Genomic DNA, 144,179 nt, shown 5'->3' with positions numbered 1-144,179 from the left:
CCATGATGACCGTTACAATAGTTAGGCCGTTGTTTCAGGTATACCCCCAGTGGTAAATTTTTTCGCCCATTCTTTCAGAATGGGCATTACAACGACAGGGGACCCGCTCCTTTGCAATGGGAACAATGTTTTGAGGCCCTCATGCACATCTCTATCCAGGGACAATGTGGAGCCTCCCAATTTTTGGCTGCCCTGCCAAAGGGCTATACTACAATAGACCCACTTCCTTACAATGGGCACTTCTGGTTTACAGGCCATCATACACGTCTCTATCCAGGGACAATGTGGAGCCTCCCAATTTTTGGCTGCCCTGCCAAAGGGCTATACTACAATACACCCACTTCCTTACAATGGGCACTTCAGGTTTACAGGCCCTCATGCACGTCTCTATCCAGGGACAATGTGGAGCCTCCCAATTTTTGGCTGCCCTGCCAAAGGGCTATACTACAATACACCCACTTCCTTACAATGGGCACTTCAGGTTTACAGGCCCTCATGCACGTCTCTATCCAGGGACAATGTGGAGTCTCCCAATTTTTGGCTGCCCTGCCTAAGGGCTATACTACAATAGACCCACTTCCTTACAATGGGCACTTCAGGTTTACAGGCCCTCATGCACGTCTCTATCCAGGGACAATGTGGAGTCTCCCAATTTTTGGCTGCCCTGCCAAAGGGCTATACTAAAATAGACCCACTTCCTTACAATGGGCACTTCTGGTTTGCAGGCCATCATGCACGTCTCTATCCAGCGACAATGTGGAGCCTCCCAATTTTTGGCTGCCCTGCCTAAGGGCTATACTACAACAGACCCACTTCCTTACAATGGGAACTTCAGGTTTACAGGCCCTCATGCACGTCTCTATCCAGGGACAATGTGGAGTCTCCCAATTTTTGGCTGCCCTGCCTAAGGGCTATACTACAATAGACCCACTTCCTTACAATGGGCACTTCAGGTTTACAGGCCCTCATGCACGTCTGTATGCAGGGGCATTGGTGAACCTCACAATTTTGGACTGCCCTGGCAAAGGAAAATACTACAAAGACTCACTTCCTCAAAATGGGCACATTAGACTCAAGAGGCCTTCATGTACGTCTCTTCTCAGGGACATCGGAGTGCCACACAATGTTTTCACGTAAAATCTTTCATGTAATCTCCAAAAGTAACATACACCAGCTCTATCTCACTATTGGGTATGTGCCCTTAACATTTCCGCCATGAAAATTCATTTTGGTGTCATTTTTGAAGGTTTTCTGGTGAGTCCGTAAAAATGGCGTAAAACGCGGACAAAATTGTTCACAGCTGTGACTTTTGAGTGATAAATGCTTCAAGGGGTCTTCCCCATGCTGTTGCCATGTCATTTGAGCACTCTTCTGAGACGTTTGTGACAGTTTTAGGGCTTCTACATGCTGCCGGGGGGTCATTTCATAAAAATACTCGGGTCTCCCATAGGATAACATTGGGCTCGGTGCTCGGGCCGAGTACACGAGTATCTTGGGATGCTCGGCCCGAGCCTCGAGCACCCGAGCTTTTTAGTACTCGCTCATCACTACTTACTATGTTCCTCAGAGTGGAAGCTGACAGTTTAAATCTCTGAGACAATTTTTTGTATCCTTCCCCTGAACAACTGTTGAATAATCTTTGTTTTCAGATCATTTGAGAGTTGTTTTGAGGAGCCCATGATGCCACTCTTTATAGGAGATTCAAATAGGAGAACAACTTGCAAGTGGCCACCTTAAATACCTTTTCTCATGATTGGATACACCTGCTTATGACGTTCAAAGCTCAATGAGGTTACAAAACCAATTTAGTGCTGTAGTAAGTCAGTAAAAAGTAGTTAGGAGTGTTCTGTTCAAATCAAGAAATTGATAAGGGTGCCCATACTTTTGCACCGATCAAATTTTGGATTGCACATTTTCTGTTAGTACAATAAACCTCATTTCAATCCAGAAATATTACTCAGTCCATCAGTTATTAGATATATGAAACTGAAATAGCTGTTGCAAAAAACCAAATTATTATAAAGAAAAAAGGTTAACATTAATAGGGGTGCCCAAACTTTTTCACATGACTGTAGATAGGGTATAGGAATATAGTGGACTACTCTATTATAAGAATTCTGTAGAACAGGACCAGTATAATGAGCTCTATTAAATGAGATTTGTGGTTCGCTCTGGTGTAGGAGTACTGTGACTAGGTAAAGTACAGTACTTTGGCAAACTTTGATTGCGTTCCCGGGTTTGCACTGGCACAGGTGTACTCTGGCTACATATGTGTGTTATCGCGGACGGGCGCCGCCTCCGCTGTGGCAACCGGGGCTGCTCAAGTGGCGCTCGGATCCTGGATCGTGTCCTGGGCTCGAGTGGTGACCGGACCCGGGGCTCGTGCAACCGCCCGTCTTCGCACACAGTGAAAAAGAGAGGTATTTACAGGGGAGATTGTCTGTGACGCCACCCGTGGGTTGCGGTGATCAGATGGTGGCACCGCCGCTGCCTCTCGGGGCCGACGTTCAGGACAGATGGTGTGGGGGCAGCAAGGTGGTATCTCCTCCACGGGTAGGGGAAGGTGTAGTCCCAGGGCACAGGTGTGGGTAAGGAGCAGGGCTGGGGCGTTGTCGGCAGGTTGGACCGAATGACACCGGTGTACTCACAATTAGGAATTCACACCAAGTCTGTATTGTAAGCCAAGGCCGGATGCCGGTTGCCTCTGGAGGGGTGTGCTGGTCCCACACACGTGTTGGCAATGTAGGGGCCCTTCCTCCTGCACTTGAGTCTTGTGGTGTATGGATTAACCCCGCTTGGAACAGGAGAAATCTGCTCCCCTGCAGCTTTGGACACAGAGGGAGCCATTGCCCACAGACGCTGACCCGTGGGACATTAATGGGTTCTTGGCGGACACCCTGTCCCCCGCATTGGGCTGCCAGTCTGCTCTATCTGGGCTTCTGTCTTCGGGAACAAGGCCTGGTACCTTGTCCCGCTGGCCAATTAACAAGGGGCTTGAAACTTGCCTCGTCCTAGGGTCCAGGTACCCCGCCTGTGCACGGCCTCTGGACCAGATTCCCGTCGTCGGTACCGGCGGGCTCCAACCCTGCCCCAGTCCACTTCAGGTCTCCCACGACTGGATCTCCGTCGCCTGTGGCCCTACAATGCTGTCTGCCACCTAGTCGGTCCTCCCGTGGTCCAAGGGCTCCAACCCTGACCACACTGCACTTCACTTCCTGTCACCGACTCCAACTCCAATCTCTCCTGGACTGAAACTCAAACTCAACTCCACACAGATTCCAACCCCGTGTCACCTCAAGGCCCCTAGATGGGCGTTCCCATCCACCTGGTCCCGCCCACTGGTGTGTCCTGGCTGTCATGGGGGGGCGACTAGGATTTGTGGCTGGCGTTCCTATGTGTGGGAAGTGTGGTGTTAATTCCCAAGGAGGAGGCGATTCCTGTACCCTTGGTGGGGGGTACAGTCATCTGTGACTACCTGGTTTTGCTAGGGCGTCACATATGTAGTACTGCAGTCTACTCGATTACAGGGATTCCGTAGAGTAGTACCAGTGGAACAAGCTCTGGTATATGAGGGTTGTGGCTGGTTCTGGTATAGGAGTACTATAGCTAGGTCTGGTACAGAAATGTGACATGCTCCAGTATAGATGTTATATGATTAGACATGGTATAGAAATACTGTGGCTAATGAGCTGTATAATGAGTTCTGTAGTTTCGTCTTGTGAACGTAATGTAGCTTGCTTTGGTGTAGAAGGTCTGGTAAACTATTATGGCATGTCCTGTTATAGTTGTAATGTGGTTAGACATGGTAAAGAAGTATTGTGGCCTGCTCTGATATAGGTATTTTTCAGCTGCATCACAATTCTCCAATGCATTTTCTCCATTCATCAGTATTATTTGTTAGCACTAAGATGCATGGAGGGAAAATGTAATCACTCGAGGAATAGAATCCTTACTCTCTGTTTCTCATTGTCTGCAAACCATGTTGGCCACAGAAAGTACCATCCAAAGTTCAAAGGACACAGAGACACAGTATCATTGTGACAAGAATTGATCAACATTATCAAGTCCAAGACCCTGTGTGCATCATTTAAAAATGAATGGCATAGGGGTCCTGAGTGGAAATCATACCAAGGACAACATCTACAGAGTTTGTATGTTCTATCCATGTTTGCATGGGTTTCCTTCCACACTCCAAAAACATACTGATAGTAAGCTTAGTTTATTTTGTAGAATTCTTCATCCTTCTAAACCCATGCTTTCTATAGGGCAATGTCACATGATGTTCAGTGCTATACTCACCTGGTGTCATTTCTGACCCTGTACACACTGCAAAGTCTGACACGCCACCAGGTGCTTTTGAGTTCCACAGTCAAATTTAAGGCGTTGACCAGTTCTGTGCTTACAAGTCTAGCAGGAGTTAATTTCTGATGGCCTGTGGATTGCTGCTAGGGTCACAGGTTTCTGGAGCCCAATCACAGCTGTCTCCAACCTTTAAAATATGGTGGAGCCTGTTCCTCCATGCTGATTATAGCTTAATTTGTGAATACTAGTCCTTGTGCTGTGGTGATCTAGATCTGGTGATCTCCTGTGCGTTATATGATGTGTCGTGGAAATATCCTTGTTGTTTGTTATTTCATCCCTGATTTTATATTTCCTCCTGAGCACATATTGTCTTACCTCTTTGTGTGTGTGTGTGTGTGTGTGTGTGCGCACACACGCACGCGCGTGCGTGTGCGTGTGCGTGTGCGTGTGTGTGTGTAGTGAGATTGAGTCTTGGTTTTTCCCTGTCTATTTGTGTGGGATAAAACATTCCTGTCCCAACCCTCCCTGGGAGTGGGGGAGAAGGAATGCAGACCAGGGCTATTCATAGCTAGGGTTAAGAAGGCAGCTCAAACATTGTCACCATTAGACGTATCTTTGGGGACAGGGACAGCTAGGGACCCCAAAACCCTAGGGCCAGAGTAGGTGCCCCTATTCTAAGTTACCTAGTCACACCCTGTGACACTCTTCACCAATATTGCCTAAAAATAAAGCATAAAGTATCCAAGACATAGGATATGTTTCTCAATTAATTACTTTGTGGGTTAAAGCATTAAAAAATGTGACGTTTTGGCTACATATGTAGAGATTTTGTGAAGTCATAAATTGTAATGATATTGTGGCTTGACAAAAGCTATACATATGTGGTTGAAATGTTTTACTTTTTAATGCTTTAAACTAATATACTCAGGAACGTATGCTTTGGATAATTTTTGATGATAGGAAACTTAAATTAGGAGCCCCAGTGGAGACAGCAATGATAATGTCTATAAAGCGCTGTGGAGTATAATAGTGCTGTACAAGCAAGTAAAATAAATAATTAAAATTTATGGTCAATTAGGTATGGCATAGACCAAGGGTCTCAAACACGCGGCCCGCGGGCCGCATGGGGCCCGTCAGGCTGCTTCGTGCGGCCCCCAGGCCCGTGCCCCTGTTCACTATCGCGGCCGGTGCAGGGGCCGCAGCCACTGTCTGCACTTTGTTAGATGAGTGTTTTGCCGGCGCTGCGCTCTCAGAAGCAAGGACTGTGCGCGCGCAGCGCCGGCAAAACATTCATCTGACATAAATCGCTGCCAGTGGCTGCGGTCCCTGCACCGGCCGCGATAGTCACCGGGGGCATGGGCCTGCAGACAGCAAGAAGCAGAGATGAGGAGCCGAGGGAACGCAGGACAGGTGAGAAGAATGGTGTTTGTTTATTTTTTGTGTATGTGAAGGACGGCACATTAACCCCTTAGTGACCTATGACGTACTGGGTATGTTATGGCTCCCTGGTACGTAAAGACCCATGACATATCCAGTATGTCATGGTGAAATCGCAGCCCCGGTGGCTGCGATCGCCGTTTGCATTACCAATAGCAAATACCTTAGATTCGGGGAGGAGGGGACCTCAGGAGGGGTGGTGTCTCCTCCCCGGACCTACGGAGACTGTGATTGGCTGTGCGGCGTTCGTCAGCCAATCACAGCCACTGTAATGTTACAGCCATCGAAAATGGCTGTAACATTGAAATCCAGCCCTGATCAGTGCGGCTGTAGCACCGATCATTGGCTGGAGCTGGGTGACCTCTGTTTCACCAGCCCCCAGCTCTGATTGGAGAAACCGGCCTTGTGACCGATCTGTCCAATCACTGTGGATCTGGGGCCAGAGACCGCCCCCTCAGCTTCACTCCGGCGTCTGTGGGTGGAAGGAAGCCGAGAGCGATCGGTAAATTATAGCCCCCCATTTCACCCGCCGCCGCCACTGCCCCCCCATTACTACAGGATGGGGACATTACTATAGAATAGGGACAAGGTGGGCACATGACTATAGAATAGGGACAAGGTGGGCACATGACTATAGGATAGGGACAAGGTGGGCACATGACTATAGGATAGGGACAAGGTGAGCACATGACTATAGGATGGGGAGAAGGTGGGCACAAGTCTATAGGATGGGGACAAGGTGGGCACCTTACTATAGAATAGGGTCAAGGTGGGCACATGTCTATAGGGTGGGGACAAGGTGAGCACATTACTAAAAGAAGGGGACATTACAAGGATGGGCATAATACTATAGGATGGGGACATTACTATAGAATAGGGACAAGGTTGGGGTCATTACTATAGGATGGGGACAAGGTGGGCACATTACTATAGGATAGGGAACATTACTAAAAGATGTTGGCCAAAATTTCTATATAGTGCTAATTGTAACACTATCAGTTACAAGAAAGGGATAAAATGTAAAAAAAAAACCAAAATAAGGCATGACTTTTTTTTTACCATCAAATTTTATTTTTTTTTATATTTAACCAAAGAATGTGCACATTTTTTATAATAAACAAGTGAAAAATGTTAAAAATCAGTGATCCAAAGGTGTGTAAAAAAAATATATATGGTACCAATAAAAATGTCACTTTGTCCCGCAAAGAATGCGGCCCCCCAAATTATTTTTTTCCTCTGTGCGGCCCATACACCCAGCCGAGTTTGAGACCCCTGGCATAGACTATAGGGCTAGGCAGTTAAATTCTGAGTAGGTGAGGACATTTGAGTTATTCTTGAGGACTCAAACAATAGAATGTACTAAATCAGTAAAGACTCAGGGACAGGGCCGGACTGGGACTGAAATTCAGCCCTGGAACTCAAACCAAAGCAGCCCACATGCAAAAATCGCTTTCCAAAAAAATAACCATTTGCATTAGCATTGTGGTAAATTTAGCACTGCAATACATACTTGTACGCATGCAGCACCAGTACTGTAGCTGGAACTTGCCACAAACTTTCAAAAATCCGGAAAACCATCAAAATATTTATTTTTCATGGAACTACAATCAAAGATCTAATTGTAGACTGCTGCTATTAGTCCTAGACTTTCACCTTTTTACACACATGTAGGCCTATTATACACACACACAGCTCTGCTGCATACATACAGACACACACAGTTCTGCTGCATACATACATACAGACACACACACACAACTCTGCAGCATACATACAGACACACAACTCTGCAGCATACAGACACACAACTCTGCAGCATACATACAGACACACAACTCTGCAGCTGCTGCATACACACATATATATATATATATATATACATACAGGCACACACAACTCTGCAGCTGCTACATACATACAGACACACACAACTCTGTAGCTGCTGCATACATACATACACGCACAACTGTGCAGCTGCTGCATACATACACACTCAACTGTGCAGCCAGCTGCTGCATACATACACACAACTGTGCAGCTGCTGCATACATACAGACACACACAACTCTGTAGCTGCTGCATGCATGCATACATACACACACAACTCTGTAGCTGCTGCATGCATGCATACATACAGACACATAACTCTGCAGCTGCTGCATACATGCATACATAGACACACACAACTCTGCTACATACATACAGACACACACAACTCTGCAGCTGCTGCATACATGCATACAGACACACACAACTCTGCAGATGCTGCATACATGCATACATACAGACACAACTCTGCTACATACATACAGACACACACAACTCTGCAGCTGCTGCATGCATGCATACATACAGACACACACAACTCTGCTACATACATACAGACACACACAACTCTGCAGCTGCTGCATACATGCATACATACAGACACACACAACTCTGCAGCTGCTGCATACAAACAGACACACACAACTCTGCAGCTGCTGCATACATACAGACACACACAACTCTGTAGCTGCTGCATACATGCATACATACAGACACACACAACTCTGCTACATACATACAGACACACACAACTCTGCAGCTGCTACATACATACAGACACACACAACTCTGCTACATGCAGACACACACAGCTCTACTGCATATACACACACACACACACACACCTCTGCTGCACATAGACACACACGCGGCTTTTGGGGGTCCGCACACACGGCTTTTGGGGGCCCGCACACACGGCTCCTGGGGGCCCGCACACGCGGCTCCTGGGGGTTGGGGAAAGCCCATGCAGCTCACTGGGGCCCATAAACCGGGTGGCTGGGAGGGAGTATACAGGTCGAGGGGGGTAGCACTTACCGCTCGGTCACGGAGGAGAGGGGGCCCACACAGCGCCGGAGGTCGCTGGTTGACACTGCGCCTCCTTCATCTGTGAGACTGAGCAGGCCGCGCGGTAGCTCCGCCCACAGATGAAGCTCAAACCAGGAGGACGCTGTGGTCTAAAAGCAGGGATGGGGAACCTTTTTACTGCTGGGGGCCATTTGGAAAATTCTACCAACCTCCAGGGGCCGCACCAAATTATTAACTTGAAAATGACCCGGCTATAATTGGTCAAACAATTAACTCTCCCCTATACCCCTACTGTGGCGGCCGGAGCTGCTTCTCTTTGGTGCGACTGTGATGTTTGCTTCTCACAACTGGTTTTCCAGGATTGTCTTTGTTTGGAGCGCAGATTGGTAAATCATATATATCACACAGGAGACACTGTACATACACACACCGCTCTGACACTGGCCGTATACTGCACACAGCCTTCACACAGTTGTCATATTTTACACCGGCCATATATTTTAGTACACATGCACAGGAGATACACACACAAGCCATACACAGCACTCAACATGCCGTATACACAGTACATAAGGAGAAGAAAAAAAGCTCTGCAGGTAAACATATGCACACCAGGAATTAGATATACCAAGAAACCTCACAATATGAAACTTTATTAAGTGCCAAACACAACAAACACAGCACACATACACACCATATACACAGCACACACTCACGCCATATACACAGCACATGCCGTATACACAGCACACACACGCGCCGTATACACAGCACACGCACGCGCCGTATACACAGCACACGCATGTGCCGTATACACAGCACACGCACGCGCCGTATACACAGCACACACAGATATAAGTACCTGCTGCTTAGTTGCCCTGTAAGATCAGGTGCAGCACAAGTGATGGATGCAGCAGTTCAAGGGCTGGCTTCATTCTCCTCTTTTCTCTCCAAGAAAAGACCTTATAGACCTGAGCAGCAGAGCACAGAACTGGAGGGTGAGAGGCAGAACGCACGGCACTATACAGGCCCCTGCCCCATCACTCTGCTTCTATCTGCAATTTCACAGGGGAGCATGTAGGAGCCGGAGGGAGGAAGTCCCACCCCCAGTGCTGTCTGCCGGCAATAGACAAGATGAGCGGCTGCCCGAGCACTGCAGCCTCCGGGAATCTGCCCCAGTGCCCTGGGGGCCGCAGAAAAGGTCATCACGGGCTGGATGTTCCCCACCCCTGCCTTAAAGGGACGGCAGGCATAGTTTCCTGCCGAGGACTGCGGTCCCCGGAACTCAGTCCGGGGACAGCAGAACTGAAGGCGAGTGGCCAAAATGCCTCCCCCCTGACATGTGCCGCCTGGGGCGGACCGCCCCCTCCACCGGCCAGCCCACTGGGAGAAGTCCCGCCCCTCCCGCCTGTCAGTCCGTGCCTGCTCAGGGATCATTTTTGTACAATTTTTTTTTATTTTAAAAAAGCATTATAAAGTCTGTCTGTGCTGTGTGTTATTAAAAGGTATGTTGATGGTGGCCACTAACCAGCTATTTCTCCCGAAGTCAGATATGTTGAGCTAGGTTTGATATCGCTAAGGTTGTGTTTGCTTTAAAGGGAATCTGGAAGCAGGATTTCACCTCACAAACTACTTTTACTCAAATTTAGCTCTTTCAAAGTCAAGTTCAGTAATACTTTTAAATGACCAGTGTATTTCTCTGTTACTGATACCGGTGCATCTCAATAAATTAGAATATCATCAAAAAGTTAATTTACCGGTATTTCAGTAATTCAATACAAAAAGGGAAACACATATATTATATAGAGTCATTAGAAACAGAGTAATCTACTGTATTTCAAATATTTATTTCTGTTATTGTTGATGATTATGGCTTACAGTCAATGAAAACCCAAAACTCATTATTTCAGAAAATTAGAATATTATATAAGACCAAATGAAAAAATGATGTAAAACTCAGAAATGTTGGCGCCTACTGAAAAGTCGGTACAGTAAATGCACTTAATACTTGGTCGGGGCTCCTTTTGCATGAATTACTGTATCAATGCGGTGTGGCATAGAGTGATCAGCCTGTGGCACTGCTGAGGTGTTATGAAAGCCCAGGTTGCTTTGATAGCAGCCTTCAGCTCATCTGCATTGTGGGGTCTGGTGTCTCTCATCTACCTCTTGACAATACCCCATAGATTCTCTATGGGGTTTAGGTCAGGCGAGTTTGCTGGCCAATCAAGCACAATAATACTGTGTTATTAAACCAGGTATTGGTACTTTTAGCTGTGTGGACGGGTGCCAAGTCCTGCTGGAAAATGAAATCTCCATCTCCAAAAAGCTTGTCGGCAAAGGAAAGCATGAAGTGCTCTAAAATTTCCTGGTAGACGGCTGCGCTGACTTTGGTCTTGATAAAACACAGTGGACCTACACCAGCAGATGACATGGCTCCCCAAACCATCACTGATTGTGGAAACTTAGACCTCAAGCAGCTTGGATTGTGGCCTCTCCTCTCTTCCTCCAGACTCTGGGACCTTGATTTCAAAATGAAATACAAAAGTTGCTTTAATCTGAAAACAACACCTTGGACTATGGAGCAACAATCCAGTTATTTTTCTCCTTGGCCCAGGTAAGACGCTTCTGGCATTGTCTATTGGACAGGAGTGGCTTGACACAAGAAATGCGACAGTTGTAGCCCATGTCCTGGATATGTCTGTGTGTGGTGGCTCTTGAGCACTGACTCCAGCTGCAAACCACTTTTTGAGAATGTCCCCCAAATTTTTGAATGGGGAGATTGTTAACAATCCTATCAAGGCTGCGGTTATCTCAGTTACTTGTGTAACATTTTCTACCATACTTTTTCCTTCCACTCAACTCTCCATTAATATGCTTGGATACAGCACTCTGTGGACAACCAGCTTCTTTACCAATGACCTCTTGTGGCTTACCCTCCTTGTGGAGTGTGCCAATGACTGCCTTCAGGTCACCTGTGAAGTCAGCAGTCTTCTCCATGATTGTGTAGCTTCCTGAACCAGACTATGGGACCATTTTAAAAACTTAGGAAGCCTTTGCAGGTGTTTTGTGGTAATTATTCTAATTTCCTGAGATAATGACTTTTGGGTTTTCATTGGCTGTAAGCTATAATCACCAAAATTAACAGAACGCTATGATTTCAGGCAAAGAGTCATTAGTCAAGCAGGAAGAGGCATTGCTGGGTGAGGAATAGACCTGCAGTGACGGAGGCTTCAGATCTACCTAACCATTTGCATATAAGTTCAAATGCTGATTTATTAGTAAAGGAGGAACAAATTTGCCAGGTAAAGGTATTGCTGGACTTGTCTTAGAAAGTGCTACATGTGCATACAAATAGATTGGAGTGTGAAGTCCTGCGAACAAATTCCCTTTAAAGAATTCAAAAGAGTTCATGGTTACACACATCTTTTTCAGGACAATAGTGGCTTTGCGGTATTGATATTCAAGGCAAATCATTTTGCTGCAAATCTTTTTAGGAAAAATTCTTAAACCATGTATATTAGAATGTCAAAAGATTCAGAGTTTTATTGTGGCTATCTCTGATATAGGAGTACTGTGGCTGGCTCTTGTATAGGACTATTGTGGCCGACTCTTATATAGGAGTACTATGGCTGGCTCTTATACTGTATCCAGCTCTTATATTGGAGTTATATGGCTGGATCTTATATAGAAGTACTCTGGCCAGCTCTTATATAGGAGTACTGTGGCTGGATCTTATATAGGAGTACTGTGGCCATCTCTTATATAGGAGTACTGTGGCCATCTCTTATATAGGAGTACTGTGGCCAGCTCTTATATAGGAGTACTGTGGCTGGATCTTATATAGGAGTACTGTGGCCATCTCTTATATAGGAGTACTGTGGCCATCTCTTATATAGGAGTACTGTGGCCAGCTCTTATATAGGAGTACTGTGGCCAGCTCTTATATAGGAGTACTGTGGCCAGCTCTTGTATAGGAGTACTGTGGCCAGCTCTTATATAGGAGTACTGTGGCCAGCTCTTACATAGGAGTACTGTGGCCAGCTCTTACATAGGAGTACTGTGGCCAGCTCTTACATAGGAGTACTGTGGCCAGCTCTTACATAGGAGTACTGTGGCCAGCTCTTACATAGGAGTACTGTGGCCAGCTCTTATATAGAGGTACTGTGGCCAGCTCTTATATAGAGGTACTGTGGCCAGCTCTTATATAGAGGTACTGTGGCCAGCTCTTACATAGGAGTACTGTGGCCAGCTCTTATATAGGAGTACTGTGGCCAGCTCTTATATAGGAGTACTGTGGCCAGCTCTTACATAGGAGTGCTGTGGCTGGCTTGTATATAGGAGTACTGTGGCTGGCTCTTATATAGGAGTACTGTGGCTGGCTCTTATATAGGAGTATTGTGGCTGGCTTTTGTATAGGAGTACTGTTTCTGGATTTGGTATAGGGTTCCTTTCTATAGAGCTGGTGGGTTGTAAAAGTCCTGTTACTAGCTTTACTATAGCAATGCTGCAGTTAACCCAAATATTGGAGCTGTGCATTGTTATATAAGCAAGAGATGTTTTTTGTCACAGATGTACTTCGATCAGGTTTGTCATAAGAGTAATGTAGTTTGTTCCCATTAACTTTTTTCTGATGACCTTCTGCTTCATGACATTAACCTGTAGTTCATGCCCTACAAATACAGATGTTATGATTCTACAGGGCAGTATCCTGCTTATTGGCAGGTTCCAAACTGTATATAAAAAAATCTAAAAAAGAATTGGAAGAATAAATTACTCTTTCAAGTCTTTTATTCTTCAGTGTATGTTTTCTATCAGGATCCTATCCAAGCTGCAGGAAAAAAAATATCCTTCAGCTGATATTTAGGAGTGCTAAAAAGAAAAAATGTGGGGGAATGTTTCATTTTGTTATGTTTATACTAGATTAATTACTTTCTCTCACGCTAAAAGATGCCAGACATGCCAAGACTTTCCCGTGAGTCTGCTGATATGTTCCATGTTTGTTTATATAATGTTTTACAGGAAAAGGTCAATGTTGAAGCAGAAAATTTAATATTATGCACTTATAATATGAAATTATAAATATATATTAAATAAGTAACCTCTGTATACTATAAGGTATTGCTTACATTATCATTACATAAAAATAAGGAAAAAAATTCAAAGATGAAAATTAAAAAAAAAAGTTGCATTATTTAAAGTAAACATTTAAAGATTGTGCAGGATGTGGATCTACAAAATGTACAGTAAATCAAAATAGATTGGACAACTGCTGCTCCAGAGTGGAAGAAGTGATGCTCATCTGCTTGTGAGCTGGAGGGATTGCTATCAGAATACAGCAGGTCGCAGATCAGGAACGAGACCAGACAATGTCAGGAAACTAGGATTTTATGATAAAAGTGAATTGGAATAGAGAGCACAGATTAAATCACAGGGATAACTGCAAAGGTAATACAGTCATATGAAAAAGTTTGGCACCTCTATTAATGTTAACCTTTTTTCTTTATAACAATTTGGTTTTTTGCAACAGCTATTTCAGTTTCATATATCTAATAACTGATGGACTGAGTAATATTTCTGGATTGAAATGAGGTTTATTGTACTAACAGAAAATGTGCAATCCACATTTAAACAAAATTTGACCGGTCAAAAGTATGGGCACCTCAACATAAAAGTGACATTAATATTTTGTAGATCCTCCTTTTGCAAAAATAACAGCCTCTAGTCACTTCCTGTAGCTTTTAATGAGTTCCTGGATCCTGGATGAAGGTATTTTTGACCATTCCTGCTAACAAAACAATTCCAGTTCAGTTAAGTTTGATGGTCGCCGAGCATGGACAGCCCGCTTCAAATCGTCCCACAGATTTTCAATGATATTCAGGTCTGGGGACTGGGATGGCCATTCCAGAACATTGTAATTGTTCCTCTGCATGAATGCCTGAGTAGATTTGGAGCGGTGTTTTGGATCATTGTCTTGCTGAAATATCCATCCCCTGCGTAACTTCAACTTCATCACTGATTCTTGCACATTATTGTCAAGAATCTGCTGGTGCCGGCATTGGTCACACAGCCCCAAAGCATGATGGAACCTCCACCAAATTTTACTGTGGGTAGCAAGTGCTTTTCTTGGAATGCCATGTTTTCTTGCCTCGCCTCCATGCATAACGCCTTTATGTATGACCAAACAACTAAATCTTTGTTTCATTAGTCCACAGGACCTTCTTCCAATATTAATCTACTTGTGATCCTGTACAGAGCAGCAGGCTACCCAGGTGCCAAGCTTTAACAGTAACTACAATATTACGTGAGTAAAAGTTCAGTTCCTATCTAACCGGCTGAAGCCTACTTAAAATAGTTTGACGCCAAATGCTAATGGATGTGTGCACACTTCCCGCCAAAAACGTCTGTGCGGGGCCTGAGCTCAGAACTTACGGTTGAAAGATCTTTTAATCTTTTCCATTTGTCCTGATCCAGAATAGTGAGCTGAAGAGGATCACAAGTAGATTAATATTCAGAAGCATATAATATAGAGGCTCTGTCAGAGCAAGTGCCCCAGGCGCAGCTGTCAGGGGGGCTGAGTCACTGAGTTTTCCCGGGGGCTGTGTTTTGCCACCATCTGTAGTGGGAGCCAGCTATTCTGATTCCGACTGTCAAGTTGACAGCTGGACTCAGAGACAGTGTGGTGCGCGGCTCCCTGTGAACAATTGTACTTGTGTCTGTCAGAAATGGTTTTCCAACAGTTTTGAAGGAGTTCCCAGAGATGCTTAGCACTTGTTGGCCCTTTTGCCTTCACGCTGCGGTCCAGCTCACCCCAAACCATCTCGATTGGGTTCAGGTCTGGTGACTGGGAGACCAGGTCATCTGGCTTAGCACCCTATCACTCTCCTTCTTAGTCAAATATCCCTTACACAGCCTGGAGGTGTGTTTGGGGTCAATGTCCTGTTGAAAAATAAATTATGGTCCAACTAAATGCAAACCGGATGGAATAGCACACTGCTGCAAGATGCTGTGGTAGTCATGCTGGTTCTGTATGCCTTAAATTTTGAATAAATCCCCAACAGTGTCACCAGCAAAGCACCCCCACACCATCACACTTCCTCCTCCATGCTTCACGGTTGGAACCAGGCATGTAGAGTCCATCCGTTCACCTTTTCTACAAAGACACGGTGGTTGAATCCAAAGATCTCAAATTTGGACTCATCAGACCAAAGCACAGATTTCCACTGGTCTAATGTCCATTATTTGTGTTCTTTAGCCCAAACAAGTCTCTTCTGCTTGTTGTCTGTCCTTAGTAGCGGTTTCCTAGCAGCTATTTTACCATGAAGGCCTGCTGCACAAAGTCTCTTCTTAATAGTTGTTCTAGAGATGAGAAGGTGTGTCCAAACGTTTGGTCTGTACTGTATTTTTGTAGTGCTGGTGGTTTTGATGATGAATCTCTGTACTGCTGCTGGTTCTGGTGAGGAATTTCTGTACTGCTGGTGATTCTGGTGAGGAATTTTTTTACTGCTGGTGGTTCTGGGGAGGAATTTATGTACTGCTGGTGGTTCTGGTGACAAATCTCTGTACTGCTGGTAGTTCTGGTGAGGAATTTTGGTAATGCTGCTGGTTGTCATGCTGCGTTTCAGTACTGATGGTGGTTTTAATTACGTATTTCTGTACTGCTAATGGATCTGGTAATTGTACACATGTGCTGCTATTATTTCTGATCCTGGTTATATTAAGGAGGTTGTACAGTACTTTAACATTGATGACCTATCCTTTTGGTAGGCCATCAATGTCAGATTGGACAGGGTTCGGCTCCCCTGCCAATCAGCTGTTCTAGGTACTGACGGTGGCAGCAGATGGCTGGAGTGCTCAATTCCGGATCTGCTTTGTCTTCTGATGGCAGCCACAGCTTGGTACTGCACATCCGCTACTATTCAAATCAATGAGGCGGATGTGCAGTACCAAGAATTCTTGTGGTCACATGACCGTACACCCTTCGCCACTAGCATGGGAGAATCCTAAAAGTGTGCAGAGCATGCATTGTGAGAATTCAGAAGCTTGCAGCCACCTAGAGTTACTGCACACTTTCATAATGAACCTGGACAATCCTTTTAAGTATAAAATTAAGCACTGTAGCCCAATCCTAGTAGCATGTAGTATACTCCCTATCAGGATTCAGCTCTGCTCGCTAGTTCCAGCGGTCATCACATGGCCGCTTCACTTATATGCAATGTTCATACCCTGTGACAATTAGCTTCACTTTCTTTTTCTACTTTTTATTCAACATTACGAGAATTAGGAAGAGCAGGTTGTCTGCACGTAACTACATGTGCAAATCATATATGAATGAGCTGTCACCTGACAACTATCCAAATCGCAGAGGGGCGCCAAATAGAATTTTTGCCCCGGGTGCCAGAAAGTGTAGATACAGTACACCTATGTCATAGGAAGTAGCTGGATACTCGGTGGCTGACAACTTTTCAAATAATTAATTGCAGGACTGCATTCACAGAGGGGTTTCATACTGGCATCACCCAAGGATATCTTTTCGATATCAGTTCTTGTTATGATAGTATATGTTCCACTTCCCAGGTGTGTGGCACTTGCACATCTCACATTCTCGACAGAACAGTCTCTGGAGACCAGATTCAGGGCTCTGGGTCAGAGCCGCCGGAGGGGCCAACTCACTGTCGGCAGGGGCTGTGATGTATCCTGCGACCCCAAGGCCAAGTTCCAGGGACCGCAGTGCTCGGGCAGGCAGCCACACTTTCCTGGCTGCCGGCCCTTAAATCCACACCTGCATGCAGCTTTCATTGCTGCGTGCAGCGGTATTAAAGTTCATCTGTGGTCGGAGCTATCGCATGGTGTGCACTGCGCTCCCATACAGATGAAGAGGAGCCAAAGCACCAACATCCCGCTGAGCTGTATGTCAAAATGTTGTTACTCTTTTGCTCTTCACTGTGCATACAGAGCTCATGTATATAATGTTACGAGTGATAATATTAGTGTTATTAAAATTGTGGTTATTATTAATGATCAGTATTGTATTTTTCAGTCACAATGTGGTGGTATTATGTGGTTTGGTCATGCTGTAGCTGTATTTCTTCTTAGTATATATATATATATATATATATATATATATATATATATATATTTAGTAACTATCCAGTGGTAATGTGTGGTCTTGTTATGGTATGGCAGTATTTTTTCCTTGTATGTGGTATTCAGTTACTATGTGGTGGTAATATGTGGTCTAGTCATGATGTGTTGGTGTTTGTCCCTTGTATGTGACATTATTCGATCACTATATAACGATAATATGTGTTCTGGTAATGGTATGGTGGTATTTCTCCTTTGTATGTGCAATTGTTTGGTCACTGTGTAGTGGTAATATGTGTTCTGGTCACAGTGTGGTGGCATATCACACATGTTTGGCCTGTGGCTGCTGAGATTAGGTGCAGCAGACTGTTGAATTGGCAGATGGACAGGATGTAGTCTTTTCCATTTTGAGCAAAGTTCCTGTAGTACTAATTTTACAAAGTTGAATTAAACACTTTAATACTATTCACCAAACTAAGAAGTGTATAACTCTGGAACAATTTGGATCTGACAGGAGACAATGAGACTTTAAATGAACATATACGTAGTGTAAGAAGGGGGAAAAGCTTTTACTTTTAGCTGGCATTACTTGTTTGTTGTGGCTAAGGAAAATGGGTATGGTTAAAATATGCGTCGTTTAAAAATGGGTGTGGTTTCTTAACACAAACAGGGAACCTGTTGTTAAAAATTTAAATCCCACCAATGCATTGAGAGTGCTGCTTGGTAGTTAACCACACACAGAGGTGTCAATTGCAGCTTTAGGTAGGTTAGTAGAGGGAGGATACACAAAAAATTTAGCCTTAGACAGATACACTTTAAGATAGAGGGAGGACATGATGTTAGAGACAGCGAAAAGACTATCACTGGTATTTTGTAGTAATGTGCGGTGATGTCAGGAGTAGAATTGGATAATTGGGTGTCATTAGCATAGAAATGGTACTGGAACCCAAATCTGCTGATGGTTTGTCCAATAGGCGTGGAGTATAGGTAGAAGAAGAGGGGGGCCTAGGACTGAACCCTGAGGAACCTCAACAGTAAGAGGAAGAAAGGAGGAAGAATAGCTGGCAAATGATAAAATGAAGGAGCGGTTAGAGAGGTAGGATGATAACCATAAGAAAACATTGTCCTTTATGCCGATAGAGCATAGCATGGTGAGGATGAGCTGGTGGTCCACGTTATCAAATGCCGTAGAGAGATCAAGGAGAATCAGCAGATAGTAGTGGCCATTAGATTTAGCTGTTAATAGATCATTATGATTTTGGTAAGTGCAATTTCTGAAGTGTAAAGAATGGAAATGGGACAGTACCAGAGAATGTTGTTTAAAAATAGAGTACCAGAGAAAACACGTGTCTTTGAAATAAAAAGATGTTCTATATTCACCGGTATCCAGCTCTGCTGCCTCCCGCCCCTGACCGCCGCTCATTATACTCACTGAATATTCACTGCCCGAAGATCTGGAAGCAGGAGCATGGCGGGGACAGCATCTCGGGGACAGGTGAGCATACAGCAAGCAATAAGTGTGCAGGGACATCCAGGAGGTCACTGGAGTTCTCAGTGAGCTCTGATGACATCCTGATAACACCCCTGTGACACCCGCGCTACAGTGGGTGTCAGGAGGGTGACTTCACGGGTTCATCAGAGTTCATTGGGAACCATGATGAGTCCCTGATGCTGGCCCCACGATGCTCCGGCTTCTAGGTCCTCACTGCGCGCACACACACACACACACACACACACACGTGAGCACATATACACACATAGCAGACTCACATTGCTACACCGAACACATACACACACATAGCTTACAAGCATGTATACACTGAACACTGACACACACATGTCTTCACACACACACACACACACACACACACTTCTGGATACTCACGTGTCCCCAGCAATGAGGTCCCCGACACTGAAGTCCCCAGCGATGCTCTGGCTTCCAGCTCTTCAGTGCAGTGAATATTCAGTGAGTATTTTGAGCGGCGGTCAGGAGCGGGAGGCAGCAGAGGGATGTCTGAAACCAGCCTCTCTCTCTCCAGAAGACCAGGATCGTGGAGGGGTGAGAGGGAGTAATAAAGATGGAGTCCCTAAGTGTGGCTGTGTATTTATTTCTAATAAAGTTTTTTCTCTGTGTGGTGTCTTTTTTTAACCCTTTATTGGAGATTCTTAATGGTGGGTCAAACTTTGCCTGACATTAAGAATCTCAGGCTTTATACCAGCTGGTAAAACAAAGCTGGTATTAAGCCCTTATTACCCAGCATGCCACCCGGCACCCGGGCTGCTGGAGGAGTTGGACACAGCGCCAGAAGATGGCGCTTCTATGAAAGCGCCATTTTCTGGGGCGGCTGCGGACTGCAATTTGCAGCGGGGGCCCCATAAAGCTTGTGCCACCCTGCGCTGCGGATTCCAATCCTCAGCTGCCTAGTTGTATCTGGCTGGACACAGAAATTCATGAAATAATTAAAAAAAGGGCCTCCCTATATTTTTGGTTCCCAGCCAGGTACAAATAAGCAGCTGGGGGTTGGGGGCAGCCCGTACCTGCCTGCTGTACCTGGCTAGCATTCAAAAAAAGGGGCGAAGATCACGTCATTTTTTTTATTTTTTTTTTAAGTTTTTGGGCAAAAAACTTTAAAAAAAAAAAGGGCTTCCCTGGATTTTCCATTGCTAGTGAGGGTAACACCAATCAGTAGGGGTTAGCAGCCAGTAGCTGCTTGGGTTACCCTTAGCAATAGAAAATGCAACGAGAGCCAACACATTTTTTTTTACCCCTAACCTTAGGGTTATGTGCTTGGGGTTTTTGTTTTTGTTTTGGTTTTTAATGAATTTAAAAAAAAAAATCGACTTGAGCTTCACCCATTGAGCACCCAAGCATTTAACTGCTCACTCATTCCTACTCCTGACCACACAGCCAGCACAACAACACAACAAGTAATCAGATCAGCTGACTCCAGTGTCGGCCGTTCTGTGTCCCCCTGCATCCATCGCAGTGTGTGCGGGCTGTGAGGTCAGCTGAGTTCGTCCGGCACAGGAGTCAGCTGATTTGAACACAGTTGAACTCCAGCCCGGGACACAGAACAAGTAATCAGTCTACACTGGAGTCGGCTGATCTGATCACTTGTTCGATGAGTTCAGCTAAGTTCAGATCAGCTGACTCCAGTGCCAGCCGAATTCAGCTGACCTCACAGCCCGCACACGCTGTGATGTATGCAGGGGGACACAGAACAAGTAATCAGCCGACACTGGAGTCCTCAGCTGATCTGAACTCAGCTGACTCCTGACCACACAGCCCGCACTCGGTCACACGTGATCGGCAGCAGGCAGTGACTGCTGTTAACCGGCATCCATCGCTGTGTGTGCGGGCTGTCAGATCAGGAGTTCAGCTGACTCCCGATCAGCTGACTCCAGTGCCAGCCGATTAAATCCTGTGTCCTGCTACATTCATCGCAAGTAGAAGGATCCGGTAAATAACAATTGCGGTTGCATGCATTGCACGTACAATCCGCAGGATCTGGTCAGATGCGCTTTGCATTTCTTTCCCGTCAGGCAAAAATCCGCTGATGTGAAAGCAGCCTAAGAAGATGAGGGGAGCCTGGTAATCTCTTTTTTTGTGATCAGTTTAAAAAAGTATAGTAAACTTTGGAGTGCAGGAGAGGAGATGATCCGTGATATTGGGGGATTAGTAGACACCTTCCTGTTGAATATGAGCAATTTTTATTATGAAGTAATTGGTCAGATCATAAGCACTGAGGTTAGTGATTGTAGAGGAGGAAACGCATATGCAGTGGGTGCCAAAGTTGCCAAAATTGTTCTGTGCAACTTCTTCAAGTTCACTTGAAGTGCCCCTGAGACACTCAGGGCACTACAGGGAACTGCATCTGTGGCGCCCTGGACAAGCCAGGGGCCACAGAGAACAACACCAACACACCCCACACTCCCGGTCAGGCACACCTAAGTCAGACAAAACCCTTGTTGCCTTCCTCCAGGGGCTGATGTTCACACCAGGGGGTGGGCCAGGCGGTTGGCCCCGCCCACCGAGGAGTACACAGTCCTGGAGACGAGAAAAGCAGACAGTTCAGTTGTGGAGTTTGAAGTGGAAGGAGGAAAGTGGTAAAGGAGCAGACAGAATTGCAAGGCTAGGAGTTGCCGTGAATTTGCCAAATTCGTTAGCGAAGGGAACCTCCTGGGTTTCCCAGCAGCCAAGTCCCGTCAGAAGGCAACAGTCCAACCGAGAGAGGGAAACACAGTCACCGCCAAGGCTAAAGTTCCCAGGGCCAGAGCCTGCGGGCAAAAGGGGCTCCTTCAGCACCCATCCAAGCTGGGGAGCGGGTTACCGGTGGGAACCCATTGGAACCGTTTACAGTACACAGGTGCAGGGAAAGGCAGTCCCCACCAACCTGCTGGGAGAAACAACACCGCAGCCGTCTGTGGGACCCGTCCATCCAGCCGTGTGTTTTACCGAGAACTGTGTCCTCATCATTGGCTGAGTGAGTACCACCGTGCCGTGCGGCACAGCGCTGCCCCCACGACCCTGCACCTCGCCAGGCCCCGTAACCCGCCTGCCATCCATCCCTACCCCATCACCGGGCCCCGGGACAACCAACCCCCTACCCACGGAGGGGAGAACTAACATCCAGGCTGCTCCCTGTCACTGCTCCCAGGATCCCCGTCCAGAGCAGCGGTGGTGTCACCAACTTCACCACAACCGTGGGTGGCGTCACGGACAATAACCAAATCCCCACAATCCAATCCCCACCCTTTTCACTCACGGGCGAGGAGCGCCGCTCGAGTCCCCGGGATCCGGCCCACCGCTCGAGCCACCACCGAGCAGCAGCGGCCGCAGTAGCCGGACCCGAGCAGTGGGAGAGCGCAGCTTCCCCTCCTCCGCCCGCGACAACTTGGCGTCACAAACAGGATCCTACCGCTCTGCCGTCTGGTAGAGGTTCGCCTTGTTACCGCCGGAGGTGTCCGGCCGGAAATTTGGAGAAGTCGCCATCTTGGGCGCGAAAAATTCCCACTCGAGCGTCTCCTCGAGTAGTGGAGGCGCGAAGGCCAAAACCCCGCCCCTGTAGAGGAGGATCCGGAAAGAGACTAAGGGGGACGAATGGCGGCCGGCTATGGAAGCAGGGACGCCAGGACCCTGCGGCCATTTACTGGTTCCTGGAAGAGGCCGCTGCTAAAGATGCTGAGTCCGACCGACAACACCGTGGTCCCCGTGCCTGGCACCGCAGCGTGGGTGGAAGTCCGGACCGTCCAGCTAAGCAGCCGTCTGCAGGTCCGCATGCAGCTCCTCCTGGAGGAGTGGGAGGCCGACATGGCGGAAGTGGTGGCGGCCATACAGAGACGCGAGGTGGAGGGAGTCTTGGAAGGGAGGGTAAGTGACCCACGCCCCTGTACCCCTAGTGGGTCGGTAATCGCGGCTGAGGGACCCAGTCCATACCCGCTCGCCCTGCTACCTCCCCCGCTACCCGTGTTGGCTGCTGCTGCCCCGCCACTAGGCCCGCTATCACCACCACCGGTAGCGGTACCCTGCCAATCCGCCCCGGCGGACCGACCTGCAGCAGAAGCTCGTGACCGCCCTGATCCGCTTCAATGGAAGAAGCCGAAAGCTGAGCCCGTCAGCAAAGATGCACCGGAGGCACGGCGGGGATGCAGCTGCCAGGAGGCAGAGCAGGCCATGTCACAGCGGGGTCCCTCATTACCGAAGGTACCGGTCGTAGCCGGCACGGGGGACTCTGGCTGGGCCCCTCCCCCACCCCGCCTGAACCAGAGCAACAGAAAGTGCTCCGCACCGGGAGCGGCAGCAAAGGCAGCTGCGCCGCGGGATTGCTGATTAAGAAAGAAAAGTTAAAGCATGGTAGTGGTTCCCGGTTACCTTGCTGTCGGTCCCCATTGGGACTCTGCTGACGTTCCAGACGGCCCTCAAGGCTAAGGAGTCCGGTTGGAGGAGCAGTCGTACCCGCATCATCGGCAGCTGAAAATGGAGTCCTGTGGGACAGTGTCACCCCTGTGTGAGGGTGGCGTTGGGGGCTCGTGCTGTTCGATGGTGGACTGTGGGAAAGCTGCAGGAGGAAGCTGTACTGGAGCCAGGTGTTGTGGATGGCCCCTGGGACACAGCTGACAGTCCCCGTTGGGACCCTACAGCAAGTCTCTGTTGGGACCCTACAGTTTTGTTTGTGGTAGCTCGTTGGCTACGAGGCACTGTTGTCCCCGTGGGGACTGCTTACAAGTTTTGCATAAGGGACTCCTTATGGACAAGCCTGAGAACTAGCAAGGCAACCACGAACTTGTGGCTTGTAAATAATTATGTTTGTGGCTTTCACCGTTACCGCCTCCAGAGAGGCAGATTGGAGGAAGGGCCCGCAGTGGAGCAGACTGGGGCCCAGCCACCACCGGAACCGGTGGCGATCCTCTGGGGGTTTCAGAGGCTCCCCATGGACGTGGGTCCCCTGGAAAGGACAGAACCCGCTCGGGTAACTTGTGCTGGACTGGGGTCAAGGGGTGCTGCCTGTTTGCTTAGGGGCAGCATCAGGGCCAGGTTACTTGGGTGGGAGAGAGCGGAAGCCGCAACCGTTTTGCAACGTTTAAGTAAGAGTACCTCCCGATGTGGGAAGATGTTATTATAAATGTAACCTGTTTTACCGTTTATCTTTTCAGTTTGTGAAAATAAAACCGGTGATGGACGGGCAGCCCGCGGACGGTCTGCATTTTACTAAGGGGGAATGTGGCGCCCTGGACAAGCCAGGGGCCACAGAGAACAACACCAACACACCCCACACTCCCGGTCAGGCACACCTAAGTCAGACAAAACCCTTTTTGCCTTCCTCCAGGGGCTGATGTTCACACCAGGGGGTGGGCCAGGTGGTTGGCCCCGCACACCGAGGAGTACACAGTCCTGGAGGCGGGAAAAGCAGACAGTTCAGTTGTGGAGTTTGAAGTGGAAGGAGGAAAGTGGTAAAGGAGCAGACAGAAGTTAGTCCGGGTGTGTGGCCCGGACGGATCAGCAAGGTTGGCAGACGGTGGTGACCGTCTGCAGGAGTGGCCTATTGGAGCTAACCGTAAGGACCGTGAACGGGCGGTGGCCCACCGGTACCGGACCGGTACGCAAAGAGAAGCCAGCACCATCCGTCAGGGGCTTACGGACCCCGGCAAGGCTAGGAGTCGCCGTGAATTTGCCAAATTTGTTAGCGAAGGGAACCTCCTGGGTTTCCCAGCAGCCAAGTCCCGTCAGAAGGCAACAGTCCAACCGAGAGAGGGAAACACAGTCACCGCCAAGGCTAAAGTTCCCAGGGCCAGAGCCTGCGGGCAAAAGGGGCTCCTTCAGCACCCATCCAAGCTGGGGAGCGTGTTATCGGTGGGAACCCATTGGAACCGTTTACAGTACACAGGTGCAGGGAAAGGCAGTCACCACCAACCTGCCAGGAGAAACAACACCGCAGCCGTCTGTGGGACCCGTCCATCCAGCCGTGTGGTTTACCGAGAACTGTGTCCTCATCATTGGTTGAGTGAGTACCACCGTGCCGTGCGGCACAGTGCTGCCCCCGCGACCCTGCACCTCGCCAGGCCGCGTAACCTGCCTACCATCCATCCCTACCCCATCACCGGGCCCCGGGATAACCAACCCCCTACCCACGGAGGAGAGAACTAACATCCAGGCTGCTCCCTGTCACCGCTCCCGGGATCCCCGTCCAGAGCAGCGGTGGTGTCACCAACTTCACCACAACCGTGGGTGGCGTCACGGACAATAACCAAATCCCCACAATCCAATCCCCACCCTGTTCACTCACGGGCGAGGAGTGGTGCTCGAGTCCCCGGGATCCGGCCCACCGCTCGAGCCACCACCGAGCAGCAGCGGCCGCAGCAGCCGGACCCGAGCAGTGGGAGAGCGCAGCGTCCTCTCCTCCGCCCGCAACACATGCTCTTAGGGATGCAGGATCTACCCCCTGGGACCTGGAGTACCAATGCCGATACCACCAAAGCACACCCAAAATCCTAGTTCTCCACACCGGGCATAAAGGGTTAACCATGTAACTGGATGGTCGCCATGGAGAAGAGTTAGTCCTTGGGATTAGCCAGCCTAGTGGGAGGGGTCAGCAGTCAGTCTAGAGTCGAGAGAAGTGTGGCACACAGGAGAGGTGTGCGGACATGCCTGAGCTGGGTCTGTGCAACGGTGACCCCGGGGCACATGAGAGAGGTCGCCAAGAGATACTGCTGGGACCGGAGCACAAACGGGGCACAGGGCCCTAGGTTAGGCACCAGTTCTACATGGCTTGATAAATACCTGCCCAGTGAGGACACCTTCACGGACTTCACCGAACCAAATAATCCAGGGGCATCAGCAGTAAACTAGGATCGGGGTTCGGACACTTACCTCCCCACAGGGTCCGCACTGCCTGTCGTACGGAGGAGACTGTATCCCAAAAGGGACAGTCAAGCCCCAAATGCTCCACGTTACAGGGACCCAACCAACAGACAGTGCCGGGGACAGAGCAACCCTTCGTCACTACATTGGCACTGATACTCCATGGGACCTGATCCAGCAACCCCTGGGTCCAAGTGAGTAGAGACTGTTAAAGACAACCTGGTGTGGTCTCCGTTACTACCCCGTTACATCTCCCAGGCATGGCCTCACCTGTGGAGGGCCTAACACCATTTCTGCAATCACCACCAGCTCTGGGAGTACCCACATTTAGCAGCAGCGGTTCTCCATCCTTAACCGCAACCCGCAGGTGATGTCACATGACATTAACTCTTATCACCCCTGTAAATACCTCCCTTTATAAAAACCACCCAGGGCATGGGACCGGGCAACGGCCACCACCGTGACATCCCCAATTGCATATACTGCCCGAGACCAAGTACCCCATTCCCTGGGCGACACACACTTTCCAATGTTTTATTATGATGTTTAGATAAGGTCTTGTAAATTGGAGCCCATATTGGACAGTCACACAATAAAGAGTTAATTATTGATTGGATGAATACACAGCATCCTGTCATTGACTTAGGCTGTATGTATTACATGGATGTATGTGGCAGTTTCCTTTAAAACCTTTGATAGCGGATGATTTAGAGACTCGATAAGACCATATTACTGTATTATAATACTTTACTATACAAAGACTCTAACATAAAGGATTAAACATAGGCTCTACAATAATGGCTTTATGGCTTATTTTTCAAAAGATATTTTATCATAAACTGACAGTAGGTAAACATCGGTATTGATTCTGCTATAATAGACATTTATTAATATTCCTTTTACAGAGTCCTTAATCTGCAACAAATTACATAAGGCTCAAAGAACAACACAGCTTGTTTAAATGGAGTGAAAGATAACATTTAGGGTCAGCAAACAGAATAAAATGAATCCCCAGTGCTCCTGCAGATTTATGACATTGTTCCTGCTAACAGAATTATCATTGCTAATCAGATTATTAAAAAGGACAACAGCTGCCCATTCATCCTCAGTGTGTTCTACCTGCAATGGATCCACACTCTTTTGTACCACAAGGGCTGGGCGGTAGAGATATAATTATGTAAACAAAAATGGGCAAAATTAAATAGGTTGTCTACTAGTTTAAGATTGATGGTGTACTGCCCCGGTGTTGCTCGGGCTGCTCGGGTCCGGGATCGTGGCTCGAGGGGGTCATCCGGACCCAGCTTAGCTGACACTTTGATCCGTAAAAGGGGATATTTACAGGGGAGAAGTTAGTGACACTACCTGTGGGTTGCGGTAATGGGAGGGAGTACCGGGGCAGATGGAGTTAAGCAGACTGATGTTAGTCCCTCCACAGGTAGGGAAGGCCCCAGGGCTCAGGGAGGGGGGTGTGATTTTTGATGGGGACTATTTGGGAAGGCAGGATGCAGGATGCAGGGATCAGGGTACTCACTGTGGTAGTCGTGGTGCTGGATGAGGTTTATAAAGTAGACACTCACACTGCAGGTAAACCAGAGTCTCTGTGTACCACTGCCACTGCGAGGAGAACGTCCAGGTGTCCGCTGCCACTGGTGTCACTTGGTAATCCGGAGCCTGCTTCCGTGCACAATTTGTTGTCTGTTGTGGCTCCTTGGCGTGAAGCTGTTGGGGCCCCGCTCACTATGTGTAGTGTAGCTGTGCTCTTGATGGCTGGCACTTGGGATTTCAGTGGGTTGCTTAATTTGGAAAACCCTTCCCTGTGTTGTGCTGATGCCTTCAATCTCTGAGCTCTTAGGGAAGGTCCTGAAGATCCTCTTCCTCCCAGGTTAATTGCCAGGACGTTAAATCGGTTCCTGACCTAGTGTCCTGTACCCCGTCGTGCTCAGTACCAGTAAGTTCTTTTGGGTTCCTGGTGCCAACAGTCCTCCTAGACTATGTCCATCGCACCCATTTCCAATGTCACTGCTACCAGTCCCCGACTCCTCTGGTCCCACACCACCGTCTGCGACCCCACCTAGGTCTAGCTCCCTGGGAGCTACCACTTCAGCTCCTCACTCTTTGAGGGCTCTCACTGAACTAACTGTCCTCCCTCCCACCAGTCTGTATGACCCCTAGGTGGGTGGCCCTATTCCAGCTTGACCAACCCACTGGTGTGTCTGACAGGGATGATGTGAGGTCTGGTTGGGATTTGTGGTGCTGATGGTAGTGACACCGTAGATTGGGAACCTGGAACCATGGGGGGTAGGCCCTGAACCCTAGGGAAAGGATGCAGTTCCCTGTAGCACCCTGATGTAGTAAGGGGCGCTACAATGGCCTCTTTGTAGGAGGAAGGCAGATTACCCCACTTCTGAGTGTGTACTCTGTTTACATGTATGTATATATACTTTTAAGGGTGGACAGCGGATACTTCTACTCTGACCTATAGGGTGTTTTAGTATATAGAGTGTAATGTGTTTTATGTAAGGTCATTTATTACAGGAAATATTGTATTGTTATTATATAAAGTATAAGAACATTAAGTAAGATAGTATGGAGTAAGCTATAGATAAATACCAGCCATAGGTATAACAAAATAGAATGTTTTAATGGAAGATTTAGTGCAACGTAAGTACCAAGTGTGCAGGAGAGGGTTAAGTGTTAGATAACATGTTAGCAATAGGAAGTATGTGCAGGTGTTAGCAGGCCAGAGATGATACTGTAGTAGCCTAAGGCTGCTTTCACACATCCGGTTTTAGCAGAGCTGGCCAATCTGGCTCTAACACCTATGCAACGGATGCGGCGACAAAACCGCATCCTTTGCATACGTTTTTTACATGCGGCCCATACGGTTTTTGCCGCTTGCAGCAGGCTACTGAGCATGCGCAGTGGAAAAAAACGCCGGATGCCGTGTTTGCATTGCAAATTGTGCCGCATCGGCCGGATGCGGCGCAATGCGTTTTTTTTTTTGCCGGACAAAAAAACGTGCCAGGCAACATTCCATCCGGCCGCCGCATCGGCTAAATCTGCCGCTTGCGGCAAAAACCGGACCGAACGCAAGCCCATGCGACACAATACGGCACTAATGTAAGTCTATGCAAAAAAAACGCAACCGGCGGCAAAAAAAAACGGTTGCGGTTTTTCTGCAAACTGCCGGATTGTGCCGCACAGGAATAACCGGATGTGTGAAAGCAGCCCAAGAGACTGAGCACCATGGGAGGAGTAAAGGGTGAGTTAGGCAGACAAGCCAGAGAAAGTCAGTTCAGTTCTGCATAGGGGTTGCTGGGATAGCGAGCTCTGTTTCAGGGTCTGCCCAGGCCTCAGGAGGTATTCCCCATTGTGTCCCACGGGCACGGCAAGCCACAATGGTAAAAGACGGGGAATGCAGAAGATAGACTCACATGCTGGAGGGCTAGTACCCAGAGCGAGGGTTAGACAGAAGGCTAGGGCAGCGGCAGAACAGGAACATAGAAGGAAAGTGGCATGTCTGTCCTGGAAAGTTTGTTATTAAAGTATCTCTCACAAAGCTTATATGCTGAATAATGCAGTTGAAATTTGAGTTAACAGGAAATCGTTTCTGTTATGTGTTGCCCAATTACACCTACAACGGCGACCAGTAATAGGGTGGCAGACGAGCCCCTGAAGACGCAAGTGTCACACCCCCCAGCTGGGGCAGAACACATGCACAACACCAGATTGAGGAAGGAGAGTGGAGCCCTGCCAGCCATCACCCGGCTTCCCCCTTCATCTCTATAGGATAGTTCATCAATGTCTGATAGACCATGGTCTGACACAGGGGTGGGATTCAAATTTTTAACAACAGGTTCTCTGTAACCCATTTGAAAACCACACCCATTCTGTAACCGCATCCATTTTGTTAGCCACACCCATTTTTATCGCACTTTCCTCAACCAAAAAATCCAAGTAATTTGAAGTAAAATCTCTTTCCCCTTCTTCCCCTCCTATACCGTCACTCTCCTGTCCAGCACCAGTTGTTCCAGTCACTGTCAGTCATATTGTATTAAACGGTTTTTCTACAATTTTTAAAAATTATTACTAAAGGAGCCCTGCTAAAATTAGAACGGACGACCTTCCCCATACAGATCCCATCCCATGTGGCTGCTTTCCCCTACAGATCCAATCCCATGTGTTCTCTCCCCCCTGCAGATCCCATCCCATGTGGTCTCTCCCCCCCTGCAGATCCCATCCCATTATGGCCTTTTTCCCCCCTAAAGATCCCATCCCATGTGGTCTCTTTCCTCTGCAGATTCCATCCCATTATGGCCTATTTCCTCTGCAGATCCCATCCCATTATGGCCTCTTTCCCCTGCAGATCCCATCCCATTATGGCCTCTTTCCCCCTGAAGATCCTATCCCATTATGGCCTCTTTCCCCTGCAGATCCCATCCCATTATGGCCTCTTTCTCCTGTAGATACCATCCCATTATGGCCTCTTTCCATCTGCAGATCCCATCTCATTATGGCCTTTTCCCCCTGCAGATCCCATCCCATTATGGCCTCTTTCCCCCTGCAGATCCCATCCCATTATGGCCTCTTTCCCCAGCAGATCTCATCCCATGTGCTCCTTTTCCACTGCAGATCCTGTCCCATATGACTCCTTTTCCCATATAGCTCCCATCTTATGTGGCTCCCCTCCCCATATAGCTCCCATCTTATTGTGGTCTCCTTTCCCCATTTAGCTGCCATCTGATGTGGCCTCCTCTCCCCATATAGCTGCCATCTTATGCGGCCCCTCTCCCCATATAGCTGCCATCTTAATGTGGCCTCCTTTCCCCATATAGCTCCCATCTTATGTGGCCCCTCTCCCCATATAGCTCCCATTTTATGTGGTCTCCTTTCCCATATAGCTGCCATCTTATGCGGCCTCCTCTCCCCATATAGCTGCCTTCTTATGGGGCCCCTCTCCCCATATAGCTCCCATCTTATGATGTCTCCTTTCCCCATAAAGCTCCCATCTTGTGTGGTCTTCTTTCCCCATATAGCTTCCATCTTATGCGGCTCCTCTCCTCATATAGCTGCCATCTTATGCGGCTCCTCTCCCTGCATCTTCGGCTCACTGAGCGTTTACCTGCTCCAAGGACTGGCGGCTTCTCCTTTGTCTTCCGTCCTCCGCGGCTCTCTGCACACTGACGCTGACAGACGGCAGGAGGAGGAGCTATTTCCCCACACTGCTGTGACCTCTCTGCAGCATCAGCACGTCACTGCACACCAGGTCAGGGAGCAGACAGGCTCCACTGAACCCGGAAGTGCGACGCGGAGGTACGGGGATTCATTTGTATTAGAGTCTTAAAGACACTAACACAAATAAATACAGGGAACTGGATCGCCGGAGCTGTTTCTTGCCAGTTCGGGGAACCGGCTGCTATTTTAACAACCGGTTCTCCCGAACCGGACAGAACCGGCTGAATCCCACCCCTGATAGCACCGCTGCCAAACAGCAGTTCTCGGTGCCAGCAGCGGTAGCAGTTGAACACAAATGCTCATGTGCCGCCCCCGTGCCAGCAGCCGTACTGCTCAGATCCGGATCTGCGGTATGGCTCGAGGGACTCTACCGAACCCGGGGGTCACGAGGACACTTCGAATAAAAAAGGGGGGGCCGTCTTTGTACGGGTGTAGTTGAAAACTGTCTGTGACACCACCCATGGTGTGTGGTGAGACGTAGCACCACCGCTGCTGCTGTGGGACTCCCGGGGGCGATGGGCTGGCAGCTGGATGTTAACCCCTCCATGGGCAGGGATGGATGCGCCGGGGCCCAATGTCTCTGTTCAGGGGATGATAACGGCAAGGGCCGGCGCACCCGGCCAGACTGGGGGTGTTACAGTTGAATAAATCACACAAGTCCTTTGATAAACCAAGGTGATGGTGGCCGGTTGCCGCAGACGGGTGTATCTGGTCCCAGACCCGGGCCGGTGGTCAATGCCCCTCTCCTCTGCACTTTATGTTTTCAGTGGTGGACTTCCCAGTGTGTAATGCAGGAGTCTACTTCCGGACCTTTGGTTGGGAGCCATGCCCATCAGACGCTGACCCGTGGGATCTACCGGGCCCTGGCGGATGCCCTATCCCTCTCTGTGGGTGGTTGTCTACTTTTCAGGACTTAGGTTGGGACAGGACCTAAAATCCTGCCCTCAATTGGTTAATTAGCTAGGCCGTTGGTGCCGGTCCTGGCTTCAGGGTCCAAGTACCCCCTTTGTGCATGGTTTCCGGGTCAGTTCTGCGGTGTCGGTAACGGCGGGCTACAACCTTGCCCTGGTCCACCTCGGATCTCCGGCAGCCGTCTCTCCATCTCCTGGTGGCGCTGACCACTGTCTGCCACCTAGCCAAGGTGTTAGGGCTCCGACCCTGGCAACTGTCAGCTCGAACTTTAGGCCTTGACTGCCTGAGCTCGCCTCCTCCACTCCACTCTGAACTTGACTTATCTGACTGTTTTCCCGCCCCAGGCTCTCCAGACCCATAGGTGGGCGTTCTCCATCCGCCTGGTTCCGCCCACTGGTGTGCCTGTCCTTCCCTGAGGGGGTAACTAGGATTTTGTCGACTGTTTTAACCCTGTGTTATGCGGGGGCCTAAAACTGTGTGACTAACTGGTTTTGCCAGGGCGTCACACTCAGGTCTGGAGCTGCCTTAACTTCAAATTATTGATTTTAATGGGAGGCAGATGTGCAGTACTTGGCCGCAGCCGCTATCAGGATGTGAGGCTGCTTCGAAACTGAGCATTTCCAGCCTCATGTTGCCACCAAGAAAATCTGATCTACAGGGTGTCGGGTGTTGGACACGAGAATATCAGACATTGATGACCTATCCTAAAAATATACCACCAATGTTAAAGTAGTGGGAAAACTCTTTGTTATAGAAAAACTAGAAATAAGCCCAATGCTATCGCAATGGGAGTGCAGTGAAATGAACATCTGTCTATGCTTAGTGGTGCTGACAGGAGCAGTGGACATGTGTCACACTGTTTGCGCATTCCAACATATATGTTGCATGTCATCCCTCTGCATTTGTGTATTGTATGTGTTGCGTCATTTGACATCTTTCAACCCTGTGCACTGTCTCTTCCTTGTGTGCTGTATATTGGTATCTGGTGTTGTGTTTATTTTTTGGGGGCTAATCAAATGTGTTAAAGGCTCTGTGTATTTTTATTGTAAATAAACATAATGTGTATGTATTTTTTCTCTCTCTCTCTCTCTCTCATCAGTGCCGCCATGTCCCGTCAGTGCCGCCATGTCTTGTTTCTCGCCGCAACATCGCTCAAGGCATGGCGATGTCAGGCACATACCCGGCCACGCCGCCTTACTGCTCTGTGACATCGCAAATGTGTAAGGCTAGGTCCACATTTCCGTTGTTTATGATCAGTCACAATCCGCCGCTCTGATAAACAACGCAATCCGTTTGGTGGATTCCGTTGTTCCTATAGAGTTGTATGAGCAGCGGATTGTGACTGATGATGCTGCGTTGCATCCGCCGCCCGACTGATCAGTCGTGGATTGACTGACCGTCGGGCGGCAGGAACGCCGCATGTAGTTTTTTTTGAGCAGCAGAATCCTTTTGATTTCTCTGCGCATGCTCTCTCTCGGCAGAAGAACGATCAGCTGATCACCCAGCGGCCGGCTTCTGTGAGCGATCCGCTGATCACCTGGCGGCCGCCTTCTGTGAGCGATCAGCTAATCACCCGGCGGCCAGCTAATGAGAGCGATCAGCTGATCACCCGGCAGCCGGCTAATGAGAGCGATCAGCTGATCACCCGGCGGCCGGCTATTGTGAACAATCAGCTGATCGCTCTCATTAGCCGGCCGCCGAAAGATCATCTGTTCGCTCTCAAAAGCCGGCAGCCGGCTATTGTGAATCATCAGCTGATCGTGCTCTCTCTCACGTTTCACAACGGAATCTGACAATGAATTCTTATTTTTGTCATCCGTTGTACAATGCATCAGTCACAAGCGTCAAGCAACGCATGTGACTGATGCAAAACAACGGAAATGTGAACCTAGCTTAATTTAAAACACCAACAGCTCATTATACCTGGATGTGGTAAATGTTAGACTGGGAACAAAATTGTGCTTACTCAGCCCACAATTTGGGTTCCGGCTGCAGTGTTGTTCCTGGTTACCATGGCTATGATGTGAGCGCGAACAACTGACAGTGCCACAGTGCATTGTGGGATACGGTTACATCCGCAACAGGCAATTATGTTTGTGGATATTGCCTGAGAAGCAGCTTGGCCACTACAGAACTGCACAAAATGTACAAAGCTGCATATTGGTAAAGAAGCACTATAAATAGATAACTAGAGAAGATTCCGGAAGTTAGAACCCCACTGATCTCATATTACTGATCTACCCTATGGGTCCTTGCATTTTTGTCATCTTTCTTCTCAGTTTTGTCACAAATCCTGAAGGAATTCCTGATGCCAGCAAGGTTAAAGGAACAGCCCGTACTGCTGCCCCAAAGGGGCTCAAGGGAGGGCAGCATGACTAAGAGGGATGCTAGGCCATAGGGTCAGCATAGGGTCAAGTGGATAATGCAGTTTAGCGCTAAAGTTGCAGGGTGGAGTTGTAGGGTCATTTAGGGCCTGGGGGATTTGATTCGTCCTGGATGCTCAAGGGGGGGGGGACGGGTTCCTATATAGGTCAGGTCACGGGTTGGGTGTTTTCTTTCTTACCTGGAAGACGTCCTGAATTGTGCCCGGTCCGAATCCTGTTCGTGACACCAGAAATTTGAGGTGTGCCGAGTCGAACTGCTCGGATCCGGGGTTGCTGTGGCTCAAGGGTCTCCAGAACCGGGGGCTTGCGGCCTCTCAAATGTAAAGGGGGTATTTACAGGGGATTAGAGTTTGTGACGCCACCCGTGGTTCTTGGTAAGGGGAGTACCGCTGCCAATAGGAGATGGAGTGGGGCAGTCAGATGACGTTCCCTCCGCTCCCGTTGGTATTGCTGATAGTCTGTAACCTGCCTCCGTGCACTGTATTTAGATGTTCTGAGTGACCCCTTGGTTTGAAGCTGTCGGGGTCCCACTCCCTACAGCTAAGTAGGGGAGCTGTACTCTCGATGGTTGACACTTGGGATTTCAGTGGGCCGCATAAGCTGGAAAGCCCTATCCCCCTCGTTGTGTTGGTGCCTTCGATCTCTGAGCTCTGGGGAAAGTTCATAAAGAGACTATCCTCCACAGGTGAATTATCAGGTTGGGTGAAACTACTCCCTGATCTAGGGTCCAGTACCCCGCTGTGCTCAGTACCGCTTTAGTTATTAAATACTCCGGTGCCAACCGTTCTCCAAAGCTGAGTCTGGGCACCCTTCTCCAATACCCTGCGACTGGGTCTCCGACTCCTCCGGTCCCAGAGCAGCGTCTGCAACCTAGCCAACGTCTCCCAGGGAGCTACAACTCCCCCAGCTCCTCACTCTTTGAGGGTTACTTCTGTTCTGACTTTACTCTCCACTTCCTCCCTCCCACCAGTTTTCCTGACCCCTAGGCGGATGACCCTTTTCCAGCTAGACTACCCACTGATGTGCCTGACAGGGTATGGTGTGAGGTGTGGCTAGGATTTAGATTCTGATGTAAGCAATAGGATCCCAGAACCATGGAGGGTGAGTTGTGCACCATAAGGACAGGAGTGCAGTTCTCTGTGACACCCTGAATAGGTCAGGGGTGTCACAGAATCGTTTGGGATCCCAAAGATTGCCAGGATGGATGGTCTGTTGAAGGAGATGAGGAGGATGGCGGAACAACGTGGACAGCGATGGCTGCAGGAGCAGTTACAGCGGTGGTCCGGGTGTCGGCGGCAGTGAAGAAGAAGCTGCACCCCCTCTGCCTCCGAAGAGGCATGAATATCCAGACCCCCCCGAATGCCTCAGCCCGGAATCGACACCCAGGAGCCAGTGGCGGAACTGAAGCAACCCAAACAGGAGACCATTGGTGGCAGTGGTGGATCCGTGAGTGAAGACATCCAGAGGCCTGTTCCGGAAGCCGGGACGCAGGCAGCCAGGTAGCGATGTGGTGAGTGACACGACCGCCTTATCTCCCCCTTCCGGATTGTGGCGCGAGGTGATGACGCTTGCGTCCTGACCGCATGACCCGGTGGCACGGTCACGTGGTCCGGCAATGTGATCAAGTGACTCAGCACCCGTGTCAGCTGACTCAGAAGGGACGTTGTGGAGTCCCAAGGCGTCCTCCGGTGACTCGGAGGTGACATTGCGGAATCACGGGACGTCCCCCAGTGACCCGGAAGTGGCGTCATGGGGTCTTAGCATGTCCTCTGATGACCCGGAAGTAACATCGCGGGACCCCAGTGCGACCACCGGTGAACCGGAGGTGACATTGCGGAATCCCAGGGTGACCTCCATGGACCCGGAAGTGATGTCGCATGATCCCGGGGCGGCCTTTGGTGACCCGGAAGTGGGTTGGTGGGCATTGTCAGTCCAGGACTTGCGGTCTGTGCGGTGTCATAGTGCCTCTGCGGCAGGAAAACGGAAGCAGCCTGCGGCTGGAGGGTCTGGACCCAGAGGGATCAGAAGACTGGCCTGGATGGATATAGGACAGCATCGGGGGCAGCAGGATCTAATGGGGATGTGGTCCGGCATGATCCTTGCGGATGTTCAGGACCACGACGGGCGGAGGAAGGACCGCGGAGGAGGGCGACAGAGGACGGAAGTTAATGGAAGTCGTGTGCGGATCGGGTGGTAGGTTCAGCTTGCCGGTGGGTGGGCTCCCTGGTCCTGAGTCCTTTTCAGAGAATGACATCAACGAGGACGTCTCTGGCAGGGAGGAACCGACTGGAGCGCGATGCGGAGGACACGTGATGGCTGTTCCGGGGCCCGCTCGGAGTCAGCCTGGTAAGACCACGGTTTCCCCTTTTTTTAGTGTTACGGGCATGGAAGCTATGAGTGGCGTGTCTGGTGGTATGAGTGGCGTGCAGGGGGTGAATTCGGTTCAAGGTAATGGCAGTTTGGCATCCGAATTATTGCGATTGGTCAGGGATCTGTTTACCCCTGTGGGGGGCCCTAGTACGGTTTTGCAGGGTACTTCATAAGGAGAGTCTGGCGTGGCAGGGCATGGTGTATTGGATCACAGTCCTGTGGCTGGTGCTGCGGAATCTAACGAGAATTGTGTTATTATGCCGGTTGGGGTGGCTCCAGTTTCAACATCGGCGGCGATAGTGGATGTAGTTTGGCTGGATGACAAGGTGAAAGCGGTTTATGTGTGTTTTGATGGGCCGCTGGGGGTGCACCTGAAGAGAAAATATGGAAAGACGAGTACATGGAGATTTTTTCTTTGCTCTCACTGGAGAAGTTTAACCTTGATCGGGTTAAACCTGATGAGAGTAAGAAAGATGAGGAAGAGCGGCGGCATTATCGGCTCATTGCTCACACGTTTCAAAACTTGCTGCAAGCTTTTGTGATATTGGCTAGCGTTGTATGGGAAAAGGCCCTAGACAACTGTTCGGGGCTTTTCTGTTATTTGGACTCCATAAGTGAGGCATACAGAACTTATGGGGGGACTGATTGGCTACGTTATGACGAGCAGTTTCGTCAGTGGAAGGCAGTTACGCCTAGTCTGTGGTGGGATCACAAGGACATTAGTTTGTGGATGTGGCTGATGACTGCGCCGAAGTCAGCCTTGCAGTCCTTTCCCGGGAGTTCCGGTGGGGGGTTGTCTGTCGCCTCACCAGGACCCAAAAAAAGGGGTATGTTGGTAGTTCAATGAGAAGGAATGTCGTTTCGGGTCCACTTGCAGGTTTAAGCACGAGTGTTCGGGCTGTGGCGGCGCCCACAGTTAACTTAAGTGCTTCAAGAAGGGAAAAGGAAAGGCCACAGAGTCTTTCTCAAAAAGGGAGGACCCCAGTGAGGATAGATCGGATGGTGCCATTTTTAAGTAGATACCCTGACCAGGAGGCGGCAGAATTGTTGTGGGAAGGTTTTAGTTTCGGATTTAAAATCCTGTCAGTTGTTGAGCCTAGCGAGATCTGTCTCAAAAATTTACAGTCGAACCACTTACATAAAGAAGTAATTTCAGAGAAGTTGCGCAAGGAGGTGGAACTTGGGTGTATGGCGGGGCCATTTGATGACCCCCCCATTGCCCGACTTAGTAGTCACCCCGTTGGGGCTGGTCCCAAAAAAGGAAGCTAATAAGTTTCGGCTGATTCACTATTTGTCCTACCCCGTCAAGAAGTCGGTGAACGACTGTATTGACTCCAAGCTCGTATCGGTGTCTTATGTTCGTTTTGACAGGGCAGTGGAGTGGTAGAGGAAGCTGGGCCTGGGTTCACTTTTGGCAAAAACGGACATTGAGGCCATTTTCCGCCTCTTACCTGTACATCCAGAGAGTGTTTACCTTTACGGGTGTTGGTGGGAGAACAAATGTTATGTGGATTGTTGTTTGCCTATGGGCTGTTCAATTTCCTGTTATTACTTTGAAAAGTTCAGTTGTTTCTTGGAATGGGTGATTAAGGAGGAGGTGGGTTTGGATTCAGTTTTGCATTACCTGGACGATTTTTTTGTGCATGAGGCATGCGGGACCCACGCAATGTTTTATATTGCTGCGGATAGTGGAGCAGGTGGCTTGCCGCTTTGGTGTCCCTTTGGCACCAGAGAAGACAGAGGGGCCGGTGACGGTATTGAGGTTTTTGGGAATAGAATTAGATACTGTTGCTATGGAGTGCCGTTTGCCGGAGCATAAGTTGATAAACTTGAGAGATTGCGTTCAAAGAGCTTTGATGGCCAAAAAAGTTCGCTTGCAGGATTTACAATCCCTTCTAGGAAAGCTTAATTTTGCTTGCAGGATTTTGCCCATTGGGAAGAGTTTTTTCTCGTCGCCTGGCACAGGCCATGGCTGGTGTGTCACACCCCTTACATTTTGTGCGTTTGAAGATAGAGCACAAGGCAGACCTCAGGGTGAGGTCTTGGTTTCTGCAGCTGTATAATGGGCGGTCATTGTGGATTCGGGACGTGGTGTCTAATGATGACTTGGTCCTTTACACAGATGGAGCTGGGTCCAGTGGCTTTGGGGCATACTTCGGGGGTAGATGGTGTGTTTGCAAGTGGCCTGAGGCTTGGCGGTCTTCAGGTTTGACCAGAAATTTGGCTTTGTTGGAGCTTTTCCCTATCGTCGTGGCCATTGAGGTTTGGGGACAGGACTTAAGAGACAGGAAGGTGAGCTTTATGTGTGACAATATGGGTGTAGTTCAGTGTGTCAATAAGTTGACGGCAGATTATCCCCCGGTGGTGGACCTTTTAAGGCATATGGTGTTGCAGTGTATTAACCTTAATCTGTGGATTGTGCAGTGCATGTCCCAGGTGTGTTGAATTCCATGGCTGACGCATTATCTCACTTCCAGTGGGATCGTTTTCGGGTGCTGGCGCCTGATGCGGAGCAGCAGTAGACCGTTTGGCCTACCTGGTTGTGGTATCTAGTTTGCGTCCAGCCTGGGAACTGGGAATTGATTCGAGAGTCGGTGGCGCCCAGTACTTGGCAAAGCTATACAGCAGCATGGAGTCAATGGCTCTTGGTTCTGGGGAACGTGCAGTATTCAAATCCCTCATGGTTCTGGGTCCCCATCTTACAGTGTTGCTTCCAACAGCAAATCAAATCCTAGATACACACTGCACCACACCCAACAGGCACACCAGTGGACGGCTTGAGCAGAATAGAGTCGCCCACCTAGGGGTCAGGGAGGAGAGGTGAAGAGTATAGAGAGAGTAGTGAAGGAGAAAAGTGAGGAAGCCCTCGAGCTGAGAGGAGCTCAGAGGAGGTTGGGAGTAGTGGCTACCAGGAGAAGCTGACTAGGTTGCAGACAGTGGTCTGGACCTAGAGGAGTCGGACCCCCGGTCACAGGGGATTGAGGCTGGGTGCCTGGACTTGCTAGAAGGACTGTCAGCAGCTTGGTCCTATCACCGGTCCGGGACCGAAGGCACGGCGGGGTACACAGACCCTAGGTCGGGGAGAAGCTTCAGGCAACCCGGCAATTAACCTGAGGAGAACGGAGCCTTTATGATCTGCTCCCACCCGCTCCAGAATCGGGGCACTAGCTCAACGAGGGGGATAGGGCCTTCCATACAAGCAGCCCAAGAAAATCGCAAGCGTGAGCCCTGAGAACAAGTTCCCACACTTAGCCACAGTGGGGAGTGGGGCCCGGCAAGTTTCAGACTACTGGGCCACTACATTGAAGTTAAAACTTTGTGCCAGGAGGCAGGTCATGGATCACCAGGCAACACTGTAGGGGACGGGACCCAGACGAGCTCCCCTTTGAGAGGCAGCGACACCCAGAGACTTGGTTTACCCAGTTGTCAGCATCTGTGTATTGACTGAGTGAGTACCTGAGTGACCTCCCCCCTTGTTGGCACCCAGTGGCATTATCCAGAACCCCGGGGCCTTCCCCTACCCGTGGAAGGCGAATACACCTTGCTGCCCCACTCCATCACCCCGGGTACTTCCAATGGCAGCGGCGGTACTTCCCTATTACCATACAAAATGGGTGGCATCACGATCTATAACTCCCCTGTAAATATTCCCCCTTTTACCTTAGAGTGTGGCCCCTAAGCCCCGGGTCCGGAGACCCTTGAGCCATGAACGGACACTACCCCGGACCCGAGCAGTTCGATCCGCTTCTGGAGCGGCACAAAAAGGCTCTTGCAAAAAAGGGACACGGCAAAATTGAAGGCGTCCAGTGTCTTTCCAGCTGCTTCATAAGCTGCTTGAGGTCTTGCCTCGGGTGTGTGTCTCGGAATACGAGTGTTGGTTGTTTGGGACCGCGTTTGTCCTGGCCTTTGTCGGTACCTTTAGGATCAGCGAGCTAGTTAGCAAAAATACAAAATGTCACGGGGGTTTGAGGTTGGATGATGTTGAATGTGGGGTGGATGCGGTACACTGCCTTTAAAACGGTCGAAGATGGATAAGCTGGGTAAAGGTCGAGTGGTCAAACTCTGGGGGGTACCGGGCTTGGTAGAGTGCCCGGTCAAACAGATCTCATCATTTCTGGAGGTGAGGGGTACTCTCGCGGGGTCCTTTTTGTCGCACCAAATGGGTCTGAATTGTCTAGCTATCAGTTTGTCTGCATCTTTCGGAAGTGCCTGCAGCAGTGCGGTCTCAACGAGGCAGAGTTCCCGTCCCATTCCTTCAGGATTGGGGCGGCGCATCAGGCTGCTCGTTAGGGAGTAAAGCGGGCTTTACACGCTACAATATCGTTAATGAATTATCGTCGGGGTCACGGTGTTTGTGACGCACTTCCGGCGTCATTAACGATATCGAAGTGTGTGACACTTATGAGTGACCTTAAATGATCGCAAAAGCGGTCAAAATCGTTTGCTGCGGAGAGGTCGTCCTGAAACAAAAAATAATTTTCTGCTTATTAGCGATGTTATTCGTCGTTCCTGCAGCAGCACACATCGCTATGTGTGACACCGCAGGAGCGACAAACACCTCCTTACCTGCCTCCACCAGCAATGCAGAAGGAAGGAGGTGGGCGGGAGCTTCTATTGGATACTTGCCGTGTGACGTCGCTGTGATGCCGCACAAACCGCCGCCTTATAAAGGAGGCAGTTCGCCGGCCAGAGCGATGTCGCAGGGCAGGTAAGTGCGTGTGACTGGGTTAAGCGAGGCTGTGCGGCACAGGCAGCGATTTGCCCGTGTCGCACAACCGACTGGGGCGGGTACGATCGCTTGCGATCTCGCTAGCGAGATCGCAGCGTGTAAAGCCCGCTTTAGTGTGTAGGCTGTCCGGAAGATTGGACGCTGGGAGTCCACTAGGTACAGATCGTATGTGCAGCCTGCGCTGTTGTAATGGGGCTCAGGGTGGTGGAGGGTTGCAGTTTCTTCGAATTATACTTGGTCCTGATTGCCCCCCCCCTTTTTTCCTCTTCCCTGCCCCCCTCCCTCGTGTCACCTTTTGTTTTGTAGGTTCTCCTTTGCTGGTGTGGATACTGTTTATTAGGGCGCCCTAAGGGGCACTTTGCACACTGCGACATCGCAGGTGCGATGTCGGTGGGGTCAAATTGAAAATGACGCACTTCCGGCATCGCATGCGACATCGCAGTGTGTAAAGGCTGGATGATACGATTAACGAGCGCAAAAGCGTCGTAATCGTATCATAGGTACAGCGTCGGCGTAATCCATAATTACGCTGACGCAATGGTCCGATGTTGTTCCTCGCTCCTGCAGCAGCACACATCGCTGTGTGTGAAGTCGCAGGAGCGAGGAACGTCTCCTACCGGCCTCACTGCGGCTTCCGTAGGATATGCGGAAGGAAGGAGGTGGGCAGGATGTTTACATCCTGCTCATCTCCGCCCCTCCGCTCTGATTGGCCGCCTGCCGTGTGACGTCGCAGTGACGCCGCACGACCCGCCCCCTTAACAAGGAGGCGGGTCGCCGGCCACAGGGACGTCGCACGGCAGGTGAGTGTGTGTGTGAAGCTGGCGTAGCGATAACTTTCGCTACGCCAGCTATCACCACATATCGCTGCTGCGACGGGGGCGGGCACTATCGCACTCGGCATCGCAGCATCGGCCTGCGATGTCGTAGTGTGCAAAGCCCGCCTAAGGGTGGACGTAAGACCCAATGGCTGTCAGTTGGAAGTCCCCAGAGACACGGCGAGGGGGTGAGAGGCATGTTGTGGAGTGAAGTGTTGCCTATCTGGCGACAGCACTCAGAGCTGGAAAGACCACCGGATGTTCTGGTGCTGCACATGGGAGGGAACGACTTAGGTGTCTCCTGGGCATCCAGGGACTTGATCCGTGATATCAAGTGCGACTGCCTTCGGCTCCTGTCGTCCCACCCGGGTCTAGTACTAGTGCGGTCAGACATTATGGTGTGTCAGGTATGGAGGCATTCTAGATCTCTTGAAGGTATAAATAGGACACGGGTAAAAGTTAATCGGGAGGTCGCACGTTTTGTTTCCCATGTGGGTAGTGTTGCCGTGCGACAAAGAGTTAAGCGGGCTTTACACGAGATGATAGATTGCGCGATGTGTCGTTGGGGTCACGGTTTTTGTGACGCACATCCGGCATACTGCACGACGTCGTCTCGTGTGACACCTCCTAGCGACGCAGTATCGCTCACAAATCATGAGTCATGTACTCGTCGCTAGGTTTCATAAAATTGTTTAATTAAAATGGCGGCGGTTGTTCATCGTTTCCGTGGCATCACACGCTGCTCCGTGTGACACCACGGGAACGATGAACAGCAGCTTTACCTGCCTCACGCGGCACCCGACAACTTAATGGAAGGAAAGAGGTGGGCGGGATATTTACATCCCGCTCATCTCCGCCCCTCCGCTTCTATTGGCCGCCTGCCGTGTGACGTCGCTGTGATGCCGAACGTCCCTCCCACTCCAGGAAGTGGACGTTCGTCGCCCACAGCGAGGTCGTCCGGAAGGTAAGTACGTTTGACGAGGGTTCAACGAGTTTGTGCGCCACATGCAACTAATTGCCCGTGACGCAAAACCGACAGGGGCGGGTACAATCGATTGTGCTATCGCACAATCTATCGTCTCGTGTAAAGCAGGCTTTAGAGTCTCCATCTTCCGAGTTTTTGCATCAGGATGGCGTTCATTTGAATTCTGTGGGAAATGACATTTGGGCATTGGGGCTCATGGTTGGACCAGACAAAGCTTTATTGTTGTGGGAGGACTCGCACGCACAAGGGGTCATGCATGCTCGCTGTGACGGAAAGGAGGGGGGTACCTGAAGGTGGGGGTTTACACGGAAGAGAGGTGGGGTGAACCCAGTGCAGGAGCGGGTTAACCCTGGTGGTGCAAGTAATTGGTGATTCAGGTCCTTGCTGTGTTGAGTCTCAGCGGGACATGGGGTGGGCAACGGTGTTGCATTGTACGGTCTTGTCAACCTTAATTTACCCCCTGCTTTCGGATGTTCTTCAATCGATGTTTTGAAATGTTTGTATATTGTTTATGTTTTGGTATTAATAAACGGGGGCTATTGTGACCTTTTAAATCCAACGTCATGCAGTCTTTGAATTTTTTTTTGGTAAGAACCTTGGGGGATTGGGGACGGTTGGTTGTTTGATGGTAGGGCATATAGTCTGCCTTTCCGGAGTCAAGGAACAGCCCCTACTGCTGCCCCAAAGGGGCTCAAGGGTGGGCAGCATGACTAGGAGGGATGCTAGGCCATAAGGTCAGCATAGGGTGGAGTGGATAATGCCGTTTAGTGCTAAAGTTGCAGGGTGGAGTTGTAGGGTTATTTAGGGCCTGGGGGATTTGATTGATCCTGGGTGCTCAAGGGGGGGCACAGGGTCCTATATAGGTCAAGTGAGAGGTGAAGGTAGTCTTCCTTACCTGGATGGCGTCCTGAATCGTTTCCCGTCCACCCACCTTAGTGGTAATCTTGGCAACGGAATTGGAAGAAGAGGACCTGGTGATTTCTTCGCAACAGCAGCGGAAAGGAGGGGGGTACCTGAAGGTGGGGGTTTACACGGAAGAGAGGGTGGTGAACATAGTGCAGGAACGGGTTACCCCTGATGGTGCAAGTAATTAGTGATTCGGGTCCTTGCTGGGTTGAGTCTCAGTGGGACATGGGGCGGGCAACATTTGGCTAGGTGCCCTCGAACCAGTGTGGTGCAGCTGAGGACAGGTGGTAGAGCTGGTGTTGCATCGTATGGCCTTGTCAACCTTCATTTACCACAAATTATAACAAATTGAAAGTGTTGCATAACCAAAAATATAACCCTTTAAAAGTCAACTTTATTCAATTAGCTTTAATATATACAAAAAAACACAGTGCAAATAGTGCAAAGAAAAAGGGAGGAGGGTAAAGTTCACACCCTAATAGATACACCTCCCTCCTGTCCACTACCTACCGCGGAGGTCGGCACCCTAATTAGATACAAAAATGGCGCCCCCACTCACCCAGGTGCACAACATTACATTCAATCAAAAATGCATAGCCACATTGCTGACATAGAGATGCATACGCTTGATAAAGTGCATAATGCATATACTCAACAAAGAATGAATAAAGTGCTAATGCAATATAGGGTACAAAACCCTTATTTAAAGTTTATAGCTTCAAACTTGAGTTGCTAACATATAAAGTGCATATGATTAATAAAGTGCATATGCTCAATAAACCAGTCTTTAAATAAAATGCTAATGCATAATAAAGTGCAAACAAGTTTTAGGCAACCAAATTAATAAAATGAGGTAGTCAAATAAACACTTATCGTGCAGAAGCCATTTGTGCGTCCCAGAGATGCCTCAGAAATGCCTCGACGCGTTTCTCCCAAAGGGGGTCATCCGGAGGCTAGATGAATAATATGCCAAGTGGGAAGCAGGATAGCATGATATCAAGCAGGTTAGCATTATATGTAGATAGAAAGGGGACCCGATGGAATTAGGTCTCCTTAAATAGCACACCAGACAGGATGTGACCCACTCCCGCCACCATCTCCGCCCACCCCCCGCCCCACAGCCCCCCCCCACTAACATGCAACCCCCACTGACACATAGAATAATACATAGGCATTGATTAAATTAATCTCAATCTAGCATCCCCACCGCTTACATGATTGAGCGTCTCACAAATTATCAAAGGCAGGCATAAACACCACTTGCGTTCCAAACTGGAACAAACCGCTACTGTGATGATACAAGCGAAAGCGGAAGTGTCGTTAGATAAAAGCGCGTCCCTCAAACCATAGGAGCAGGCCCGTTCGTCGCTTGCGTTCCAGGCTGGACCGCACCACCATGTTATAATGTAAACAAAGGCGGGGCAAACCTTCAGACCAAACCGGAATGCAAGTGCGACGGCAAGAAAACATACATCGCCACCTGCGTTCCAAACTGAAATGCACCACCGATGAAGTAATACACTATTTATAACAGTAAGGGATGCAGAAGCGGCAGTTAAAAATCTCCTCTAGGGACACAGCACTAGATGTAAAAGTGCTTATGCTCCCCAACAGGGGTGCTCATTCAATTCCACCATAACAGTCAAGTGATATATCACACAACTTGATCATTCATCGCCACATCTCACATAGGGGGAAAATAGGGTGATAATCGTCACATGGCAGGGCAAAATATTCTTCCATTCAAGCAGACTCACCAATATCACCAGGTGTAGGGTCATAAGTGACACTGGAATCCGCGGTGGGGGAAGAGAGAGGGAGGGAGGGAAGGGGGGGCGAGGGGCAAGCCACATCAGGTGTGCATAAATACAGTGCCTATAAGTAGTATTCAACCCCCTGCAGATTTAGCAGGTTTACACATTCGGAATTAACTTGGCATTGTGACATTTGGACTGTAGATCAGCCTCGAAGTGTGAAATGCACTGCAGCAAAAAAGAATGTTATTTCTTTTTTTTTTTTTTTTTTTAAATTGTGAAAAAAGTTTATTCAGTGTCATTTATTATTCAACCCCTCAATCCACCAGAATTCTGTTTGGTTCCCCTAAAGTATTAAGAAGTATTTCAGGCACAAAGAACAATGAGCTTCACATGTTTGGATTAATTATCTCTTTTTCCAGCCTTTTCTGACTAATTAAGACCCTCCCCAAACTTGTGAACAGCACTCATACTTGGTCAACATGGGAAAGACAAAGGAGCATTCCAAGGCCATCAGAGACAAGATCGTGGAGGGTCACAAGGCTGGCAAGGGGTACAAAACCCTTTCCAAGTAGTTGGGCCTACCTGTAATACTTATTCTATATTCTGAGGATTTCGATAGCGTAGGGCAATGACAATCAGAGACGAGTTCCGGGTACAAGATGTTTTATAGTATGTCACCACGGTAGAAACAGAACAAACACAACAATACAATAACACATACAATACTTTCCGGAATAGACGCGCAGGGGATTCCCGGGACCACGCACCGGACTCCCCCAGGGAGACCACCGGAGCGAACCCCTATACAGGGACTGTCCGGCAATCTACCCCGGAAGGCCTAAATGCGCAGCGGCCGGGATAAGGAGCAAGCGGTAAAGTCAATGAGTGTCCGTACGGAAATGTTTATCCAGGATGGTTACGAACCAAAAGAGAACCAGGCGGAGTGCTGACCGAAGATGGTAAACGGAATCCGGGCACAGCCTTAAGAGCCGGGTACAGTCCTGAGACAATCGGTAGGTAGTCCTTTAGGGGAATCCCGAGGCAATCCGGAATAAGCAGCAAACACAGCAGGAGCACACAGCAGGCAGTATACTCAGGCACTGGACTGGGCTGGGAGGCGGCCTTTTAAGCTGCTGGACAGGAAGTAGGGCAACAGAACGGTAACCTCCATGTTAACCGAGGGCAAGGGCAGTCAAAAGAGAACTGGAAAACCTGGAAACCTGACATTACTCCCCCCCCCAGAGACGGCCTCAGGACGGATCAGGGCCAGGTTTGTCCGGGTACCGGCGATGAAACTGAGCAATCTTCCGGGGTGCCCGAATGTTACCCACCGGTTCCCAGGAATCGTCCTCGGGGGCGTACCCCTGCCAACGTACCAGATACTGAAGCCGACGACGATGGAGCCGGGAGTCAATAATGTCCTCAACCACGAACTGCTCCTCGCCGTCGACCATCACAGGCGGAGGAGGAGGCACAATACGACCATGAAAAGTATTAGGGGAAACGGGTTTGAGGAGAGACACATGAAAGACCGGGTGTACCTTTAGATGGTGCGGTAACCGTAGCCGACAGGCCACAGGGCTCACGATCCCGGTGATTTTGAACGGACCGATGAATTTTTGTCCCAGTTTCTGCGAAGGAACACCCAATCTCAGGTTTTTGGTGGATAACCATACAGAGTCCCCTACCTTGTACATGGGTGCCGGTTTCCGGTGAGTGTCCGCCGACCTCTTGTAACGCTCCTGGGCCGTAGCTACGGTGTTCCTTAAAACCTCCAGATTTTGTCGTAGTTCTGTCACTCTGTCCTCCACCGCTGGTACCGAAACCGCAACCGGTGACCTAGGCAAAATAGTCGGATGGTAACCCAGGTTAGCGAAAAAGGGCGTTACCTTAGTGGAGCTGCTCTGAGTGTTGTTGTAGGAGAACTCCGCCAACGGAAGCATCTTCAACCAATCGTCTTGGAGATGGCTGACATAACAGCGAAGATATTGTTCCAGGGTTTGATTCGTCCGTTCGGTTTGTCCATTTGTCTGAGGATGGTATGCAGAAGACAAACAGACATCAATCTGGAGTGCCGTACAAAACCCCTTCCAGAATCTCGACGTGAACTGCACGCCCCGATCGGAGATGATCTCATCCGGTACCCCATGCAATCGGAATACGTTCTGGACAACCAAATCCACTGTCTCTGCGGCTGAGGGAAGACCGGTACACGGAATGAAGTGAGCAGCTTTAGTCAATCGATCCACCACCACTAAAATGGTATTATGCCCGCCTGAGACCGGCAACTCCACAATAAAATCCATGGAGATAGACCCCCAAGGGCGAGATGGCACGGGTAACGGTTGGAGGAGTCCCGTAGGAGCCACACGAGGGACCTTGCACCGGGCACAAACCACACATGAGTGGACATAGTCCTTCACGTCCTTTAAACAGGTAGGCCACCAGAAAAACCGGCTCAGAAATTCCTGCGTCTTCTGTACCCCCCTATGACCGGCCAACACGGAGTCATGAACCAACTTGAGAACCCGAAGTCTTACGGCCTCCGGGACATAAATGCGTCGTTCTCTTAACCACACACCATTCCGAAGAACAAGTGTTACATCATTCGGGGGGGCAGCAAGCAATACATCACCATCATAGGCCAGCTTGATGTCCTTCCACAAGTCCTGGTCCTGGATTACTCCAACGAAATTGGCATCTGTTAACACGGTCTGCGACGGGGTTCCAGGCACGGAGTCCACGGCAGGGATTCGGGACAAGGCATCGGCTTTCCCATTACGTGAACCTGGACGGTATGTAACAACAAAATTGAATTGGTTAAGAAATAGGCTCCAACGGGCTTGTCGTGGAGACAGGCACCTGGCAGACTTGAGAAATTCCAGATTACGGTGATCTGTGAGTACTATCACTTGCTGCGCGGCTCCCTGTAAGTGGTGTCTCCATTCCTTGAAGGCAGCAATAATCGCCAATAATTCCTTATCCGCAATGTCGTAGTTCCTTTCCGCAGGGGACAACCTGCGGGAGAAGAAGGCACACGGATGCAGGAGACTCTTGTCCCCGGTCCTTTGAGAAAGAATGGCCCCTAATGCGTAGTCGGAAGCGTCGACCTCCACGATGAAGGGAAGTGCGGGATTCGGATGCACTAGTATGGGTGCTGAGGTAAAACATCCCTTGAGATGATGGAACGCTTCCTGAGCCTGGGCGGACCATACAAACTTCTGTCCTTTCTTAGTCAACAGGGTGATGGGACGAACAATCTCTGAAAAGTTACGGATAAAGCGTCGGTAAAAGTTGGCAAAACCGACAAAGCGTTGTACCTCTTTGATGTTTCCCGGTTCCGGCCAGTCGAGAATGGCTTGTATCTTGCTAGATTCCATGTTCAGTCCCTGAGGAGAGATGACATAACCTAAGAATTGTATTTGTGAGCAGTGGAACTCACATTTCTCCAGTTTAATGTACAGGTGGTTGTCCCTCAGCCGGGTAAGTACGGTCTTGACGTGCTCCTGGTGTTCCTGGAGAGAATCAGAAAAGATTAGAATATCATCCAGATAGATCACCATGAATTGGTCCATGATATCCCTGAATATATCATTAACTAGATGTTGAAATGCCGCAGGAGCGTTACAAAGTCCAAAAGGCATCACTAAATACTCAAAATGTCCGTACCGACATCGGAACGCGGTCTTCCACTCGTCTCCGGGACGTATACGAAGCAGATTATATGCCCCACGGAGGTCCAATTTGGTGAATATCTTTGCCTGTTGGACTCTCTCCAATAGCTCCGGAATCAACGGTAACGGATACCGGTTCCGGATGGTTATTTTATTCAGTTCCCGGTAGTCAATACAGGGTCTCAGAGTCCCCTCCTTCTTTTTCACAAAAAAGATGGGTGCCCCTGCGGGCGAGGTAGACGGGCGAATAAATCCCTTGGCCAGGCTTTCATCAATATACTCCTTTAGGGCTTCTAGCTCAGGTGCCGCCAACGGGTAAACATGACCAAACGGGATTTCTGCCCCTGGGAGTAAGTCTATGGGGCAATCATACGGTCTATGCGGAGGAAGCCGATCGGCCTTTCTTTTGTCGCATATGTCAGCGAAGTCACGATAAACCGAGGGTAAAACGGGTACCTGTACCGTGCCTTCTGCATGTGGTGTTACCGGAACCGGAACAGTTGGACAAATGGCCGGATCACTCTGCGGTGGGAAGGATATCTCCTTAGTTTCCCAATTGATGACCGGATTTGTAGACCGTAGCCACGGAATACCTAGAATAATCGGAAAATGTGGAGAAGAGATCATCATGAAAACAAGAGTCTCCTGCTGACCTGGTTTCATCACGCATTCTAGCGGTACTGTTTCCCGATCCACTGGTCCAGATGTTAACGGAGATCCGTCTACCGTCTCCATGGTAACCGGTAAGGATCTTTGCTGAGTCCGGATACCGTGTTTACTAGCAAAAGAAAAGTCCATGAAATTTCCCCCTGCCCCAGAGTCTATCATTGCAGAGGTAGGAATTAGCTGTCCCTCCCACCGGATCTGAATGGGGAGTGAACAATGGGTATATTTCCCTTCTGAGTCCTTCGGTGAGGTAGACATTACCGTCAAGGGAAATACCGCATCCAAGTGTCCACTTGCCTCAGAGATATCAGACTCTGCGTCCGTGTTATCACACTCTGCCATGGCTGCCAATACCTTATTTGGGCGATTCGGACGTTTCGGGCAGTCGATTAAAAAATGGTCCGATTGACCGCAGTAGAAACACAAACGCTCACGGAGCCGGTGTTCACGACGTTCGTTGGTCTCTCGCTTTTGTAGAGAGTCCACTTGCATAGGAACGTCCTCAGCCTCCCGTGGCGTCCTGAAAGCCGGTTCTCTGGAAGGAAATGTATTATTATTTATACGGTTTATAGCTGCCCATTTTTCCTGTCTACGTTCCGTTAAACGGGTATCTATGCGCACACAGTGCTGGAGAAACAGGTCAAAATCCCCTGGGGATTCGGAACGGGCTAACTCGTCCTTGATGGTACCGGACAAACCCTTTCTGAAAACGGGCAATAATGCATTGTTTCCCCAGTCGGTGTCTACCACTAACCTCCTGAACTCAGTGGCGTATTCAATGACAGAGCGCTTTCCCTGACGTAAGGTAAGGAGAGCAGATTCAGCGGTAGCACGGCGATTCGGATCATCAAACATCTGCGCCATTGCGTTCAGAAAGTCATCTAGGTGATTTAAACGGATGTCCCGGTTTTCTATCATCGGATTAGCCCAAGCCAGTGCTCGTGAGGTTAATAACATGATGATACATAACACCTTTGACCGGTCAGAACGGTAATATTCAGCATGTACATCGAAAAACAGTATACATTGGTTAATAAATCCACGGAACTGACTACGATCACCATTAAAACGGAATGGGGGTAACCTAGGCATACCGGCAGCTGGTACGGACGTAGTGGGGACGGCTTCCTGAGCCTCCACTCTGACTTGCAAATCCTGTATAGCCGGACCCAGTACCTGGTGATCATGGCCCAGCTGCGTTTCCACATCTCTAAGCTTAGTCTGCACCACCTCCATCTCCTGCTGCAGGGAGTTAATCATGGAGAACAGCTGATCCACTCGTGTCTCAGTCATTGCCCCAGCGAAATCCTCTAAAGGCCTGAGTATAATGTAATACTTATTCTATATTCTGAGGATTTCGATAGCGTAGGGCAATGACAATCAGAGACGAGTTCCGGGTACAAGATGTTTTATAGTATGTCACAACGGTAGAAACAGAACAAACACAACAATACAATAACACATACAATACTTTCCGGAATAGACGCGCAGGGGATTCCCGGGACCACGCACCGGACTCCCCCAGGGAGACCACCGGAGCGAACCCCTATACAGGGACTGTCCGGCAATCTACCCCGGAAGGCCTAAATGCGCAGCGGCCGGGATAAGGAGCAAGCGGTAAAGTCAATGAGTGTCCGTACGGAAATGTTTATCCAGGATGGTTACGAACCAAAAGAGAACCAGGCGGAGTGCTGACCGAAGATGGTAAACGGAATCCGGGCACAGCCTTAAGAGCCGGGTACAGTCCTGAGACAATCGGTAGGTAGTCCTTTAGGGGAATCCCGAGGCAATCCGGAATAAGCAGCAAACACAGCAGGAGCACACAGCAGGCAGTATACTCAGGCACTGGACTGGGCTGAGAGGCGGCCTTTTAAGCTGCTGGACAGGAAGTAGGGCAACAGAACGGTAACCTCCATGTTAACCGAGGGCAAGGGCAGTCAAAAGAGAACTGGAAAACCTGGAAACCTGACACTACCTGTCTCCACTGTTGGGAGCATCATCCGGAAGTGGAAGGCTTATGGAACTACTGTTAGCCTTCCACGTCCTGGACAGCCTTTGAAAGTTTCCACCCGTGCCGAGGCCAGGCTTGTCCGAAGAGTCAAGGTTAACCCAAGGACAACAAGGAAGGAGCTCCGGGAAGATCTCATGGCAGTGGGGACATTGGTTTCAGTCAATACCATAAGTAACGTACTCCACCGCAATGGTCTCCGTTCCAGACGAGCCCGTAAGGTACCTTTACTTTCAAAGCGTCATGTCAAGGCTCGTTTACAGTTTGCTCATGATCACTTGGAGGACTCTGAGACAGACTGGCTCAAGGTTCTCTGGTCTGATGAGACCAAGATCGAGATCTTTGGTGCCAACCACACACGTGACGTTTGGAGACTGGATGGCACTGCATACGACCCCAAGAATACCATCCCTACAGTCAAGCATGGTGGTGGCAGCATCATGCTGTGGGGCTGTTTCTCAGCCAAGGGGCCTGGCCATCTGGTCCGCATCCATGGGAAGATGGATAGCACGGCCTACCTGGAGATTTTGGCCAAGAACCTCCGCTCCTCCATCAAGGATCTTAAGATGGGTCGTCATTTCATCTTCCAACAAGACAACGACCCAAAGCACACAGCCAAGAAAACCAAGGCCTGGTTCAAGAGGGAAAAAATCAAGGTGTTGCAGTGGCCTAGTCAGTCTCCTGACCTTAACCCAACTGAAAACTTGTGGAAGGAGCTCAAGATTAAAGTCTACATGAGACACCCAAAGAACCTAGATAACTTGGAGAAGATCTGCATGGAGGAGTGGGCCAAGATAACTCCAGAGACCTGTGCCGGCCTGATCAGGTCTTATAAAAGACGATTATTAGCTGTAATTGCAAACAAGGGTTATTCCACAAAATATTAAACCTAGGGGCTGAATAATAATTGACCCACACTTTTATGTTGAAAATGTATTAAAATTTAACTGAGCAACATAACTTGTTGGTTTGTAAGATTTATGCATCTGTTAATAAATCCTGCTCTTGTTTGAAGTTTGCAGGCTCTAACTTATTTGCATCTTATCAAACCTGCTAAATCTGCAGGGGGTTGAATACTACTTGTAGGCACTGTATTACTGTCACTATTTAATTTCAAAATAAATAATAGAAATTGACCTCCCTGTGTCGGGATACAGACCAGCAATTCCGGGGACCAAAAACAGTGGCCCAGGGATTCAGAGAAAACAAGCATATGATATCTGTTCATTTAATCCCCCAGGGTACATTGATTCCATTCTAAAGATCCACTCACATTTCTTTCTGAGGAAGGCTCTGTCATGGTCACCACCACTGGGATTGCTCTTGACTACCTCCAATACTCGAAAATGCACTTGGTGGATATCCCCCCCATAGTGACCATTAATGTGTCTTCCCAAGGGGGTATCTCGTTGGTTGGGTATATCCCCTAGGTGTTCCCCCACTCTCCTACGCAATTCCATCTTTGTCTTCCCCACGTAATCCATGGGGCATGAACAGGTAGCCACATAGATTACTCCCGAGGTCTTGCAATTGGCAAAGGCCCTAAGAAAGAACTCCTTCCTATTTGTCGCACTCCTCACAGACTTTGAGGGTTTCATGGAGCTACAATAGGTACAGTCACCACACCTAAAAAAAAACACAGAGGCCCCTGTTCAACCATGTGCCAGGATGTTGTGGTCTATAGCAGCTATGGACTAGTCTGGACTGGGCTTAATGGAGGAAGATATAGAGGGATATCAGTCACTTTTAGGACTCCTTCAGGAGCAGAACGTTAATAATGAAAATGGCCTTGGCCCCTTTACAAAACTTAAAGCAAAAAGTATGAAAATGCCCCCACAAGGTGACACTACAAACCTTGATCTATTTTTGAGGTTGGTGGAAAGGGATCTAAAAAAGATTCCCTGTAGGGATGATAGTCTGGATCGGAATCTATCTAATGAGGAATTTGGAGTAGGGGAACACCTTGGTGATATATGCAACCAACGAGATACCTCCTTGGGAAGACACGTTAATGGTCACTATGGGGGGGATATCCACCAAGTGCATTTTCGAGTATTGGAGGTAGTCAAGAGCAATCCCAGAGGTGGTGACCATGACAGAGCCTTCCTCAGAAAGGAATGTGAGTGGATCTTTAGAATGGAATCAGTGTACCCTGGGGGATTAAATGAACATATATCATATGCTTGTTTTCTCTGAATCTCTGGGCCACTCTATTTGGTCCCCGGAATTGCTGGTCTGTATCCCGACACAGGGAGGTAAATTTCTATTATTTATTTTGAAATATAATAGTGACAGTAATATTTATGCACACCTGATGTGGCTTGCCCCTCCCCCCCTTCCCTCCCCCCCTCTCTCTTCCCCCACCGCGGATTCCAGTGTCACTTATGACCCTACACCTGGTGATATTGGTGAGTCTGCTTGAATGGAAGAATATTTTGCCCTGCCATGTGACGATTATCACCCTATTTTCCCCCTATGTGAGATGTGGCGATGAATGATCAAGTTGTGTGATATATCACTTGACTGTTATGGCGGAATTGAATGAGTGCCCCTGTTGGGGAGCATAAGCACTTTTACATCTAGTGCTGTGTCCCTAGAGGAGGTATTTAACTGCCACTTCTGCGTCCCTTACTGCTATAAATAGTGTATTAATTGGTGGTGCGTTTCAGTTTGGAACGCAGGTGGCGATGTATGTTTTCTTGCCATCGCACTTGCGTTCCGGTTTGGTCTGAAGGTTTGCCCCGCCTTTGTTTACATCATAACATGGTGGTGCGTTCCAGCCTGGAAAGCAAGCGATGAACGGGCCTGCTCCTATGGTTTGAGGGACGCGCTTTTATCTAACGACACTTCCGCTTCCACTTGTATCATCACAGTAGCGGTGCATTCCAGTTTGGAACGCAAGCAGTGTTTATGCCTGCCTTTGATAATTTGTGAGACGCTCTATCATGTAAGCGGTGGGGATGCTAGATTGAGATTAATTTAATCAATGCCTATGTATTATTCTATGTATCAGTGGGGGCTGCATGTGTGTAGGGGGGCTGTGGGGCGGGGGGTGGGCGGAGATGGGGGGCGGGAGCGGGTCACACCCTGTCTGGTGTGCTATTTAAGGAGACCTAATTCCATCGAGTCCCCTTTCTATCTAGATATCATGCTATCCTGCTGACACTTGGCATATTATTCATCTAGCCTCCTGATGACCCTCTTTGGGAGAAACGCGTCGAGCATTTCTGAGGCACATATGGCTTCTGCACGATAAGTGTTTATTTGACTACCTCCTTTTATTAATTTGGTTGCCTAAAACTTGGTTGCACTTTATTATGCATTAGCACTTTATTTTAAGACTGGTTTATTGAGCATATGCACTTTATTAATCATATGCACTTTATATGTTAGCAACTCAAGTTTGAAGCTATAAACTTTAAATAAGGGTTTTGTACCCTATATTGCATTAGCACTTTATTCATTCTTTGTTGAGTATATGCATTATGCACTTTATCAAGCGTATGCATCTCTATGTCAGCAATGTGGCTATGCATTTTTGATTGAATGTAAGGGGTGCTTCACACACAGCGAGATCGCTGCTGAGATCGCTGCTGAGTCACGTTTTTTGTGACGCAGCAGTGCCGTCATTAGCGATCTCGCTGTGTGTGACACTGAGCAGCGATCTGGCCCCTGCTGTGAGATCGCTGCTCGTTACACACAGCCCTGGTTCGTTTTTTTTATTGTTGCTCTCCCGCTGTGATGCACAGATCGCTGTGTGTGACAGCGAGAGAGCGACGAAATGAAGCGAGCAGGGAGCAGGAGGTGGCGTCTGGCAGCTGCAGTAAGCTGTAATCAGGGTAAATATCGGGTAACCAAGGTGGTTACCCGATATTTACCTCCGTTACCAGCCTCCGCCGCTCTCACGCTGCCTGTGCTGCCGACTCCTGCTCTCTGCACATGTAGCTGCAGTACACATCGGGTTAATTAACTCGATGTGTACTGTAGCTAGGAGAGCAGGGAGCCAGCGCTAAGCAGTGTTGCCAGCTCCCTGCTCTCTGCACATGTAGCTGCAGGACACATCGGGTTAATTAACCCAATGTGTACTGTAGCTAGGAGAGCAGGGTGCCAGCGCTAAGCAGTGTGCACGGCTTCCTGCTCTCTGCACATGTAGCTGCAGTACACATCGGGTAATTAACCCGATGTGTACTGTAGCTAGGAGAGCAGGGAGCCAGCGCTAACCAGTGTGCGTGGCTCCCTGCTCTCTGCACATGTAGCGACGTTATGATCGCTGCTGCGTCGCTGTGTTTGACAGCTAAGCAGCGATCATAACAGCGACATACAAGGTCGCTGTTACGTCACAGAAAATGGTGACGTAACAGCGACGTCGCTGTCGCTATGTGTGAACCCAGCCTAATGTTGTGCACCTTAACTGCTATAGCATAGGCACCCCTTCTTTATCTTTATCTTCAGGGTGTAGGAAGGCAACCTTAAGGCCACGTCACACTAAGCAACATTGCTAGCAACCTCGCTGCTGAGGCACGACTTTTGTGACGTAGCAGCGATGTTGCTAGTGATTTCGCTGTGTGTGACATCCAGCAACAACCTGGCCCCTGCTGTGAGGTCGCTGGTTATTGCTGAATGTCCTGGACCATTTTTTAGTTGTTGCTCTCCTGCTGTGAAGCACACATGACTGCGTGTGACAGTGAGAGAGCAACAACTGAATGTGCAGTGAGCAGGGAGGCTTCTGCAGACGTTGGTAACCACGGTAAACATCGGGTAAACAAGAAGCCCTTACCTTGGTTACCTGATATTTACCTTTGTTACCAGCGTCTGCCGCTCTCACGCTGTCAGTGCCGGCTCCCTACTCTCTGCACACGTAGCCGGAGTACACATCGGGTATTAACCCTATGTGTACTGTGGCTAGAAGTGCAGGGAGCCAGCGCTAAGTGGTGCGCGCTGGTAACCAAGGTAAATATCGGGTTGGTTACCCGATATTTACCTTAGTTACCAAGCGCAGCATGCTTCCACGCGTCGCTGCTGGCTGGGGGCTGGTCACTCGTTGCTGGTGAGATCTGCCTGTGTGACAGCTCACCAGCAACCCGTGTAGCGATGCTCCAGCGATCCCTGCCAGGTCAGGTTGCTGGTGGGATCGCTGGAGCGTCGCTAAGTGTGACGGTACCTTAAGGTTAGTCAAGGTTAGGGGGGCACTATATTATTTACTATCAGGGTGTTGCCTCACCTTTATCAGAGGATAGAAGGGATCTACAATTATTGAGATACCTTTCTAGATTATCACAACCTGTGTGTGTCTATATTCCAAAACCTCTTGTGTGAGTTGGAATGAGGTACATATGTGTGTCCTAAATATTCTGTCCACTTGTTCTATATACCCTGCCCATGTCTTTGATCACTTTCTCATGAGTTTTGTGAGGGCGAGATAGGGAATTTCTAGGGATAGCCGTCGGTGACTGGGGGCGCCATTTTTGTATCTAACTAGGGTGCCGACCTCCGCGGTAGGTAGTGGACAGGAGGGAGGTGTATCTATTAGGATGTGAACTTTACCCTCCTCCCCTTTTCTTTGCACTATTTGCACTGTGGTTATTTTGGATATTTTAAAGCTAATTGAATAAAGTTGACTTTTAAAGGGTTATATTTTTGGTTATGCAACCTTCATTTACCCCCTCCTTTCAGCTGTTCTTCAATGGATGTTTTGAAATGTTTTTATATTGTTTATGTTTTGGTATTAATAACGGGGGCTGTTGGGGCCTGTTATATCCAACGTCACGCAGTCTTTGTATTTGTTTTAGGTAAGAACCCTGGTGGGTGAGGGACGGTTGGTTGTTTGATGGTAGGGCCTATAGTCAGTGTTTCCGGAATCATGAGAATCCTAAAGTCTCATGCACCCTTTGCTTGTTTTTTTCCTACAGATTTGCAGCAGATTGATATCTGCTGAGGTGTAACAATCCTTTCAGTGTTTTTGGTGCAGATTTCACCCATATACTGAGTGGGAAAAAATCTGCAATAAAAACACATTTAAAAAATGCATCCAAAACATGGAAAAAACACTGCATTTTTCCCACAAACACATCAGGATTTACAGCTGACAGATTCCCTATAGCGTTCATTGTATCTTGTAATCTAACGACATTTGTGTACTCTCTGGAGGGCTCTTCTCCACTTTCGATATCCATGTGCGAGTGCGATCCGATAAAAAATCGGATCGCACTCGCACCAATGTTAAGCTATGAGGCATTGTCCTTTTGCTTAATTTTATACTATATGACTCGTGCTCTCGGTGAAATCGCAGCATGCTGCGATTTGCACCGAGTCTCAGCTCTCGCAACCCCATGCAAGCCTATGGGAGCGAGAAAAAAATCAGAATATAGGTGGCATGCGCATGTCATACAGATGGCATACGCATGTCATACGGATCCTTGACACCTGCATACAGCATCGGACTGGCTACCAGAAGAATCTCCAGTAATACCAGTCCTGGTTGCGATTACATGCACTGAACTCCGGAACTGTCACCTGAGCTTCGGAGTGCAGCCTGGACTGAACAGCGATTGCCGAGTGATTGATTCCCTGGTGATTGCTGTTCAGTTCAGCACAGCTGAAAACAGACCGGGCTGAACTTTGGAGCTCAGGTGAGAGCTCCGGAGTTCAGTGCAGGTAACCGCGTCCAGGACTGGTATTACTGGAGATTCCTCCGGTAGCCAGTCTGACGCTGCTTGCATAAACACTCACATAGCACTTGCATGACGCTCGCATGTCATACGGATGCTATGTGAGAAAAAAAAACACACCGTACGCAGACCACACGCAGGACACTCGACTCACATTTGTAGCCGAGTATCGCTGTGATTTTTTTAACGCAAGTGGAGAAGAGCCCTGAAATGCAGAAACCAGCACATACTGTAAAAGTAAGCTTACAATTCTCTTAAATGTGTCCATACATTATGAACTGTATAAATGTGTTCTCCAAGATACAAATTACATGACGCAAACACAGTGAAAAAAATAAAAGTCATTGTATGTACATTTATGGCACCGTACACTAAGGTGTTATCAGCAAAGTATCATAGCAATGCGTAAAAGGAGGAAGCAGGAGGGGAGAGGTTTGGGAGGGTGATGGGCTGGTAACAGCATGATATTTAACCCCCTATAAGGCTCTCCTCTGTGGACTCCTGGAGAAAGCGGCCGCATATTTTACTACACCTCAGAAGGACTCGCCATGAGCACGGCAGGGCAAGTAAGGAAACTCCTATATCTAATACCACTTAGTCTGATATTTACTGCTATTACTTCTAAAGTTCATCTCCCTGGTCCTCTGGTGCCTTATACATTATACACTTCCCTGGCCTTATCTTTCAGCATTGTGTAAATCAAAAATTAATGTAAATGAGGTGTTTATTATACCATCAGATGCTCAGAGAAGAAACTAAATCTAAAATATACTTTAAACTTTGATCAAATATAATGTGCTTTTTTTTGTCGTTTTGTTTTCCCCCATATGTTTGACCAGACAGGCACGTATTACAAATGTAGTTAATTGGGTAGATAAAGCCCCCAAAAAATGCATGGGTGGGATTCTGAGCTTTTTTTTTCCAGTTGATCCCTTATTTTGTTCCCTAAGTGAAAGAGGTGCTGTAATATATATGGTTAGCAATCTTTATTCACAGATACTGTCTGATAGTATTATGAGATGGTAGTACCGTACATATGTTAGGAGTTACAGAAAAAGAATGAGTTATTGTGTTGTGTGCGGTGCATGTGTGCATTATGCCTGTGTTATTATAATGACTGTGCATTAAGTCTACAGAATTTATTTATACCTTAAAGATGTTTTCTGGTAATAAAAATGTATCACCTATACATTGGGTAGGTGACAACTAGAAGTCAATTTAGTCTGTATGGTACTAACAGAGATTGCTTTGTAGTCCAACAGAGGGGAATCATGCATTTGTGGCACCCTGGTAGACCTCTAGTGTCACGGTGGTGTGTCCGAATGGCGACATGCCTGTATCTTGTATTGTGCAAGTGACAGGCTTTTGTGAAGGGGTTAAAAAATAGTATTAATAAGGGAGAAAAAAATTAAAATAAATAAATAAAGAGTTTGTGCCGCTGGTTGTGATGTTCGGCTTTGGTATGGCCAGGCACTGCTGAAGGTCCCCAGGAGTTAGGTGGTGATGCCCAGTGCCAGAGGGTTGTGAACTTGCCCCCCAAACTAGGGCTGGTTCCTGGGGATGTTGAGGTAGGGATGGCGCAGCAGAGAATAATTCAGAGACAGGACAGGGAGCTTTTACCTTTTACTGAAGCTCTGCAGAACTGTCTGGAACATTCTTTACAGCCCTTACAATAATGGTGTTTTTTTCTGCCCAAATGAGAGTTTGGTTTAATCGGCTGCTGTGTATTCTTCCAGCTGCTACTTCCCTACCTGGGAATAGGTGTCATAAAATCCTGGGATTTTCAAGACAAGAAAACTCTGGCTCCTTAATTCCTTGTAACGAGCAGGTGACTAGAATCCTGAGGGAACACTCACTATTTTTTCTAGAAGTTTCCAAACTCAATCACGTCACTGAGTTCTTCTGCAATTTTCACTGCTCCTTATAAAAAGGCTAATAGCAGTCTCTCAATTTGCCACTGACCTTGAAAGTTCAGGTGGCCTAGGGACTGATACTCTGCCAATTTGTAGCTGGCCACTCCAAAGGTTTTAACGGTTACCTCAGGATAGGACCGTCTCCATATTACACTCCTCACTTCACCTCACACCGACTTCAACTGCCACTCTCCCTGAATTTACCTCACACCTCAGCTCCTCCCCTTCTCTCCTTCTAGGATGCACATACAAGCTTTCTTATCAGCTCAAGTGAACAGGCCCAGTAAGGGAGTATGGGCAAATGTTTGTATGTGGTGAACAGCAGAGAAAACTGTGGCGCCCTGGACAAGCCAGGTCGTCACAGAACTACACCAACACACCCTGGTTAGGCACACCGAAGCCAAACACAAAATCCTTGTTGCCTTTCTCCAGGGGCTGATGTCCACACCAGGGGGTGGGCCAGGCGGTTGGTCCCACCCACCGAGGAGTTCACAGTCCTGTAGGTGGGAAAAGGAGTCAGTTGGGAGTTCAGTTTTGAAGTTTGAGGAGTGAGGAAGTAAAGTGGTAGAGGAGCAGTCTGACGGCGTCCGGGTGTGTGGCCCGGACGGTACAGCAAGGTTGGCAGACGGTGGTGACCGTCTGCAGGAGAGGCTAATTGGAGCAAACCGTATGGACCAGGGACGGGCGGTGGCCCGGCGGTACCGGATCGGAGAGTAAAGAGAAGCCAGCACCATCCGGCAGGGCTTACGGACCCCGACAAGGCTAGGAGTCGCCGTAAAACTGGTCAAATCCGTTAGCGAAGGGAACCTCCAGGGTTTCCCAGCAGTCAAGACCCGATTGAAGGCAACCGCTCACACCGTAGAGGAAAACACAGTCACCGCCAAGGCTACAGTTCCCAGGGCCAGAACCTGCGGGCAAAAGGGGTTCCTTCAGCATCCATCCAAGCTGGGGAGTGGGTTACCGGTGGGAAGCCATTGGAACCGTAACACAACACAGGTGCAGGGAAAGGCAGTCACCGTCAACCTGCCGGGAGGAGAACCACCGCAGCCGTCTGTGGGACCCGTCCATCCTGCCGTTTGTTTTACCAGAGACTTTGCATTCGTCATTGGCTGAGTGAGTACCACCGTGCGGTGCGGCACAGCGCTGCCCCCTGCGACCCTGCACCTTACCAGGCCCCGCAACCCGCCTGCCATACATCCCTACCTCCCTCACCGGGCCCCGGGACAACCAACCCCCTACCCACGGAGGGAAGAACCAACATCCAAGCTGCTCCCTGTCATCGCTCCCGGGATCCCCGTCCAGAGCAGCGGTGGTGTCACCAATCTCACCACAACCGTGGGTGGCGTCACGGACAATACCCCTAAACCCAAACCACCTCCTTTCTCTCACGGGCGAGGAACGCCGCTCGAGTCCCCGGGATCCGGCCCACCGCTCGAGCCACCACCGAGCAGCAGCAGCAGCCGGACCCGAGCAGTGGGTGAGCGCAGCGTCCCCTCCTCTGCCCGCGACAACTTGGCGTCACGAACAGGATCTTACCGCTCTGCCATCTGGTAGAGGTGCGTCTTGTGACCGCCGGAGGTGTCCAGCTGAAAATTTTGAGAAGCCGCCATTTTGGGCGCGAAAAGTCCCCGCTCGAGCGTCTTCCCGAGTAGTGGAGGCGCGAAAACCGAAACCCCGCCCCTGTAGAGGAGGAGCCGGAAAAAGACTAAGGGGGACGGATGGCGTCTGGCCACATGTAGTCCGCGGCTATAAAAGCAGGGACGCCAGGACTCTGCAGCGATATTGGGTTCCTGGAAAACCTCATTGCCAAGATGCACAGTCCAACTACCAACAGTGAAGCCCCCGCGCCCGGCACAGCGGCGTGGGTGAGGGACCGGACAGCCCCGCTGAGTGACCATCTGCAGGCCCACATGCAGCTCCTCCTGGAGGAGTGGGAGACCGACATGGCGGACGTGGTGGCTGCTATGCGGAGACAGAGGTGGAGGAGGATTTGGAGGAGCGGGTAAGAAACCCACGCCCCTGTATTCCTGAGGGATTGGCCACTGCGGCTGGGGGGCCCGGCCTGCACCCGCTGCACCCGCTCACCCTACCTCCTCCCCCGCTACCCGTGTTAGCTGCTGCCGCCCCGCCACTAGGCCCGCTACCCGTCCAACCGGTAGCGATACCCTGCCAACCCGCCCCGGCGGGCCGACCGGCTGCAGACGCTCAGGGCCGCCCTGAACCGCTCCTGTGGGAGCCACCGAGACCGCAGCCCCTTAACGAAGATGTATCAGAGGCCCCGGCCAGGATGGCACCAGGCGCTGTGCCCGAGCCCGGGACCGTGATGTGGATGAAGGCCAGAGTAATTGAGTTCAACCAACGCCAGCAGAATCAGATATACCTCATGATGGAGCAGTGGACCAATGAGGTGGATATGCTGGTTGCGACTGCCCCAGTGTATGAGATGGGAGCAGATGTGACGGAGCCGACGGGTGACCCACGTCACCATGTCCTACCAGGACCGGCCACTGCGGCTGGGGGGCCCGGCCCAGTCTCGGCCCTCGCATCGTCCCTGCCATTACTTATGGGGCACCTCAGTGTTGACCCACCTGACCTGCTACCCCATGTTACCACAGTAGAATCTGACGTGCTGGATGTCGGAGGCCTGGAGGCTGCGGCAGCTGGCGGCAACCCGCCTGGCGCAGGGATAAAAGATAATGACTCCGGCGCCGAGCCCACCTCTGAATTCGAGACGGCGAGTGAGCGTCTCCACTACGAGGGACAGCCGGTGGTTTATTTCATCCCGTGCACTGGTGGGAACGGATACCGGGCACCCCTCTCCCAGCAGGCCTGTCACTGCATGTTCGATATGTTGGTGGCAGAGGATGAGGCCACCTCAGCGGAAGGTGAGCAGTGATGGCAACGAAGCTCCGCTGCAAGTTGTCCCCGTTGGGACCATCAGTGTTAAAAAGCTTTTGAATGATAAGTGAAAATGATCAACCGAAGAAGTTCATCTGATTTACAACCATGATTGAACCGGTCGTGCCGGCAACTGTTGTCCCCGTGGGGACTGTCCTTAATCCTTGCGTAAGGAACTGCTTACGGACAAGCCCGAGAACTTGCAGGGCAACCACGAACTTGTGGAATGTAAATAAAAATGTTGGGCTTGATACCGTGACCGCCTCCGGAGAGGCTGATTTGGAGGATGGGCCTGGAGGAAAGTGATGGCCCAGGCCCGCCACTACCGTAACCGGTGGCGATCCTCCGGGGGTTCAGGGGTCCCCATGGGCGCGGGTCCCCTGAAAGGGATAGAACCTGCTCGGGCAACTTGGTGCTGGACTGGGGTCAAGGGGTGCTGCCCATTTGCTTAGGGGCAGCATCAGGGCCAGGTTGCTTGGGTGGAAGAAGAGCAGAAGCCGTAACCGTTATTAAAAATGTTTGGTAACGTTTAAGAAATGTGCCTCCTGATGTGGGAAGATTGAAAAATGCTTGTTTACCTGTTTTACCGTTTTTTACTCTTTTACAGTTAAAATAAAACCGGTGATGGAAGGGCAGCCCGCGGACGGTCTGCATTTTACTAAGGGGGAATGTGGCGCCCTGGACAAGCCAGGTCATCACAGAACTACACCAACACACCAACACACCCCGGTTAGGCACACCGAAGCCAAACACAAAATCCTTGTTGCCTTCCTCCAGGGGCTGATGTCCACACCAGGGGGTGGGCCAGGCGGTTGGTCCCACCCACCGAGGAGTTCACAGTCCTGGAGGCGGGAAAAGGAGTCAGTTGGGAATTCAGTTTTGAAGTTTGAGGAGTGAGGAAGTAAAGTGGTAGAGGAGCAGTCTGACAGCGTCCGGGTGTGTGGCCCGGACGGTACAGCAAGGTTGGCAGACGGTGGTGACCGTCTGCAGGAGAGGCTAATTGGAGCAAACCGTATGGACCATGGACGGGCGGTGGCCCGGTGGTACCGGATCGGAGAGTAAAGAGAAGCCAGCACCATCCGGCAGGGGTTACGGACCCCAACCAGGCTAGGATTCACCGTAAAACTGGTCAAATCCGTTAGCGAAGGGAACCTCCGGGGTTTCCCAGCAGTCAAGACCCGATTGAAGGCAACCTGCGGGCAAAAGGGGCTCCTTCAGCATCCATCCAAGCTGGGGAGCGGGTTACCAGTGGGAAACCATTGGAACCGTAACACAACACAGGTGCAGGGAAAGGCAGTCACCGTCAACCTGCCGGGAGGAGAAACATCGCAGCCGTCTGTGGGACCCGTCCATCCAGCCGTTTGTTTTACCGGAGACTTTGCATTCGTCATTGGCTGAGTGAATACCACTGCCCCCGCGACCCTGCACCTCACCAGGCCCCGCAACCCGCCTGCCATACATCCCTACCTCCCTCACCGGGCCCCGGGACAACCAACCCCCTACCCACGGAGGGAAGAACCAACATCCAAGCTGCTCCCTGTCATCGCTCCCGGGATCCCCGTCCAGAGCAGCGATGGTGTCACCAATCTCACCACAACCGAGGGTGGCGTCACGGACAATATCCCTAAACCCAACCCACCCCCTTTCACTCACGGGCGAGGAACGCCGCTCGAGTCCCCGGGATCCGGCCCACCGCTCGAGCCACCACCAAGCAGCAGCAGCAGCCGGATCCGAGCAGTGAGTGAGCGCAGCGTCCCCTCCTCCGCCCGCGACAAAACCAAATCTCATTAAAGCTGTAAATACAGTTAGGTCCAGAAATATTTGGACAGTGACACAATTTTCGTGAGTTGGGCTCTGCATGCCACCACATTGGATTTGAAATGAAACCTCTACAACAGAATTCAAGTGCAGATTGTAACGTTTAATTTGAAGGTTTGAACAAAAATATCTGATAGAAATTGTAGGAATTGTACACATTTCTTTACAAACACTCCACATTTTAGGAGGTCAAAAGTAATTGGACAAATAAACCAAACCCAAAAAAAAAATAAAAAAAAATTTTAGTTTCAATATTTTGTTGCGAATCCTTTGGAGGCAATCACTGCCTTCAGTCTGGAACCCATGGACATCACCAAACGCTGGGTTTCCTCCTTCTTAATGCTTTTCCAGGCCTTTACAGCCACAGCCTTCAGATCTTGCTTGTTTGTGGGTCTTTCCGTCTTAAGTCTGGATTTGAGCAAGTGAAATGCATGCTCAATTGGGTTAAGATCTGGTGATTGACTTGGCCATTGCAGAATGTTCCACTTTTTTGCACTCATGAACTCCTGGGTAGCTTTGGCTGTATGCTTGGGGTCATTGTCCATCTGTACTATGAAGCGCCGTCCGATCAACTTTGCGGCATTTGGCTGAATCTGGGCTGAAAGTATATCCCTGTACACTTCAGAATTCATCCGGCTACTCTTGTCTGCTGTTATGTCATCAATAAACACAAGTGACCCAGTGCCATTGAAAGCCATGCATGCCCATGCCATCACGTTGCCTCCACCATGTTTTACAGAGGATGTGGTGTGCCTTGGATCATGTGCCGTTCCCTTTCTTCTCCAAACTTTTTTCTTCCCATCATTCTGGTACAGGTTGATCTTGGTCTCATCTGTCCTTAGAATACTTTTCCAGAACTGAGCTGGCTTCATGAGGTGTTTTTCAGCAAATTTAACTCTGGCCTGTCTATTTTTGGAATTGATGAATGGTTTGCATCTAGATGTGAACCCTTTGTATTTACTTTCATGGAGTCTTCTCTTTACTGTTGACTTAGAGACAGATACACCTACTTCACTGAGAGTGTTCTGGACTTCAGTTGATGTTGTGAACGGGTTCTTCTTCACCAAAGAAAGTATGCGGCGATCATCCACCACTGTTGTCATCTGTGGACGCCCAGGCCTTTTTGAGTTCCCAAGCTCACCAGTCAATTCCTTTTTTCTCAGAATGTACCCGACTGTTGATTTTGCTACTCCAAGCATGTCTGCTATCTCTCTGATGGATTTTTTCTTTTTTTTCAGCCTCAGGATGTTCTGCTTCACCTCAACTGAGAGTTCCTTAGACCGCATGTTGTCTGGTCACAGCAACTGCTTCCAAATGCAAAACCACACACCTGTAATCAACCCAAGACCTTTTAACTTCTTCATTGATTACAGGTTAACGAGGGAGATGCCTTCAGAGTTAATTGCAGCCCTTAGAGTCCCTTGTCCAATTACTTTTGGTCCCTTGAAAAAGAGGAGGCTATGCATTACAGAGCTATGATTCCTAAACCCTTTCTCCGATTTGGATGTGAAAACTCTCATATTGCAGCTGGGAGTGTGCACTTTCAGCCCATATTATATATATATAATTGTATTTCTGAACATGTTTTTGTAAACAGCTAAAATAACAAAACTTGTGTCACTGTCCAAATATTTCTGGACCTAACTGTACATGTTATACTTTTTGAAATACTCATGTTGCTATTCTTTGTGGCGATCTAGGCACAGGGCGCCACAGATACAAGGCCATTGTTCCATTCAAAAGAGATGGACAGGGCCCATAGTGATGATGGTGCTCGATAGTGGTCACCACAGTTATGCCCCATCCATCTAACAGTTGTCATATTTACATTGTATAGGAGGTAACTTGCTTTTACTGTAGTGATTTGATTGAAAACTTTGCATATTATTGGAAGACAAAAGTAAATGGAGATATTAAGGACGCAAGATTCATGTCAATAACTTGACCTGTCAATGCTCACATATTGCTATCAGAACAAAATGACTCCACAACGGAATGTGAATTTAGATCACTGGATACAGAGGAACAAAATATCTGTGCTTGGGGTGAATTATGCCCTTTGAGACATTTTGAAATTCAACATATTGTACCCCTTTTATCCTGATTTAGGCTGAACCAATATATACCAGATGGGCAGATCCAACCATGGGCCTCATTATCTGCTACACTGCTAACAGTTTGGGTGTTCCAAGGACGCCTATACTGTTAACAGTTATGATGGAGCACATAACTGCCAGCTCTGTCACTTACCCTGGCAGGTCCCGGACTTCCTTGCCATCTGGCGCTACCCAGCCGATGTCAGCGGCACAATGGTGTCACTGCATCTCAATGCCAATGTCCACTGCAAGATCAGATAGAAAAGGAGACAGTAGCTGTGGAGCCATCATACTATATTGGGGCTGTTGAGGGGATCATTATACTATATAGGGAGCTGTGGGGTGGCTAATTATGCTATATGGGAGACTATCATACTATTTGTGGGCTGTTGAGAGGTCCATCATATCTTATAGGAGGCTGTGGGAAATCCATTATACTGTGTGGGGTGACTGTGGTGGACCATCAAACTGTGTAGGGTGGTTGTAGTGGACATCATACCATGTGGGGTAGCTGTGGTGGACATTATACTGTGTGGGGTAGTTGTGGGGGGACCATCATATTATGTGGAGATCTAATAGAGCCATTATACTTTGTGGAGGGGCTGTGTTGATCATCATACTGTATGGGTGGGTCATGGGGGATATCATACTCTATGGGGGCGGTGGGGGATATCATACCCTAGAGGGAGTTTTGGTGGACATCATACTTTCTATGGTGGACATCATACTGTATTTTGGGGCCGTGGTGAATACCATATTAATTGGGGGACTGTGGTGACCACCTTACTGTGTGGCGTGCTCAGAATCATAATTACAATAAAGAGGGACTGAGGGTCATTATTATAAGGAGGCACAATGGGAGATCGTTATCATTGTAGAGGTAGCACAGTGGTATTATTATAAGAAACATATGGTTTTATTTTATTATTATAAACTGGTACAGGGACATTATTATCAGGAATCAAGGGAGAGTTTATTAAACTAGGCAAACGAGAATTATTATAAGGCAGCAAAAGAGGACATTATTTCTGTATAATGCTTTATAGCTGTAAGGAGGCACCTGGGAGCATTAATATTGTAAGGTGGCAAAGGGGGACACTATTTCTATATGATGCTGTATAATGGTGAGGAGGCACAGGGGAGCATTATTACTATGAAGTACAATTAAAACATTGTAACTGCGTAAGGGCACACAGGGGGCACTGTTATTGTGTATGCCACAATAGGAGGATATTATTACTATATAGGGCACAGAAGGGGCATCATTACTGTATGGGACCCTCTTAATAGAACTAACTAGCACGATACTAGAAACTATACCAATACCCCTCTGAAAGAACAACTGTGACTTATAGCAGGAGTGGGTTAGATTATTAAAGTACTAAACTGAAACATAAAACATAAATTTTACTTGGTGCAATTAAAAGTGATAAGAGATCACTAATAAAAACATGAACATAAAACACAAACACCCAGGCTACTGGTCACAAAGCTCAAACGGGCCAGCAGCCTAGGCTAGGCACAAAAATATCACTGGTCCCTATGGTACGAGCTACCGATAGTTACGTAGCTACCTTCATATTATATATCGATGACATCTTTGTCATTTGGAAGGGTGGTGTGATTGGCCTTGGGCAGTTCATTGAAAATGTAAATAAAAACAACATTGGCCTTCGCTTTACGTATGAGGCTAGTGAGACCAGGTTGGAGTTTCTTAATATGTTGGTTGAAAAGGGCCCAGAGGGTAGGTTGATAACAAGCACTTTCCAGAAGGAAACTTCATCTAATTCTTTATTGAGGTGCTTGAGGTGTTTTATGTCTCAGTTTAGTACTTTGATAATCTAACCCACTCCTGCTATAAGTTGACACTGTTAATAGCACTATATGGTTTGTGTAGAGGTGGTATAATATGAATTAATAACAATAATCATCAAGAATGTCACTTGTGAGAACCTGTACAGTAGACATATATGCTCTGCAGAACACTGGTGTAAAACTGATGTTACCAATATATGGTCACTGTATGGTGATACTATTAGTCTTAGTAGGGGGATTTTGGTTAAAGTTTTTGTCCAGGCTTGATCTTAAATTCTGCAGTCACTCTATGTAATTGCAGACATCTGAATCCTAACAGTACATTAATCAAATAATGAACAGGTGGTCATGTGACTACAAATATGTAATTTGCACGCATGAAGTCACGTGCCAACTAGACATGCATGGCCTCGCTCAATAAAAATGAATGTATTTAGTACATTTAGTTGGAATGTGGCTGTATGGAAATTACATATTTGCAGTCCCATCATGGTCTGCTTCCAACACCGGCATTGGAGAATCCTGAAAGTGTGTGCGGTGATGATTCAAAAGTCTAAATCACAAATACTTTAACCTCAAGCCTTGACAAACCCATTTAACCATCAGTATAATGATATTATCAACACTGTATATGCTGGTAATTTTTGGTTATGGTTTCTTGCCATTTGATTGTTATATAGCAATATTAATATTGTGGGATTATTATTAAATCTTATATAGCAGTATTATTGGTATTGTTAGAAATATTGGACTTGTAAAATATATTGATTTCCTCCAGGCAGGATAATATTAATAATAGATATCCCCATATTAGGCTCTGAGGAGGGAACTGCATGGGTCTGTGTTCTTTCAAATGCCAGAGCTAGATTTCAGTCCCAGTCCATCTCAATGCAATTATATTAAACAAAACCATGCTCCTTTAGTCGGATTCTGGCCCAGAATATGCATATCAGATACTCGTGGCCACGTGACCACTTTTCCCAGCTCTGAAACCAGTGGATCCTCACAGTGTATATTAAAATTTTAAAAAAATTCAAAAATTCTGATTCTCTAGGATCTGATTTTTTTAAATTTGTTCTGCACATTATACTGAAGCATAGAGTTCTATGGGTTAAAAAAAAAAGAAAAAAATACTCAATTCACTACTTACGAGTCCCACTGCACCTGATTCGCCAAACCTTTTTGTTTTCCCTTCCCTGTTGAATGCATCATCTGCAGCCTGCTTCACTCTGCTGCTTGCTTCTTGCACAGAGTAGGCCTCTGACATCTCTGCGTGTTTTGCCATCATGGCACATGTCTTATTTTAAACAAAGTTCAAAAAGTCAGCGTAGGGGTGATAATTAGACACAATTTGCCAAAAGGCAACTAAATGCCTAAATGCTGTTCAGCGTTCTTAGATGAAGTAGACAGACAGCCCTGATTTCCCTAACATGTTTCACCACAATGCTCTCATCAGGGGTTTGAGCCTCAAGCCCCAGATGATGTCAGTGTGGTGAAACATGTGGGGGAGGCAAATAAGTCTATTGTAATTAGACTAGTGCAGTGTTAATTTTCTGGACAGGCTGCTCTTTATAGTGCTGACAATCGATTGATGTTCAGCTATATGCAATCTATATAACAAATCATGGCTGTCTGTCCACTTGATCTAAAAAAGTTGACCAGCAATTAAAACACTTATCATTGCACTAAGTCATTTTAAATACTTGAATAGTGTGTTTATCATAGTACACGTTGTGGCAGCATTATTTGAATCCCCTGAAGTGACTTTGGCGGTGCACCTCATAATGTTGTGATGACACGACCTACACTACGATGGCATGATGTGCAGTGAGTCTGAGGCTTATGCGGGCGTCACACGAGACAATCTATCGTGCGATCGCGCAAACGATCACACCCGCCCCCGTCGTTTGTGCTGCACGGGCAATTAGTTGCATGTGGTGCACAAAGTCGTTAAACCCCCGTCACACACACTTACCTGCTGAGCGACGTCGCTGTGGGCGGCGAACATCCACTTCCTGAAGGGGGTGGGACGTTCGGCGTCACAGTGACGTCACACAGCGGCCGGCCAATAGAAGCGGAGGGGCGGAGATGAGCGGGATGTAAACATCCAGCCCACCTCCTTCCTTCCGCATTGCCGGCGGGACGCATTGCCGGCGGGGTAAGCTGTGTTCATCGCTCCCGGGGTGTCATACGGAGCGATGTGTGCTGCCCCGGGTACGATGAACAACTGGCGCAGAGAAGAAGAAACGACTTTATGAAAATTAGCGACGTGTCAACGAGCAACGATAAGGTGAGTATTTTTGCTCGTTCACCGTCGCTCGTAGCTGTCACACGCTACGATATATCAAACGATGCCGGATGTGCGTCACTTACGACGTGACCCCGCCGACATATCGCACGATATATTGTTTCGTGTGACACCCGCATTAGTCCGAGGGAAACACACCAAAAAAAATGCATGCTATGGGGAAGGCAAAAAATAGAGGCATGGAGGATTGGACAGCAAGGTGTGTGTGCAATGGGATAAGTGAGCTGTCAAGTGAGTATTCATTTTTATTTTTCTTCCTATATGATCTGAAGTCTGTAGAGACGTGAGCATAAAATAAGGAGCATTCTATTGAATCAAATTTCCCTGTCAAATTTGAGTTATTTTCCAAATTCTTATCTCGACAGATTCATTTATCTCTTTTACTCATCTATGAAAAGTTTTTTTAACTTGCCTTTATTTTATAGTGAAATAGCAAAATTCAATTCTTCAGTCGTTTTTAAGTCCGTTTAGTGGAATACCTACTATAAATTATTTTTTTGTGAATTATAAAAAAAAATATCTGCACAAATAATCTGTCATACAATAAGAATAGAATAGTTGTCCTGCAAAGTTTTACTTTGGAAAAAAAGATTGACAAATACAGTAATCACACGGTGTGGAGTTGCTGCAATTCTACATAAGCCAATGTTTAATCTAGCCGTCCTTCAAACTTAATGATTCAGTATTAAGGGTCACATCTACATTTTGTAATGGGTTTGTATTAACTAGTTGTTAACCTGACTCAGTATTTTCCATAAAAATACATAAAGGATTATTTGTGCACAAAGAATGTTTTTCCCAGGAACATTAATACGTAGATACAGTAAATGTACATGTATAACCATCATATTATCTTGGCAGCACATTATGGAAGTCTACGAAATCTGGAGCTGATTACTCATGAGTCATCTCAAAAGTATGGCACTCTGTAAAATTTAAAGAGAATAAGCACGCAATAGCTTGGAAATCTCTTATAGCCATATTTTATTCACAACAGAACATAGAACACAAATCAAAAGTTCAAAGTTAGACTTTTTTATTTTATTTGAAAAAATTAATTTATTTAGCTATTGATGGCAGCAATAAATGAAAAAGTTGGGAGAGAGCCATTTCTGCCATTGTGTAGCATCCAATTTTCTTTCTACAACAGTCTGCAAATGTTTGTGAAGTCAGGAGACCAATTTCTGGAGTTTTGGGAGAGGAATACTGTCACATTTTTGTCTGATGTAGGATTCCAGCTGCTCAACAGTCCTGTTTTTTTTGCCAGATTTGTCATTTCACAATGCGCCAAATGTTTTCTATTCGTGAGCGCTCTGGACTGCAAGTGGCCAGTTCCTAACCCAAACTCTTTTTGGCCAAGCCATGCTGCTGTGATGGATGCAGTATGTGGTTTATCATTGTCTTGTTGGAATATGTAATTTCTACCCGAAAATATAAGTTATCTGGATGGGGAGTACATGCTGTTCTAAAACCTCTGCATAATGCTCAGCATTGGAAGTGTATTTTAGGCTGCCCAAGGCAAAGGTATTAACACAATTCCATACCATCATAGATGAGACTTTTGAACTGGGCACTGATGATAACAAGCTGGATGGTCCCTCTCCTACTGAGTCTGCAGAACACTGCATCCTTGGTTTATAAAAAAAAATAAATTTTAACTCATCTGATCCACAGAACAGTTTTCTATTTTGTCTCTGTCTATTGTAAATGAGCTTTGGCCCAGGAAGACAGTAGTGTTTCTGGTTTGTGTTAATATATGGCTTCTTTGCATGATAGAACTTGTATGTATCGTGATAACCACTATTTAATTCAACCCAATTCTAAAAGATATTTCCATATGCTTGAGGCATTATACCATTATCTAAGTTTGATGTGCAGCCTTATCCTTATATAGTATGTATTTTTTGGCTTGCACTCATTATATATATATATATATATATATATTAGTGCTCACTTCAGTTATCCTATTAAGTTATATGTAGTTTTTTTTTCTGAATGTGAACACAGCTCCGCCCCTTTCGGCCATGTTTTTTCCATCTCCTATATAAGAAAGTCCTTAGTTACCCCTCTCCACCCACAGCAGTTTTTAATTGCAATGAGATGACACACAGTTAGGGTCACAGAGCTAGGGACCCCAATATAGAGATATACCTTGACGAGGTCTTGGGGCTCAGTTACATTGATCAATGCGATTGCTAAATATCTCCTTTTTCCTAATATTCATGGCAGGTATGCAATTTATTATTCACATGTTCAAGTTAGCAAGTAGCATTTTTCATTGTATATTCCAATATTTTTCCATATGCTTGAGGCATTATACCATTATCTAAGTTTGATGTGCAGCCTTATCCTTATATAGTATGTATTTTTTGGCTTGCACTCATAATATATATATATATTAGTGCTCACTTCAGTTATCCTATTCAGTTATATGTAGTTTTTTTTTTCTGAATGTGAACACAGCTCCGCCCCTTTCGGCCATGTTTTTTCCATCTCCTATATAAGAAAGTCCTTAGTTACCCCTCTCCACCCACAGCAGTTTTTAATTGCAATGAGATGACACACAGTTAGGGTCACAGAGCTAGGGACCCCAATATAGAGATATACCTTGACGAGGTCTTGGGGCTCAGTTACATTGATCAATGCGATTGCTAAATATCTCCTTTTTCCTAATATTCATGGCAGGTATGCAATTCATTATTCACATGTTCAAATTAGCAAGTAGCATTTTTCATTGTATATTCCAATATTTTTCCATATGCTTGAGGCATTATACCATTATCTAAGTTTGATGTGCAGCCTTATCCTTATATAGTATGTATTTTTTGGCTTGCACTCATAATATATATATATATATATATTAGTGCTCACTTCAGTTATCCTATTCAATTCTAAAAGATAGACTGAGCAAAAGATGTTCTGATGAAGCCTAAAGTTTCATATAGTACATGATTAAGTTGTCAATAGACATGTAAAACTGTTATAACGCAATTCTAAAACAGCATTTGTATCACAATTTATTCATAAATAAGTAAAAATCAATGCTGAATCACAAATATAGTTCAGAATTCAACATAATCATTACTAATCATAACTTAGTCTCTAAAGGTCCAAAGTATGAAAATGATTGGGTATGAACATAGGACCCTATTTGGCACTAATCTGGAATTGACTGCATTTTTAGCCATTTGGTTTTTTTGTTGGTTATTTAAGCAGAAACAGATATTTTTGTTGTTCTCTGGGATGTTCTGTAGTAATTTTTATTGGACCTTGATTGCATGGCCTATTTGTCAATGCCCTGAGTTCACTAGATTTATATAGAGTGGATAATAAAGTATGTGCACCCCTGTTAAAATGTGAGTTTTTTGTTATATAAAAAAATTATACCAAGAAGAATAATTTCAGAACTTTTCTACCTTAATGCCACCCATAACCTGTACAAATCCATTGAGAAAATAAAAATAAGAAAATTAAAATAATGTGGTTGCATAAGTGTGAGCACACTCTTATAATTGGGGCTTTGGTTGTCTACAGAATCAGTCAATCACATACAATATATCATAAAAGTGAGTACATCCTTCCCAATTTTGTAAATATTTCATTGAGTCTTTTCATATGACAACACTGAAGAATAGAATAGAAGAATTGTTGGCACTTTCTAAACTAGACTATAGTCTTCCTATATATAGACTTCCTAAGACTCTTTCTCTCTCTCTCTCTCTCTCTCTCTCTCTATATATATATATATATATATATATATATATATATATATATATATATATATATATATATACAGTACAGACCAAACGTTTAGACACATCTCATTCAAAGAGTTTTCTTTATTTTCATGACTCTGTAAATTGTAGATTCACATTGAAGGCATCGAAACTATGAATTAAAACATGTGGAATGAAATACTTAAGAAAAAGTGTGAAACAACTGATAATATGTCTTATATTCTAGATTCTTCAAAGTAGCCACCTTTTGCTTTGATTACTACTTAGCACACTCTTGGCATTCTTTGATGAGCTTCAAGAGGTAGTCACTGGAAATGGTTTTCACTTTACAGGTGTGCCCTGTCAGGTTTAATAAGTGGGATTTCTTGCCTTATAAATAATGGGGTTGGGAGCATCAGTTGTGTTGTGCAGAAGTCTGGTGGATACACAGCCGATAGTCCTACTGAATAGACTGTTATAATTTGTGTTATGGCAAGAAAAAAGAAGCTAAGTAAAGAAAAACGAGGGGTCATCATTACTTTAAGAAATGAAGGTCAGTCAGTCCGAAAAATTGGGAAAACTTTGAAAGTTTGAAAGCAGCAGACACATCTTTAGAACAACTGTTAACAGGAGACTTTGTGCAGCAGGCCTTCATGGTAATATGGTGCTAGAAAACCACTGCTAAGGACAGGCAACAAGCAGAAGAGACTTGTTTGGGATAAAGAACACAAGGAATGGACATTAGACTAGTTGAAATCTGTGCTTTGGTCTGATGAGTCCAAATTTGAGATCTTTGGATCCAACCACCATGTCTTTGTGCGACGCAGAAAAGGTGAACGGATGGACTCTACATGCATGGTTCCCACCATGAAACATGGAGGAGGAGGTGTGATGGTGTGGGGGTGCTTTGCTGGTGACACTGTTAGGTATTTATTCAAAATTGAAGCCATACTGAGCCAGCATGGCTACCACAGCATCTTGCAGCGGCATGCTGTTCCATCCGGTTTGCGTTTAGTTGGACAATCATTTATTTTTCAACAGGACAATGACCCCAAACACACCTCCAGGCTGTGTAAGGGCTATTGGACTAAAAAGGAGAGTGATGGGGTGCTACGTCAGATGACCTGGCCTCCACAGTCACCAGATCTGAACCTAATCGAGATATTTGGGGTGAGCTGGACCGCAGAGTGACGGCAAAAGGGCCAACAAGTGCTAAGCATCTCTGGGAGCTCCTTCAAGACTGTTGGGAGACCATTTCCGGTGAATACCTCTTGAAGCTCACCAAGAGAAAGCCAAGAGTGTGCAAAGCAGTAATCAAAGCAAAAGGTGGCTACTTTGAAGAACCTAGAATATAAGACATATTTTCAGTTGTTTCACACTTTTTTGTTAAGTATTTCATTCCACATGTGTTAATTCATAGTTTTGATGCCTTCAATGTGAATCTACAATTTCAAGAGTCATGAAGATAAAGAAAACACTTTGAATGAGAAGGTGTGACCAAACTTTTGGTCTGTACTGTATATAAAGACTTCCTAAACTAGACTAAAATAGACTATAGTCTGAACTTATGCAGATTATTTTATTTTATTTTGGATAACACTGAAGATATGACACTTGGATACAATGTAAAATAATCAGTGTACAGATTGTATAATAGTGTAAATTTAATGTTACATTTAAATAACTCAATTCACAGCCATTAATGTCACAACTGCTGGACAAAAGATTTCAGTTTATGTTTTTCAATGGAATTTCACTATGAGTGATGTTAAAGGTGGACAAAATTTTGAAATAATTCTCCATACTTTCCACATTTGCTGGGTTAAATGTTTTGTATATTTTGTCATGGGTAGTCTAATTTTGCCTAAACAAGTTTTTCTTTTCTTTTTTTTATGTGTTTTTTAATAAAATATGGCAAAGACAAAAACAAATTTATCACCAGTTGTCAGGTAGCTTATTATTCTGAGAGTGAAGTCAGGTAAAAACCAAAAAGATGCAGCTATGGAATTCAACTCTTTTCAGATTCAAGTGTCATGTACAATAAAGAAAGAAAAGGAAGGTTATGGAACACCTAATAAAAAGCGGACGACCATGCTAAACTTCCTCCAAAGTTGATCCCATTATTGAGAAAAAGTCTATATCTGATGTCCATAAAATTGCTGTACAGATTTCACATTGAAATGAAGAAAGAATATGGGGTCAAAAGTGAGTTGCCAAACTGTGGAGTGATTACTAAGAGCAGTAAGCTTCAATGCATGAGTTCCAGTCAAAAAACCTTTCATCTATGCAAAGATCTGGAATGTCCAATTTGAGTTGGCCAAAGAACACAGCCAATGGAAGAGACAAATTGGTCTAAGGTGTTGTGGTCGAATGAATCCAAGATCAATGTTTGGTAGTGATGGCAAGCATTATGTAAACCACCTAATTAGAAAATGTAATGAAGTAAGCTTTTTTCTGCCTAGGGATCCAAAATATCTTATCCCGGCCCTGGTAACTCATCCTCCTTTATTTTTCATAAAGTGGTGCCCTCTCCCAACAGCACAGGTGAAAACAAACCCTGTGCTACAGAGAGCTTGATCACAGTGGTAGGAGGCAGCATTTTGGTGCACAGAGACGGGTAACTCGCAGACACTCACACTGCAGTCTGATGGCCGGTTCCCCCTATGTTGTACCCTGATGGCCTGGGGGCATATGTCACTCTGTCCCCCGGCCCAGGCCGCCCATGGTTTGAGAACTGATATATCTACTTTGGTGAAATCAAATGTAGCTGAATGCATTTGGTGTGAGTTTTACTAAATGATGTGACAGCATACTAATTAGTGTAGTAGGGAGCCAGAAAAGTTGTTTGACTGCATGACTTACAAATATCTTCCCTTGTAGCTTTAGTTGACCTTGCTTTCTGCCCTCATCGACTGTGACACTACGTTAATAACAACTGCAAAGTGTGTTCTTTAGACATTATATACTACATAATTGCACATTATGTGTTCTTTACAACTGTGAATAAAGTTCACATCTATGGGAAGGAGAAATGTAGAGGATTGTTATATGTTATGTGCTTTTATCATCTTTATCCTATCATGGTTTTTACTCTATAACTGATTTTATACGGAGTACTGGGCACGTAGCCAGGTAGAAGGGGAGGGGAATGGGAGGTGTCATTTGGTACTTTAGTAAACGAAAAATACGAATGTCATTGATCACTGGAAAGGTTTGAGGAAAGAAGTGTAACATGGCTACTGCTGGGAAAGTAAGTAGTAAGAATATATATTAAAATATTATAATATTTTCTTAGTCTATATCCTAGTTCTGCTAGGAAAGGGCAATGTAATATGCATTATAGTTACAACATGTTTATGGATAACTATGATAACCAGGATTTCTTCCTTTAAAACACTCATAATGCTACCCTTTTCTCTTACTGTTAATATTGTATCTTCTGTATTGTATCTATTGTATTGGAAGAAGAGCTGATGGAGAGAGTAGTTGCAAGATTCCTCATATGTCTGCGTTACTGAATAGATATATTTCACAACTCAGCTCATACTTTATTTCTATACTCATAAATATTTATTTACATAATCTAATTATTCAGAATTGACAGAATTGTGAGTTTTCCTTCCCCTAAGGCAGAGATTTAGTTTGCTGCCTTGCAGTCTAATACCATAGCCAAGTTATGTTGTGTTACACTAAGTGCGGGTCCGGAGGGGAGGGCTGGTAACACAGGAATTCCACTAACTTGCTCAAACTAAACCACAGTGTATATATTTTGCCTGGAGTGTTCCATAACTGGGTTTGTTTAAATAAAAAAAAAAATAATAGTGATCATGGATTTCATCTTCTAAGATGAACTAACATAATGAAGGGGCAAATACATTAAGGTGTGTATGCCAGAATTATGGGTAATATAGCTTTAAGGGAACCTGTCACCAGATTTGTCCCATATAAATTGCTGCTACCACCAGTAAGCCCTTATACGTAGCGTTCTAAAATACTGTATATAAGTCACCAAGCCGATATGTATAACATAAAAAAACCTTTAATTATTGTTGCCTGCGTCATGGTCCAGTCCAATGGGCGTCTCTAGTTTTGATCCAGCGCCTCCTCTCTGCTTGAAATCGCTGACCTCTTTCCCTGCTTCGTGTGCATGACACGTCCTACATCATCCACATAGTGTCCTCCGCTGAGCTCCTGCGCAGGCACAGTTTTCTCTGCCTTGTTACAGGCAGAGCAAAGAACTGTAATGTGCAGGTGCAGGGAAAAGTCAAAGAAGACCCGCGAATGCGCACTACGATACTTTTATCTGCCCTCAGCAGGGCAGAGAGAAGTGCATGTGCACAGGTGCAGAATGGAGGACACTGTGTGGATGACGTAGGACACATCATCCACACGAAGCAGAGGAGGACAGCAATCTCAAAGATAAGGCGTAAGCTCGAGATCAGTGACACTTATCGGACTTGACCGTCCCGCAGATGAGTATAATGAAAGAGGTTTTTTATGTTATACAAATTGGCTTGGTGACTTATATATAGTATTCTAGAATACTGTATATAAGGGCTTACTGGTGGTTGCCATATTTTATATGGGAAAAACCTGGTGACAAGTTCCCTTTAATAAATTGCATGACTTTTGTGTAATTTGGAATTTGCCCAAAAATATTACAGCTTTTACATTTATATGCCAGGCCCAGTTACGCCAATGTGAGAGGAGCACTGGCAGGACAGTGGCTGCACGCACCAATCAAATTCATGAAAAGTTATGCCCCTTTGTTTGCATTATTCACTCCAGAAATGTACACCAGTCCTTGACTGGAGACATTCACTCCTTAGGCCAGCGTCACACGGTACAATCTATCGTGCGATTGCGCGAGCGATCGTACCCGCCCCCGTCGTTTGTGCGTCACAGGCAATTAGTTGCCCGTGGCGCACAAAGTCGTTAACCCCCTTCACACGCACTTACCTCCCAGACGACGTCGCTGTGGGCGGCGAACATCCTCTTTCTGAAGGGGGAGGGACGTTTGGCGTCACAGCGACGTCACACAGCGGCCGGCCAATAGAAGCGGAGGGGCGGATATGAGCGGTACGTAACATGCCACCCACCTCCTTCCTTCCGCATTGCCGGCGGGACGCAGGTAAGCTGTGTTCGTCATTCCCGGGGTGTCAGACGGAGCGATGTGTGCTTCCTCGGGAACGACGAACAACCGGCGCGCAGAAGGAGGAGCGACATTATGAAAATGAATGACGTGTCAACGAGCAACGATAAGGTCAGTATTTTTGCTCGTTCACAGTCGTTCGCAGCTGTCACACGCTATGATATGTCTAAAGATGCCGGATGTGCGTCACGGAATCCGTGATCCCGACGACATATCGCCCGATATATTGTAGTGTGTGACGCTGGCCTTAGAATTAGGCAATTTGTACTTCAGGAAGTCCATTCATTAAAACTCGCTAGTCTTAATGAATTGGCCCCAAAATGTGCAATCTGATTGATATGGGCAGGATTCAGATTATATAGTCCATATTAACATCTTTAATCTAAATAATACATTTTAGCATGCCTAATGCTTAATAGCTCAATGTACACATATACCCACAGACTGAGAATTCCATGGATAACTCTAGCTATTCTAAACCACAAAGAATGTTATATGATATAACAATGCTCAAAAGTGCAGAAAGCAAAAAGCAAAATGCCTTTTTGTTGTCAATAATAAAATAGATGTGTCACCACATACTGTGGCCATACCTCTCACCTTGCACTTCTGGGCACCCTAGTAACTTCACATTTGATTCCTCAATCTTTGACAGTTCAATCATGTGCTTCTTTTTTCTCAACACAATTTTTTTTAGCCTGTTAACTATTTGTAACAAAACTTTTGATGATAAAGTGATCACATCCCCAATATCTTTTTGGCCCTATTTGCTTGAGAAAAACAATGTACCTAATAATTCTGCACACCTTGCCAAATCTTCCCTCATTACACAAATACACAGTTGAAAAATGTGTATAAAAATGATGATCTGGTCAAAATATTCACTTGCCTAATCATTCTGCAGACAGTGTAGAATGAAATAGCTCATGACCCATATGTATTCAGTGTCTATCCACCCAGTCTGACTGAGAGATGCAGCTTGTAGTTAGCAATATGAGACCTCAGCAGCAGGGAGGAGCAACTCTGCAACTTTGGTGCAGAAATCTGATGCAGACATTTCAGCACCAGATTTGCATCTCCTGGCAGAAAACCACACCGAACCAGCGTCAAAATCATTCAGCACCAAATCTGCATCTCTTGGAAAAAAACACGGTTTTCTGCCAGGAGATGCAAGTCTGTGAACTCAGTTCACCTGAGGTGAGGTTACTGAATGAGGTCAGTTTACCTGCGGTCACAGGTGGGATGCACTGTGAACCACCAGCTATGACCGCAGATAAACTCAGTGATATCACTGCTCACAGCTGCGGCTAAGTCAGTCTCTGCCTAAGGCCCCTTTCACACGTCAGTGATTCTGGTACGTTTGTGCTTTTTTTAAAACGTACCAGAATCACTGACATACGCAGACCCATTATAATCAATGGGTCTGCTCACACATCAGTGATTTTTCACTGCACGTGTCTCCGTGCGTCATACCCGCGTGTGCGTGATTGCCGCACGGAGACATGTCCATTTTCTTCTGGCATCACTGATGTTCCACGGACCACGCAGTGGTGTGGTCCGTGAAACACGTGCCAGAAAAAAACGTACTTTTAAAATAAAAATCATTTTTACTCACCCGGCGTCCAGCGATGTCCTCTGCAGCCCATTCTGCTTGCTGCTTCTGAGCCGGCTCATTATTGTCGCGCATATTCATTATGCGCGACACAGCCGACCCGGAAGCAGCTGCTGTGGGGGTCACCGCCGGCCGGATGCTGCACCGCGGGAGCGATCAGCACCAAGGATAGCGGGAGCGGGCACAGGTGAGTTGTTTTCTAAGTGCAATCATGGGCCACAGAGAACGGAGCCCGGATTGCACTTAGACAACCCACGTGTGCTGTAAATCACGGCACACGCAGGGACATGTGCGTGTTTTACACGCCAGTGAAAAACGTCACTGTTTTTAACTGACATGTGAAACGGGCCTAAAGCCAACAGCATGTGGACATGTTTTGTGACTGTGACTTCAGTATGTAGCAGAAACGGAATCGTCATGGGACTTCATGTAGATTACGTCGGAACTGGGTGTTTAGTGTTAGGCTAAGACCACACTTTGCATTCTCCTACTTGCAGTTCTAAACGCACGTTTTGGGCTTAATTGATTTGACCAAAGTTGCCTTTTTCAGAATTTTAGCGCTAAAAACGCATGCGTATTTACCGAATTTTAGATGCGTTTTCAGCGCTTTTTACATGCTTTTTCACCTGCGTTTTGACAGATGCGTTATGAACATCAAGACACTGCTAAATAAAGATTAAATAGTCAAACATCATGAAAAAAGAGAAAAAAAAGGAAAACATAATTTTGGAATTAATAAAGAAAATATTTCTATTTCATGAAATTATAGCGGTATTATAATATTTAATGTTAAAATAGCAATAAAATCAAAATTTTCTTTAATTTCATTGTCGGACTGTGTGTGTGTAAAGGGACATATTATTCCATTATTTTAATGTCAGAAAAGCATGCGTTTATGTAGTCCAAAACGCATTGTTTCTGCAGCTAAAAAGCAGGTAAAACGCAGGAAATTTGAAGGTTCTTTGTTTTTGCCATTTCTCATTGACTCCAATGTTAGCAAAACGCACCCAAAATGGCAAAAACAATTGACATGCTGCTTCTTTGAACGCATGGTTTTTCCCACAAAATATGCAAATTAAACGGAGCGTTTTAAAACGCAAAGTGCGGTCTAGAAATCCCCATTTTCCATAGACTTTGCTGGAAAATCAAAACTCATGCCTTTTGGCATGAAAAAGGTTCTTCTCAAAACGGACCTAAAAAGCACCTGAAACGCAGGTGGAAACGCAAAGTATAAAAGGATTTTTTCAGTCTGTGTTTATTTCTATTTACTTACAGATTACTAAAAGGGATCTCATAGACACCACACATTACTAATCTAGGGCTTAGTGGCAACTGTGAGCAGTCATTCACCTCTTATATTACCCCTATTGCCACCGCATCAGGGCAAGCAGAATGAGTCGGGTAAAGTGCCACAATTGTTGCATCCAATGGATGTGACAATTCTGGGCAGCTACAGGCTGCAATTTTTATATATACAAACTGTATTAAATATAAACTGTATTAAGAAATATTGAACTAGAGTTGAGTAGAAATTTGATATGGATGACATTATATTAATTATAAAGTTAAACCCATTCATTTCAGGTAATCAAATGTAAAGCAGCCGTGTGCTGGGGACCTAAACAACCGCTCAGCATTGAAGAGATTGAGGTTGCCCCACCAAAGGCTCATGAAGTTCGCATAAAGGTAATTTTATTCTTAAATAATTACTGTCGTTTTAATGAACTCTTCATAAATCAATAGTACAAGCCAATCCATCAAACTTTGTAGTATATCTTATCAGAAAAAAATTGCTTCTTTCCCCACTATGAGTAACTTTTCCCCCACCCACTGCCTACTAAACTCCCTACAGTATTCACCCTGAAAAACAGCTAAAATCCACATTGGTCAAAACAAGATGGACTGCCTGCTCATAGAAGAGTCAGAATTGAGTTGCCCAATAAACTCTATAGAGAGGGAAGGATGATGGAGGAGAAGAGCAAGAAACAGAATAAGGGTACACTCACATTATGATACAGCACCCAAGGATTCTTTCATGAGAGAGAATCGGATACTATATGCAAATTACACCCGGCTCAAACTGTGCTGTGAGAGTGATCCGACTGTCATTCTATTGTGCTCTGATTATTTCACATGCAAGAATCGGCTCACAGGTGTGGAGAAGATGGAGACCTTCATTTCTCCATCTTTTCCATTGTCTGTGTTAGTGTATATCAGATCACTTCCGAGTGCAGTCTGATGTTTTGCATGCTCCCATTGACTTGAATGGGTGTGCGCCATTTGAAATGCACTGCTAATTGCAGCATGCAGTAATTTTTTTTTTCTCATACTGACTCAGCATGAGAGGAAAACCGCTAGTTACCATGGCTCTATAGTATAACATTGTCCGAGTTATACGCTTGCTATACACTAGTGTGAGCATACCCTAAGGGTAGATTCTCCACCTGAGAAAAATAGTCCGATTACACAAATTAGACTCTGATCAGAGTTTTATCAGAGTGGGATTTGTTTTTCTCTGAGGTGGAGGGGGAAAAAGGGTCTCCACCTTCGCAATTTTGTCAGTCTGCAAAAATCTGATAGCACATGGATCTCATCTGCGTGCGGACTGATTTTTTTTTCACAGACCCATAGACTTGAATAGCCAAGGGCAATTTAATTCTCTGTGGCATATCATCATGCTGCTACCTTTTTTCCTCAGGCCATTTGGTCCCAAAAAAAAAAATCAGACATATGTACTGCCTCATTAAATAACATTGGTCCGAGTAATTTTTTGACAGATAGCCCTAAGACCAAAGATATGGTTGTCTGCATCAGCCCTAAGGGCTCTTGTCCACTTGTGATTAAATAATAACAGCGATACTCGTCCTAAAAACGTGGACGAGTGTCATGCGTATGGTCTGCGTTTTTGTTTTCCCCTAGCATCCGTATGACATGCGAGTGTCATGCGAGTGCTGTGCAAGTACCCTGCGATTGCTATGCGAGTCTGTAGATTTTTCTCACCAAGGATCCATGTGACATGCGTATGCCATCTGTATGACATGCGTATGCCACCCGTATTGCGTTCTTATTCTCGCTCCCATAGGCTTGCCTGGGGATGCGAGAGATGAGACTTGGTGCAAATTGGAGCATGCTGCGATTTCACCGAGAGCACAAGCCGTGCCATTAAAAATTTAGCAAGAGGACACGGCCTCATAGCTTAACACTGGTGCTAGTGCAAGCCGATTTTTTTTATCGGATCGCACTCGAACAGGAAAATCGCAAGTGGACAAGAGCCCTAAGAGAGAGACACAGGAACACTTGGACCCCAGTTGCTGTTTATCTGACCATAGAGCTGGATTCCCATTTACATAGCTCAATACTGATGTATGCGCCAATTTGTGCTTCTGAACAAGTGCTGTGACTCCCTGGACTAGCCAGGTAGTCACAGACATAACACCACACACACCCCCTCCCCTGAATAGTTCACATCAGTCAAACAAAACCCTTATTGCCTCCCTCCAGGGTCTGATGTCCACACAAGGTGGGGCAGAGCCAGGCAGTTGGCCCCACCCACCGAGGAGTTCACAGGCCTGGAGGCGGGAAAAGCAGTTAGTTAAGTTTGGAGGTGAAAGTGAGAGGACAGAAACTGCTAGTGTCTGGGTCGGAGCCCAGGCACTGTCAGCAAGGTTGGCAGATGGTGGTGGCCGTCTGCAGGAGTTAGTGGATCTCTGTGGAACCGTAGGACTGGGGTCGGGCGGTGGCCCGCCGGTACCGAACCGGGGAGTGGAGTGAAGCTAAGCACACAGGCAGGGCCATCAGACAGCTGCTCCCTACCATCGCTCCCGAGATCTCCGTCATCAGCAGCGGTGGTGCTTATTATCACCATGACCCGTGGGTGGCGTCACGAACTATCTCCCAAAACAAACCACCCCCTTTTCACTCGTGGACGAGGAGCGCTGCTCGAGTCCCCGGGTCCGGCCCACCACTCAAGCCACCAAGCAGCAGCAGAAGCCCCGGACCCGAGCGTGGCGAGCGCGTCCCCTCCGCCCGCGACAACTTGGCGTCTGCGAACAGGATTAGAACCAATCTACCTACCGGTAGAAGTGTGCCTTGCAGTCCCCGCCGGCGGCGTCCGGCCGAAAAATTTGAAGTTCCGCCATCTTGGGCGCGAAGATTTCCCGCTCGAGCGTCTTCCCCGAGCAGGGAAGGCGCGAATGTGAAGCCCCGCCCCCAGAAGGAGGAAGTGCTAGAAAGAACCAAGGAGGGACGGGCAAAAGATGTCTGCGCCCGACGGAGCCGTTGGAGGAGTGGCGGTCGCAGCCGTAGTGGCGCCCGCAGATGGAAATGGGGCAGCCCTTGCTCCGGCCGCAAGAGCGGGGGAGGCTGCGGGTCCAGCGGTCGTCCAGGTAATGCCGTTCTCCCTGCCCTATGTGCCTGATGCTACCTGGCTACCGCAGTACGATGGGAAGCCTGATGCTTTGCAGGTGTTCCGGAAAAAGATAAGCCCAGTCCTCGATTTGTATCCCTTGACTGACAGGCAACGGGCGGCGGTAGTGCTAGGGCAGCTAACCGGCGCGGCTGAGCAGAAGACGGAAACCTGGACCGACGCGGACGGGGACTCAGTGACTACCATTTTTGAGAAACTCCAAACCGCTTTTGAGACCCGCACGGAAGCAGAGTTGCGGATGCAGTTTTATCAGTGCCGACAGCGGCCTGTGGATAATATAAGAGACTATGCCTTGCGCCTGCAGACGGCCCTCCCATACGCTGAAGCGGGTGGACACTATTAACGATGTGGACAGCAATAAGATGCTAGTGGAACAATTCTTGCAAGGGCTGGGGTCCACGGAAGACAGCAAGCAGCTACAACTGTGGGCCCTGGAACACCCCAATCTGGACTTTGCAGTATTGAAAGAGCGGGCCATCAAGGCCCTGCAAGCCCCAACACCAGACGCTCCTGAGGCGACCCCATGGCCGGCTGAAACTGCTCCCATCTCGGTGGCACCTCCTCTCCCGGCTCTACCGGCCCCTGCAGCGCCCGTCGGGATGATGAAAGAGCTCGCTGCCCAGGTCCTTCGCATGGATGGAGACCTAGCCAAGATCCTCGCCGCACTCCAGCTTCCGACGAGAGTCAAGCCCCCAGGGAAGATCCAGCTCGCCGACAGTCCGGAGGACGTCCCCTGGATGCAGCGGAGAAGGACCAATGACTCGCGGTATGGGCCTCCTATTTGTTACAGGTGCAGCAAGCCTGGCCACTACTCTAGGCGATGCCCGTTAAACGAGCAACCCCTGGGGATAAGGGCCAATCCTCAGGAGTAGACACCAGTGGCCCCCCTGATTGGCGAGACTGGTACGCTGGAGCTCGCCCCATCATCCCTCTGGCGGTGGATGGCATTACGCTCATGGCCCTATTGGACACAGGATCACAGGTAACCACTATGCCATATACATTGTACCAGCAGTATTGGGGTACGGGTGAACTTGCCCCCCCTGATGATAGCTTGACCCTTGTCGCGGCCAATGGACTCCCTCTGACCCAGGTGGGATACAAACAAGTGACCCTGACCGTGGGACGTGCGGAGCTAAAACACCAAGGAATGATTGTGGTGATGAATGAACCCAGTGACCATAACCCAAAAGTAATTCTAGGGACCAATATGATGAAGCATTGTATGAGTGAGGTGCTGAGTTTGTTGCAGCAGTTGGCCACCACAGCAGGAGAAGGCCGACAGAGGGCTGTGCAGCGTGAGATCCGGGCCTTCCTATATCGGCAACAAGTGAATTCGACGGGTGGAGAGATTGGTGGAGTAAGGGTGATGGATGTGGCCCCCTTGGTGGTGCTACCAAGAAGCGAGATGATGATTTGGTGCAGGGCAGCAGTAGATCCACAGTGGCGCGACTACCCGGCGATGGGGGAACCCACGCCTTCTGAGCAGTGGCCCACGGTGATGGCAGCCAGAGGGGTGGTTGACGTCAAAAAAGGGAGAGTGCCTGTGAGAGTGCTGAATTGCGGGGAGGAGGAAGTTAGGCTTCCCCGTTACGCTACCCTTGCCAAGTTGCTTACCCTAGACCCTCACACCATTCACGAAGCCGCCCCTCCTACCTCAGCACCCCCTGACAGTAACCATATACCACCCGAACAATTAGAGGAGTGGTGCCAGGAACTACATGTAGGCACTGAAGCCACACTCACGCATCACAAACAGGGGGTATACAGGGTAGTACAGGAGTATGAACAGGTTTTCAGCAAGCACCCATTCGATTTCGGGAGGATTAAAGGGGTTCAACACCATATCCCTACAGGCATACATCCACCCATCAAAGAAAGGTATAGGCCCATCCCGCCAGCACATTATCAATGCGCCAAAGACATGTTGAGGAACATAAAGGAGGCAGGGGTCATTCGGGATAGTTGTAGTTCCTGGGCAGCCCCACTGGTGCTGGTGAAGAAGAAGGACGGCACCATGAAAATGTGTGTGGATTACCGGAAGATCAACCAGATAACGCATAAAGATGCCTATCCTCTCCCCCGTATCGAAGAGTCGCTAGCTGAGCTGATAACTGCTAACTTCTTCTCTACCCTTGACCTTACCAGCGGATACTGGCAGATGGCGGTCGCACCAGAGGACCGTGAGAAGACTGCATTCGCCACTCCCATGGGACTCTGTGAGTTCAACAGCATGCCGTTTGGGCTGTGCAATGCCCCTGGAATCTTCCAACGGCTCATGGAGTGTTGCCTGGGACGTCTCAATTTCGAAACTGTCTTGCTGTATCTAGATGATGTGATCGTATACTCCCAGACGTACGAGGCCCACCTGGAGCACCGGGCTGAAGTGTTCGCGTCCCTGGCCAAGTATGGGATGAAGTTGAAGCCCTCCAAGTGCCACCTACTGAAGCCTAGGGTACAGTACCTTGGACACGTGGTGAGCGCAGAAGGTGTCGCCCCAGATCCTGAGAAGATCACTGCTATCCAGGACTGTCCGAGACCGACCACAGTGAGAGAGGTGAGACAGTTCCTGGGCCTGGTGGGCTATTATCGCCGCTTCATCAAGGGGTATACGAAGATGGCTGCACCTATGCAAGACCCCCTCGTGGGACAGATCAAGGGTGGCAGGGCCCCTGGGCCCCCGTTTGTGTGGGAGGAGAAGCATGAAGAGTCCTTTCACCAGCTCAAGACGGCCCTGACAGGAGAAGTCCCGGTGTACCCCGACTACAGCCTCCCGTTCGTCCTCTACACTGATGCCAGCAATGTGGGCTTGGGGGCAGTCCTGTCCCATGTCCAGGACGGGAAAGAAAAGGTAATCGCCTACGCCAGCAGAAAACTCCGACCCACGGAAAGGAACCCCGAAAACTACAGCTCCTTCAAGCTTGAGTTCCTGGCCCTGGTGTGGGCAATCACCAAGAGGTTCCGACATTACCTCGCAGCGGCAAAATTCACTGCCTACACGGACAATAATCCGTTGACCCATCTGGACACGGCCAAGCTGGGCGCCCTGGAACAATGGTGGGTGTCTAGGCTGTCTAACTATGACTTCACTATCAAATACAGAGCCGGCCGCAAGAACACCAACGAAGACGCGTTATCCCAGATGCCCCACCTGCCGGATGGGGGGCTGGAAGACGATGACCTCGAAGAAATCGAGTTGCCCACGTTCCATCGGCCACCGGTCGAAAAACTATATCTCAAACAGCAACAGGCGGACCTAGACCCGCTACCCAGCCAGGGATGGCAAGAAGCCCAAGACCAAGCGCCTGCCGTCCAGCTGGTCAAGACCATGATTGAGCAGGGCTCCTCCGGAATGGATCCTGTGGCTCCCTCTGAGGCTCAGCGGCTGTGGAAAGAATGAGCCTGGTTGTACCTGCACGAAGGGAAGCTGATCGGGAACTGATCAACCCGAAGACTCACAAGAAGGTTCGCCAGCTGGTGGTTCCTCAGGCCAGCGTGCCCAAAGTCCTACAGGCATATCACGATGGCGCTGGACATTTCGGCTGGAAGAAGCTGGAGATGTTGCTGAGAGAGCGGTTCTATTGGAGTGGGATGCGAGAATCTGTGGAGGCCTGGTGCCGAGAGTGTGGCCCCTGTACGCTGAGAAGGAAGGATGAAGTCAGCCAAAGAGCCCCTCTACAGCCGATCGTCACACATTAACCGCTGGAGTTGGTTGCCTTGGACCACGTCAAGCTCACACCTAGCCAGAATGGATATAACTATGCCTTGACCATCGTGGACCACTACTCCAGATTCATGGTGGTTGTTCCAGTCAAAGATTTGACCGGCTGTACCGCAGCTAGAGCATTCCAGGCCTACTTCTGTCGACCGCACGGATACCCAGAGAGGGTGCTTACGGACCAGGGTTCAGCCTTTGAAGCAGAAGTGTTCCAAGAATTTTGCCAATTGTATGGCTGCAAGAAGATCAGGACCACACCATATCATGCCCAGACTAATGGAATGTGTGAAAAGATGAACCATTTAGTTCTGGATCTTCTCAAGGTACTACCATTGGAAGAGCAAAACCTGTGGCCGAAGAAGCTGCCTGACCTGGTAGACATGTACAATAACATCCCCTGCGGTTCTACCAAGTGCTCACCGACGTATCTGTTGAGAGTCCGACCGGGCCGACTTCCGGTGGATCTGGAAATGGACTTGGAAGCCCCAGAGGCCCTCCCCTCAACCGCAGATTGGGATGTCCGGCGGCAAGCGCAGTACCGGCAGGTCCAGGAATATGTAGAGAAGAATCTGCGTCAGAGCCGAGAGAAACAGGAGCAGCGCTTCAACAAGCGGGCTCCAGCCGCCCCCTTTGAGCCCGGGGATGTGGTGCTGAAACGGAAGAACTCATAAGCTTGATGACCAGTGGGAGAAGACCCCATATGTCATACAGCCCACTGAATGGGAGAATGAAAAGGCCTATCTTATTAGTCGCGACCAGGGAAGGACTGCGGCTACAGTTTCCAGGGATCACCTGAAGAGGTGCCCACCCCCCTTAAGGTTGGCAAACGAAGTTCCGGTTCCAATACCGAACGGGGAAAAGGAAAAAGAGGTGATCCACACAGTGATGGGTGACTTTCCAGCAGACTGGCCTATGCAGAACAGCGTGGTGATTGTTCCGGTGATAATGTTCCCACAACAAGAAGAAGAAATGGAGACGGAAACGCCCGCCAGTGAGCCACTTGAACTAACACCCAGGGATGCACCTATACCCCCTCCCCTTGGGTCTCCACCTGCCATATCTGACAGACGGGAGGAGGAACCGGTTGTCTCCTCTGTCCCATTACCCTCCACAGACGACATTGGGCCTAGAAGGTCCACACGCCCCAACCTAGGTAGGCCCCCGCTTAGGTATAGGGAAACTACCATCTAGGGGTGCAGCATGTTGATTGTGTAAATGGTTGAATGAACACTAATTAATCTGAAGACTTACCTGATTACCGTACGTGAAGGAGAAAGTTGTCCTCGTTGGGACCATCAGTATGTTTACTTCAAAACAGCCCACATGAGAAACTACTCATGAACAAGGCCGAGAACTTGCAGGCCAACCACGAACTTGTGGCCTTGTAAATAAGTTGTGGGCTGTATTCCATTGCCGCCTCCGGAGAGGCAGATTGGAGGGAGGACCCGCAGCAGAGTAGTCTGGGGTCCGGCCACCACCAGGACCGCTGGCCATCCTCCGGGGGTCAGGGGTCCCCCTGGACGTGGGGTCCCCTGAAGTGACAGCCGGGTGCGAGACACCGTGCCCGTTCCTGCTCGGGTAACCTGGACCAGGACTGGGGTTAAGGGGTGCTGCCCATTTCTTAGGGGCTACATCAAGGTGTAGGTTGCTTGAGTGGGGGAGCGGAAGTACATGAACCCGTCCGTTAGTAATAAAAATGTTTTTATTAATGTTTGTAACGTTGAAGCACCATGCATCCCGCAAGGGAAGATTTGAAAATGCATACTGTTCTTCGTTATTTATTTTTTCAGAAAAATAAAACCGGTGATGGACGGGCAGCCCGTGGATGGTCTGCATTTCACCAAGGGGGAATGTGATGCCCTGGACTAGCCAGGTAGTCAGACATAACACCACACACACCCCCTCCCCTGGATAGTTCACATCAGTCAAACAAAACCCTTGTTGCCTCCCTCCAGGGCCTGATGTCCACACCAGGTGGGGCGGAGCCAGGTGGTTGGCCCCACCCACCGAGGAGTTCACAGGCCTGGAGGCAGGAAAAGCAGTTAGTTAAGTTTGGAGGTGAAAGTGAGAGGACAGAAACTGCTAGTGTCTGGGTCAGAGCCCAGGCACTGTCAGCAAGGTCGGCAGACGGTGGTGGCCATCTGCAGGAGTTAGTGGATCTCTGCGGAACCATAGGACCGGGGTCGGGCGGTGGCCCGCTGGTACCGAACTGGTGAGTGGAGTGAAGCTAAGCACACAGGCAGGGCCATCGGACCCCGACTAGGCTTGGAGCTGCCGACAACGGTCAAATCCGAAAGTGACCGGAACCCCAGGGGTTTCCTAACACCCAAGACCCGACAGAAGGCAACCATCCACACCGTGAGGATACACAGCCACCGCCATAGGCTAGAGATCCAAGGGTCAGCGCCTGCGGGCAAAACGGGCTCCTTCGGTACCTATACGCCGGGAGCGGACTACCGGTGGGCAACCACAGGAGTCAGAACATTCTAACAAGGTGCAGGGAAAGACAGCCACCATCACCCTGTCTGGGGAGAGCACAAACACTGCAGCCGGCTGCGGGACCCGTCCATCCGGCCGTTTGGTTTACCAGAGACTCTGTCATTGACTACCTGAGTGAGTACACCAGTGCCATCCGGCACCGCGCCGCGCTGCCTCACCGTATCATCCACCGGGCCCCAGGATCAACAACCCCTACCCACGGAGGGGACAACATCCTAGCTGCTCCCTACCATGTCTCCTGGGATCCCCGTCACCAGCAGCGGTGGTGCTTATTATCACCACGACCTGTGGGTGGCGTCACGAACTATCTCCCCAAACAAACCACCTCCTTTTCACTCGTGGACGAGGAGCGCTGCTCGAGTCCCCGGGTCCGGCCCACCGCTCGAGCCACCGAGCAGCAGCAGAAGCCCCGGACCCGAGCGTGGCGAGCGCGTCCCCTTCGCCCGCGACAGTGCTATATAGAGACAAGTGAGCAGGAATCCCTCACATCTGTGTGTTCCATGATGGGAGAACTCAGAGCAGCTAATATTCACCCACTAGCTTAGCATCAGCTATAAATTAAAGATACAGAGGATTTTGAAATGCATTTAATATATTGCCCAGAAATAATGTTATTCCTCATGTACACAGACATGATAACTTATTCTGAACAGTCACCTTAAACAAAACATACATTTTAATAACAATTTAGTTACAGTGGAACCTCAGTTTACGAGTAACTTGGTGTGTTAGTATTTCACTATACAAGCAAAGCTTGCTGTAAATTTGTAACTCAGTTTATGATCAAGCTTTGCTGTACAAGCAAATACTCACCACACAAACCTCTGGTTCTGTACTTTAGCCGCGCTCGGACCCGCTCTTGCAGTCCGCACAAACACACACAAACACACACAAACACGCACAAACACACACAAGCACGCACGCACACACACATATTATGCGCACCTTACCTTTCATTCCCTCGCCGGCCTCCTGGTTCTTCTTTTAGTCTGCCGATACAGGATGTGTATCGGGTAACCATCGCGACGATGGAGGAACTTCCACTGTCAGCTGCTTCTCAAAGGCAGCACGCTGACCAATCAGAGGCAAGCAGCTCATGCCTTTGACGTCAGCGCGTTGGCAGTGGAAGCTCCGACATCGGTCACGATGGTTACCCGATGCACATCCTGTACCGGCGGACTACAAGAACCAGGAGGCTGGCGAGGGAATGGAAGGTAAGGTGAGCATAATATGTGTGTTTGTGTGTTTGTGCGTGCTTGTGCGTGTGTAGAATGGCACAATAAGGGGACCAGGATGGGACATTGCACAAGTTGTTGAACGAATTGTCTGATCTTGCATTATTTCCTATGGGAAATTTTGCTTTGGTAGACGAGTAATTTGGTTTACAAGTGTGTCACCCCAGCAGTGGTCGAACCGGTCAGATCCGGGGGGTTGCTACTGCTGTGGCTCGAGGGTGTCCGGACCCGGGGCTCGCGGCCACTGTCAAATTAAAAGGTGACGTTATTTACAGGGGAAAGAGTTCATGACGCCACCCGGGTATCCGTCCCCTACAGTACTGCCGGGTGGTCCGGGGCCTGCCTCTGTGCACAAGGTGGAAGTGTTCTGATGGCCCCTGCTCCCTACTGTTTGTAGTAGAGCTGTGCTCTCAAGGGCTCACACTTGGGATTTCAGTGGGCTGCTTGGGTTGGAAAGCCCTATCCCCCTCGTTGCGCTAGTGCTCCTGATCTCTGAGCTTCGTGGGGACAGTACATAAAGTAACTATCCTCCACAGGTTAATTTCCGGGTTGCCCGAAGCTACTCCCTGACCTAGGGTCCAATACCCCACCACGCTTTCGGTCCCGGATCGGTTATTTGACTAGAGCTGCTGACCGTCCTCCAAGACTAGGTCCAGGCATCCAATCTCAATACCCCGCGACCGGGTCTCCGACTCCTCCGGGCCCAGATCCCTGTCTGCAACCCAACCTTCAACTCCGAAGGAGCCACACGGTCCCCCTAGCTCCTCACTGCTCGAGGGCTACTTCTCAACTCCTCTACTTCCCTCCCACCAGTCTGTCTGACCCCTAGGTGGGCGGCCCTATTCCAGCTCAGCAGCCCACTGGTGTGTCTGACAGGGTGTGGTGTAAGGTGTGATTGGGATTTTATCGCTGATGGAGGCAGTACTGTAAGTTAGGAACCCAGAACCATGGGGGGTTGAGTCCTGTACTGAGAGAGAAAGAGTGGTCAGTACCCTGTGACAACCTGATTAGTCCAGGGGCGTCATACAAGCACACTCCCAGAACGGATTGTTCTCGTAAACCAAGGTTCTACTGTACACCTATTCAGTTATAACAGAGATTCCCCATTTTTTAGTGATGGAATTTAAATGTCACCCCTAAAGGATGTATTATGTTTAGTATTAAGAAGCGTTTAAGAGTTGTAGCGGATGAGACAAAAACTCCTCAATCACTGGCACTCCTGTTCATGAGTTGATTCTAGTGTTGTTTTTATTAACCTATTAATGACCTCTTACATACATTTTTTGGGGAAAAAAAGATCTTGTGAAGGGTAAATAGAGATGGCTAATAAGCCAGGCCCACAACATACTTGGCATATGCCAGCTATGTTTCACGATAAACACCTGCCTAATCAGCAACTGGAGCTAATTGATCTCTGTATTTTAATTATTTAAATGCTGCTGACAATCTCTGTCACAGCATTTAAACATTCTACTTGCCTGTGCACTTATGCATTGACTCACATTAGCCACCCACCTCCCCCTTGAGATGTCATTGTGGGGAGATGATACATTACCATGGCAGTAGAGGGCCTGCTGATGGCTCCCATAGCTGCTATCATACTCCTGTGAAAGACAGCATCAGGCTAGTATTGCAGGATATAGTATGAGTGATCAAACAATCATAGGTTCAAGACATCTAAGGGGCCCTTTGCACACTACGACATCGCAGGTTCGATGTCGGTGGGGTCAAATCTAAAGTGACGCACTTCCGGCGTCGCTCTCGACATCATAGTGTGTAAATCGTTTTAACTACGGTTACCGAGCTCAAAAGCGTCGGTATCGTATGATCGGTGTAGTGTTGGTCATTTTCATTATTTTGGCTGCAGCGACGGTACGATGTTGTTCCTCGTTCCTGCGGCAGCACACATCGCTGTGTATGAAGTCGCAGGAGCGAGGAACATCTCCTACCTGCATACAGTCTGCAATGCGGAAGGAAAGAGGTGGGCGGGATGTTTACGTCCCTCTCATCTCCGCCCCTCCGCTTCTATTGGCCACCTGCCGTGTGATGTCGCCACATGACCCGCCCCCTTAGGAAGGAGGCGGGTCGCCGGCCAGAGCGACATCGCAGGGCAGGTAAGTGCATGTGAAGCTGCCGTAGTGATAATATTCGCTACAGCAGCTATGACAAGATATCGCAGCTGCGATGGGGGCGGGGACTAATGCGCTCGGCATCGCAGCATCGGCTTGCGATGTCGTAGTGTTCAAAGGGCCCCTAAGACAGTGTTTCTCAACTCCAGTTCTCAAGAATAATTCCATCACCTGTGCAACTTTAAGGAAATCCTGAACACTTGATTAAGGAAAACCTAAAAACATGATTTGTTGGTGGCTCTTGAGGACTGGAGTTGAGAAACACTGCTCTAAGAGTACTTACATTATTTTTTTCCAAATGAATGTAGAGCAGCTGCTGAGCTGTGGGTCATAAGCAACACCTTTAACAAGTGACTGTGCTGTTTAACAAAAGTACATTTGTTAGCACATTTTTAATGCATCAATAGAAACATTAGGATACTTTAAAGGGAATATGATTATCTTTGTTCCTGGAAGCAGAGGCTACAGGGAAAAAATTAATTTACATTCTCCCTTCAGCTGCTTGTTTCAAGTCATTGCTGTGGTGCAGAAAATTGTTACTGTCATTGCTCATGACATAGTAATCGCATTGTAATCGCTTCCAAGGACATCAATTGTCAGCCGGCTGTGCACACACAGTCTGCAGAGCAAGTTGTCAATCACTGTAAAGCGAATAGTGACTTTCATAGGCCACTGCACCGCCTGCATGACTGGAAGCGAGCAGCTGCAGAGAGAATTCAACTTTATTTTCCCCCTCTAGCTGCTGCTCCAGTAAGATGGTCAGGCAGCATTTAAAAGCTATTTGCCTGCAGATTACCACTATATCTGCAGGTATCCAGCATTTCTGGAGGTGGCAAGCTTTCTTTATAGGAAAGATGCAGGACTTACATATTGATAACCTTACCTTAGGATAAGTCATCAATGTCAGGTTGGTAGGGGTCTGACACATGGAACTCTCTCCAATCAGCCATTTGCAGGTTGAGGCTACATTCACATGACCGTTCCGTTTTTGTGGGCTGCAAAAAAAATGGTCCGTTTTTTTCATGGATGCATCCGTGTGGCTTCTGTGTGGCATCCGTGTGACATCCGTTCCGTATACGGTCCGTGTGTCATCCGTGTGACTTCCATTTTTTTGGCGGACCGCAAAAAACGGAAGCAGCAATAAAGATAAATAGATGAGTAGATATAGAGATGGATAGATTGCTAGAGAGTCAGAGAGATAGAGGGATGAATGAATGACTGAACAGAGGGATAGATAGATAGATAGATAGATGAGAAAGACATATATAATGTCCTACCCACCTGCATATTCTAAGCTAGCACCCTTTAGTGACTTTCATGTGGCACTAAAGGGTGCTTAGCCTTGTATTTAGCCAAAAATTAAATAAAAATTAAAAAAAACGACGTGAGGTCCCCCCTATCTTTTGTAGCCAGCTAGGGTAAAGCAGACGGCTGCAGCCTGCAAACCACAGCTGGCAGCTACACCTTGGCTGGTAATCCAAAACAGAGGACACCCCACGCTATTATTTTAAATTAAATAAATAATTTTAAACAAAAAACACGGGGTCCCCCGAAATTGGATCACCAGCCAAGGTAAAGCAGACAGCAGTGGTCTGGTATTCTCAGACTAGGGAGGTCCACTTATATTAGACACTCTCAGCCTAAAAATAGCAGGCTACAGCCACCCCAAAAGTGGCGCATCCATTAGATGTGCCAATCCTGGCGCTTTTCCCCAACTTATCCCATTGCCCTGGTGCGGTGGCAAACAGGGTAATATATTGGGTTGATGCCAGATGTGTAATGTCACCTGGCATCAGGCCCTGGGGTTACTGATGTCAAGCGTCTATCAGATACCCGACATCACCAACCCAGTCAGTAATAAAAAGAAATAGACAACAAAAAAAGTTTTATTTGAAGAAACACTCCCCAAAACATTCCCTCTTTCACCAATTTATTGAAAAGAACATTCAAATCTGGGTCCGGCGTAATCCAATAATGGGGTCCCACGACGATCCATACCATAGTCACTGTCCCAGTCCCAGTCAATGAAGAACAGAATGTTTCCCATTTGCTGGAAGAGTAGTGCAGTGACCTGAGGTAACATCAATAGGTGAGCCCAGGTCACTGCAGGGGATGAAGAGCGCTACTGTCAGGAGGTTAGATGAGATCATTACCTGCTGTGTCGATCTCCTGCACTCCTGACATCAGCGCTGTCACTACCTTCCATTGCCCACCGCGTTTCTCAGCAGTATCGCGGGAGCCCGTGACGTCACCGCAAGTGACAGTCTTGGGCCGCCCGCGAGACGTGACAATGCAGTGGGCATAGAAGGCAGTGACAGCGCTGACGTCAGGAGTACAAGAGATCGTCACAGCAGATAATGATCTCATCTAACCTCCTGACAGCAGCACTCATCATCCCCGCGGCTGCCCGCACTGCAGTGTAAGAAGCTGCTGATACTGCAGTGCGGGCAGACACTGACACACTGCAGTGCGGGCAGCCACGGGGCTGGAGTGGGATACAGACTGCACGGGCACCCGACGGAGGTCACACGGAAGTGCTTCTGTGTGGCTTTTAGGGATTTTGCGGGCCCATTGACTTGTATTGAGTCCCGATCCGTTATTACGGAAAAGAATAGGACATGTTCCATAATAACGGAACGGACATACGGCCTGTTTTTTTGTAGGATCGGATGCATGTGGAAGTGCTACCGTGTACCATCTGACCCTACACAAAAGACATTGAAAAGATGGTCCTGTCCATGGGTCAGTAAAAAAACAGGAACTGACCAAGACAAACGGCACGGTCATGTGAATGAGCCCTGAATGTGATTTTAGTTGCAGTATCCACTGCACATCATAGAGATATATGTTATCGAGCTCTGTGTACTGTTTACTTTCACCCAATGTAAGACCTAAAATATATGATTAATTGGGGTGCCAGGTATTGCACTCCCATGAAACTAAATTTGATCTATCCTAAGAATAGGACATTAATATCTAAGCCCTTTATTTTACAGTAAAATTAATAACAGCAGACTTAACTCTCACGTCAACAGCTTTTGTAGATAGATCATGAATTTTTATGGAACTTTGCCAATCACTGAAGATATTATTAGAAAATAATTTACTAACTGATAAATAAATGTTCTCATGAAATAGCAGAATGTGAATCTGGAGAATGTAGCCAGTCTTTCTGCTTTGATCCTAACCATGAAATTTGCTCTGTTTAGCTCTAGTTTCTGAATTCGAAAGAGTTCAGAGTAAAATCTTCTGTATTCCTGCAGATTGTGGCAACTGGAGTTTGTCGTTCCGATGATCATGTTCTAAGTGGTTCTTTGGATGTAAAATTCCCCATAATACTGGGCCATGAAGCTGCGGGGATTGTAGAAAGTGTTGGTGAAGGAGTAACAGATCTGCAACCTGGTAAGTCTTGTTATTTAAAGGGAATCTGTCAATAAGCTCATTTCTCCTAAGCCATCTATAAATACACACACATATATATATATATATACATATATGTGTGTGTATATATATATATATATATATATATATATACTGTATGCAAATGAGCTGTTGAGCTGTTATAGGCTATGAGCCGGAGGCTGCTCTGCATCTACCTAAACTAACACAAAGAGACTTATCAGTAAAAGGGGAAAAGCCACCGGTGACCTGCATCGGACTACTCAGACGAAATACATAGTCTCGGACCGGCTTTTCGAAATATGTTTTCTCTGAAATGCCACAGCCTTTGAGAGTGAAAAACACGCATCTCCAATAGTGTCTGATTAATGCTGCCTGTGCTTTGGGCAGTATGAATCAAATGACAATTATCTTTTAACAGTTCACCAATAATATCAAAATATTAGTCCACTTGAGTGCACATGCAAAATTAATTTTCTCTACTAAACAGAAAATTTAAGGGGTTGACAATTTTCTTTATTTCTCAATGGGTAAGAGTGGTTATGAAAACAATTTGAAAAGCTATGGAGTACCAACTCTAACCCTAACCCTACCTCCTCCAAGACAGGAAGTGATGATGTGCTGTTCTACATTGACTACTGAAAACTGTGATTAGCTGTAGTGGTCACGAGTCTGATATTGGACATCACTGTATGTGTCTTGGATGACGGTCCATTACAGATACCTGACTGATGCATCCAATTACAGGTTCACTCAGGACTGAGGAACAAAGCATCATCACTTCCTGTACCAGAGGAGATCAACAAACAGGCTTGCAGTGTAGCAATGGGGTGTAAAGCCAGTATTTTTTCTTTAGCACTTTATGATCATCCCTACCTTTTGAATTTTTGGGGTGACATCAGACAATCCCTTTACTAATACATTCATACTTACATGTTCTTTCATACAGGAGACAAAGTCATCCCATTGTTTATGCCTCAGTGTGGAAAATGCAGATGTTGTGTTAATCCAGACAGTAATTTTTGCTCCAAAAATGAGTAAGTATTTATAAATTGCCAACATAACACCCCCAAGGGTGTAGACATCAGATGCACACTGGCCCTGTTGACTTAGGAAATCCTTGAGCCCATTAGTTAAAAAAAGAAGCCAGAATTATAAATGGCCCATGGAGGAGGGGAGGGAGGGTAATGAAGAATTTAAGTTGATTCCCATGAGGATTAATTAATGGCCCAATATTTTAAAGCTCAGAACTAATTGTGAATGAAAGTCAAAATTGTGTTTAGATTACACACAATAGAATAGTGTTCAGTTTGCAGTTAGAGGTTGAATTTGGGGGGGTCAAGGGTTTAAAGCAATTAAAAAAACACTGGCATGATTCTTTAAATGTAAATTCCTGCCCCCAGTCTTATTCTCACCTGCCACCGTCTTCATCTGTTTCCACCATTGCTCCGGTCAGTCTCCTGTGATTTGTGACTTGCCTGCAGCTCCAGTGTTTCGTTTAGCATGCAGTAGATCACAACTCTATGAGAGTCTTGTTGTGGCATCATTCTAGCTCTCGTAAAGATGCACTTGGAGCTTATGACATAACTTCTGACTTCCAGCCAGTCAGAAGGTATGGGCACAAGATGGTGCCACGGGACCGAAACAGCACCAAAAAATAATAAAGCCAGTAAAGTGTGAATATAAGAATGGGGACAAGGGACTTACATTTAAACCTGCACTCCAGTGCTGAGACAAAAAAAAAAAATCTTTGAGTGGTACTTTAAAGAGGTGGTTCAGTACTCTGCAGTAATGGCCACATTGCTGTAAAACTGATAGGGAAGGCTGCTTTTTAAATACCTTGCTCAATCAATCCTGCCTGTGAGTGGCGCCATTGCAGACTGCTCATCCCCATGAAGTGACCCTCGGGCTCAGTGACCTCTGGGATCCGGTGATATCACATCAACTTCCAGTTGACCTGACATCACCGAGGCAGGTCCCAATCTTCCTGGGTGACTGGGCTGTGGGCAGAATTTCACTGATAATCACAGTTCAGCGCCACAGTGCAGCATTACGCGTGTGCTGTCCTTCACTGCAGAGCGCCACAAGCAAGAGCAATGCTGGGTTGTAATGAGTGGTTAAATACTGCCCACTGCCCAGTCACTCAGGAAGACTGGGGCCAGCCACGGTGATATCAGGTCAACTGGAAATTGACTTGGCATCACTGAATCCTAAAGCTCAAGGAGCCCCGGGGGTCACTTTATGGGAATGAGTGGACCGCGATAGCGCCACTCACAGGCAGAATTGGCTGATCAAGGTATTTAATAAAAGCCTTCCCTATTAGTTTTACAGAGATGTGGCCACTATTGCAGAGTAGTGAACTATCTTTTTAATGACTTCTAGGTCTCAAAGTGTCTAATTCTCTAGAACCTTCAACACCAAATTTAGTTGATGGGTGCTAACAGTTTCTAGATAGATACAAATTGTTCTCCATGTCTTAAACAGTCTTGGGAAATATAAAGGAGTTCTACAGGACAACACTACCAGATTTACCTGTAAGGGGAAACCAGTTTACAACTTCATCACTACCAGCACCTTTACTGAGTACACAGTGGTAGATGATATTGCTGTTGCAAAGATACACCAGGATGCACCATTGGAGAAGGTCTGCCTGATTGGCTGTGGATTCTCCACCGGATATGGCTCTGCAGTGAATACTGCCAAGGTAAGTTCTAATAATTTAGTTCTATAAATTAAAGAAGCGTTTTGTTTTACAAATGAATTACACTCACTGTGAATACTGATATGGTGCTTTCTTACTGTCTTCTATTGTGTTTCATGACCCATACTCTGACCACTCACTTCCTACTGCAATCAGTCTGTTCTTTGGAGTTCAGTCTCTTCTTCAGCTTCAACTTTTGTTGAATTCCATTATGATATGTTTTCAAACTAATTCTTCTCCACTCCACTCTGTCTGATGAGAAGTATTTCATAGAAATGTTGTTGAAGCGCTGCCGAGCTCCAACCCCAATGTGGACGTAAAGAAGAGGACATTCTGGGGATTCTAGTTGTGCATTGGGTGTTATAACAATGCTGTTGTAGGATGTTTTATTTAAATTTGAGAAACAGAAAGTCATCCAAGATGGTGACCTGAGACTAGTAAATAAAATAGCAAATTGGACAACATTGAGGCACACTCAAAGATAGAGTAGCAAAAACACCATAAATAACCATATGTATGAATAAAGAAATGGACAGCTCCTCAACTAGGGTATAAGTGAACCCCAGGTTTATTATCACTAAAATTTACTCTGTCCTGTGGTGTAGTCTCAGTTAAATAAACATTAATTTAATGACCAAATAAAAATCCTAAATTGACTATAACTCATGTCTGGAAGTGTGTTTGCTCTAGACAAGAAGATACTGGATTCACCAAGTTGTGTCCCAACCTACAATACACACACGCGAAGTCAAAGTCATGAGTGTCATGTCCTAACGTTCAATGCGCCTGTGCCAAGTTGACCACTGAGGTTATTTTGCTTATTACAGGTTAAACCCGGCTCTAGCTGTGCAGTGTTTGGTTTGGGAGGAGTCGGCTTGTCGGTGGTTATTGGATGTAAAGTGGCCGGAGCTTCCAAAATTATCGCCGTTGATTTAAACAGTGATAAATTTGCAAAAGCCTTAGAGTGCGGAGCCACCGAATGTATCAACCCCAAAGATTTTGACCGCCCTATCCAGGAAGTGCTGGCAGAAAAGACTGATGATGGAGTTGACTATGCCTTTGAGGTCATTGGAAACACTGGAGTCATGGTACGTTAATAATATAATGACAATTCATGAGATGCTAAATGTGTGCCACCTTTCCTTGAAAATTTGGATCTCAGACTAATATTACCTGCACAGTAATTATAGAAGCCATATTTCTTTCATTTCTTATATTTTTTTCCAAATAGAAATCTGCTCTTTTATCCAGTCACTTTGGCTGTGGAAAAACTGTGATTGTAGGTTTAGCTCCTTCAAATGCTACCTTGGCATTTGACCCTTTGTGTCTTCTAACTGGGCGACAACTGACCGGAGCTTTTTTTGGAGGTAATGCATTATATAGAACAATTATAATTTCTAAGCTCATGTATTATGACTGGTCTTTAAAGGGTTATTCCCATCTCCAAGATTATATCTCAATCTGTAGTAGGCGTAATAATAAGAAGATTAGCCAATACCTTCAAATATAAAAGTAGTATAGTTTTCCTGATAAGCTGTATCCCTTACCTCATGTGCAGGCATGGCAATAGCTTATGTATTCATGGTTACAACCACTAGCAACTATCCATTCTTATATGCATGGTTATCACCTTGGATACATAAGCTACTTTCATGCCCTGCACATGAGGTAAGTGACATCGCTTTTCAGAAGAACTATACTACATTTCTAATATGAGGTATTTTCTAGTATTATTATTATTACACCTACTACATCTTGGAGATGGCAAAACCCTTTTAAAGACTGTGCCATAGGTTAATATATTTATTTGTATTGTATATCAGGTCTATGTTTGGTCGCCAGCGTTTCCATAAGTTTAGGTATTTTTAAAATTCAATAACAGATTCTACACCTGCCTGTTCACCAGAATGTACATATAGAGTACATTGCATCCCATTTCTATATACACTGGAGATCAAAATTAGAGAACAATGTATGATCAATTGATTTTTACAGGAATAATGTAATCTACATTGATCAACATTTGAAGGTTTTTTTTTGTAAGGGGTACACCATGCCACTGGAACAGTGTTTTACAAAAGATCCAAAGTTTATCAACATAAAACTTTTATTTTGCTCAAAACGTGATAATCATAATTAGAGAACAGCAACCACTGTAGCACAGAGAAAGATTATAATTTTTCTGAAGGTAATAACAATCACCAATCAGTAGGATATGTACAGGCCATCGCTGTGAATGACTTCAGCACATCTGCGGCCACAGGACATCACTAGTCTCTCACACTGCTCTGGTGTGATTTTGGTCCACTTTTCTTCTTTCTCCTAATGAGAGGTGTGGTCACTGCAGAGTGGGTTTTCAGTCAAAATGCTCTTGAACGTAGTGACACTGTATGACGAGACAGATCCTTACCCTGTTCAGTGCTGAACTGGTAAGCAATTCCAGCTGCAGTGTTGAAACAATTGCCCATGGTGATTCTCTGCATTATCCCATCCTCTCTTGCATTTGTCTTTTGAGGGTGACCAGCCTTCTTGGAGGACTTGAGTTTGTGATGTTGTAAAGATGCAATATTCTCGAAATCACAGACTTTTAATGAGCAACTTCTCATGCTATGGCTTATAGGGTCACCCCCTTTGGCCTTCATTTGGACAACCTACTGCCGGAGGGTTTCAGTCACTTTGGAACAGCACACCAATTTTGCAAAGTAAGTGCAAACTGTAATGTTAGGCTTCCAGTGAAATAGGGTTTGTCAGATAGTTAAGGAAATTAGCACCAGGTGCCAGATGAAAGGGCAATTTACACGCTACAATATATCTTACAATGTGTCGGCGGGGTCACGTCGTAAGTGTCGCACATCTGGCATCGTAAGTTACATTGTAGCATGTAACATCTATGTGCGATTGCGATTGAATGGTAAAACGTTCAACGCATGCACGTCATTCATTTCCTAAAAATTGAACGTCAGGTTGTTCATCGTACCCGCGGTAGCACACATCGGACTGTGTAACACCCCTTGAACGATGAACAGATCTTACCTACGTCCTGCGGCTCCCGCCGGCAATGCGGAAGGAAGGAGGTGGGCGGGATGTTAACGTCCTGCTCATCTCCACCCCTCCGCTTCTATTGGCCGGCTGCCGCGTGATGTCGATGTGACGCCGAATGTCCCTTCCACTCCAGGAAGTGGATGTACGCAGCCCACATCGAGGTCGTATAGACGGGTAAGTACGTGTGACGGGGTGTTATTCGTTTGTGCGACACGTTCAACAAATTGAACGTGCCGCACATACGATGGGGGCGGGTACGATCACATACGATATCATATGCTTAATTGCAAGGTGTAAAGCAGGCTTAACACCAATAAATTGCAGGTATCTGAAAGTGTTCTCTAATTTTGATCAGTGTGCATTGAGATTTATCTCATTTACATTTTTATTATGGGTTTTAGAATAAATTCAATGTATGAAATAAGCTTAAAATACCGCTAGTTTACTCATATTAGGATATAATCACATAGGACTACACAATGACTTTAACAATTAGGAAATTGTGTGTTGTTCTCTAATTTTGATCTTCAGTGTATGTAGATTATTTTATGTCATCTAAAGTTTCTTATGTATGGTCAAGTGAACCTGAAACTACCAATATTTGGTCATCATATTTTTTCTCATATTTACAATTGCTTAACCCCTTCACTTTCTACAGCCATAACATTTTTATTTTTCTGTCAATTTTGGCATACGAGGGCTTGCTTTTTGCGGGAGGAGTTCTGTTTTGATTAAATTCATTAGGTTTACCAAATAGTGTACTGGAAAACGGGAAAAAAATTCCATGTGCGGTGAAATTGCAAAAAAATGTAATTGCACGATTGTTTTGGGGGTCTTTTATTCACCCTGTTCACTATGTGGTAAAAGTAACATAAGTATTATGCCTCAAGTCGGTACAAGTTTGTAGATACGGAATATGTATAGTTTTACATTTAAGTGGTTTAAAAAAATCAAACGTTTGTCCAAAAAAAAAATAGCTGTCATTTTCTGAGACCCATAGCATTCTCATTTTTCAGGATCTGGGGCTTAACGACAGCTTATTTTTTGCATCTTGAGCTGGCGTTTTTAATTATACCATTTTCGGCAAATGTAATGTTTTGATTGCCTGTTATTGCATTTTAAAAAACAAATTTTGGCGTTTGGAATTTTTTTTCTCGCCATGCTCTGTACTGATCAGATTAATTGATTTTATATTTTGATAGATCGGGCATTTCTGAACGTGGCGATACCAAATATGTGTATTTTTTTGTATCGTTTTATTTTAATGAGGCAGAGGGGGGATTTGAACTTTTAGGTTTTTTAATTTTTTCATAGTTTTTACAACTTTTTTATTTTTACTTTTTTTTAATTGATTTTACTAGTTCCCCTAGGGAATTTTATCACTGCACAGTCTGATTGCTTGTGCATTTCTGTTGACCAGAGCAGCATCGCTCTGATAAGCAGAAATGCAGCGTTCCTCTGAGTACCGGCACTCTATCGGCTCTCCCAGGAAATATGTTATGCTAGCATCTGGGGCCATCACCTGATCCCACGCTACACTTTGGCATCCCGTATTCACTTAACGGGGCCTTCGATTGTGGCAGGGAACAGCGCAATCCTCTCCACGGCCATTTAAGTCTCGCTGTCAGATTTTGATAGCACAATCTAAGTGGTAAACAGGCGCGGGTGGATCTCTGATCCATCCGCACTTGTTAGCCGCACTTGTCTGCAGATCGGATCAGCAGACATGTGTGGGCATTACAGCGGGTTCGCCGTTATATATATATATATATATATATATATATATCCAAGGTTGTGAAGGGGTTAAAGGGGTACTCCCATTACCAAGCTCCTATCACAATATGTAGCAGTGTAATAATAATTTTAGGAAATATCTTCAATTAAAAATGTGGTATAGTTCTCCTGATTAGCTATACCTCTTACCTCATGTGCAGGGCATTGCAGTAGCTTAGGTATCCAAGGTTATGACCGTTCGCAACTAAGTAACTGTTACTATATGAGTGACTATATGAGTGATTTAAAGAGCAATGTAAATAGTACCGGGAATTTTTTACTTGATAAAATCTATTGTTTGTTTGAACAGGTTGGAAGAGTAAAGATGATGTACCAAAAATTGTGAATGATTACATCAATAAGAGATTTGAGTTTGAAGGGCTGATAACACACAAATTGCCATTTGATAAGATCAATGAAGCATTTGAACTTCTGCGCAAAGGAGAGAGGTATACTTCATTTCTTCAAAGCTATATACACAAATGTATTACCCATAACATGAAAACCACTGACAGGTGAAGTCAATACCATTTATTATCTTGTAATAATGGCACCTGTCAAGGGATAAGATATATTGCACAGCAAGTGAACAGCCAGTTGTTAAAGTCGGTGTGTTGGAAGCAGGATAATTGTCACATCACCATCAGAATCCGCTCCTGCGACTTCTGCTTCGATCACCAGGCACCACCGAATTTCCGCTGTGGACTGTGGTGGTGATAGGAGAGGAGTCAGTGCCAGTAGCTCGGGTGGACTCAGGCTCCACTCATCCACTGGGCTGGGTTTCCCTGGGACCTACAGTACCAATGGCTGACTGTAGGTGGTGTGTGTCTTCCAGCTGAAGTTACCACCATTCAGCTACAGCCAATGGGAAGACACCACACCCTTCTAATTCCCCCTCCTGTCTGCTGGTCACTGCCAGAGATAGTTCTGCATTCCTGGTTTTTGGTTCCTGTCCCGCTCTGTTCTGCACTGTGATTCCTGTGTTTTGATTTCTGCCTGTTGTCTGGCTACCCTACTGCCTGTACTTCATTACCCGATTTGGATTTGGACTCTGCCTGGTTTTCTGAGTATATCATTGCCTGCCTGATTTTGTCCCTGTTCTGCATTTCCTGGTTTAACTTTGCCTGACTACTACTCCCATTGGACTGCAGCCTACCACAGGTAGTGATCTCTGGGGCCCTGTGTAATTCAGAATCCCTGTATAGGGGTTAAAGGGTTTCAGGGCTCTCGGGGTCCTGCTTTGTGAGCGGCATTCCTCTAGCCTGTCCGTTACAGCCAGTCTGAGTCGGTGGTTCCACGCAGGCGTTACAATAATTGGAACAAATTTTACAATGCCCATAGTGTCATAAATAAACAAATTAATCACAGCGTCTTCAAAATATCATGTCTTTTGGGATATTTTTGAAATGCAGTAAGTATAATATACCAAAAGTGGTTCAAAGAATGTCAGGGAGTTGACAAGGTCATGAGTATTTCAGGATTATTTATTTACATAGGGAGGAAAGGCTTTCTCGTATCATCTTGTCCTATAGAAGGGTAACTCTAGCACAAATTGCTGAAAGTTCACCCAGGCTATGAAAGAAAGATATCTGAATTCAGAACAAAATCCAAAATTCTAAGGCAGTCTCCTTTCCGCCTCTGTCCACTTACAAAAGCCCCTACGATGGGAACATGAGAATCAGAACTTGACGATGAAGCAATGGAAGAAGTTGGCATGGTCTGACCAATCATGTTTGCTTTTATATCATGTGGACAGTTGGATGCATCACTTGCCTGATAAGAGATGGCACCAGGATACACTCTGGGAAGAAGGAAAATTGGCAAAGGCGATGTGATGCCATAGGCATGTTTTTCTGAGGAAACTTGGGTTATGGCATTCATGTGGATGTTATCTTGATATGTACCACTTACTTAAACATTGTTGCAGATCAAGTACCCCCTTCATGGCAATGTAAAAAGGGGCAATTTTCATCTCAATTGTCATCATTATACAACTTATATAGAATATGTTTTATTTATCAGCAGTTCTTAAAATTGACAAGACCAAATTCAGTTTTCTATGTAAAGAACTGCAATGTATCTGTAAAAATTGGATGCCATATGTTGGTCTGTATGGTATCTGATTTTTTTCGGGGGGCACACCCTAAAGGGTGCTTTACACGGTGCGACATCGCTAGCGATAGCTAGCGATGTCGAGCGCAATAACACCTGCCCCCGTCGTTAGTGCGACATTTGGTGATCGCTGCCGTAGCGAACATTATCGCTACGGCAGTGTCACATGCACACACCTTTTCAGCGATGTCGCTGTGACCGCCGAACAATCCTTCCTTCAAGGAGGAGATGTGTTCGGCGTCATAGCGACGTAACTGCGGAGTCACTAAGCGGCCGCCCAATAGCAGAGGAGGGGCGGAGATGAGTGGGCAGAACATGCCGCCCACCTCCTTCCTTCCTCATTGCCGGTAGACACAGGTAAGGAGATGTTCGTCGTTCCTGCGGTGTCACACATAGCGATGTGTGATGCTGCAGGAACGACGAACAACATAGCACCTTCAGCAGTAACGATATTATGAAAAGGAGCGACGTGTCAACGATTTTTGACGCTTTTGCGATCGTTGATTGTCGCTTCTTGGTCTCACACTCTGCGATGTCGCTAACGGCGCCAGATGTGCGTCACTAATGACGTGACCCCGACGATATATCGTTAGCGATGTCGCAGCGTGTAAAGCACCCTTTAGACTTGAGCAGGCAAGTCTCATCAGACATATGAAAAAAATGAGTGCATGCTGTGATTTTTTCACAGACAGATTTAGTCTCTGAACCACTTAATTGAATAACATTGGTCCTAGTGTTGTCCATGTGATGTCAGTTTTTTTTCAAGGACAGCAGTTGGGCCAAAAACATGGTTAGGGAAACTTGGCCTATGAGAGAGAGGCATCACAACAGAAAGTGAGGAGCGCAAGATAAACAGAAGACGTACTCCTCTATTGCTGCTGTGCCAGAATCCCTCATTCATAGGGTTCGTACACACGACCATATTATTGGTGCTATCCAGCAAAACATGGATTACACTCGAACCAATGTTACTCAATGGGGAAGGTCACATGACCGCGTGGTCCAAGGAAAATAATCACAGCATGTACCATTTCCTTCGCGGGTTTTGGATAGCATTCGGCCATTAAAGTCTATGGGTCCTTGAAAAACATCAGACCACACTCACATATCATTATGGATTCATAGATGTTTTTACATTCTTACAGAAGAGCCACTCATTTTGCGCACACAGAAACCTTACTCCAATTACATAGACATGAAGTATGGATTTTGCACACAACACTGTAGGAAGGTAGTTACTTTGAGGCCACATTTATCATATGTTTGAACAACAAAAAAGACAAATCCCATAATGAAGTCAGTTATAAACAATCATAATTTTCCATACTGGACTCAATGATGGAAAAAAATAAGTTCACAGTACTTGTAGCCTTCCTTAGAGTTGCTCAAGTATGAGCTGCATACAGTTACAGTATAAACAATATAAATTCACCTGCAATAACACTTCATGGTGTCTGCAAGGCGCTGGAATTTTATATTTGGCTATGAACTGAATATAGAGCTGTGTGTAAGAAAACAGGACTAGTATAAAGATGTATTAAGAAATAAATCTGTTATAGTCTTAAAAGTTAAAGGGGTTTTCCCACGAATAAAGGTGATTTTAAAGTTGATTTTATTGAATAGATCGTGGAATGATAGTAAGTTCCATAACTGGATGCGTTTAAAATAATGTTCCTGTGCTGAGATAATCTTATATATGTGTCCTTGCTATGTACTGTGTAATGGATGTGTCTGACCGTACAGGGACATGGTCTGCTAGGCAGGGGAGGATGCAAAAGAGAGTATACATTCATTATAGCATGGGCTAACAGCTGATTATTTTTGTGAGGTAAAACATTTCCTGCCTTTTGAAATAAAAATGTTTTACCTCAAAGTAAGAATTATATGCTACCTGTATACTATTTTCCTTGTTCCGTTAACAAGGAGATGTGGTATGATCAGACCATGTCACTGTACAGTCAGACACAGCCATTACACAGTGCATACCAGGGGCACATTTATAAGATTATCGTAACAGAGGAACATTTTTTTTAATCGCATCCAATTGTGGAAATTATTATTCCTACATTTATTGATTAAAATAAACTTTGTTCGTGGGATAACCTCTTTAAATTCTAAATCTCTAAGATTTTCTCAAAACAGTTATAAATTAGATTGTTTACATTTTTCTCAAACAATTAACTATAATCCCAGCTGCAGGAGCATTTCTTCATGGCTGTGTTAATATTTATAGACAGGATATATCATGTCGTGATGCTTGCGAGGAAAAAAATTGGATATTAATAATTTGCAATTCAATGTCTTTAACCAATGTATTTTCTTTCTAGTATCCGTACTGTGCTGACTTTTTGAAGAACCTAATCCTGGTCGTCATGTAAGAAATTCCTAATTTTGTCAGCTTGGAAGATGCAACATTCACTTATCCCCAGAATTGTCTAAACCCTTGTATTATATGATTGAGCTGTAACGTTACAGAATATGGCTGGTGTATACTGTATCTTCATTATATCTTATGTAGAAATACGCCAGGATACCTGCTTACATTAGCTACACATAATTGTCCAGATTTGCTTGCTTTCTTATCCCTTTAATTGATATAAATTTACTTTCCATCTGTTGTCAGCAAAATGAGCACAATAAAATATTTTACAATCTGCAGGGTGTAGTCCATCAACTCTTGTTAGTAAAACATCTCTCACAGGCTTCACAGTGCTCCTGTTCTCAAAATGGCTGCCAACAGAGGAGCATGTGACCAGACCTCTCCAATATCCTTCTGCAATCAAAAAACAGCTTTGCCATGTACAGTGGTTCTAATTGGAGGAGGCTGCGGGCTGCTTTGGTCACTCATCTCACCTTCAGCAGCCATTTTTAGAACAGGAGAGCAGTGCAGCCTGTGGTGAAGGCTGCGCTTTTAAGTGCTGGAGGAGAATCTGTAAGGATGCTTTCACACTACTTTCCTCAACCCGTTCAGTGGTCCTGTTGGGGCTTCCTTCCGAACCTCCTGCAAAACAGGATTCAGACATATGCGCTGATGGGCAACTGACTATAATGGTGCAGACGGAGTCACCATGTGCTCTATCATGCACCATTTTCGGGGGTATATGGCTGTTGAAGGCGGACACCCAGATATAGTAGACTGCGTCTGCGTGTCCGCCTCTAGTAAGTGTCAACCCCTTACAATGGTTCAAGACAGAGCACACGATGACTCCATCTGCTCTATTATAGTCAGTGGGGCATATGTCTGAATCCTGTTTTGCAGGGGGTTCGGACGGAAGCAGTGACAGGACCGCTGAACAGGGAGAGGAACGCAGTGTGATAACCACCCTAATACTTTTATATTAGTACAAGCTACAAATACATTTATTAGTAAAAAAAAAAAATAAAGCAGCCAACCCCTTTTAAGGCTTATGCCTAATGAATGATTATAATGTGAAGCTCCCACTTTGTGAGATCCATTTTTAAATATAGGCAACATTTCTTTAATTTGCTAACTATATTGCTTTAATTAATCCGAATATTGCATAAAAAATATTTTGCTTGAAATGAAAAATCATTTCGCTTTATGGAGATCATTGTTCAAGTCCTACAACCAATATATGTGCCATCATCATATATACTATAAGCCGACAATGTTTAGTGAAGTAAGACTCCAGACAAAACTAATACTCTGTATTATTATTGTCCCTGACACAGAGATTTAAAGAACGTTAAAGTGAGAATCGCTATTTTGTATCATCCCTTACTCTGTAATACACATAACACAATGAATCCGCTCTGTCTGGAGTGTTTCTTTCATTCATTAAACACTGCTGGCTTTCCGTTTTACACCTCATCATAAAAAAAGAGTAATATAACTATGGTAATGTAATAAATGTTACTGTCATATACCCAATAAAGATATTCATGTTTACGGCCAATCTGGCTTTGTCGCATATGGAGCAAGCTCTTGTATTGGATGTATATCATTTTTGGTGTTTGCTTGGAATTTAAAACAAAAAGCGTCTAATTGCCTACTCATTCTCACCAAGTCAATCTCGCCAATCCTGTAGAATTAACTTCTTGTAATTTATAGTACTTCACATCATACGACCCATGGACCTGACTTCAACACTACAGGACCGCAGAGACCACAGAAGAAAGGAAATGAATAGCTAAAAAATGATTAATTGTGTTAGCATCACATTACTAGCGGTTAGGCAGTCTTAAAAATCCTGGAAAATTGCTTTAAAAAGCAGAGGTTGGTGAACATGAACAGTTTTTTTCCAACTGTTTCATAGTGAGCTTGTTAGCACTGCACTGGCTGTTTGGGATATCTGACTTTGGTCAACTTTAGCTCCACTGTGCTTCTGATGCTGCAGAAGCAAAACTGCCTTATAGAAGTATCAGGAGCGCACAGTTTTGGCCAAAGGAGCTGTAGGAAGTGGTAACGTTACCCTCACTCCTACTGTGTTTTATTCTGGTTTATGTGCATTATCTCAATGTAAAGTAGTTTAATGTATTAAGGTTGTACAGATGTAGCAGTGTAGGTGTAGCCACTACCTTATTACATAGGGAGGTTAGAGCAAGGTGGGAGGAGTGAAAGATGGCCAGTGGATTGGTTGGAAAGATTGGCCTTGTGAGGTGCCAGTTCTGCTGTTGGGTTCCTGGAGTGAAGATGTGACATTGTAACTTGGGTCCGTCAGGGACCCCGGAGGTATCCTTCAAGTGTCCGGAGCCTACGGCTCACCTCAGGATGGGCTTTGAAGAATCCAAGGACTAGACAGTATTCAGGGTAGAGTACCTGCGACGGGCCAAAGGAAGTTGAGTGTTTAGAAGCCGTCTGAGGCAGTGAGATGACCACAGTTAGCCAAAGAATAAGAAAGGGGAAGGAGGAGGCATATGCCCAGAAACTGGAGGACTAGGTCCCAGATAGCGAGATAGGCTAATACTGAGTTCCTCAGAAGAAAGTGGCAGCAGAACCATATAAGTGTGACCATGTCTGTTGTAAAGGTGAAAGATCTCATAAACCATGTACTGTTGGTTTGCCAAGAGTTCTCCAGTATCCTGTGTTTCTCTGCTACGTCTACAACGGTAACTGGATGTGGGGTAAAGAACACTGTCCTGAAGAAGATGGTAAGTGTCACACACCCCACCTGAAGCAGTTTGCAAGCACTGGTTCTCTCTAGCATAGGAGTGCAGAGTGGGGAGTGCAGAGATTTTCTATCTGTAGTTTATAGACTGGTGCAGAGATTTCCTATCTATGGTTTATAGACTATCAATTATGCTAGTTATAGGTCAGAAGCTAGTTCACCTGTTTCTAACTGAGAATTGATTTATTTTTTGTTTGGTTGTTTATTATTAATGATCAGAACGTGAACTCTTTTTACTTTCCATACAATGCTTATAATGAGTACATACAACAAGGAATAAAATATATCATGGTTGTTAAAGATTTGAAAGGTATCATTACAATGGATGGCAATGAGAAAATTATAATGAACATTACTGTAACAATAACTCATATATAGTTGTACTATCTTGCAGTGAAGCTATAGGTTGGAGTTACCTTTTATTCACCACTCCAAGTGCTTTTTATCTAAGGTCCCTGCCCACGTTCTTATACTCAGCCTCCAACGTTTTCACCTTTTATCAGCGCTGCTCCCATTGGTCTCAGCCAGTTTGTGACCTGCTAGATCGCTCCAGTCATTCTTTAACACTAGAAGTCCCAGAGTGGGGTCATTTAACATTTCTACCTTTGGAACCCAGAGATGGGTTGAATGACCTGAAGGATTTTAGCTGACATCCTATAATAACCGTCTTTTGTTCTGTAATTAAGGCAATTACTGTCGCACCACAGGAGGTTGTTGTTTTCCATTGAGTTTAGCCATTTAGTTTCTAGTTAGTTCTATTCAATTTCAACTAAGGGTCATTTGACCCTCTTTCGGGACTTCAGGGGGGAGCTCGAAATTTCTGGGACTTCTAGTGTTAAATGAGCCAGAGGTCACTCTTCAGTACTAGTCTATGAGACCATCATTCTGGTCCTGTTCTGGTTCTCATAAACTTATATTGAGAGCTTGTGATGTAACTTCTGATTTGCGGCCACTCAGACGTTGTGGTCACACTGCGGCACTATGGAACCGGTGCAGCACCAATAAAAGGTGATAATGCCAAATGATGAGTATAAGACTGGAGGAAGGGACTTTAGAAAAAAAAGCACCACTCCAGGGCTGAAAAAAACCCAAAAATGCTGAAGTGGTGTTTTAAAGTAAATTTGTCTGCAGGAATGATCCCTTTGAGCATGTACATTGATACTTTTGACTCTTCAAATTGTACCTCTAAAAGAGTTCAAGATGTCACTTACTGTGTGTCACTTTCACTTTTGGTTCTCTTCAGTGGCTGGATACAATTGATGTAAAAAGTCTACACGCCCTTGTTAAAAGCCAGGTTTTTGTCGTGTAACAACTTTATTGGCATAGCTATTGAATTTATGATAGCATTCAGTCTTTCTGGGTAGGAGTCTATCAGCATGGCACATCTGGCATTGTCAATCTTTGCTCTCTTCCTTGCAGTAACTCTGTAAGATTTACAGGGCATCTCCTGCATACAGCTTTCTTCTGGTCAAGCCACAGATTAATCGCAAATTGTTTGAATGTGCCCGGACCTGAAAATTTCATAAACTTTAACACGAATTCTATTTGCATCTAATCAATTTGCAAATTTTTTTAACCCTTTAACAACCGCCGATACGCCTTCTAACGGTGGCAGTTAAGGGGTCTTATTTCTCAGTGCCGCTTTTTAAACAGCACTCAGAAATAAGGGTATACGGCCTCCAGCATGGGAATATCTCCAGGATCTTAGGTACCGGGGTAGCTGAGACCCTAGAGACAATGATTTGTCTGTTTTTTCCGGTCACCGGTTACGGGACAGCTGTTATACATCGTATAACGGCAATCAGGTAAAAGTAAATGTAGTGCAGGTAAAAAAAAAGATATCAGGCCTTAGCCATCCCAGAATTGGCGTATTAATTAGATGTGCCAAATCGGGCGTTTTACCTGGTTCTTCCCGATCTTGCTCTGGTGCAGTGACAATCAGGATAATATTTCGGGTTGATGTCAGCTATGAGTTGTCAAAAATCACAGGTCCATCAAGTCCTGGATAATGAAGAGGCACCCCCATAACTGTACTAACCCAGTAGGTCAAAAGAAATAAACAGAAATACAGAAAAATCTATTTGAAATAAAAAACACAGACCTCGTTCACCCATTAGTTAACCTTCAAAACACCTACGCAGATCCAACATAATCCCCAACGACATCTCACGATGATTCTCGACACTGCTACATCTGGGGGGGCGCGGTGAGCACTCACATTAGAAAACATGACATCTCACTGCAGCCTCCCGAACACACTGAGGGCAATGTACGAGCTACCAGCTGTGAGAAGCGGGGACGTCAGTGAAGTCACCAGAGTTCACAGCTGCCAGCTTTCATGCTGTGTGTGAGCTGAGCAGCTGTTAGCTCTAGTAACCTTACAGATGACCTCATTGACTTCACCACAGGTCGCCAGCAAACCACAGCCATGACAATATTTGACATGGCTATGATGGGGATGGAAGTGCCCACAGCTTGGTTGCTTGTTGATTTGCTAAACTGCAGCCTTTCAAAAAGCTTTATTCCAGTGCCAAACCCGAACAGTTGAAAACTAAGGCTAGAAAGCGCACTAGGGTCTTACCCAATAAAAATATATAAGGTGATAAGGAATAGTGCTCACTTTGTGTGATTGTGTGACACACAATTAGTATTAAAGCACATAATCAACTGCTGCAGAGTCCACGCGTTCAAAAGACAGTATAAATCAGGAACTGAATAAAGGTGGAACGATATCTGCGATGCTGTAGGAAGGACACAAATCCAAAAGTACTGAAGTATAGGTGGTTTTATTCTACGCCTTTCAAAGTGTGTCCTCACTAACATTGATCGGTGAATTTCCTAATGAAGAGGTGAAGAGACACTTCGAAACGCGTAGAATGAAACCACCTATACTTTAGCACTTTTGGATTTGTGTCATTCCTACAGCAGTGCAGAAATCGTTCCACATTTATTCAGAACTCAAACAATAACACAGGCGTACACTTAGAAGTCCGGGTTTGGGATTTGGCACCGAACACTAGGTATCTGATACGAACCCCTAACATTACCATTCGGGTTCACTCATCCCTACTAAACAAGCTTAATGAGATGAATGAGATTAAAGTAGATCTCTTTGGCCACAATGGTCAAAGACATGTGTGGAGAGAAAAGGGCACAGAATTTCTGGAAAACAGAATCAAGCCAATCATTAAGCATGGGAGTAGATGAATCATGCTTTGAGGTTGTGTTGCAGCCAATGATATGGAGAATATTTCACAAGTAGTGGAAAGAATGGATTCAATGAAATTTCGACAAATTTGTGATGCAAGCATGACACCATCTATACAAAAAAGCTGAAGTTTATAAGAGGATGGCTTCTACAAATGGCCCTCACAGTCCCCTGATCTGAACATCATTGAAAATATGTGGCTAGACCTCAGAAGAGCAGTGCATGCAAGACGACCCAGGAACCTCACTGAACTAAAAGACTTTTCCAAGGAAGAATGGATGAAAATCCTTAAAACAAGAATTGAAAGACTCTTGGTGGGCTACAAAAAGCATTTCCAAGCTGTGATACTTGCCAAAGGGGGTGCTACTAGGTAATAACCATGCAGGGTGCCCAAACCTGTGCATCAGCCAATTTTCCTTTATTGTTAATTTTAAAAATGTAAAAGATTAAAATAATGTATTTTTATTTTAGATACATAAATTTAGCCATGATTCATACGCCGAGGAGATAACACAGTAGTAACCCTCGGAGGTAGTGCCAACTCCGGAAGGCATATCAAAAAAGTAGAAAAGGAGATAAGGCACAACCTGATGCATTACCTGATGGTGTATGAGGCTGGCTCTGGAGGCAGGGTTGAACCTCCTAACAGCTGTTTCGCAAACGCTTTTTCTAAGGGAAGTGTGTTGTGTGCACTGGGGGGCCGGTCTACAGTATATTGGGAATACAGAGGTGCTGATAATCATGCTTAATTGTGGTGGGTATAGCTCATAGCTCGAGCTCGGACGGAAGCAGGGAGCAGGGACACCGCTGTGTACAGCGCGCGCGCAGGGCCAAGGGACGCGTCACCATGGCTCCCACGCATGCGCACCAGACGGGCCCAGCTCCAAACCATGCCCGCTGTCAGAAAGCCAGAGGACGCGCGCCACCGCAGGGAAAGATAAGCAGAACATGGAGGGACGTCACATAAAGATAAAAAAAGCTTTATTAGCAGAGACAAAAAGGGGATAAGACGCTCCATGGTAACACAGTAAAGCCAATTGTATTGCACAGAGGATTCAGTCCCAATATGGATTGGCGTTAAAAGGACCTACAAAGAAATAATAGACAAGAAATGAGGGAGAAAATTAAAAATTATATTTAAAACACAGAGCAGACACATGATAAAAGCAACACCCCGCAACCCCAGGTATTTCAAGTGTATCACATCTACATATCCATGAAGCACATGGCACAGGGAGGCAACAAGAGGAGAACCGGAAAGGCAACAACAGAGCGTCAAGAACACACATATATGGTTTTAATTTGTATTTGCCTTTCCGGTTCTCCTCTTGTTGCTTGTTGTCTTCCAGACCCTCCCGTTCACCGCAGCGTTTAAGCCCCACTACAGATCCCAGGCGCAGGGCGGCCCGATCCAGAAGGTCCGGTCCGCTCTCACCCCCGGCTCCGGAACCCCCGGTTCCCCTGGCAGCGCGGTTGCCACGTCGCGCACCTCCCCCTCCGCACAGCAAGCATGGTGCGTACCCCCGGATGACGCATCCCCCATGTGACTCACCATTGCATGCGGAGGCTGTGTCACATCCGGTAACCATGGCAGCCGCGTCACTTCCTGTGACGCGGCGACCATGTGACTATACATCACTTCCGGTTTTCGGATCCCGGACCGGAAGTGACATCAGAGCTAAAAAAAGCATTACATTTAAAGGGAAACAGAGTAATAAACATACATGCTGTAAATCGTCACTTCCTGCCCGGTGTTCGCATACATTACAGAGCGCACGTTGTTCCCTGCAGCAGCCTCCCACTCACCCTCCAGGCAACAATCTCCACTGTCCCTTAAACAAGCAGCAGCAGCAGCCAAGCCACAACATGGGAGCATCCGAAAGCAGAAGCTCTTCAGCAAAGGGATCAGCACACTCAGACTCGCACCAGCAATGCAGGGACTACCATGGGCACCTTTCACAAGCGAACTCTAACAAGAACATGGAGTACCATGGAGAGGGGGACCCATCATTACCTCTGACACCCCATGCTCCCACCTACCACTGGAACAGCGAGAAATCCAAGGTACTCCCCCACCATTAGATTTAACTCCCCTGCACCCAACCCCTGCAATCCATCCATTGCCCAGCCTGCAAATTAATCAAGCGCAGGTACAAACAAGGCACTCCTTTCCCGCACGCGTGGGGTCAGTCGAGCCGGTCTCGTCGGCTCCCCGTCACGGGCCCCTTAGGGGTCAGGAACACAGAAGATCGCCGTCCACTTCCCGCAGCAGGAGCCGAGACAGCCACGAATGCCATTCCCGGCGCTCACGGCGAAATCACAACTCCCGCTCGTCCAACCGCAGAAAGAGGTCATCCCGCCGGAGACACCACACACCATCCAGCACTGCATCATCCGACTCTCGCCGCAGCCACTCACTAATCGGCCCTCCAGGTGAAAGGTCTTCTACCCACTGCAACCATGGCGAACCACTACCAAAACAATGACCCCAGATTGCGACAGCAGAGGACCAACCGACGACATCGGCCGGTGAGGACAGCTTTTCCAGCGCTTGGGCAGGGGGGACCCATCCAGGGGTAGTCAGGGACGCGGTTCATACACCATCGGGAGTAGTTCTGGTCAACCACGCGTTTGTACAACGTCAGGATGCAGCGCAGCAGTGTCCCAACTTACACAGGGACATGTTCTACTGCGGTGTATCACCGCTAAGAACTCACCTAACCCCAGATACAGTGCAAAAAATTTGGGCAAACGAATACGTCGACATCTGGTCCCTAATATCAGTAGACCAAAACACCGTCGACAAAGAAAGGTGAGGCAATGACTGCCAATTCGCTAAAAAACCCACTGCAACCAAGCCCATAAATAATTGGTTGAAGGCTTTCTGCGTTCTGGGGTGCGTGATGGGTCAGAAGCAACCTGAACGCAGCTCAGAACTCTTCACATACCGCGATACCATTTACAGTCAGGGCCAGAAATATTTGGACAGTGACACAAGTTTTGTTATTTTAGCTGTTTACAAAAACATGTTCAGAAATACAATTATATATATAATATGGGCTGAAAGTACACACTCCCAGCTGCAATATGAGAGTTTTCACATCCAAATCGGAGAAAGGGTTTAGGAATCAGGAGCTCTGTAATGCATAGCCTCCTCTTTTTCAAGGGACCAAAAGTAATTGGACAAGGGACTCTAAGGGCTGCAATTAACTCTGAAGGCGTCTCCCTCGTTAACCTGTAATCAATGAAGTAGTTAAAAGGTCCGGGGTTGATTACAGGTGTGTGGTTTTGCATTTGGAAGCTGTTGCTGTGACCAGACAACATGCGGTCTAAGGAACTCTCAATTGAGGTGAAGCAGAACATCATGAGGCTGAAAAAAAAGAAAAAATCCATCAGAGAGATAGCAGACATGCTTGGAGTAGCAAAATCAACAGTTGGGTACATTCTGAGAAAAAAGGAATTGACTGGTGAGCTTGGGAACTCAAAAAGGCCTGGGCGTCCACGGATGACAACAGTGGTGGATGATCGCGGCATACTTTCTTTGGTGAAGAAGAACCCGTTCACAACATCAACTGAAGTCCAGAACACTCTCAGTGAAGTAGGTGTATCTGTCTCTAAGTCAACAGTAAAGAGAAGACTCCATGAAAGTAAATACAAAGGGTTCACATCTAGATGCAAACCATTCATCAATTCCAAAAATAGACAGGCCAGAGTTAAATTTGCTGAAAAACACCTCATGAAGCCAGCTCAGTTCTGGAAAAGTATTCTATGGACAGATGAGACAAAGATCAACCTGTACCAGAATGATGGGAAGAAAAAAGTTTGGAGAAGAAAGGGAACGGCACATGATCCAAGGCACACCACATCCTCTGTAAAACATGGTGGAGGCAACGTGATGGCATGGGCATGCATGGCTTTCAATGGCACTGGGTCACTTGTGTTTATTGATGACATAACAGCAGACAAGAGTAGCCGGATGAATTCTGAAGTGTACAGGGATATACTTTCAGCCCAGATTCAGCCAAATGCCGCAAAGTTGATCGGACGGCGCTTCATAGTACAGATGGACAATGATCCCAAGCATACAGCCAAAGCTACCCAGGAGCTCATGAGTGCAAAAAAGTGGAACATTCTGCAATGGCCAAGTCAATCACCAGATCTTAACCCAATTGAGCATGCATTTCACTTGCTCAAATCCAGACTTAAGACGGAAAGACCCACAAACAAGCAAGACCTGAAGGCTGCGGCTGTAAAGGCCTGGCAAAGCATTAAGAAGGAGGAAACCCAGCGTTTGGTGATGTCCATGGGTTCCAGACTTAAGGCAGTGATTGCCTCCAAAGGATTCGCAACAAAATATTGAAAATAAAAATATTTTGTTTGGGTTTGGTTTATTTGTCCAATTACTTTTGACCTCCTAAAATGTGGAGTGTTTGTAAAGAAATGTGTACAATTCCTACAATTTTTATCAGATATTTTTGTTCAAACCTTCAAATTAAACGTTACAATCTGCACTTGAATTCTGTTGTAGAGGTTTCATTTCAAATCCAATGTGGTGGCATGCAGAGCCCAACTCGCGAAAATTGTGTCACTGTCCAAATATTTCTGGACCTAACTGTACAACTCCTATAAAACCCATGGGGGTTCTGCACGGCGGAAGTACGAAGAAGAATTTAGGAGACACTTGGCACTCCAACCCCAACTGGGTTGGGGCGTTAAGGCCACCGATTCGTGGCTCAGACTTAGGATGGCGCAAAAGTCCCACCAGCACTTTCCAGCCCCACCATACTTTTCCTCCCATCACGCTACACCGGGAGCTGCAAATGTCCGCAGACCAGGTTGCTGCTGACTCTTCATCTAAGGCCATTGCAGGTTTCAAGAACTCTGCAAATACAAACACGAATGCTCTTCGTGCGGGGGCAATCACACCTCCAAATGCGACAAGCAACCAGCCAGGCAGTACATTAAAAATGCACCACCATGTCCAAGAGACTCCAGTGAACATGCACGAGATGGAGCCATGGCTCGATCGTTACCCCAATAAGGTTGCGGCCGACACCATCAGGGACGGTTTCAACCACGACTTCTTTATCCCCTTTGTTTTCTCCTCAGAACCAACCTTCGCCCACAACCTAAAATCTGCCCGGGACCTCCCACAGGTCCTGGAGAACAAGCTACTTAAGGAAGTGGCGCTAGGCCGCGTAGCAGGTCCATTTTTACAGATTTACCATTCTCAAACCTTCGTGTTTCACCCCTAGGGGTAGTGCCTAAGAAAGAAAAAGGTGAATTTCACCTCATACACCACTTGTCCTTCCCTGCTGGGAGGTCAATGAATGACGGCATCCCCACAGAGGACTCAGCAGTTTCCTATGTGTCTTTTGACAAAGCAGTCGCACTTGTGTGAAAAGCGGGGCAAGGAGCACTAATGGCAAAATCGGACATAGCGTCCGCCTTTCGCCTGCTACCAGTGCACCCCGATTGTCACCACCTGCTAGGGTGCTATTTCAACAAAAAATTATTTTACGACATGTGTCTTCCCATGGGTTGCTCCATATCCTGCTCTCACTTCGAGCTCTTCAGCTCTTTCCTGGAATGGGTCGTTAAGGATGTAGCAAAGAATAAATCGGTCACCCATTATCTGGATGATTTCCAGTTCGTTGGCCCCGCCAACTCTGAAGCATGCTCAACCGCATTAAAATCTTTCCAGGTCATAGTGGACAAGTTTGGGGTTCCGCTGTCGGCCGAAAAAACAGTTGGCCCTGTGACCTGCCTTTCTTTTTTGGAAATTGAAATAGACTCAATTAACACGATGTCTCGGCTACCACTTGTAAAGGTCCAAAAAACCATATTGCTCATTGTCGGGTTCTGCGCGGTTAGCAAGGAAACCCTGGCGCAAATGCAATCTCTATTAGGCCTGCTCGCCTTCGCCTGTAGAGTCATGCCCATGGGAAGGGTCTTTTCCCGGAGGCTTTGCCTGGCCACTAGGGGCATAGCTGCCTCCCATCACAAGATTCGCATCACCAGCGTTCTACGCGAGGACCTGGGTGTATGGAGGTCTTTTCTAGCTACTTACAATGGACGCAAGTGTTTCCAGGAAAAGGAGGTTTCCAGCTCGGACATATCTCTATTTTCGGATGCTGCCGGATTCACCGGATTCGGAGTTTTCCTTGGTCCCAATTGGTGTGCTAATCGCTGGCCCAACACATGGCACCTGGTTCAGGGCCCGTCACGTGCCAGGGATCGATAACACTATTGCTGATGCCTTATCGCGTTTTGAATTTCAGAAGTTTCGAGTATTACACCCAGAAGCGGACAGCATTGGCCAGAAGTGTCCACAGTTCCTTTGGACGGTCCCCGAGAACAGCTGATGCCTTTGGTCCAGGCATCCCTAGCTCCATCAACGTGGCGTTCGTACGGTAAGGCTTGGTATGAATGGTTAAATATAGCACAACCGCTGCCTAGCCAAGTGTCTGCTTATTTTCTCAGCAATTCCGTTGCTCTGTATATAGCGCATTTACATACTAACGGCGTGTCGGGTACAGTAGCGCAGCAGCGGCTCGCAGGCATAGCCTTTCACTTCCAGGTTCGCGGATGGCCCGATGTCACCAAGGCCTTCCTGTTCACGCAGGCCGTTAAAGGCTGGAAGCGGAAGCATCGGTGCACCGAAAGCAGGAGGCCCATTTAATTCGCCATCCTTTCAGTCATAATAAACCAGCTAGGCGACATATGTACCAATGACAGCGAGGTCCTCTTGTTCTCGGCTGCCTTCTCGCTCGCTTTCTTCGGGGCTCTGCGAATCAGTGAATTAGTCAGCAGATCCTTAGTTCGTCCCGGTGGTCTGCTATGCGACGATGTTATAACCTGCAATGGAGGAGTACGGGTTTGCATAAGACGCTCCAAAACAGATCAGCTCAGTCGAGGAGTTTGGTTCCCTATTTTCCCGTTTCCCAGACCCCTCTGTGCCATCCTTATCTTGCAGCATTACTTAGAGTCTCGGGTTCCCAACAAACTCTTTTTAGAGCATGCAGATGGATCCCCACTCACGGCAATGCAGTTTTCAGCCTTGCTCAAAATGTCACTTTCTAGCCTGGGCTTACAGCCAGGGGATTATAGCACGCACTCCTTCCGCAGAGGCGCAGCAACCGAGGCAGCAAGGGCCGGTTTCACGAACGAAGAGATACAGCGGATAGGGCGTTTGGAAATCAGATTGTTTCTTCCGATATATCAGGCCAGACCTAATCTAACCCTGCTCCCTGCCAACCGCCAAGTTTAACCACAAAGTCTACCCTCGAACCGGCCTCGGTCGCTGCTACATCTTTCCCCACCCCTCAGATAACTAATCATATTTAACCGTTCAGTCCGATAGCCCCCTGCCACCAGCTGTGCACTGTTTATCATGTCATAGTACACACACAAAAAAAAAACAAAAAACACTAATTTCAGTTATCCAAACACAACAAGGCTATGAAAACACTAACACAATGATGGTCGTTGACACTACGATAAAAAAAAAAAATGCTGGATACAGTAGCTAACAGTTTTTCTTCCTAGATCCGTCGAGACACAGCATCTGGATCCTAGGTCACTCACACATATTCTGGGCATCAAGGCGAGCAGAGTCCAGACCGGGTGTATATATATATATATATATATATATATATATATATATATATATGTATATATATATACAGTATATTACACAGGTACAGTATTTATTTTAATATACAGGCTCCACTGGATAGGGGGATAGGGACAGTTGGCAGTTCCAACCTGGATTCAGCGGTGACAGGGGGCAGCATTGTCAGAAATTAAATCAGTGATATGGTTGTGAGCACCGTGCTCCCTGGTCACTGTGTTTGTGACTGAGAAGCCTGATCCTGCAAACAACACTATCCACTCTAAATTAAAAGCCCTACACTACAGTACATGCACATATACTGATGTGCTCCCTGCAAGTGAACCCGCAGGGGACTGTGGAAGCTGCTGCTGAGGAACAGACTTAGACAAAGCTTGAGGAAAGGGAAGAGCCTTATTGATCTAAGCACAACCAACACCAGATAACAGGATTCCTAGAGTCCAGAGCACACAAATTCGGTCAGCACTAGAGACGCCCAGTTACCCGCAGGTATGGCCGAGTAGTAATGCATAGCAAGTACAACCAGAGTATCGGCGTAGACTGGTCCAAAGTGGAGGTAGATATAAATACCGAGCCAGGTCTTGGTCCAGTAGCAGAAGGTACGTAGATGCCAGACAACTTGGTACAGACCTCCACAAGCGGTGCTTGAACCGGTCCGACAAACTGAAGCAGTATAGTCAAAGCTGACAAGGTCTGGACTCTGTTTGACACAGGAAACCCAGGTAAGGACTGGAGCAGCAGACAGGTATGACCAGCTCTGAGCGGAGGCAAGGAACAGAGATTAAGAACAGGAACAAGGATAAACAACAAGGACAGGGAACAGGGACCTGACGGAAAGCAACGCCGCACTGAGGGACAGGAAGATGTTGCTCAGGCACCTCCCAGAAGGGGAGGATGCCTTATATGTCTAATACCTCTCCGCAATAGGCCAGGAAGCACTTCCAGGTTAAGGAGTACTGGCCCTTTGAATCCCAGCAGAATGCGGCGGGCATCGCCAAAGGAAGGTCCTGAAAGTCCTGTTCAGTGCACGCATGCTTCTGTACGAACAGGCCATAGGTGGAGACCTGGAGGAAGGTCCAGGACTGCGGTCCAAATGAGTACCCTGTATGGAAGGAAAGACAGCAGGATGGTCAGACCGTATGAAGCCACGTGCTGGGTGCCGACCCTCCCTGCCCAGTAGGGGTCAGACCCGCGGGTGGAGGCATGACATATACATACATTTTATTAAAAAAATATAGATATGAGTGCTTCTTTAAATACAATGATTCTATATTATATTTTTAGGATTGTTGAAACACACTATACTTGTAAATTATTATTTCACAGACTTTAGACTACCTAATGCTTAGAATATTATATTTTTATATAACTTTATAACATATTACTTCTACTTCAAAGTAAGCTTTTTCCATGCTTCGTAAATTAGCACATCAACCATTGAATTAGTTTCTATCAATGACATGTTAACATGCAGCATATCTGCAGATATTTTAATACTGTAATGTAACAATTTTTTTTTAACTAAAATTTGCTAATGGGTCAGCCCACCCCTGGACTATTAATTTGTACAGGCATTGCCCTGCCATTCTACCCATATAATCAACCCTCTAATTATGAGCCTAAACACTCATGAATAGTTTATGTTGACAGAACACACTGCACAAAGAATTTTACAACCTAAATATAACAAAAAGGGTATATTCTTCAGAAGGGAAATAAAATCTTTTAACCTCTAATACAAACCATTTTTATGGCAATGGAAAACTTCTACTTGTGATTTAAGGACGAGATTGAAAAATAGCAGATGTCCTAAGTATTTCACGAACGTGTATCTCAACAACACTCACTTTAGAATAACTGATTTAGAATGTGCTCCACTATTCTTTGCCAAATAAAATGTGCACAGAAAGATGTATCTTTTTATTGGGTTTACTAAGAGTCTGCCTGAAATTTTCTTCAAACATTGCTTGCTTAACACCTTCACTCCCAAGCCTGTTTTCACCATCCTGACCAGGTCAAATTTTTTAATTCTGACAAGGGTTACTTTATGATGTAATAACCTAAAACCCAAGAGTAGGAAGATGCCTCCCCCCACTGAATGCACAAGTATTGATATATTTTCATCACTGGTGACAAAAGAGATACGTAAAATAAGACCTGGACTAACCAGCAGAAAAAGTAATCTTACACAAAGAGAAAGAGAAGCTCTCATGTCCCTTGACCAGAATAAAGCCATAACAATATAGCCCTCCGATAAGGGGGGCAACATTGTGGTCATGAATACGGAACAATATCGCTCCATGTGTCTTCAACTCCTTTCAGACAGAGCCACATATGCGGTTCTACCTGGAGATCCTACATCCGAGTTTAAGATGGCCCTCACTGAAATCGTACAGGAAGGGTTTGAGTTGACCCTCATATCGAAGGATGAAATGGATTTTTTGGCCCCAAGGGATGTGACAATAGCAACTTTTTACTCCACACCGAAAATCCACAAGGGGATACATCCCCTGAGGGGACGGCCCATAGTGTCAGGTATTGATGCTATGGGCCAAAACCCCAGTATTTACTTGGATAAAGTTTTGAGGGAGTTTGTCAACATACAGCCCTCTTTCATCAGAGATACATCAGATCTGTTGAGTAAAATAGATGGTATACATATTGACGAGGACACTATCCTTGCATCAATTGATGTTGAACAACTATATAGTTGCATACCACATGATAATGGCATCAGAGCAGTTGAGCATTTCTTGGAGACAAGAGGGGTACAATTTAGAGAACATAACAGTTTCATAATCAAACTTCTCACCTTTGTGCTTACTCATAATTACTTTACCTTCCATAACAAGTTCTACCACCAGCTCAGGGGTACTGCAATGGGGAGCCCTTGTGCTCCCACTTTTGCAAACATATACCTGGGCTGGTGGGAGGATGCTGTGGTTTTTGGGGACGAGGATGTCACGTGGAACCCCCAGATTATTTTCTGGGGGCGGTACATAGATGACATCCTCGTCCTCTGGAAGGGGGAAGCAGCATCCTTCCTGAGGTTTGTAGCACACTTGAACAATAATAGCTTTGGGCTCAAGTTCACCTGTGAGGTGGGAGGTGATAGACTGCCGTTCCTAGACATCCTTCTGACAAAAAATACTGATGGGACCCTGGGAACGACAGTCTATCGCAAACCAACGGCAACAAATAGTCTGCTTAGGTGGCAGAGTCACCATCCTGAGACTCTACGTAGGGGCATACCGAAGGGGCAGTTTCTCCGGTTTAGGAGAAACTGCTCCTCGCTATCTGATTTCCAACAGAGGGCAGTTGGACTTGGAGATAATTTCAGGGAAAGGGGATACCCTGAGCACGTCATTCAGACAGCCTTTAGATCTGCTTGGGGCCAAAAGAGGGCCACATTGTTAGCCCCGAAGCCTAAATCTGAACAAGATAAGATCACCAGACTGATTGGCTCCTATGATGATGAAAATAGCAAGATCATGCATATACTAAGACGACACTGGGGGATATTAAGATCGGACCCTGATATCTGTGAATACATCACACCTCACCCGAGTGTTACCTACAGAAGAGGCAAAACAATCAAGGATTTTGTGGTCCATAGCCACTATGTGGCAGAGAAAGCACCAGGATCATGGTTAGAAAGAAAGCCTCACGGGACTTTTAGGTGTGGGTCCTGCAAGTTTTGCCCGTACATTGACCAGAATAAAACCTTTAGCAATCATCAATCGGGAAGAATCTTTCAAATTAGGGACTTCACGAACTGCCGGACGGAGGGTGTAGTATATAGATGCACCTGCACATGCCCGCTTAGTTATATTGGCAAGACAAAACGACAGCTACGTGTCCGTATAGGGGAACACGTAGGTGATATAATTCACAAACGAGAGACGCCTATAGCGAGGCATGTAAACATGTATCATGAAGGAGATGTAAAGAGTATACGATTCCAGGGAATTGAAGTTGTCCCGAGACCAATCAGGAAAGGAAATTGGGATATTAAAATCCTTCAGAGAGAGGCACGGTGGACATTCCTACTTGAAACAGTCAGTCCAAATGGACTTAACGAGGTTCTTAGTTACACCAGTTTCATCTAAAAGCATCAAATGAGTATATAATGCTATACCCGAGAGGTATTATAAGTACATATGTAGCCAGGGTAATATCCAACAATTTTTGTTGTTGTATTGACTGACAGTAATATCCGCTGTCAGTAGCTGTATTTATATATTTAACTTATATCTGTGCAATTAGGTGTAGGTTTTCATTGATATTCTGTGAATAACACTCACTAACTCTCACCAGGAACTATTGGATGCAGCATATGTGGGGATATATATAGGAGCTGCACGCTGGAAGTGATGTCATAGACTGCTTCCAGCGAGGTACTGTGGCTGGCAGACTATGAGGAGGAACAGAAAGGACACATACCGGAAATGACGCCGGATGACTATTTCCGGTTTGCACTTCATGGAACGCATCATATCGCGCAGCTACGGAAGTGATCTTCGGATCACTTCCGGTTGGTTGCTGTGATGCGTCACGCTACAGTCCCAGTGAGCAGAAGCGGAAGTGAGATTTTTAGCACTTCCGGCGCGATACTGGGAGGCGGGAATTACAAGTTTCCGAAGTGTATAAGACAGTGAAAGAGAGGGGGAAGCTGCATGATTTGTTGGCTGATACCATGGGACCTGCAGGACACTAGAGGCGGCGTCTCCTTATAGACCGAGTACCCCACAAAGGGCGATTGATGCCACACTGTATCTGTGATCGCCATTCACTTAGACATAAGGTATGTTTTTTCTGTTGATGATACCAATAATTCCATAGTCTTTTGAGAACCTTATGTCCGGTTGGAAGGGGACAAAAAAGTACATCATGATATGTTATCTTTGATAGTTGATGTTATGGGACCTGCAGAATATTGAGAGCAGTGTCTCACCACGGACGGAATACCCCTATTAAGGGCGATTGATGCCACACTGTCTATGTGATCGTCATTCATTTAGATATAAGGTATGTCTCTTTCCTGCTGATAATATCAGTAGTTCCATAGTTTTTTGAGAACCTTATGGTTGATTGGAAGGGAACAAGAAACTACATCATGATATGTTATCTTTGATAGTTGATGTTATGGGACCTGCAGAATATTGAGAGCAGTGTCTCACCACGGACTGAATGTCCCTACTATGGGCGGTTGATGCCACACTGTCGTTGCGTCAGCCTTTAAGATATAAGGTATGCCCCCTTCATATGCTGATATCAGTAGTTCCATAGCTTGTCTAGCACTTTTTGGTGTATTGGAATAGAACATGACATTATGTTTTGGATATGCTGTTTTTCCTAGAGATCTAATCCGGATCAAGTCCCCTGATGAACCCCTGAAAAAACACAGGGGGGAAACGCGTCGGGATAGAATACTGGATGGTCTCGGCAGATAAGTTATTCCCTGCTGGGACTCTACGTATATATGAACCAACTTTTGGGATAGAATACTTGATGGTTTCGGCAGATGAGTTATTCCCTGCTGGGACTCTATACCCATATATATATATGAACTAACTTTTTGATCTGAGATCTATCTAATATCCAGAAAAAGCTGTATATATCAAACTATTTTTCAGCTAGTATAAGCTGTATATATCTAACTACTTTTATGTATTGTGACTATTTGCACATATTTTCCTTGGTGGTGGGTCTCCCGGGTTTGAGCAACTAGTTCGAAGGGAGATATTAGGGAGAGACGACGTGGAGCGGGGGGTACCCAAAAACTCATGGTACACCTCCGTTGGTAGGTAGGAGAAAGGGAGGGATAGATAGTCCATCCCCCAAACCACGTATTGATTTATCTAAGTCAGTTAGTGCAACTACTAATGTTGCCCCTACCCTGAGAACAGGAAACTATTAACACTGTCCCCACCATTCGAGTCTATCACCCTATCACACCCACTGTAATATATCACTGTAGTAAATCTGGATGAGCAGTGGTTTTATATCTATGATTTTAATATTGATTAGAATAAAAATAATTTTTTAGGAGTTTTTCTCTTTTGGTTTTTTGCTACGATTACTCCTATCAGTATATGGTAGATTTGGTTATAAACATTACTTTATGATGTAATAACCCTGGAACTCTTGAATTTTTATGCCCTTAAGCATCACATTTGAAGTCAATTTGAGGGGCCTATATGACAAAAATACCCAAAAGTGACAACATTTTAAAAGTGCACCTTTGAAAGTGCTAAAAACCACAGTAAAGACGTTTATGAACCCTTTTGGTGCTTTAGAGGAACTAAAGCAATATAGAAGGAAAACATTAAAAATTTGCTTTTTCCCAAAAAATTATTGCTTAAGCCTCAAATTTAAAATTTTTACAAGGGTAGCAGAAGAAAATTAACCATATAATTTGTTGTGAAATTTCTCCTAGTACGCTGATTCCCCATATATGGTGTAAAACTACTGTTTGGGTGCACAGCAGTGCTCGGAAGGGAAGGAGTGCTATTTGAATTTTGGAGTGGAAAATTGTCTGGAATAGATAGCAGACACCATGTCACGTGTGCAGAGCTGTGATGCACCTAAATAGTGGAAACCTAGCACAAATCACCTTATTTTGGAAACTACACCCCTCAATAAGTTTATCTAGAGTTGTGGTTTTAATTCACAGGTGCTTCACAAAATTTTTTAACGTTGAGCCTTAAAAATGAAAAATCAATTTTTACCACAAAAAAATGTTGCTTTAATCTCAAATTTTTCATTTGCACAAGGGTAACATGAGAAAATGGAATATGCGATTTATAGTGCAATTTCTCCTGATTCCCTATATGTGATGGAAAACTACAGTTTGAGAACACGGCTGAGTTCGGAAGGGTAGGAGCACTATTTACATTTTGAAGTGCCATTTTGGCTGGCATAGATTGTGGATGCCATGTCACATTTGAAGATCCCCTGACATGCCAAAACAGTCAAAAAGTAGTGATTATTTTAACCCACAGTTGTATAACATTATGCTGTGAAAATAAAAAAATAAAACATTTTGCACTAAAATGTTGTTTTGGGCCTAAAGTTTTAATTTTGAAAAAGGGTAACAGGAGTAAAAAAACCAGACAATTTGTTACACAATTTCTCCTGAGTTTGCCAATACCCCATATGTAGTCAAAACCTACTTTTTAGGATAGATGAGATTGAAAAGACAACAGGCACAAATCTGGCATCTTATCCTTATCCTGGTGGAACCAGTATAAGGGGGTGCAGGGAATCGCTCACCTGGGTAAGTGTGAGTCACAACTACTATAGTGCGTTTAGCGTGCATACGGCTGCTGCAGACCCACGAGTTAAAGTATTGATCAATAAAGCAGAAGAGAAGGGTTTCAATGCCGTGCTGCCAGACAAACTCAGGAGGGTTATCAATGACGATCAAATTTTATTGTTCATAGCTCTAAGGGGTACTTTGCACGCTGCGACATCGCAGGCCGATGCTGCGATGTCGCACGCGATAGTCCCCTCCCCCGTCGCAGGTACGATATATTGTGATAGCTGCCGTAGCGAAAACTATCGCTACGCCAGCTTCACATGCACTCACCTGCCCTGCGACGGTCGCTCTGGCCGGCGACCCGCCTCCTTATTAAGGGGGCGGGTTGTGCGGCGTCACTGCGACGTCACACGGCAGGTGCCCAATCGGAGCGGAGGGGGGGAGATGAGTGGGATGTAAACATCCCGCCCACCTCCTTCCTTCCGCATATTCTACGGAAGCCGCGGTGACGCCGGTAGATGTTCCTCGCTCCTGCGGCTTCACACACAGCGATGTGTGCTGCCGCAGGAGCGAGGAACAACATCGGACTGTCGCGTCAGCGTAATTATGGATTACGCCGACGCTGCAGCGATGATACGATTACGACGCTTTTGTGCTCGTTAATCGTATCATCGAGCCTTTACACACTACGATGTCGCATGCGATGCCGAAAGTGCACCCCACCGATATCGCAGCTGCGATGTCGCAGCGTGCAAAGTACCCCTAAGTGTTTCGGAGCCAATATGCTCCTTCTTCAGGAAGCAACAATAAAAACGTACATTTTAAGGCAATCAGGATAAACCCTTATATATATTGTTACTTTTTGAAAAAAGGGCGTGCAAGCAACCGATCATCAAATGACAACTTGCTCACTGCTTACCGATAGTCCAAAATAGAAAAAAACTAAATATAATGTATAATCAATCCACAGTGTATATGATATATTATAATAAAAAAGAAGACCGAAGGTGAATATAACATTAGATGATATAAATATAGAATTAGAAAATATAAATGCACTGAAACTTACAAACGAAAAGAGTGAGTTTCCTATTGGGAAAAGACAGTATTTGAACCCATGTAGAGGGGAGTGCCTATCATGCTGTGGAGGGAATTAGTGTCATCAACTATTGTGCTGTCTGGAATAACTTAATTTCATTACAGTATATTGTGGAAAAAGAAGAAGTCAGGAATGGGAGAAGTAATACTATTATGAGGGATCACCTTGCTTTAACCCATATGAACAGTCAGAAAATAACAGAGCCAGGAAAAATGTGAGAGCAAAATCAAAACACGAATCGTTTCCATATAACAGAGCCTAAAGATGGTTATCCTTTCATAGTAAAAATGTTTAACACAAAATATAATATTAGGGCATAATGTTTAATAGGGCATACGGAGTTGTAATTTTTCGTTATTCTGTATCATAGATTGAACTTTCTGGGAAGACTCAAATAGAGCGCCTAAGCAATCAAAGAGTGCATAAAAATTATACCAAAAAGTATGGAAAAAAAAAATCTTCCACTATTAAAAACTTTCTATGTATAAAAAGATTTTTTTGCAATGCAAAATTAGTTTTTTATTATTATTATGTAATAAAGGAATAAATTATTATATTAGTATTTTTTGTTTAATAAGACGCACCCCAATTTTAGAGAAAAGAAATGTAAATAAAAAAGGGGTCCGTCTTATATTCCAGTGGTGTCTACCGGAAGGGAGGCGCCAGCGGTGGTGGAGCTGGGTCACAGGAGGAAGGGACGGTGCTGGAGTAGGGCGATGCTGCAGGCGCTGCTTTGGGGGCTGTGCTGACTGCGGAGGCCATGCTGGCTGTGGAGGCTCTGCTGGCTGCAGGGTCTGTCCTGGCTGCCTGGACCATGCGGAACTAGGCCGTGTGGGTGTTTCCCACTCCAAGATGCTCTATCGATGGTGCGGGCTTCAAAGAAATGGCGCCCGGAGGTGATGCATGTGCAGATTGAGCTCTCAGCTCAATGCCAAACAGAGATCTCATCTCTGCACATGCCACCTCTGGGTGCCATTTTCCATAAGTCTGCTGTTGGGAGATCAATGGGCCAGAGACTGCGCGTGCGCAGGTGAGAACTTGAGCTGAGAGCTCCATCTGCGCATGCACTGACTCCGGGTGCCATTTCTTTGAAGCCCGTACCACCAACAGAGCATCTGGAACACCCACTGCACCATCCTGACCCACACAATCAGCAGGGCCCCCACCACCATCACAGGTCCTTGCTGCCAGCACGGGCCCCAGCCGCCAGCACAGCCCCCGCCATCAGCACAGCCCTCACTGCCAGGACAGCGCTTATTCTCCACCTCCCAGTAAGTTACATTCAGATTGTAAGCCACACCCCTCATTTTCCTCTAAACTTTTTTGAAGGAAAAGTGTAACTTACGATCCAAAAAATACTGCTATTTGATTGATAGGAGCTACAGAATATTTAATAGGTGTCTATAATCCTGGCCTTTGTAGATGCTGGAGGTGCTGGATTCCTATATTCAGAATAGACATTAGGAAAAACTTTCTGCCAGTGAGGGTAATCAGAGAGTGGAACAGACGAACACGGGAGGTGGTAAGCTCTCCATCAAAGGAAATCTTCAAGTGGAAGCCGGATAAACATATAGCTGGAATGATTTAGGAAAACCTGCACTCGCAGGGAGTTGCACCTGATGGCCCTTGAAGTCCCTTCCAACCCTACCATTCTATGATTCTATTGGCTGACACTATAACAACTTTTAAACAAGGACAACATTGTCGGTTACAGAAGATTTAGTGACGAAATGTATAATTGGTGCAGGAAGGTTGAACTTCATGGACCTAGGTCTTTTTTTCAACCTATATAACTATGCCCAAATATTTCTGGACCTATCTGAGCACATATAAATAAACAGATTTAAAGCACCACCCCAGTTTTTTTTTATTTTACGACTGCAGTGGTACTTTAAATTTAAGACCCCTGACTCCTGTATTATACTCACCTTCCGGCTGCTACATCTTCTAATGCAGCCACTCTGGTCAGTCTCTGAGGATCTGAGGATTGTTTCCTGCCGGGTCCGGCAGCTCCAGTGTTTCATGGAGTGCGCAGAAGGGCACAACTCAATGCTTTTCTAAGGGAGCCTCATTCTAGCTCTCTTAGAATAAAGCGGGCTTTACACGCTACAATATATCATACGATATGTCGTCGGGGTCACGTCGTAAGTGACGCACATCCGGCCTCATTTGACATATCGTAGCGTGTAACAGCTACGAGCGAGTGAAAACAAGCAAAAATACTTACCTTATCTTTGCTCGTTGACACATCGCTCATTTTCAAAATATCGAACGTCCTGCTGCGCACCGGTTGTTCATCATTCCCAAGGCAGCACACATCGCTTCGTGTGACACCCCGGGAAATGATGAACTGCAGCTTACCTGCGTCCCACCGGCAATGCTGAAGGAAGGAGGTGGGCGGCATGTTTACGTCTCGCTCATCTCCGCCCCTCCGCTTCTATTGGCCGGCCGCTGTGTGACGTCGCTGTGACGCCGAACGTCCCTCCCCCTTCAGGAAGTGGATGTTCGCCGCCCACAGCGAAGTCGTTTGGAAGGTAAGTGAGTGTGACGGGGGGTTACAACATTGTGTGACACGGGCAACAAATTGCCCGTGCCGCACAAACGATGGGGACGGGTGCGATCGCAAATGCGATCCCATGATTAATTGCAGCGTGTAAAGCAGGCTTTACATTGGGAACTTGTGCTGTAACTTCTGACTTTAATGGAAAAAAAATAATGAGAGTGTGTCTTTTAGGGGTACTTTGCACGTTGCGACATCGCTACTGCGATCTTGTCGGGGTCAAATCGAAAGTGACGCACATCCGGCGCCGGTAACGATGTCGCAACGTGTAAAGCATAGAAGCACCGATAAACGATCGCAAAAGCGCCGAAAATCGGTGATCTGTGTAGCGTCGGTCATTTCCATAATTTAGCTGCAGCGACAAGTACGATGTTGTTCCTCGTTCCTGCGGCAGCACACATTGCTGTGTATGAAGCCGCAGGAGCGAGGAACATCTCCTTACCTGCGTCCCGCCTGCAATGCGGAAGGAAGGAGGTGGGCGGGATGTTTACGTCCCGCTCATCTCCGCCCCTCCGCTTCTATTGGCCGCCTGCCGTGTGACGTCGCTGTGACGCCGCACGACCCGCCCTCTTAGGAAGGAGGCGGGTCACCGGCCAGAGCGACGTCGCAGGGCAGGTAAGTGCGTGTGAAGCTGCCGTAGCGATAATGTTTGCTACGGCAGCTATCACAAGATATCGCATCTGTGACGGGGGCGGGAACTATCGTGCTCGGCATCGCTACAATCGGCTAGCGATGTCGCAGCGTGCAAAGTACCCCTAAAACCTGCTGGTCCAGGAGTTGGAAGGCAAATTGCTCAATTTTGAAAAAATTCACACTGTTTGCTTATGTCCTTCCTTTTTTTGTCTTCAGGCCATATATTCACTATGTGCAAATGTCACTTGCTGACCTCTGATGACTATGTACGTTGCTTTACTGGATTCCTATCTCTCCCCCTTCTTGCAACAGCTCTTGGCACTTGCATTTACAACTCATGTAATTGGTCTTTGGCAGGCCTGGAAGGAGTTCTTGGAGACACAGCTCCAATCTAATATACTGTATAAACCTCAGTGTATGTGTATGTATGTATTTATGTATGTGTGTATGGCCGCTAAAGGAATTCGCACCGTCGCATGTACAATCACGAAATTTTGCACGGACACTCCATGTGACTCAGTGAACGTCATAGACTATGTATTTAACCCCGTGCTTTCCAGTTACTCTACAAAAATCCTGCAGCTATTAAACTGAATGGAGCTGGGAGCTATAGCCTATAAATAGCAACTGTCAGTGGTTGCTATAGGAACAAAATAAACTGTTAGTATAAGATAGGATAGACGGATAGAGACAGAAAAAGACAGATATAGAGAGACAGACTGGGAAAGAGACAGACTGGGAAAGAGACAGACTGGGAAAGAGACAGACGGGCAAAGAGACAGACGGGCAAAGAGACAGACGGGCAAAGAGACAGCCCTGGAAAGAGACACACGGGCAAAGAGACAGCCCTGGAAAGAGACAGCCCTGGAAAGAGACAGCCGGGCAAAGAGACAGCCAGGCAAAGAGAAAGCCGGACAAAGAGACAGCCCGGTAAGAGACAGACGGGCAAAGAGACAGACAGGCAAAGAGACAGACGGGCAAAGAGACAGATGGGCAAAGAGAAAGACGAGCAAAGAGAAAGACTAGCAAAGAGACTGCCTGGCAAAGAGACAGACAGGCCAAGAGACAGAGACGGAAAGAGACAGAGCGGGAAAGAGACAGAGCAGGAAAGAGACAGAGCGGGAAAGAGACAGAGCAGGAAAGAGACAGACGTGGAAAGAGACAGACCTGGAGAGAGACAGACCTGGAGAGAGACAGACCTGGAAAGAGACAGCCGGGCAAAGAGACAGCCGGGCAAAGAGACAGCCCGGCAAAGAGATAGACAGGCAAAGAGACAGACGGGCAAAGAGACAGACGGGCAAAGAGAAAGACGGGCAAAGAGAAAGACAAGCAAAGAGACTGCCCGGCAAAGAGACAGACGGGCAAAGAGACAGACGGTCAAAGAGACAGATGGGCAAAGAGACAGACATGCAAAGAACTGGAAAGAGACAGAGTGGGAAAGAGACAGACCAGGAAACAGACAGCCCGGCAAAGAGACAGACGGGCAAAGAGACAGACAGGCAAATAGACAGACAAGCAAAGAGACAGCCCGGCAAAGAGACAGATGGGCAAAGAGACAGAGAGGCAAAGAGACAGACGGGCAAAGAGACAGACCGGGAAAGAGACAGCCCTGGAAAGAGACAGCCCTGGAAAGAGACAGACCGGGAAAGAGACAGACCGGGAAAGAGACAGCCGGGCAAAAAGACAGCCGGGCAAAAAGACAGCCAGGCAAAAAGACAGCCGGACAAAGAGACAGCTGGACAAAGAGACAGCCGGATAAAGAGACAGCCGGACAAAGAGACAGCCGGACAAAGAGACAGACGGGCAAAGATACAGACGGGCAAAGAGACAGACAGGCAAAGAGACAGAGAGAGAGAGAGAGACAGACAGATACAGAGATTGAGACAGCCCTGGAAAGAGACAGCCCTGGAAAGAGACAGACCGGGAAAGAGACAGACCGGGAAAGAGACAGCCGGGCAAAAAGACAGCCGGGCAAAAAGACAGCCGGGCAAAAAGACAGCCGGACAAAGAGACAGCCGGATAAAGAGACAGCCGGACAAAGAGACAGCCGGACAAAGAGACAGACGGGCAAAGATACAGACGGGCAAAGAGACAGACAGGCAAAGAGACAGAGAGAGAGAGAGACAGACAGATACAGAGATTGAGACAGATAGACTGATGCAAATACAGAGAAATAGAAACAGACAGACAAGGAAAGAGACAGACATCGACACACAGACAGAGACTGGGGGAGAGACAGAGAGACATTTAATGTTCCTTGCCTGCTGTCCTGACGAAGGGAGCTGTGACTCCTGAAAAGTGTAGACATGTGCATGCTAATAAAAGAAGCATAAATCTCCTTCGAATCCTCTGAGTCCTTGGCGCGGATTTACAACCCGCTTTCCATTTACTCTGGCAGCAGTCCCAAAATTGGCTGATAACAGACTTGGATTTCTACATGCGTGCATAGTGGTTGTGACTGGCACAACCATTATAGGTGAGTCTAATACTTATTTTTACCCTTTCCATCACGTGGGTAAGACCCTATTGCGCTTTCCTTTCCACAGTTTTCTACCTATTTCATACAGTGACATCCAACATACACACCTCAATACTGCATTTGAAATTGTAACACTAAGAAGGAAATGTCATGAATTGTGATGAGCGAACCTGAACTGTAAAGTTCGGTGTTCGCACAGGACACCTAGTGTGTGGTGCTCGAAGTCAAATACGGACTTTCATGGAAGTCTGTGTATGAGTTCAGAGATCAGATGGTGAATACATTTTGTTGAAAGGCTGCAGAGTAACCTATCAAAAAGCTTGTCAGCTGTGGGCACTTATGGAGCCATCACTGCCATGCCAAGTATCCGTATGGCTGTGATTGGACTAGTTATATCTCCCTAACTGCAAACTTGGTAAATGAAGTGTCGGCTGGCCCTGAGGTGGAAGTGCATGTGTGTGTTCTGGTGCATGTCTTACCACCACCATTTCTCACCCAGCCAGCGTAACAACTTCACCTCCAACTTCAGCACAGCCAGAGGGAAATTAGACCAGACTGTTCTGAAACTCATCTATTTGGAAGAAAACTTCCACACCACGCAGGACCTCTGGACAGGGATCAAACAACAGACTGATGAGTGATTGGTGTCCCTGAACCCCAAGCCTGGCATAATGGTGAGGGATAATAGGTGAAATCTCATACCACCTCTAGGCATAGCTGCTTTGACGCACATCCCTTGCCTGCTGCATGTCCTGAATTTGGTAGTGCAGACGATCCTGAAAAATTACCCCGAGATGTGTGAGGTGCTGCAGAAAATATGGGAGATAAAAAGAAAGATGGAGGGGTGCTCCTAGTGTACAGTGTAGTGATGTTCCTGAAGTCTGAATAAAAAATTAAATGTAACCATGCCTGTGATGCGCCCACAGGACCTCAGGGCTACTCGTCACCGGGCCAGTGGTGTTTGTGGTTGCTGTGACTGGCCTGACCCAGCTCCGTGGCCCCGTCGGTGTCAATAAAAAGGGTACAAGGTGACCAGTGTAGGGGGATGATGGGGGGTTTGCTTTGCAGTGCCACCCGTGGTATGTGGCCAACGATCAGCTGCTGCTGCGAGATATTGCTCTCCTCCGGGGCGGATGATCATGCAGCTCAGATGGTCCAGCTCCCCACAGGTAGAGCTTGGCCCCGGGGAGGACGATGGTGGGTGATAGCGGCCATAGTCATCGGAACGTGGGGCGACGGCAATGACGGGACAACACCAGGACTGCGGGAAAAGTTCTATTACTCACTGTGTCAAGTCGTCACGATTGGAGTGCCGATTTCAGCTGTGATGGGCCCCAGCCGATCCCGGATAATTCAGAGGTTACCACCGGTGTTGTGGAGTGTGAGACCTTCCTTCCTTGCTCTTGTAGTGTGGCTCCCCGTGGCATGGAGCTACTTGGGGACCCAGTGTCCTTGGGTTTAGTTCACATTCGCAGGTGGTGCGGATCTGCTGTGGGGCCTTACTGTAATCACGACTCCGGGGACCCTATGTGCCACTGTGCCCCGGGACCTTTGTGGTGGGCAATGGGACGTGAAATCCCCTTTCCCTGCAGATTCTGATGGCGCAATGTGAAGTGTACGCCACCCTAGGGTTCTGCACCCTGACTGCGCCGGTCCCGAAGAGGCTGTTGGGCTATCCCATCGGCTACTATGTTTCTCCTCTTTCTCACCAACTTCCCCGGTCATCTCCGGTCTCTTCCAGACTGCCCAGTCCTAACTGTGGAAGCTCTGAAGCACTCTCCACAGCCAACGTGGTCCTGTGAGTCCCTGATGTTCTGGCACTATCTCAGTTGTTACTGGGAGAGCTCTGAAACACTCCTCCCGGTCGGTCCCTCTGAGGGAAGCTTATGCAGCACACCCTACTTCTTCTGTGTCTCAGACTGTTCGGAAGTTAAATCTGTGTGTTCTCTCAATTCCCCTGTGCTGTCCCCACCTTCCTGATGACTCAGTGGTTGCTGGGAAAAACCCGTTGTTATGGTGACCACCTTTAGCCCAGTTTCTGTGGGAAAGCACCTGAGCTGTGTGTGTGTTATGTAAGTGAAAACCAGTGGTTAACCTCTTCCTTACCCGGGACAAGTATTGCACCTTAAGTGAGATGCAATACCCTGTAGCGATTGAGCCTCAGGGGCGCCACACCTGGTTCCCCTGCTTCCAAGCTTCGGTGTCCGAAAAAAATACCGCTGCACTTTTTCTTCTCCACTGCAGAAAATATGGGTTGTTTTTGAGTGCTTTCAGCATTCTCATCCTGCTCCTGCTCACCTGTCTCTGCTGCAGCGTCACTTCTGCCTTCCAGCTTACTGTCTCATTTATGACGTACCCACAAGGTAGAACTCCACCTTGCATATGCTGTAGAGCCTGTGTGAGCAGTGGCAGGCAGTAGTGGAGTTTCAGCTACGCAACAGTGAATCGCTCTGCGGAACACAACTTCATGACCAAGTGTGTCTCCATGTAAGATGTGTATGCTGTGTTATGCTGCTTCAAGTACTCCAGAAACTTGGCCAGCACTGGTGACGCCATCTTCAGCGTTACTATTAGGGATGAGCAAATGTATTCACCACTATTCAGTATCCGACGGATAATGGGGTATTCGAGGTATTCGCTATCTGATGGCTAATATGGTATTCGCTCCGATACTTTCATTTTCAATTCTAACTTCCTCGTGCCTTTTTCCAGCCAATGAACACATCTGACCTTGCCTGCCCTCACAGTAACGCCGCAGCCATCTTTGTTGTGGTGTTACTGTGATTGGCTTAGCCACACAGCGTCATAGGGGCTATTTAAGCCTGCGGCCATTTTGGTCAGTCGGTCTCTAACTCTCTCATTCATACTCACCGATCACGGGTGCAGTGCTGCACGGCTGTCACACTGCTCTGGTGGCTTCTCTAGCTTTTGAAAATGCCGGCCGCTCATTATTCCATCTCGTATTCCCTGCTTCCCCCGCCCACCGACGCCTATGATTGGTTGCAGTCAGACACGCCCCCAGGCTGAGTGACAGCTGTCTCACTGCAACCAATCACAGCTGCCGGTGGGCGGGTCTATATAGTGTAGTAAAATACACAAATAAATAATTTAAAACAACGACGTGCGGTCATCCCCCAAATGATACCCAGCCGAGGTAAGCACACAGCAGCAGGTCGGTATTCTCAGGCTAGGGAGGGCGAGGCCATGGTTACGGCCTCCCTCTTGCAGCTGAGAATATCAGCCCACTGCTGCCCCGAAAATGTCGCATCCATTTGATGCGACAGACCCGGCATGTTACCGTCTCTTCTCGATTGCCGTGACGCGGTGGCAATCAGGGTAATAAGGAGCTAATAGCAGCCCATAGCTGCCACTAAGTCCACGATTAGTAATGGTAGCGTCTATGACACGCGATCACTAATCTGTAAGTAAAGTACAGAAACACAACACCGAAAAATCCTTTATTTGAAATAAAACACCAAGAAGCCCCTCTGTCACGACTTTAATAATCTCCCCCCCCCCCAAATATCCAGGTCCGGCGTAATCCACACTGATTCAGCGACGTCTGTGAGTGAGTTCTCAATGCAGCCTCATTCCGTGAACGATGCTGCAGGGGTAACTCCAGGTCATTTCTCACGGTCGGTGATGTCAACACATTACCGCTCGCGAGAACTTCAGTGCTGCTGTAAAGCACAACTCAGAATGACGTCATTAACAGGCAGTGACCATGCCAGAACTCAGATCAGAGATAGATAGAGGGATAGATAATAGATAGATTGTTAGATAGATAGAGGATAATTAGATAGATAGATAATAGATTGATAGAGGGATAGATAGATAATGGATAGATAGATAGATAGACAGATAATGGACAGATAGAGGGATAGATAGAAGAGTGAATTAGAGAACTCCCAGAAACTCACCATCTACCGGTCACTGCGGAGGGACTACACTCGGGCCCTATATCTGGAAAGGTTACGCCACCCCAAAGACAGGCAGACCCTGAGCCTGTACAGACTGAGTGCCCACAGCCTAGAGGTGGAAACAGGGCGGCACCGACAGACATACAAGCCGCGGGAGAACAGACTGTGCCAGCACTGCCAGCAGGGGGCCCTGCAGGACAAGGCGCATTTCCTGCTGCACTGTAACAAATACTCAGCAGTGAGGGCCTCCCACTGCCAGATACTTACCACTCATACCCCGGACTTTCCATCCATGGACAAGGAGATGAAACTCCGCATCCTACTGGGGGAAGAGGAATCAATGGTGGAGATCGCCGCCCAATATGTCACCACTTGTCATAAGCTGAGGGGAACATAAGGCCCAAAAAAAGGACTTTCAGAGCCCAAATTGTGACCCTAACTCCCTAAAACCCTGATCCCCTCCCACCACACTTACTGTATTTCTCTTGCTTTGGCAATACTAATTGTATTTTGGTCCTGCCAATAAAGCATATTTGAATTTCAATTGAATTTGATAGAGGGATAGATAGATAGATACATAGATAGATAGATAGACGGATAGATGGATAGATAGATAATGGATAGATAGATAGATGGTTAGATAGATAATGGATAAATAGATGGATAGATAGATAATGGATTGATAGATGGATAGATAGAGGGATACATAGATAGATGGATAGATAGATAGATAATGGATAGATGAATAGATAGA

General features: G+C 46.8%; 1 protein-coding gene across 2 annotated transcripts; it reads left to right on the top strand.

The window, feature by feature from the left end:
* The first annotated feature begins 59,619 nt into the window (after positions 1-59,619).
* LOC142311921 (alcohol dehydrogenase 1-like) lies at positions 59,620-113,420 on the top strand. 2 transcript variants are annotated; one of them, XM_075350793.1, is made up of 9 exons: positions 59,620-59,707; positions 84,054-84,155; positions 99,740-99,878; positions 100,825-100,912; positions 102,360-102,579; positions 103,404-103,664; positions 103,808-103,943; positions 107,702-107,840; positions 111,831-113,420. In XM_075350793.1, the coding sequence occupies exons 1-9, from the start codon at positions 59,690-59,692 to the stop codon at positions 111,853-111,855; spliced, it is 1,128 nt and encodes a 375-aa protein (XP_075206908.1). In that variant the 5' UTR covers positions 59,620-59,689; the 3' UTR covers positions 111,856-113,420. The 2 variants fall into 2 exon arrangements, with proteins under 2 accessions (XP_075206908.1, XP_075206900.1); XM_075350785.1 differs by lacking the exon at positions 59,620-59,707 and adding an exon at positions 78,884-78,955.
* The last annotated feature ends 30,759 nt before the right edge of the window (positions 113,421-144,179 follow it).

This window comes from Anomaloglossus baeobatrachus, chromosome 1, assembly GCF_048569485.1.
Source record: "Anomaloglossus baeobatrachus isolate aAnoBae1 chromosome 1, aAnoBae1.hap1, whole genome shotgun sequence".
NCBI classification, from domain to species: domain Eukaryota; kingdom Metazoa; phylum Chordata; class Amphibia; order Anura; family Aromobatidae; genus Anomaloglossus; species Anomaloglossus baeobatrachus.
This window is presented reverse-complemented; position numbering and strand designations above follow the sequence as displayed.

Excerpts from the sequence above, each read along its gene's own strand:
- LOC142311921 (XM_075350793.1), top strand. Across the intron at positions 84,156-99,739 it reads CTCATGAAGTTCGCATAAAG|ATTGTGGCAACTGGAGTTTG; the intron begins GTAATTTTATTC and ends GTATTCCTGCAG. Across the intron at positions 103,665-103,807 it reads TTGGAAACACTGGAGTCATG|AAATCTGCTCTTTTATCCAG; the intron begins GTACGTTAATAA and ends TTTTCCAAATAG.